The sequence below is a fragment of the Salmo salar genome, chromosome 13 (assembly GCF_965601325.2).
Source record: "Salmo salar chromosome 13, fSalSal1, whole genome shotgun sequence".
NCBI lineage: Eukaryota > Metazoa > Chordata > Actinopteri > Salmoniformes > Salmonidae > Salmo > Salmo salar.
In genome coordinates, this window is record NC_138303.1 from 28057542 (window position 1) to 28201720 (window position 144179).

A 144179-nucleotide genomic window follows, 5' to 3' on the forward strand; every position below is an offset into this window, starting at 1 on the left:
AACTCTGTGTTGTTGTTTTTTGTCGCACTGCTTTTCTTTATCTTGGCCAGGTCGCAGTTGTAAATGAGAACTTGTTCTCAACTGGCCTACCTGGTGAAATAAAGGTGAAATAAAGATTTAAAAATAAGCAATACAACACTTCTTCACAAATCTATCAGTTCACAGCCAGCCAGCTTGTGTGTTTGTGTGTATGTTACTGTTCAACCAAACAATATTTTTTGGTTTATCTTCAAGGAGACTGCGTTCCAGAGAGGTGGTCATTTGATTTCTCAAGCCTGATGACAAGCTCAATATTCTGTCCACGAACGCTTGGGATGCAGGGACAGAAACTAGATCAGTGCCACAGGGCACAGCTACATAAACAGCCATCCTTGCCTGCCAGTACTGGAGAGGTGACTCTCTAAACATACCCCCTTTACCTCTTCTAGGTATTTCCGCAGCTCACACGGGACACTTAATGCCCTGCCAGGTTGACCCTCTGGCTGGACAGTGACCTCAGACACAATCTTCGATGCAATGGAGCACTGTGGTCGAAGAACTGTGGTCAAGACGCTTGCTGGATTCATCATGTTGGCATCTTGCTGGGGTCCCGCTGCTCCACGGTTGTACTCTCTGATTTTATTAAGTACAAAAGACTCTGCTTCCTTTATACGTGGCTCTGCTGTGCAAAGTGCCAGAGACACACTTGGGTCCATCAGGAAAGCTGCTGCAGGGGTTGGATCAAAGTTTGCTGCCATCATGCACTCTCATAAAAAAAGGGTTCCAAAATGTCCCCATAGGAGAATCCTTTTTGGATCCAGGTAGAACCCTTCTGGTTCCGGGGAAAACCATTTTGGGTTCCATGTAGAACACTATGTAGAAAGGGTTCTAGATGGAACCCAAAAGGGTAATACCTGGAACCAAAATGGTTCTACCTGGAACCATAAAGGGTTCTTCAAAGGGTTATATTATGGGGATAGCCAAAGAACTCTTTTAGGTGCTAGGTAGCTCCTTTTTTCTAAGAGTATACATACAAAGAGCTCATGCAGTGACTTCAGGAGGACCTGTGCCAACTGTTTTGCAACAGTAGTTGACTGCAAGTGTGCTTCTAAGTTGAAAAGGCACGGCACCACATCAGACAGGGACTGGCTGTCAGTTTGAAGTTGGTCGGTGTGAATTGCGAATGGCTCAGCAACTTTACAAGCTGCTCTAGCTTGGGCCAGTCACTGGTCAGCAAGTTGGTCGGTGTGTATCGCGAACGGCTCAGTAACTTCACAAGCTGCTCTAGTTTGGCCCAGTTACGCTCTGTGCTCGCCCTGATTTATTTCCTGTTAGCTAGTGATAGCTAGTCATAGTGACACACAAGCTAGGCCTATTTGAAACATCGGCATCTACTGGTAGTACTTAACTGCCAGATTCAGAAGCTCGAAAACCCCATTAAAAAAAAAAGCTTGAAAAAGCTTGGAAATCCCATTTGAAGTTTACAAGAAAAAAATGAAAACTAAACATAATTTATGTTTTTTATTTTATATAGTTTCAGTATAGTTTTCATTTTTCAGATGTAAAAAAAACCCCAAACAATTTACTAAACAGTTTTTCCAATTTTTGTTTTTATTTTAGTTTCAGTGTTTGCTTAATATAATAACCTTGGTGCATACATATGAGAAGTAAGCATATGCGACCAGGTGTTGAATGCATGCACCCAGGAGACAGCGACTTACTGAATTTAGGGCCAGCTGCATCTTGACTAGGCCAGTTGAGAACAATTTCTCATTTACAACTGCGACCTGGCCAAGATAAAGCAAAGCAATGCGACAAAAACAACACAGAGTTACACATGGGATAAACAAACATACAGTCAATAACACAATAGAAAAGGTCTATGTACAGTGTGTGCAAATGTAGTAAGATTAGGGAGGTAAGGCAATAACTAGGCCATAGAGTTGAAATAATTACAATTTAGCATTAACACTGGAGTGATAGATGTGCAGATGATGATGTGCAAGTAGAGATACTGGGGTGCAAAAGAGCAAAAATAAAAAATAAATAACAATATGGGGATGAGGTAGTTGGGTGTGCTATTTACAGATGGGCTATGTACAGGTACAGTGATAGGTAAGAATGCTCTGACAACTGATGCTTAAAGTTAGAGAGGGAGATATAAGTCTCCACTTCAGTGATTTTTGCAATTCGTTCCAGTCATTGGCAGGAGAGAACTGGAAGGAAAGGCGGTCAAAGGAGGTGTTGGCTTTGGGGATGACCAGTGAAATATACCTGCTGGAGCGTGTGCTACGGGTGGGTGTTGCTATGGTGACCAGTGAGCTGAGATAATGCGGGGCTTTACCTAGCAAAGACTTATAGATGACCTGGAGCCAGTGGGTTTGGCGACGAATATGTAGCGAGGGTCAGCCAACGAGAGCATACAGGTTGCAGTGTTGGGTAGTGTATGGGGCTTTGGTGACAAAACGGATGGCACTGTGATAGACTACATCCAATTTGCTGAGTAGAGTGTTGGAGGCTGTTTTGTAAAAAAAATAAAATGTTACCTTTATTTAACTAGGCAAGTCAGTTAAGAACAATTTCTTATTTTCAATGACGGCCTAGGAACAGTGGGTTAACTGCCTTGTTCAGGGGTAGAACGACAGATTTTTTTTTACCTTGTTAGCTCGGGGATTCAACCTTGCAACCTTTCAGTTACTAGTCCAATGCTCCAACCACTTTGCTACCTGCCGCCCCTAAATTACATCACCAAAGTCAAGGATCAGTAGGATAGTCAGTTTTACGAGGGTATGTTTGGCAACATGAGTGAAGGAGGCTTTGTTGCAAAATAGGAAGCCGATTCTAGATGTAATTTTGGATTGGAGATGCTTAATGTGAGCCTGGAAGGAGAGTTTACAGTCTAACCAGACATCTAGGTATTTGTAATTGTCCACATATTCCAAGTCAGAACCGTCCAGAGTAGTGATGCTAGTCGGGTGGGCGGGTGCGGGCAGCGATCGGTTGAAAAGTATGCACTTAGTTTTACTAGCATTTAAAAGTAGTTGGAGACCACGGAAGGAGTGTTGTATGGCATTGAAGTGTGTTTGGAGGTTTGTTAACACAGTGTCCATAGAAGGGCCAGATGTATACAGAATAGTGTCGTCTGCGTAGAGGTGGATCAGAGATTTACCAACAGCAATCATTGATGTCGCTCTCTTGGTTGGCCAGTCCAAGCAGATGACTTAAATGTTCATGGTGGCAAAATAAATATGTACAAAAACCAAACTACAAAAAGGCATGCCCAACGAAAAAGGTTAACTAACACAAAGAAACAAATAAAGGCTGGCTGAGAGGCTTCTAGCATCCTCTTTCTCCCGGACTGCCAATCATCCTTATGGCCCACACCTGAGTAATTATTAATGCTTCCCGGCAGAGCACATCACTTAAACCAGTTGCTGCTGCCCCTAGGCATGAGGTGTGGAAGTGTAGTATGTTGTCCATCTATGTGCCTCATGCTAAACTTAGCTACCCCCCATATCATAACAATATCACACAGAGAGAAGGAGGAAATAACAATAATCTATAACAATTATCTCCCATTTAGGGCAATTACATTATGACATAGGTTAAAGGGGCAATCAGCAGTAGAAACAATAACAGTGTTCTCCCCGCCTCTACTTCAGTGAAATTCATATACAAAGCTCTGGATGGAAGGACTGACCATCCATTGTATCAAAATGATAGATTTAACCATGTTTTGAGGCTATATATGTTTGTTTACATTTACTTTGTTTACAGACATTGGAGTAAAACAAGCTTATATTTTGGATTCTGATGGGGTACGGCAGTTGAATTAGGCTCATGGGGCAATTATAAGCTACTGTGCAGTCTTCAAGAATCAATGGGTACATATAAAGAATAATTTATAAGTCCAAAAATGGATGTTGCAACTGCTGATAACCCCTTTAATAGGAATATGATCACAATTGTACTAATAACTTGACAAGATCGTATTGTGCAACATTGGAATAAAAAAATCTAATTATGAACCCTAGTGCATCTATCAAAGTCTGCAGAATTAGAGGTGAAAAGCTTATTCCACCATCCTTTTTAGGACAGAGGAAGAGGATGAGTAACTATTTTTCAAACAGATAATTGTATTTGTCAATTGTTCATCTACACAACTACTGCACAGAAAATAATTGAGGAGTGAAGTTATGAATTGCCCGACACCGTCTATACCCTGGAGTCGAAGGTCAACCAGAAAGAGGTGGTTGTCTGTACCACCTAGAGGAGCAGATTAGAGAGACAAGTAGTAAGGACCTCTGTGACCTATTATTGTCATAACTGGCATTTATGAACTATGTACTAAATTATGGAACTGTGTAGGCCTAGATAATAAAAAATATAAACACATTTTTGTATTAATCAAAATAAAGCTTTAAAATAAAGTTGTCCTCTATTTAACTAGGCAAGTCAGTTAAGAACAAATTCTTATTTACAATTTTTTATTTTTTTATTTATTTAACCTTTATTTAACCAGGTAGGCAAGTTGAGAACAAGTTCTCATTTACAACTGCGACCTGGCCAAGATAAAGCAAAGCAGTTCGACAACATACAACAACACAGAGTTACACATGGAGTAAAACAAACATACAGTCAATAATACAGTAGAAAAAAAAAGTCTATGTACAATGTGAGCAAATGAGGTGAGATAAGGGAGGTAAAGGCAAAAAAAGTCCATGGTGGCAAAGTAAATACAATATAGCAAGTAAAACACTGGAATGGTAGATTTGTAGTTTGAAGAAAGATCAAAGGCCTACACCTACTAAACCTTAACCCGGAAGACGCTGGGCCAGTTGTGCACTGCCATATGGGACTCCCAATCACGGGTGGTTGTGATACAGCCTGAAATCGAACCAGGGTCTGTAGTGACTAAGAATACGGGACCAAATACTAAACTTTTTAATACACTGATTTAAGTGTGTTCTTGACACAGTGTTTTTAAAACCAGTGCGCCTGGCACCTACGACCATACCCCGTAAAAAAGGCACTTGTGGTCACCATCTGACGAAAAATCCATCCACGGAGGCAAAAAAGACAATGTTGGAGTTTAATTAAATAAGAGAAACACTGCGAAATGTAGAGATGAAAATAAAGACAAGGGAGGGCCTGAAAAGTAATGTTTGGGAAAGATTTGGTGAAGTGCTAAAAGAGAATGATAGCAGTGTCAGCTATGTTCTGTGTGATGATTGTGAGGCGCTATACAAATTCTGTTTAGATGGGTTAAATGGAAACTGATATCTGGACACTGACTGTAGGTCTACACTAGACTTCCTGTAGTCCTGTAGTCCCTAGACTTCCTGGCGCTGACGGAAACATGGATTACCACAGATAACACTGCTATTCCTACTGCTCTCTCTTCGTCTGCCCACGTGTTCTCGCATACCCCTAGAGCATCGAGCCAGCGGGGTGGTGGCACTGGAATCCTCATCTCTCCCAAGTGGACATTCTCTCTTTCTCCCCTGACCCATCTGTCTATCTCCTCATTTGAATTCCATGCTGTCACAGTTACCAGCCCTTTCAAGCTTAACATCCTTATCATTTATCGCCCTCCAGGTTCCCTTGGAGAGTTCATCAATGAGCTTGACGCCTTGATAAGTTCCTTTCCTGAAGATGGCTCACCTCTCACAGTTCTGGGTGACTTTAACCTCCCCACGTCTACCTTTGACTCATTCCTCTCTGCCTCCTTCTTTCCACTCCTCTCCTCTTTTGACCTCACCCTCTCACCTTCCCCCCTACTCACAAGGCAGGCAATACGCTTGACCTCATCTTTACTAGATGCTGTTCTTCCACTAATCTCATTGCAACTCCCCTCCAAATCTCCGACCACTACCTTGTATCCTTTTCCCTCTTGCTCTCATCCAACACTTCTCACTCTGCCCCTACTCGGATGGTATTGCGCCGTCCCAACCTTCGCTCTCTCTCTCCCGCTACTCTCTCCTCTTCCATCCTATCATCTCTTCCCTCTGCTCAAACCTTCTCCAACCTATCTCCTGATTCTGCCTCCTCAACCCTCCTCTCCTCCCTTTCTGCATCCTTTGATTTTCTCTGTCCCCTATCCTCCAGGCCGGCTCGGTCCTCCCCTCCTGCTCCGTGGCTCGACGACTCACTACGAGCTCACAGAACAGGGCTCCGGGCAGCCGAGCGGAAATGGAGGAAAACTCGCCTCCCTGCGGACCTGGCATCCTTTCACTCCCTCCTCTCTACATTCTCCTCTTCTGTCTCTGCTGCTAAAGCCACTTTCTACCACTCTAAATTGCAAGCATCTGCCTCTAACCCTAGGAAGCTCTTTGCTACCTTCTCCTCCCTCCTGAATCCTCCTCCCCCTCCCCCCCCCCTCCTCCCTCTCTGCGGATGACTTCGTCAACCATTTTGAAAAGAAGGTTGACGATATCCGATCCTCGTTTGCTAAGTCAAACGACACCGCTGGTCCTGCTCACACTGCCCTACCCTGTGCTTTGACCTCTTTCTCCCCTCTCTCTCCAGATGAAATCTCGCGTCTTGTGACGGCCGGCCGCCCAACAACCTGCCCACTTGACCCTATCCCCTCCTCTCTTCTCCAGACCATTTCCGGAGACCTTCTCCCCTACCTCACCTCGCTCATCAACTCATCCTTGACCGCTGGCTACGTCCCTTCCGTCTTCAAGAGAGCGAGAGTTGCACCCCTTCTGAAAAAACCTACACTCGATCCCTCCGATGTCAACAACTACAGACCAGTATCCCTTCTTTCTTTTCTCTCCAAAACTCTTGAACGTGCCGTCCTTGGCCAGCTCTCCTGCTATCTCTCTCAGAATGACCTTCTTGATCCTAATCAGTCAGGTTTCAAGACTGGGCATTCAACTGAGACTGCTCTTCTCTGTGTCACGGAGGCTCTCCGCACTGCTAAAGCTAACTCTCTCTCCTCTGCTCTCATCCTTCTAGACCTATCTGCTGCCTTTGATACTGTGAACCATCAGATCCTCCTCTCCACCCTCTCCGAGTTGGGCATCTCCGGCGCGGCCCACGCTTGGATTGCGTCCTACCTGACAGGTCGCTCCTACCAGCTGGTGTGGCGAGAATCTGTCTCCGCACCATGCGCTCTCACCACTGGTGTCCCCCAGGGCTCTGTTCTAGGCCCTCTCCTATTCTCGCTATACACCAAGTCACTTGGCTCTGTCATATCCTCACATGGTCTCTCCTATCATTGCTATGCAGACGACACACAATTAATCTTCTCCTTTCCCCCTTCTGATAACCAGGCGGCGAATCGCATCTCTGCATGTCTGTCAGACATATCAGTGTGGATGACGGATCACCACCTCAAGCTGAACCTCGGCAAGACGGAGCTGCTCTTCCTCCCGGGGAAGGACTGCCCGTTCCATGATCTCGCCATCACGGTTGACAACTCCCTTGTGTCCTCCTCCCAGAGTGCTAAGAACCTTGGCGTGATCCTGGACAACACCCTGTCGTTCTCCACTAACATCAAGGCGGTGACCCGATCCTGTAGGTTCATGCTCTACAACATTCGCAGAGTACGACCCTGCCTCACACAGGAAGCGGCGCAGGTCCTAATCCAGGCACTTGTCATCTCCCGTCTGGATTACTGCAACTCGCTGTTGGCTGGGCTCCCTGCCAGTGCCATTAAACCCCTACAACTCATCCAGAACGCCGCAGCCCGTCTGGTGTTCAACCTTCCCAAGTTCTCTCACGTCACCCCGCTCCTCCGCTCTCTCCACTGGCTTCCAGTTGATGCTCTCATCCGCTACAAGACCATGGTGATTGCCTACGGAGCTGTGAAGGGAACGGCACCTCCATACCTTCAGGCTCTGATCAGGCCCTACACCCAAACCATGGCACTGCGTTCATCCACCTCTGGCCTGCTGGCCCCCCTACCTCTGAGGAAGCACAGTTCCCGCTCAGCCCAGTCAAAACTGTTCGCTGCTCTGGCACCCCAATGGTATAACAAGCTCCCTCACGACGCCAGGACAGCGGAGTCAATCACCACCTTCCGGAGACACCTGAAACCCCACCTCTTTAAGGAATACCTAGGATAGGATAAAGTAATCCTTCTAACCCCCCCCCCCCCCTTAAAAGATTTAGATGCACTATTGTAAAGTGGTTGTTCCACTGGATATCATAAGGTGAATGCACCAATTTGTAAGTCGCTCTGGATAAGAGCGTCTGCTAAATGACTTAAATGTAAATGTAAATGTCTACAACCTCTCACATAGCCGCAATATTAACTCCTGCAGAACTAAGCATTTCTTGCAGTACAATTATACACCAAATGTAGCTTAAATTTTGACCTGCGGACAGGAGTGGAGAATACGATTTCTTTCAGCAGCTTGATAGAATGCAAATGCTCAGTTAGATACTTTCTGTAGAGGTCCTATCTTTATCAGAATCATAAAAGCAGATAGTTGCCTATTTCAACCACATAAAATATGCATCCAAGCCAAACTGAAATCTTATCAGAAACATCTTCATGTTGGGTCGTTTTCACAGCTTTCTATTTCCTTACAACCAGTCAAACTGACATCATTTGGCCATTTTGTTTGTTATTGCATTTTTTCCTGATCCCTAGAACCCTTTGCTCCAGAAAGAAGCAGATGACAACTAGATTGAAGCATTAATTCTATCGATTTATGACATGATTCTGGTGAGCAAGAGTTTATTTAGTCTTAGACTAGGCAACATATAATGACAGAAGAGAAGCTGCATGTGTCTAATTATAGACACATTGACTAACAAATAGCCTACCAAAATATCGGAAATTATAAGGAGAAACATAACCCATCTAAATCAGGCAACAACAAAAAAATCTTACACCTATTCCAAAAAAATCGTTCTGCCATCTCTGACTATAGTCTACAGCACTATAGGCTATTAGCGGGTTAGGGTCGGGTGCGGGCCTCAGATTTTCACATATAGTCGGGAGATTGTCGATGGGTTATTAGCAATTGCTAACGTGTGCCGGTGAATAAACTGCTGACCCATGCAATGCAGGAACGAAAAACATTGCCTGCGGTGAAGATGTCTGTATGGGTCCACTAATACAGGACTAGTAAAGGCCCAGTGCACTAAATGAAATGAAATCAAATAAAATGTATTTATATAGCCATTCTTACATCAGCTGATATCGCAAAGTGCTGTACAGAAACCCAGCCTAAAACCCCAAACAGCAAGCAATGCAGGTGTAGAAGCACGGTGGCTAGGAAAAACTCCCTTGAAAGGCCAAAACCTAGGAAGAAACCCGGAGAGGAACCAGGCTATGAGGGGTGGCCAGTCCTCTTCTGGCTGTGCCGGGTGGAGATTATAATAGAACATGGCCAAGATGTTTAAATGTTCAAATGTTCATAAATGACCAGCATGGTCAAATAATAATAATCACAGTAGTTGTCGAGGGTGCAACAGGTCAGCACCTCAGGAGTAATGTCAGTTGGCTTTTCATAGCCGATCGTTGAGAGTATCTCTACCACTACTGCTGTCTCTAGAGAGTTGAAAACAGCAGGTCTGGGACATGTAGCACGTCCGGTGAACAGGTCAGGGTTCCATAGCCGCAGGCAGAACAGTTGAAACTGGAGCAGCAGCACGGCCAGGTGGACGGGGGACAGCAAGGAGTCATTATGCCAGGTAGTCCTGAGGTATGGTCCTAGGGCTCAGGTCCTCCGAGAGAGGGAAAGAAAGAAAGAGAGAAAGAGAGAATTAGAGAGAGCATACTTAAATTCACACAAGACACCGGATAAGACAGGAGAAATACTCCAGATATAACAGAATGACCCTAGTCCCCCGACACATAAACTACTGCAGCATAAATACTGGAGGCTGAGACAGGAGGGGTCAGGTGACACTGTGGCCCCATCCGGTGATACCCCCAGACAGGGCCAAACAGGCAGGATATAACCCCACCCACTTTGCCAAAGCACAGCCCCCACACCACTAGAGGGATATCTTCAACCACCAACTTACCATCCTGAGACAAGGCCGAGAATTGCCCACAAAGATCTCCGCCACGGCACAACCCAAGGGGGGGCGCCAACCCAGACAGGAAGACCACTACTTTTGTGAGTGAAAAAAAATTACTATATGTGTTTTTGTTTGATTGTTCACCAGCATTTGTAACTTGAGTATGATACGTATCTGTACAAAACAGCTAATCTGATAATACATGTGGAATATAAAATACTTGCTTGATATACTGTATGTTTTCCAGTTTCTTGAAATACACTGCCCAAAAAAATAAAGGGAATACTTAAACAACACAATGTAACTCCAAGTCAATCACACTTCTGTGAAATCAAACTGTCCACTTAGGAAGCAACACTGATTGACAATACATTTCACATGCTGTTGTGCAAATGGAATAGACAACAGGTGGAAATTATAGGCAATTAGCAAGACACCCCCAATAAAGGAGTGGTTCTGCAGGTGGGTACCACAGACCACTTCTCAGTTCCTATGCTTCCTGGCTGATGTTTTGGTCACTTTTGAATGCTGGCAGTGCTTTCACTCTAGTGGTAGCATGAGACAGAGTCTACAACCCACACAAGTGGCTCAGGTAGTGCAGCTCATCCAGGATGGCACATCAATGCGAGCTGTGGCAAGAAGGTTTGCTGTGTCTGTCAGCGTAGTGTCCAGAGCATGGAGGCGCTACCAGGAGACAGGCCAGTACATCAGGAGACGTGGAGGAGGCCGTAGGAGGGCAACAACACAGCAGCAGGGCCGCTACCTCCGCCTTTGTGGAAGGAGGAGCAGGAGAAGCACTGCCAGAGCCCTGCAAAATGACCTCCAGAAGGCCACAAATGTGCATGTGTCTGCTCAAACGGTCAGAAAGAGACTCCATGAGGGTGGTATGAGGGCCCGACGTCCACAGGTGGGGGTTGTGCTTACAGCCCAACACCGTGCAGGACGTTTGGCATTTCCCAGAGAACACCAAGATTGGCAAATTCGCCACTGGCGCCCTGTGCTCTTCACAGATGAAAACAGGTTCACACTGAGCACGTGACAGACGTGACAGAGTCTGAAGACGCCGTGGAGAACATTCTGCTGCCTGCAACATCCTCCAGCATGACCGGTTTGGCGGTGGGTCAGTCATGGTGTGGGGTGGCATTTCTTTGGGGGGCCGCACAGCCCTCCATGTGCTCGCTAGAGGTAGCCTGACTGCCATTAGGTACCGAGATGAGATCCTCAGACCCCTTGTGAGACCATATGCTGGTGCGGTTGGCCCTGGGTTCCTCCTAATGCAAGACAATGCTAGACCTCATGTGGCTTGAGTGTGTCAGCAGTTCCTGCAAGAGAAAGGCATTGATGCTATGGCCTGGCCCGCCCGTTCCCCAGACCTGAATCCAATTGAGCACATCTGGGACATCATGTCTCGCTCCATCCACCAACGCCACGTTGCACCACAGACTGTCCAGGAGTTGGCAGATGCTTTAGTCCAGGTCTGGGAGGAGATCCCTCAGGAGACCATCCGCCACCTCATCAGGAGCATGCCCAGGCATTGTAGGGAGGTCATACAGGCACGTGGAGGCCACACACACTACTGAGCCTCATTTTGACTTGTTTTAAGGACATTACAAAGTTGGCCAGCCTGTAGTGTGGTTTTCCACTTTAATTTTGAGTGTGACTCCAAATCCAGACCTCCATGGGTTGATAAATTGGATTTCCATTGATTATTTTTGTGTGATTTTGTTGTCAGCACATTCAACTATGTAAAGAAAAAAGTATTTAATAAGATTATTTCTTTCATTCAGATCTAGGATGTGTTTAAGTGTTCCCTTTATTTTTTTGTGCAGTGTACTTTGCAAATGAAATGTATTTCTAAACTGAAATGGTCTATTCATGCCTTTTACTTTTTAGTAGATGCTTTTATCCAGAGCAACTTACAGTAGTGAGTGCATAAATGTTCAAACAATTTCATACTGCTCCCCTGTGGGAATCGAACTCACAACCCTAGAGTTGCAAGAACTGCCTAGAGTTGCAAGAACTGAGCCACATCATCACATCACATACCACTTGATATTTCAATGTAGTCAATTACTGTATTGTGCATAGTTTTTCTTCGTGGTGATGGAAAGTCTACAGGTACAACCCTAACTGACAAGCCTTTAGGCTACAATACAGTAATGTATACTTACATTAAGTCGTTTGTAAGGATGGTAAATTAATACTGTACGAAAAGTGGTTGTTTTCCATGTTATTTGATTAAGAACAGTTTTTAGTTTGATGTGGATGTTTGTCTTTGCCCATAACTTTGCACCTTTTGATGTAAATGTTTCAGGACAGGGTTTTGTTCTTTCTGGATGTTATTCGAATGACAATCACAGAGAAAGTGACAGGACAACAACTCTTACAATTCCTATTGAATCCTGCAAGATATGGTTCTTAATTATACAAGTACCTTTTTTGCCAAAGCAGAGATGTGAATAATGTTTTTGCCTTCACTACAGATGTCTATATCAGTCCATTAATTAATAAAATTAGAATGTATTAATATATTTTTGAAATTCAGAATTTTCAGTGGGTGCTGCAGCACCCTCAGCACCCTTATTTCCTGTGGCTATGCGCACGTCTATAGAAAACAGACTGGGCTCTCCACTTTCCTCTAGCGTTATTTTAGCAAGTGGAAAAAACTCACTTCCGACACACGCAAAAACTCTTTACAGAAATGTTGTAGCAGCCTACAGTACATATAAACATTAGCGATCTGACATACTGTATCAGCAAAACAAACTCTAAATGCCTTTGAAGCCTTTGGTATTTTTTGTTGAGGCCTAAATGTATAAATACCTGTCACATAATCCATCGTGCTGTTGAAAGGAGGACCAAGGCGCAGCGGGAATATGGATGCTCATATTTTAATTTTAAAAAAAGGAGTAAAGCATCCACTGAAAACCAATACACAAAACAATGACCAGTACTCACGATATGACAGTGTAGCATGCTAAATAAAAAACTAAAAAAGCAGTGCTCACAACAATTCCCCACAAACACACAGACAAACACACCCAACTAATATAGGACTTCCAATCAAAGGCAACACCACACAGCTGCCTTCAATTGGAAGTCCACCCCAATTACCTCTATATAGAAACACCCAACCTAGACAGAACAAAGAAAACCCAACTTCTTCTGCCACGCCCTGACCAACACTTGTACACCTACTCCACCTGCTGGTCAGGACGTGACAATACCCCTGTGTATAAAGGTTGTGTAGTGTTATTTGGTATACTGTTTTGTAAGATATGTTTATATATTGTGTTATAGGGTATGCTGTAGGCTATCAGTCTGATCAACTGTAGCCTACTATGCGCCCTGTCCCATCTGGTCAAGGGAAAAGAAACGGTAAGGTAATGTCGTTTAAATAACTGGACCAAGGCGCAGCGTGTGTAGAGTTCCACATTTTATTGCTCGTGAAACTTTTAAAAAAACAACGACATAACGATCGTGCAAAACGTAGCGCACAAAGGCACTCACACAAAACAATATCCCACATCGCAGGTGGGAAAGGAACACACTAAGTATGATCCTCAATTAGAGGTAACGATTATCAGCTGCCTCTAATTGGGAACCATACACATACACCAACATAGAAATAAACTCACTAGAAATCCCCCTAGTCACGCCCTGACCTAAAACATCATAGAGAACCCCGAGGGCTCTCTATGGTCAGAGCGTGACATAGATAGCCTAAGCCAATTTATTTATGTTAAGAGAAAATGTGAATGATTACATTTTGTTTATATTCAAACTTCTGTTGACTAGGCTACCTATGCCTTTTTTAATCCAAAATTAACGACTGGAATTCATCAAATTAACAAATAGTGATGACATAGGTTGCTAGATTGTTCTAATGCACATGTAAGTTTTTTATTACAGATGTAGCATATATAGGTCACCATGATGCAAACTATCGCTAAGCAAACTCAGCCATGTTAGTTATATTGTCTAATAGGAGTTATCGCTGTGCCTGTGTAATGGCTGGAAGCAATAGGATAAAGTGGCTCTCACTATGCTCGCCCTGACCAAGTTAGCTTCCTGTGTAGCAGTTAATTTTTTTTGACTGCATTGGCAATTCCCAGGTGTAGCTACTAGCTAGGCTATACTGAAATTCCTTACAGTTTTGTTGTTTTCAGAAAAACAATCTCCTTGGGCAACATTAGAGTGGGATTAACTTGCCCGACGGCTCAGTTTACTTGCCCCAGTAAGGGCGACCCTTAAGGTCCTTGCTACAACTAGGTTCCGGAGTTTTACCTGGTTACCATCACCTCTGCTCAAACACGCTCAAACAAACAAGTCGGCATAACGCAACGTACGCAACACGTACGCAAAAACAAAATAAAATTCAAATGACTTTTGTCAAAATATAATAATCTTGAAATGAGTATGATAATCCAAAAAAAGACACTGCAAATGCCTAATTGTATGGCAAGTATATTTGTTTGTATGTTTCAATGCTTGACACATGTAATTAATGAAATACCTCCCAAATAAACATTTCTACTTTTACTGAGGATACACTCTAAAAATTAGGGGTGCAATAAGGGTTCTTCTAAGATCCTCAAAGTTCTTTGGAGAACCTTAGAGTTCTTGGCACCAAAAATTGCCGCCAAAAGGTTCTTCCAAGAACCCCATAGGAGGTGGGGTTCATCGAGGAACCTCTTTAGTTGGCGGGGGTTCTTGCAGGAACCTAACTGCCCAACTAAAACATTCGCATTTGAAAGGACAGTAGGTGCACTAACATAACTGAAAAATGTATAGATCTCCTTGAGTTAAGGTAAGGTTTGTCCCTTGTATGATCGAAATTGATATTGTTTGATGATAGCATCTATCTTTTTATATTTGTGCAAATCTTTCTAAAACAGAAAATTGACAATTTAATGCATAACAAATCAACAAAGAAGTGGGAATATGTAGGCTATATTGGGTGCAGATGACTGAACTACTCATTTTTGGGTCTGTGTCTGCAGGTATACAGAGGAGGAGGCATACAAAGGTATGTCAATTGGTATTGGTACGTTATGCAGATCACATATACCATCCTCCTCCCTTACCTCTTCAATGAATATCCCATAGGCCTTTACATTCTGGACAAGGTATGTGAATGGAAACCATTCTCAAAACAGTTTTTTATATTCACATTTACCACAAAAACCAAGGTATGATTACTGTTGTGTGCATGTTTTGTTAATCATCTGTATAATTACTATTTTTTGGATTCCCTACACCTCTGATGAATATAACAGGAAACCTGTTCGATCACCATGCACTGCAAAATCATTCTGTCTATGGATACGGAGAACAGCAACACATTAACATCAACAGGCCTGTCACGATCGTCAAAAGGAGTAGACCAAGGTGCAGCATGCGTAGGGTTCCACATGTTTTAATAAATGAAACTCACCAAAACAAATACAGACGCAACCGAAAAGTGAAGTAATGGTGTGCTCACAGGCACAACACAAAAACAAGATCCCACAACTCAAGGAGGGAAAAAGGGCTGCCTAAGTATGGTTCCCAATCAGAGACAACGATGGACAGCTGCCTCTGATTGGAAACCACACTCAGCCAAAACAAAGAAATAGAAAAACTATATTGCCCACCCCACATCACACCCTGACCTAACCAAACTAGAGGAAAATAAATGTCTCTAAGGTCAGGGCGTGACAAGGCCAGAGGATATACCCATTGGACTTGGGGCTCTGCTGGGAGTTGACATCATATTTCGATTTTTTTATTCTGCTTTGCCACTAAAATCATAATAAACACTGACAACTAAAATATTGTGTTATTGTTCTTATTGTTATGTGTATTATTAATAATAATAAAGGGGGAGGGGGGGTAGCTCAAAAATGAACCCCAAAAAGTTATTCATAGGGTTCTTCGAGGATCCATTAAAATTAGTTCTTTGAAGAACTTATAGGGGTTCCCCCACAGTTTCAATTTGATAAATTTGAGCTCCTGAGTGGCGCAGCGGTCTAAGGGGCAGCATTTTGGTGCAAAAGGCGTCACTACAGTCCCTGGTTCGAATCCAGGCTGTATCACATCCGGCCGTGATTGGGAGTTGGCCCGGGTAGGCCGTCATTGTAAATAAGAATTTGTTCTTAACTGACTTGCCTAGTAAATAAAGGTTAAAAAAAGGATACTCCAGTGACCTTTTCTTTTTAGAGTGTATATATCTTGTAAAATAACAATTTTAACATTTTATTATTTGACTGTAGAATAGGAATTGCATCATTCAAGTCACGAGTGTGTCCCGAAGTTAATGGATTTATTGCTCTCCTCGCCACTCTCTGGAAGTCACTCTCCCAGTTACGTTAGCAACACGTGACAACGGACCTCGGAGCGAGTTCGTAGCGTTAATTTAGAAACTCAGTGGTTGTTAGTGGCGAGGGGCTGGTTTGGGATTCACAGCTAATCTCGGATAGTCTCAAACAAGCTTTTGGGTGTCTGCATAACGCGTCCGCAAAAACTAAATACAATTCAAATTACTGTTGTTAAAATTAATATAATAATCTTGAAATTAATATAATATAATAATAAAAAAGTTGAGAAACTGTAAGCAAATATGATTAGAATGGCGATGGAACACGTAAAGAAGCATCCAGGGGTAAGTACTTATTTTTGTTCTATGGATTATTACCTCAAGTGGTTTAGTAGTCTATAATATTTCATGAAAGTTTCATAATTTCTGTTGTCGGTGTGTAATATGCTACCAGTTGTTGCTCAATGGAATCAAGAAATGATCAAAGTAAAACATACATTGTTTCCTATAGTCTGTGTCATCAGGGTAATTGAAATGAAACAAAAGTTCCAACCCTGAACAGGCTTCACGAATTAATTTTGACACATCATTTTTTTTTGGGGGGGGGGTTGAAATTGTGTTTTTGTCTTGTGTTGAAGTTGTTGGTGAATGGTTTGTTAAAAGAGGAGGGGCACAGAAAACAGAATATTCATCTTTCTGTTTAATGACAGTGTTTTTTTAAAAGATGATTGGCAATATGACCGAAGTAGTTAGAAAGCCATTACCATCTCATACATTAGCTCAGATGTCCTCAACAGCAGATAACCTGATGTAAATCCTTGACTTTCATCTAAATGGGAGCTACGAAACAAACTTGACAACCCCAGGGATGCCAGTTAGCCTAACAGCCCTGTGTAGTAGGATCAGCACTTGGACAGCTCCACAGCGTTCCCTACCAAGAGTCACGTCTGAGTAAACTACTTACTAACTCGGTCTGAATTTATTTGACTACATTCACATAGGCTTAGCTATACCAACTTTTTGAGAGAGCAACAGACGTGTTAATGGAATAGTACAACTAAGTGATCAAAGTTTGAAACTGGGCAAACTCACCTGATTCAACCTGGATGAGTTGAATCAGGGGAGTTTGTCCGGGGCTACAACAAAAACGTGTGCTGTTTTGAGTACTCCAGGACCGGAGTTGGGAAACACTGGTATATAGTATGAAAGAGGAAGTTCCACGAGGAGTCTCTCTGAAAAGTACACACACAGGCATGAACGTATTCATGCACGCACGCACGCACACACACACACACAACAGGATCATCATCTGTCATGTGATCTAAAGAATGACAGAGCAAGGTCTATAATGGATCCCTCCCTGTGTAATCAGCTTGATCACCTGGTCATTGGTTACTGGAATACTGTATTGACAAAGGTTATGTAGAAATGCTCAAATGTCTATGCCTCAGAGTGAATGCAATGGTCATGCTATCTCCCTCTTTCTTCTTACCCTCTCATAGCTCATCCCCCAGTTCTTCTTCATCTTGTTGGGAATGGGAGGAGCCTCCTTGTATTTGGTCCGTCTTGCAAAGGGGCCCCATGTCACGTAAGACTCTTTACCATTACCCTTATTGTCCATTTTATTTTTAAATTAATATTGTTTAATCAATTTCTTAATACTATCCAATTAAAACATATAGTAGTGGATGCCAATTCCCTTTAACATCATAAGGCACAAGAGGTAATCCCACCTCTTGTGCCATTCTGGGGCATCAATTCCCATACCACTACTAAAGGGCTATGCTGCTGCGAGTTTTTGGAAACTAGGCCTGGCCCATGAATAGTTGATCGCAGGCAGACTAACACAGTTCCCTCTGATCCCATTTGTGTTTGTCCTACTTCGGCCTGCTTTGACTGCTGTGTCACTATACAGCTGGAACAAGAAGAACAACCCTGAGCCCTGGAATCAGCTTGACCCTACCTACCAGTACAAGGTACAGTACTGCCAACACTGTCAGCAATAAACACACTTTAGCTCCACGAAGTGTATGGTTTACTGCATCGATTTTTGTTTGACAACAATGTAATAGTAATGTAGCCTATCAATAGTATCAGTTAAGTCAATCATATATTTTGTATCAATATAAGTAGCCAAGACCATTACATACATCCTGCCATATTGTCTTCTTTCCCAGTTTGTGGCCATCGATACTGACTACAAGAACCTGAAGAAGGAGGGACCTCAATTCTGAGTATCTTCCTTCCTCTCCTAACGGCACCAGGTCCAGCCCGAAGAACGTCACTGAAGAATTCAAATCTGAGAAGAATTTGTCTCTCAATGCCTCTATACAAATATTTGGAGATTGATCCATAATGTTGATGATGAAATCTATCAATTCGTCTCTTTGTTTTATCATAAAGACTTCATTGTTAGTTTGGCCGTCACTAAATCTAACAATGAATGTGTGCGTTATGATAACAGGCAAGAGTGTGCATAGATTTCTTCACAAAATGAAAGGAAAATTAAGCTACATTTCTGAATGGAAATGTTGTCCAAATAAAATGTCTCTAGATTTTAGAGAGTGAATTTCTAATCATGTGTACATTCATAATGGGAGATAAGCTGAAAACACAACTCCAGCTGAACATAGGCCATCAGTCAGTAACAGTGTCAGCTGCTTGTTTTGGGTATATGGCGTTTCTTTCTTGTTTTTTTCTTCTCACATACAACGGAGCACTGTACTGTACACATATCCAGCTGTGAGATTAGAGAGTGCAGTGCCTTTCATCTCCACAGCAACAGACACCGCTAGCCAAAAAACAGACACCCTTCATCACCTTGACATATGACAGCGTACAGAGCAACACGTACCCACTTGTACTGTTCCACACGCAGGCACTCTTTCCATCACCCTCACTCAGACCATCCAGAGGCATACATACAACGGGTTCATTTCCACAAATAAAACACTTTGATCTGTTTAACTGGAATGGATGGAAAACCACAAAATAGGCAGGCTGATGACCCTTGTAGCAAAGAACACAAGGGAACAAATTAGTTCCCATAGGACGGGTAAAAGCCACAAAACAGGGGGGGGGAAATGCACAAAGTAAACAAACACACACAACCAAACAGAGGAGAGTGCGTCAGAGTTGTCAGGTCGTGAGAAACTGGCGGAGAGATGGAGCTGAGTGCAGGAGGAGCAGATGTTTGTTTTTCTGTCAGCAGAGTTGAAAGTTTCTCTGACCTTTATGACAGCTGGACTGTGGCCTGTTACTGTGGAAGCACAATCCTCTGGCACAAACATAGAGAGAAGGGACACACACACACACACACACACACACACACACACACACACACACACACACACACACACACACACACACACACACACACACACACACACACACACACACACACACACTGTATGGATGTTCTGTATGTGCAGTTGTGCACCAAAACATGCAAACACAAACAGGAAAACACATTTATACATATCACATATGTCAAATGACCATCCAACACGAGTGACACATAACAGGCATGACTGGAAATTTGCAAACCCTTCCACTCAGGCTTATATTCTGCCCTGTGGGACATTTAACAGCACTGGGATAAAGCATTGCAGTAAGAAGTAATAGGGAGCTGAAAAGGCTCTATTTCCCTGATGAATAATGGAAGAATCTGGGAAAGTGAGAAAGAGATGGTATTGAAAAACAGACAAGAGAGACACATTTAGCCGTTCATTTTGTCATATTCTCACAACCACCAGAAGATTCCGCAAACAAAGTGGTTGACACGTTTAGGTTAACAAACTAATATTAACTTTGTGTTCATGTGTGTGGTGTTCTCTAACAGGGGCTCTAAGAGATCCTCTGTTTGCTCCAACACTAGCAACCCCTTGTCTGTTACTACAGTACTAGTCTACAGCGAGAGGAAACGCTCAAAGGAAATGCTGCTCTGTTGAGGAAATCTCAGAGGGCCCTCTCTCCCTCTCTTCTAAACAAGACATAGACACATGCTCATATTGCACAGAGAGAAATGTGAAGGAGAAAACATCTCTGTCAATTCTCTACACATCAGGTGAATAGGAGTATAACAACAATTGCACTATTTACAATGTAGTATCACAGTAACTTGATATGATTAAATATTGAGCAAAATTGGAATACAAAAATCTCCTTATGAACCATATAGCAGCTATCAATGTCTGGCAGAATTAGAACAAAGGTTCTTCTCCTGGAAAGACTAACAGATTAGATGATTGTACTTTTGTTCATCTACACAACTACTGCACTAACTACCTGGCTGAAGGATGGGTTCATAACCTGGGCCTAAAGCCCAGTCTCCCTGTGTCTCTCTCAGTGAAGCCAGGCATGGGGAACTGCCGTGTGCCGTGTGAACTCCTCCACCCTCTGGCACAGGTCAGTGATACGGGCCACTATCCCTGGATCCTGAAACAAGAAGGACTTAAAGTCCTGGAAGCTGCCTGTGGAGGATAGGGATATACCATGGTTAGCTTACAGAGTGGTCAAGTCTTTATACTATATATTACTGTCATTCTCTCTAAATGTTTTAATGGTCCTCCAAACAGTTTTGGTTTCACAAGTTCTTCCCTTTATCTCCCATTCTGGACTTGCTCTAAGCTGAACCCATACAAAGTGAACTGAAGTGTTATAGTTTGGTACAAGTTTGCAATGGGATAATAAGCTATGTCTGGCCAGTCCACATGGCCTGTGTCAGCTCTGTGCATGTATCCCTTCTTACTGGTCTTCTTCTTCACATCCTGGGCAATGTGGATCCCCTCGTCCATAAACTCCACCACCTTCTCAAAGTCCGATTCCTTGAACTGCCTTGATGTCAAGTCAGGAGCTCCTACAGATGTTGGATATTAATTTGATCACGAGAACTTTCCTGCAATGCAGGACATTTAAAACTTGTAGTATATTTGAGGCTTAAAAAGGCTTCTGAAGTTTGTCATTTCCACTTTGAAATTTCAGACTTGATTTCCCCTTACGAAATATTTACCAACCCCTAAAAAATATAACTTAATTATAATCCACATAAATCAAATCAAATCAAATTTATTTATATAGCCCTTCGTACATCAGCTGATATCTCAAAGTGCTGTACAGAAACCCAGCCTAAAACCCCAAACAGCAAGCAATGCATGTGAAAGAAGCACGGTGGCTAGGAAAAACTCCCTAGGAAAAACTCCCAAGAAAGGCCAAAAACCTAGGAAGAAACCTAGAGAGGAACCAGGCTATGAGGGGTGGCCAGTCCTCTTCTGGCTGTGCCGGGTGGATATTATAACAGAACATGGTCAAGATGTTAAAATGTTCATAAATGACCAGCATGGTCAAATAATAATAATCATAGTAGTTGTTGAGGGTGCAACAAGCACGTCCGGTGAACAGGTCAGGGTTCCATAGCCGCAGGCAGAACAGTTGAAACTGGAGCAGCAGCACGGCCAGGTGGACTGGGGACAGCAAGGAGTCATCATGCCAGGTAGTCCTGAGGCATGGTCCTAGGGCTCAGGTCCTCTGAGAGAAAGAAAGAAAGAGAGAAAGAAAGAAAGAGAGAATTAGAGAGAGCATATTTAAATTCACACAGGACACCGGATAAGACAAGAGAAATACTCCAGATGTAACAGACTGACCCTAGCCCCCCGACACATAAACTACTGCAGCATAAATACTGGAGGCTGAGACAGGAGGGATCAGGAGACACTGTGGCCCCATCCGATGAAACCCCCAGACAGGGCCAAACAGGCAGGATATAACCCCACCCACTTTGCCAAAGCACAGCCCCCACACCACTAGAGGGATGTCGCCAACCACCAACTTACCATCCTAAGACAAGGCCGAGTATAGCCCACAAAGATCTCCGCCACGGCACAACCCAAGGGGGGGGCGCCAACCCAGACAGGAAGACCACGTCAGTGACTCAGCCCACTCAAGTGACGCACCCCTCCCATGGACAGCATGGAAGAACACCAGTATGCCAGTGACTCAGCCCCTGTAATAGGGTTAGAGGCAGAGAATCCCAGTGGAGAGAGGGGAACCGGCAAGGCAGAGACAGCAAGGGCGGTTCGTTGCTCCAGCCTTTCCGTTCACCTTCACACTCCTGGGCCAGACTATACTTAATCATAGGACCTACTGAAGAGATAAGTCTTCAGTAAAGACTTAAAGGTTGAGACTGAGTCTGCGTCTCTCACATGGGTAGGCAGACCATTCCATAAAAATGGAGCTCTATAGGAGAAAGCCCTACCTCCAGCCTTTTGCTTAGAAATTCTAGGGACAATTAGGAGGCCTGCATCTTGTGACCGTAGCGTACGAGTAGGTATGTACGGCAGGACCAAATCGTAAAGATAGGTAGGAGCAAGCCCACATAAAAATGCACATTTCCTGTTGCTGCAGGATTATTTTCCTGCTGTAGAAAAATGACTCAAATTAAGATCCTACATCTGTACAGCAATCAATAAATTACATCTTGACAGAAAACAATTGAGGAGTGAGGTTATAAATTGTTTAGTCCCTTTAGTAAATGAACACAAAGACCAACCACCATTAAACTAACATGCCACAGTACAGTAAATTCTTGTAATGCCGTACCTAGCCTGAGTCCTCCTGAGGTGAGAGCACTCTTGTCATCTAGGCAGGTGTTCTTTTTGCCTGTTATGAACACAAGCTCCAGTACCCACTCCGCCCGGGCACCGTCCATACACTGGGGCCAAAGGTCAACGAAGTGGTTGTCCTTACACCCTGGAGGAGCAGATTAGAGAGCAAGCAATATGGACATCTTTGACCTATAATGATCAAAACAGACATTTATGAACTATGTTCTAAATAATGAAAATGTGTAGACTATATTTAATATTAATCAAAATGTTTTAAAAATAAATTGTCTTCTGGTTGGTGGATTAAAAACAGGAAATGCATCAAAGTTGAGTCAGTTTTGCATTGTTGTTTAGTCTATTTTTTTTCTTGGTAATTAATATAACCACATACCCCACGCCTACTCTTCCGTTTCATTCCATGCACTGCCAGAGAACTCTACATTCACCAGACCTCTCCACCTCTGTAAGTATGATTGAATATATCTTAAAATATATTTTTCTCCCAGTGATCTCATCATGTGTTTTTAACCATATTCTTCTGGACACAGTAATGCTATTCGATGTGATAACTTCAAGTGAAAGAATGTTTCTGTTAGTATGTTTTGGTATCTGATTGTAAGACATACATCTGGACTGTAGTTTAATACATTTAGTTTAGTTTATTTCTTAACATTTCTTAAAATGTCAAGAACATTTAAAAAAAATATATATGATTCAGTGAAATGTGTATGATGTTGCCCAATGTATTTGGCTTCTGTGAGAAAAAAACCCAGGTTTAGAGCAATATTGTGTATTACAGTGCTTATTATATGTTCAATAAGATATTATTTACACCACCATTTAGGTATTGAACAGCTAACTATAAAGACTGTTTTTTTTTTACTATTTGAATGTTTTTGATACCTCAGGGAGGGAAATGCAGCAATGGCCCTGAGAGCAGCAGGAAGTGTGTTTGGGGTTTTCCTGTTATCTGTGGCAGGTACAGATTTTTATCAATATTCGTTCTCTTTTCTCTAAAGTACTTCTCAAAAGTATCATTTGGGGTTTTCACTTTTGAGAAACATCTAAAATGTCATAAAAAATGATCAGGACAAGAAGTGTTTGAACGTTGTTCTGGTGTATATGGTACATTTTCATGCTCATTTTGATAGTTTTCCTGTGTTTGTTTCTCAGGAGTACTGGGAGAGAATGTCTGGGATGTGACTTTCACCAGGACAAGAATATGTGCGTTGAAGGGATTATCAGTTGATGTGTCCTGCACTTACAGATATCCCAGTGGGCATGATGTCATAGACACAGAATGGTATAAATGGTGGAACGTCAAAGTGGGGTATACTTATAACATCATGGAACAACCAGAGTATGCAGGTCGTGTTGAGTACCTTGGGAATAATCACAGTGACTGCACTCTGAGAATCACAGACCTGAGAGAGAATGACACAGCGGAGTATTGCTTCGGATTTAAAACCAACATACAAGGCTGGATATATCAGCAAGATTTATTCATTTCCGTGACAGACCTGAAGGTGACTACCTATGTGACAAAGGGATCATGGGTGATACTGAATTGCAGCACCACCTGTACTCTGAGTGACAACCCCAATCCTGACTACATCTGGTACAAAAATGGAAAGCCTCAACATGAATATATGTCACAAAATTACAGTACCTTGAGTTCTGATGTAGACAGCTACTCCTGTGCTGTAAAAGGTAACGAGAACCACCGCTCTCCTGCAGTGTGTGCAGTGGGTCAGAACTGTTGGAGAGTGATTTATGCCAAAAAGAGTATCTGTGCCTTGAAGGGGTCATCAGTGGACATATCCTGCACTTACACATATCCCCATGGTCATATACCCAGAGAGACATTCTGGTTTACTCAAGGAGAGTCTACAAAGGAGCCTAAAGATCTGAAGAAGGACCCAAACTATTTGGATCGTCTGGAGTACCATGGAAATGAGGACAGCGACTGCACCCTGAGAATCAAAGACCTTAAAGACAGTGACTCAGCTGAGTACAAATTCAGATTAGTAACTGCAGAAGGGAAATATGTCAGTTCACCCGGTGTATACCTGACTGTCACAGGTGTCCTGTTGGAGATGAACCCTATGTCTGTCTCTGAGGGGGAAAGGGCCAAACTTACATGTACAGCCAACTGTATTCTGGGTGACAACACAACCTTCATTTGGTATAAGAACAGACAGGCTATACCAAACAGCCACAACTACTCCAACAGCCTGCACCTGTACCCAGTCAGCAGTGATGATGCAGGCAGCTACTCCTGTGCTGTTAATGGTCATGAGGATCTCCACTCTCCTGAAGTGACTCTAACTGTCAGATACAAACCAAATAACATCTTAGTGTCAATCAGTCCTTCTGGTGAAATAGTGGAGGGCAGTTCAGTGATTCTGACCTGCCACAGTGATGCCAACCCACCAGTTCAGAAATACACCTGGTACATGAGGAACATTAACACATCAAAAGAATCCAGTCAGATCTATAGCATCACCAACATCAGATCTGAGGACAGTGGAGAATATTACTGTGAGGCACAGAATGAAATGGGAGCTAAGAACTCCACAGTTACATTGATCCTTGTATCAGGAAAACAAACATTTAGTATTAACATAGCTGTAGGAATCACAGTTGTTGCTCTGGTTCTCAATCTCCTATTGAGCTTTTTGTGGTTTAGAAAGAGGGCTTCCAACTCAACGGACACACGGGACACAGCAGAGGATGGACAGGGAGGCTCTAGTCACCTGTACGACACCATCTTGAGGACAGCCCCTACTGCAGCACAGAATGCGGACACAGATGAGCAGGACGTCAGGATCTATGCCAATGTCCACTTCTCTCACTCCAGAAACCATGAAGAAGGTCTTTACTCACCTGTCCAACTGCGTAACCCTGAGAAACAGGACAAAGTCCAGTATGCTGCATTGAAATTCAATCGCCTAGGTGTTGCCCCCCATCCTGCAGCACACGCAGCTGAAGATTCATCTGCAATCTATAGCACAGTCAACAAACCCAGAACCCGAACACAAGAAGGTACATTGTTATCCTCTTATCCAACGTTTCCCAGGCCCCCTACTGGGTCGTGGTAATCCTACTGAGCTGAATTTAAAAACATTGCCTTGTTTATTTGGAGGGTCACACAATATTTTGATGTAAAAAGTATAGATTAGAAAGAGCCTGCTGTGACAATACAGCAACTATTCTAATGTAGTGTAAGTGTAAGATGTGACTCATGGTAGTTTTGTATGGTGATATTGTTAAGCATTAAAAGCTTTTGAAAAATGCATCTCAGTGAGACTGTACACTGAGTGTACAAAACATTAGAAACATCTGCTCTTCAAATGACAGACTGACCAGGTGAATCCAGATGAAAGCTTTGATCTCTTATTGATGTCACCTGTGTAACGCTTCAATCAGTGTAGATGAAGGGGAGGAGAGGTTAAAGAGGGATTTTTAAGACTTAAGAAAATGTAGATATGGATTGTGAGTGTGTTCCATTCAGAGGGTGAATGTGCAAGACAAAAAAATCCAAGTTCCTTTTAACAGGTTATGGTAGTGGATGCCACGCGCACCGGTTTGACTGTGTCAAGAACTGCAACGCTGCTGTGTTTTTCACACTCAATAGTTTCCCGTGTGTCCACCACCCAATGCACACCCAGCCAACTTGACAAAACTGTGGGAAGCATTGGAGTCAACATGGGCCAGCATCCCTGTGGAACGCTTTCGACACCTTGTAAAGTCCATGCCCCAATGAATTGAGGCTGTTCTGAGGGCAAAAGGTAGAAGGATGCAACTCAATATTAGGAAGGTGTTCCTCATATTTTGTACACTCAGTGTATAATAAATATGTAACCTCAGAGCTTACGGGTTTGTGAGGGGTAGGGGTCTGACAAAATGTTTGAAGGGAAATAATGTTTTCTTATACTGTCTAAATTGTGCTTCTTAACTAAATGTAATAAAATAATCAAAAACGTGTGGTAGTATCCAGCAAACAGGGGACCAGGACAATTTCCTGATGCTGTGGACAACCTAGACAAAGTTTTGTTCACAGGGTATTAGAATTATTACACAAATTGAGAAGGGACAGCTGAAATGGGACTTGAACCAGCAACACTGCAGTTACAGGACAAGGGCACTTCCTGTGATATAAAGATCCAGATTGCTTGGCAGGTGCTGTAGTATGCTAACATACATGGAATCTCCATCACTGTTAGTACTACAGATAGTAGATGTATTAGTAGCTGTAGTAGCGATAGTATTAGTAGTGGAGATGTAACCTACAGTGGTAATAATACTGCTATCAATGAACACGGTTACACGCACACAATAATATGAGTGTTGTGGATAGTCAGATTAATATAATAGTTTGTTCAAAACGTTTACATGCTTTGCAAGAAGAACGATTTCCTTAACACTTCTGGGCCCTTTATAAAACACTAGCCTGGTCGTTTGTCAGTACCCCAGACAGTTTTTTAGGTCCATTGCTTGAGTATTTAGATGTAGGTAATACCCGCGCCTTCCCCATAGAAACCCCATGCAACGTTAAAGTCCATCATAAATACCTCCCAAACACACTGCTCTGGCCTCCCATGACCGCAATAGTCCTCGTAATGACTTTCTCTGTACAATTTTTCAGCTAACTTGTTTCATTAGGCACATTTTTACCAATGCATTTTGTTATTTTCATATTGAAATCCAGGAAGTAGAAGAATGTGCGTCGCGATTTGTGACTTCCGAGGCGGTCGTGATTAAAGGTTGTAAACAATATGTTTCTGTTTTCACTCCCTCTCAGTATTTGCTGCCCTCGTCAAAATTAAACGGAGTAAAGAATGTCAGATCAAGAGCAAAGAGGAAATTGGAGACCTGCCTTTTTTCAGAATGGGACTGTTGTGCCATATCGGTTTGAGCCGGAGTTTACTAAGGCTGAGTTGTTCCATTTGCGGGCTGACAGAGAGAAGAAAGCTAGAGAGAGACGAGAGCGACCAGATGTTGAGGAAACACAGGCTCTTCCCAGAACGCACTGTGACTGGTGGTGCAGTTGCAGGAGATTGCAATTTCTACCAACAGACAGTGAATGTCTCAGCTGTCGAGAATGGGACCAGCTTACTCCGATATGATGCAGCAGAAGATGGCGCGTATGTAACTAAACACTCCGATTTCTTGGCTGTCATCACATCCTGGTGTGTTGGAGACTTTCTTCAGCATCCCCAGGATCAACTGGAAACGATGTGCCACACCTGATGGTCCAAATGGGAAGCTCTTCTTCCTCTATGGTATAATGGCGATCGCAACAATTAGATGTGCATTCCACCACCTACTGTGCGGGTGGATAATAAGGATCCCGTTTGGGTAAAAATAAATAACATATCATACAAACTACCAAAAAGGAAATTAACTAAACATATTCAATCTGCTGTAAAAACCACATTCTAATCAGGTCTCAACACAGGCTCAGAAGGCTCCTGTGTGGGCGGAACATTTCCTAGCTACATTAGTCCTTATAGTGCTTCTGCCGTGAAGTCTTGGGAGCCCAAAACATTTCTCAGCTGCAGATATAATGATATCCAGCTTCTTGGACTTCTTAGACATTCGGAAAGTATTCAGACCCCTTGACTTGTTCCACAGTTACAGCCTTATTCTAAAATAGATCAAATTGTATTTTTTCCTCATCAATCTACACACATACCCCATAATGACGACGCAAAAACAGGTTTTTAGACATTTTTGCAAATGTATTAAATGTTTTTAACTGAAATATCACATTTACATAAGTATTCAGACCCTTTACTCAGTACTTTGTTGAAGAACCTTTGGCAGCGTTTACAGCGAGGGTGGGCAATTCCAGTCCTCGAGGGCCTGATTGGTGTCACAGTTTTGCCCCAGCCCCAGCTAACACACCTGACTCCAATAACCACCTAATCATGATCTTCAGTTTAGAACGCAATTTGATTAACCAGCTGTGTTTGCTAGGGATGGAGAAAAAGTGTGACACCAATCAGGCCCTCGAGGACTGGAGTTGCCCACCCCTGGTTTACAGCCTCGAGTCTTCTTGGGTATGACGCTACAAGCTTGGTAGACCTGTATTTGGGGAGTTTCTCCCATTCTTCTCTGCAGACCTTCTCAAGCTCTGTCAGGTTGGATGGGGAGCGTCACCGCACAGCTATTTTCAGGTCTCTCCATAGATGTTCGATCGGGTTCAAGTCCGGGCTTGTCCTAGAGAGATTTACACGGTTATCAAAACGTCACACCAGGGTAAGCCTACACAAAACACAGCCCGATTTTAAGTGCTTCTAAAATCACCTATGGGAAAAATGAATGATGGAAAAATGATTGGATCCATTTCACTGTTTGACCGCTAGGTTTTATGGGTATTATGACTCATACTGTGGTACTCTATAGCCTACCAACTGTATCTGAGTAGCCTGCCTACACCCCATAATGCAACTGGCTATTGTAGTCCCCTTTAAGTTTGTCTGACAATGATGACTTGCTGGCTAGGTAAACAGTGTCTAGAACGAGTGGATACGTGCCCTATTAATAGAATAGAATAGTAATGATTACATGACATGTTATCGATGGCGTTCCACAACATAACACTGACATCATTAGGGCTAGTTAAAGTTCATTGCAAAGTTAGGCTGAAACGTTTTGGCACCACCTCCTCGAAGTCTGGGTCTTTGTATATGATCTGTTTATCTTCCTGCCGCTTGACTGTCTGCTGGACCAGTTGGGTTCTAAAGTTGAATGTCTTCTGTTTCGACACTCTTCTCTACCCAGTCCTTGGCCTGTTTGGAATACTCCACATGGCTTCTTGGATCTCCTGAAAGATGTGTAACAGAATAACAAAACAAAACATTTCAATTAGTCCTAATTAATCTCTCCTTGCATCCTTGGAGGAGGCATGAGTGGAGGAACATTGAAAAGACTGTGAAAAGGATACAAAGATAAAAGATGTGAGAAATTGAACGACGATAAAATCCGAGACAGTATGGTTGATTGTCCTATTCTCATGTCTGTTCCACCACCCCTATCTTTCTTCCATTCCCTCCCAGGCAGGTACTGTAGAAACAGAAAGAGTGATTGGTGATGTTGGCTGGTATAAAAGGGTCAGTCATTACATGTCAATTCAGGGCAAGATCTGATATTCTTAATGTTTTAAATGTAAATAATGTAAAGGTTGGGCTAGTTTGTTGTCATTACAACTCATGCACCAGCTAGGGCCAGAGACATATATGTATATACATGGCTCTGGCTGGGGCTGTGTCCAACTTATGGACCTTAACTAGGGCAAGTCATTTGATGCAATCAATAGCACTATAAAAAAGTGTGATACCTAGTAGAAAATAATATACTATTTCTCATCAGTAACGTTATAATGAAAAACAGAATTGCAAAACAAGCAAAATAGTAGGACAGGATAACATAACCATTATAGTAGTAGCTAAGCTAAAAACACCACCAACTAGTTCCAGGAATGGCAACAAATAATATATTACTTTGTGGTGACTAGCAACAGGTGTTAGCAACTTAGCTAGCTAGCAACATACACTATATATACAAAAGTATGTGAACACCCCTTCAAATTAATGGATTCGGCTATTTCAGCCACACTCGTTGCTGACAGGTGTTTAAAATCAAGCAAACAGCCATGCAATCTCCATAGACAAACATTAGCAGTAGAATGGCCTTACCGAAGAGCTCAGTGACTTTCAAGGTGGCACAGTCATAGGATGCCACCTTTCCAACAAGCAAGAACTGCTCCGGTCAATTGTAAGTGCTGTTATTGTGAAGTGGAAACGTCTAGAAGCAACAACGGCTCAGCCGGGAAGTGGTAGGCCACACAAGCTCACGGGACCCCTGAGTGCGTTTAAAAATCATCTGGAAGCAACGTCAGCACTGTTCGTCCGTAGCTTTATGAAATGGGTTTCCATGTCCGAGCAGCTGCACACAAGCTTAAGATCACCATGCGCAATGCCATGCGTCAGCTGGAGTGGTGTAAAGCTCGCCGCCATTGGACTCTGGAGCAGTGGAAACGTGTTCTCTGGAGTGATGAATCACACTTCACCATCTGGAAGTCCGACGGACGAATCTGGGTTTGGCGAATGCCAGGAGAACGCTACCTGACCCATGCCTAGTGCCAACTGTAAAGTATGGTGGAGGAATAATGGCCTTGGGCTGTTTTTCATGGTTTGGGCTAGGCCCCTTAGCACCAGTGAAGGGAAATCTTAATGCTAAAGCATACAATGACATTCTAGACAATTCTGTGCTTCCAACTTTGTGGCAACAGTTTGGGGAAGGCCCTTTCCTGTTTCAGCATGACAATGCCCCCGTGCACAAAGCGAGGTCCATACAGAAATTGTTTGTTGAGATCAGTGTGGAAGAACTTGACTGGCCTGCACAGAGCACTGACCTTTGGGATGAATTGGAACACTGAGTGTGAGCCAGGCCTAATCGCCCAACATCAGTGCCCGACCTCACTAACGCTCTTGTGGCTGAATGGAAGCAAGTCCTCGCAGCAATGTTTCAACATCTAGTGGAAAGCCTTCCCAGAATAGCGAAGGCTGTTATAGCAGCAAAGGAAGGACCAACTCCGTATTAATGCCCATGATTTTGAAATGAGATGTTCTACAAGCAGGTGTACCCATTGTAGTCAGTGGCCATAAAGTGATCACTGGACACGGTCAACCGCAGCTGGTAAATTACTTCAGGCGTCGTATCGAAACCATAAGCAGGATGTCGGATAGCTTGCATTCATGAAAAGAGTTGAAATATGTAGTGTATTTGTATCTGACCCAAACATAATTGCACTTAATTTTGGCCAATGTCACTCAGCTACTCGACTATTAACGTTATTTGCCTTACTTTACTTCAGAGATTACTAACCGCAAGCCTTGCTAGCTACCATCTCTTTGTTTACTTCCTCTCGTTCTGATTTCCTTTCTTGAAGACCAATAGTATAAGACACTCCTTCGTCCCGCCTCCTGTAATTATCCACCTTAGAACCACAAAGAACAGTATCTACCAGGTTACAGACTTTATGGAATATCTTTGCGCTATCCCAAAGTATTTTATTTTTTATTTTTTAAACAACACATGTATTTGGCAATTCAATGCAGAGACACCAATCATTGTTTATGTAACAATAAATACACCGTTTTTAATGCATTTTAGGTAATTTCGGAAAGTCAGCATTTTGATATAAAAATACAGAAATCTAAATACTCAAAACAGTGGACCTAAACTGTCTGGGGTACTGACAAACAGCCAGGCAAGTGTTATAAAGGGCCTAGAAGTGTTTTGGGGTGAACTTCCCCTTTAAAAAGGTGAAGGTGCCCTCATTATACTAGTACTGCAAATCACAGAAAAAAAACCATGGCAGAATAACAGCATACTGAATAAGTCATTCCTACCTTTTATCGTTCATAAATCATCATGAGAACATCACTTCACCATCATCCCACACAGACCTGAAGGTGAAGCCTTCGTTCATTACATCTGTACTGTTTAATATGGATTTTTGTCCTCCGGATCACAGCAGGACATGCTGGAGTGGTGTTGTTGGACAAAAGCATGTTTTCTCTCAATTGTGCTGATGGTGCATTTGTCAGGTGGTCAAATATGATAATTGTATTTGGTTAAAAGCCTGTGGTGTTCCCCACTTGACTGGAAAATAGAATGAATGCCCTCTCTTTTATACGTTATATTTTTTTATTGTGTCATATCAAGTAGTTTAGTGAAACAAGTGTTTTGTTTTGATGCGCTGCATCATACTCCTCTGTTGATGTGATTATTGTTTTGTTTGCCTTTGGAACTGCACCATTGTCTATCTATGGGGTAAAAAAATGCACCCTGTCGTCCCCTTTGGAACTGGCTGAAAGCTTTGTACAGTAAAGGATCACTGGATGTTTATCATGCTGTATAACCATTTATTTTACTTGTGGTTCTACGGCTGCAAAGGTCATAATACTTCCTGTTAACAGCTAGTTAACCATCATCTTTGGTTCTGAGGTTGTTCATTGTGTGTTCTGAGAAGATATACATGTGATTGCACTTGTTCCTCTCCACCGTAGATCAGTCCTCTGGGATAATTATGAGGGCTTGTTAATGCATCGGATCATAATTTAGACACTTTATTGGGTTGGGTTCATCCAAGTCAGACTCAGTGTCTGCAAATGGCTGTAAATCCTATGCTGAGACAAATGTATGGCTGGCTGGGCCCTCCTGCCTTTGCCCTGTGTGGTGAGTGTATTTACAGATGGAGTTGACCTATGATGCTGCCAGCTTTACAATAACCTCAAAAGTTTACACAACTATTCAATCAATCATATCTCAGTTATTCTCCTCCTTCGACAGGTTCCAAACCTGCTGGGGCAGACGAGCACCGCTGTGTTTATCTCTATAACAAAAAAGCTGTGGAGTAATAGCACCTTGTGGCTTAATGGTGTACTGCACCTCTTTAATCTATATAGCACATAGAATAAAGAGGAACTTGAAAGTCTTACACAGAACATTGTCGCTGCATATACAGTATGTTTTTTGTGATATTTGACAGCAAATGACTGCTTGTGGCATCTAGATGGGTTTTTTTAACAACATATCCTTGAATGAATCTTGAACAAAGCTTGATTGCATTATAAAAACGCCACAAGTAAAACCACAAATGTATGTGATGAAGTATAAAAAGGACTAACACAATCAAACAGCCCAATGCCTTCAGACAGGTCTATTGTAGTAACCATTCAATAAGAGTGGTCCATTAGTCCATCATCATCTGTGCTGCTTTGAAATCCCAAAATGCACAGCACCATGGTATACAGCGCATTCGGAAAGTATTCAGACCCCTTGACTTTTTCCACCTTTTGTTATGTTACAGCCTTATTCTACATTTGATTAAATAAAACATTTTCCTCATCAATCTACACACAATACCCCATCATGACAAAGAGAAAAACGTTTTTTAGAAATGTTTGTTTATAAAACAAATACCTTATTTACATAAGTATTCAGACCTTTTGCTATGAGACCCGAAATTGAGCTCAGGTGCATCCTGTTTCCATTGATCATCCTTGAGACGTTTCTACAACTTGATTAGAGTCCACCTGTGGTAAATTCAATTGATTGGACATGATTTGGAAAGGCACACACCAATCTATATAAAGTCCCACAGTTGACAGTGCACGTCAGAGCAAAAACCATAGCCATGAGCTCAAAGGAATCGTCCGTAGAGCGCCAAGACAGGATTGTGTTGAGCTACAGATCTGGGAAAGGGTACCAACATTTGGATGAGAGAGTCAGAAGGAGAGGAGAGACTCAGAACAGGGGTTTACTATGCTGCTCAAGTAAGTGTAATATGGCCCTCTCCTTATCACCATATTGTTTAAATTAAAACTTGTACAAGTCACTGAGTATTTATACTGCTGGTATATAATATTATTGCCCTACCTTCGTCCCAACCTTAACCACTACATGACCAAAAGTATGTGGACACCTGCTAGTCGAACATCTCATTCCAAAATCATGGGCATTAATACGGAGTTTGTTCACCCTTTGCTGCTGTAACAGCCTCCACTCTTCTGGGAAGACTTTCCACTAGATGTTGGATTGCTGCAGGGACTTGCTTCCATTCCGCCACGAGCATTAGTGAGGTCGGGCACTGATGTTGGGCGATTAGACCTGGCTCGCAGTCGGCGTAATAATTCATCCCAAAAGTGTTCGATGGGGTTGAGGTCATGGCTCTGCAGGCCAGTCAAGTTCTTCCACACCGATCTCGACAAACCATTTCTGTATGGACCTCGCTTTGTGCACAGGGGCATTGTCATGCTGAAACAGGAAAGGGCCTTCCCCAAACTGTTGCCACAAAGTTGGAAGCACAGAATTGTCTTGAATGTCATTGTATGCTGTAGCGTTAAGATTTCCATTTACTGGAACAAAGGTGCCTAGCCCGAACCATGAAAAACAGCCCCAGACCATTATTCCTCCTCCACCATACTTTACGTTTGGCACTATGCATTCAGGCAGGTAGCGTTCTCCTGGCATTCGCCAAACCCAGATTTGTCCATCGGACTGCGAGATGGTGAAGCGTGATTCAGCACTCCAGAGAACGCGTTTCCACTGCCCCAAAGTCCAATGGCGGCAAGCTTTACACCACTCCAGCCGACACTTGGCATTGCGCATGGTGATCTTAGGCTAGTGTGCGCGGCTGCTCGGCCATAAAAATACATTTCATAAAACTCCTGACGAACAGTTCTTGTGCTGACGTTGTTTCCAGAGGCTGTTGGAATCTCTGTAGTGAGTGTTACAACTGAGGACAGCTGATTTTTACGCCCTAAGCGCTTCAGCAGTCCCGTTCCGTGTACTTTTTTGGCCTACGACTTCAAGGCTGACTGACTTGTTGTAAAGGTGGCATCCTATGTCAGTGCCACGTTGAAAGTCACTGAGCTCTTCAGTAAGGACATTCTACTGTCAATGTTTTTAATATGGAGATTGCATGGCTGTGTGCTTGATTTTATACACCTGTCAGCCACGGGTGTGGCTAAAATTGCCATATCCACTAATTTGAAGGGGTGTCCACATACTTCTGTATATAGTGCATTCGTAAAGTATTCAGACCCCTTGACTTTTTCCACATTTTGTCACGTTACAGCCTTATTTGAAAATGGATTAAATAGTTATTTTCCCATCATTAATCTACACACAATACCCCATAATTACAAAACAAAAATAGTTTTTTAGACATTTTTGCAAATTTATAAAAAATGTAATTTCACATTTACATAAGTTTTCAGACCCTTTACTCAGTACTTTGAAGCACCTTTGGCAGCGATTACAGCCTCGAGTCTTATTGGGTATGACGCTACAAGCTTGGCACACCTCTATTTGGGGAGTTTCTCCCATTCTTCTCTACAGATCCTCTCAAATTCTGACAGGTTGGATGGGGAGCGCTGCTGCACAGCTATTTTCAGGTCTCTCCATAGATGTTCGATCGGGTTCAAGTCCGAGCTCTGGCTGGGCCACTCAAGGACATTAAGACACTTGTCCCGAATCAACTTCTGCGTTGTCTTGGCTGTGTGCTTAGGGTCGCTGTCCTGTTGGAAGGGGAACCTTTGCCCCAGTCTGAGGTCCCGAGCGCTCTGGAGCAGGTTTTTGTCAAGGATCTCTTTGCTCCGTTCATTGTAGCTAGACCCTATGATGACCTGTAAGAGTCGCTGCCTGCCCTGATCCACCATTAGGCTCAGCTTGTTAATGTAGGACTGCAGCTCCTCAGCAGAGTCCATGTTCAGCTGTACCAGGTTCTTATGGAACTGCTCCAAGCAGCCGTCCTCCAACATCTCCTATTCACACGCACACGGCCACACACATACAACATACAATGATGGCATGTTAGAAATTACAGCACTTTTTGTACATAGTCCCCCCCATTTTAGGAGACCAAAAGTATTGGGACAAATTAACTTATGTATATGAAATTAGTCAAATGTTTTGTATTTGGTCCCATATTCCTAACATGCAAGCTTGTGACTACAAACTTGTTGGATGCATTTTCTGTTTGTTTTGGTTGTGTTTCAGATTATTTTGTGTGCAACAGAAATGAATGGTAAATAATGTAGTGTGTCATTTTGGAGTCACTTTAAATTTTTTATTTTATTTCACCTTTATTTAACCAGGTAGGCCAGTTGAGAACAAGTTCTCATTTACAACTGCGACCTGGCCAAGATAAAGCAAAGCAGTGCGACACAAACAACAACACAGAGTTACACATGGAATAAACAAACATTCAGTCAATAACACAATAGAAAAGTCTATATACAGTGTGTGGAAATGAGGTAAGATTAGGGAGGTAAGGCAATAAATAGGCCGTAGTGGTGAAGTAATTACAATTTAGCAATTAAACACTGGAGTGATACATGTGCAGAAGATGAATGTGCAAGTAGAGATACTGCGGTGCAAAGGAGCAAATTAAATAACAATATGTGGATGAGGTAGTTGGATGGGCTATTTACAGATGGGCTATTTACAGGTGCAATGATCTGTAAGCTGCTCTGACAGCTGATGCTTAAAGTTAGTGAGGGAGATATGAGTCTCCAGCTTCAGAGATTTTTTTTTTTTTTTTTTTTTTTAAATTGCAATTCGTTCCAGTCATTGGCAGCAGAGAACTGGAAGGAAAGGCGGCCAAAACGAGGAATTGGCTTTGGGGGTGACCATTGAAATATACCTGCTTGAGCGCATGCTATGGGTGGGTGCTGCTATGGTGACCAGTGAGCTGAGATAAGGTGGGGTTTTACATAATCTAAATAAAAATAGAATATGTTTCGAAACACTTCTACATTAATGTGGATGCTACCATGATTATGGATAGTCCTGAATGAATTGTGAATAATGATGAGTGATGACACTCCCAAGAAATGCTAACCTCTCATCATTACAATAACAGGGGAGGTTAGCGTCTCTGGGAGGTTATGATATTTGAGCATCTGTAACTTTGACATTATGAAGTTATTGATAAAAAAAAACAGGGCCTACGTTACTGATGAAAATAAAAACAGGCCCTAACTGATGTACAGAGCAGTCAGAAAGTATTCAGACCCCTTGACTTTTTCCAAATTTTGTTATGTTACAGCCTTATTCTAAAATGGAATAAATAGCCCCCCCCCCCCCCTTTTTTTTTCAATCTACACACAATACCCCTTAATGACAAAGCAAAACGTTTTTAGAAATATAGGCAAATTTATTTCCAAAGATAAATAAAACAGAAATATCACATTTACATAAGTATTCAGACCCTTTACTCAGTACTTTGTTGAAACACCTTTGGCAGCGATTACAGCCACGACGCTTGGTTGCTTTTCCTTCACTCTGCGGTCAAACTCATCCCAAACCATCTCAATTGGGTTGAAGTCGGGTGATTGTGGAGGCCAGGTCATCTGATGCATCACTCTCCTATGTCAAATAGCCCTTACAGAGCTTGGAGGTGTGTTGGGTCATTGTCCTGTTCAAAAACAAATGATAGTCCAACTAAGCGCAAACCAGATGGGATGGCGTATCGCTGCAGAATGCTGTGGTAGCCATGCTGGTTAAGTGTGCCTTGAATTCTAAGTAAATCACTGACAGTGTCACCAACAAAGCACCCCTACACCATCCCCCCTCCTCCTCAATGCTTCACAGTGGGAACCACACATGCGGAGATCATCCGTTCACCTACTTTGCGTCTCACAAAGACACAGTGGCTGGAACCAAAAATCTAATTTGGACTCATCAGACCAAAGGACAGATTTCAACTGGTCTAATGTCCATCGCATCTTTCTTGGCCCAAGCAAGTCTCTTTTTCTTATTGGTGTTCTTTAGTAGTGGTTTCTTCGCAGCAATTCGACCATGAAGGCCTGATTCACGCAGTCTCCTCTGAACAGTTGATGTTGATGTGTTTGTTATTTGAACTCTGTGAATGATTTATTTGGGCTGCAATTTCTGAGGCTGGTAACTGTAATAAACTTATCCTCTGCAGCAGAGGTAACTCTGGGTCTTCCTTTCCTGTGGCGGTCCTCATGGGAGCCAGTTTCATCATAGCGCTTGATGTTTCTTTTGACTACACTTGAAGAAACTTTCAAAAGTCTTGAAATTTGTCTTAAAGTAATGATGGACTGTTGTTTCTCTTTGCTTATTTGAGCTGTTCTTGACATAATATGGACTTGGTCTTTTACCAAATAGGGCTATCTTCTGTATACCTCGTCACAACACAACTGATCGGCTCAAACGTAATAAGAAGGAAAGAAATTCCACAAATTAACTTTTAAGAAGGCACACCTGTTAATTAAAATGCATTCCAGGTGACTACCTCATGAAGCTGGTTGAGAGAATGCCAAGAGTGTGCAAAGCTGTCATCAAAGCAAAGGGTGGCTACTTTGAAGAATCTCAAATATAAAATATATTTGTTTAACACTTTTTTGGTTAATACATGATTCCATATGTGTTAATTCATAGTTTTGATGTCTTCACTATTATTATACAATGTAGACAATAGTAAAAATAAAGACCCTTGAATGAGTAGGTGTGTCAACTTTTGACTGGTACTGTATGTAAATAAGTTAGTTTTTTATCTTCAATAAATTTGCTAAAATTTCAAAAAAACTGTTTTTGCTTTGTCACTATGAGGTATTGTTTTGTAGATTGATAAGGGAAAAAAATCTATCTACAAAACAATTTTTAAAGTCAAGGGGAATCTTTTCCGAATGCACTGTATAATGTCGGGTCGGGAAGATGAAATCTATTTTTTTTACACCTTTATTTAACCAGGTAGGCTAGTTGAGAACAAGTTCTCATTTGCAACTGCGACCTGGCCAAGATAAAGCAAAGCAGTTCGACACATACAACAACACTGTCACGTCCTGACCATAGTAAGAGGTTATTTTCTATGGTAGAGTAGGTCAGGGCGTGACAGGGGGTGTTGTGTTTTTCTATGTTTTCTATTTCTATGTTTAAGTTCTAGTTGTTCTATTTCTATGTTGTTTTTGGGGTTGATCTCCAATTGGAGGCAGCTGGTCCTCGTTGCCTCTAATTGGAGATCATATTTAAGTAGGGGTTTTTCTTCCTGGGTTTTGTGGGTGATAATATTTGTGAGTAATGTTTGTTTTCCTCTGCGTCAGTTTGTTGTTTAGTACATTTTGAAAAATAACTATTTTTCATAACTACAATTTTATCTTAGCTAGCTGAATTGTTTACCAGTTGCTAAGCAGTTGCTAGGGACTCTTTTGGAAGAAGCTAGCTAGCTAACGAAGAACAACAAAGAATATCTAGTTAACAGAAGAAAAGAAAGAGAAAATCAGGACAGAAGAAAAAGGATATCAAAGACACAAGAGACAATAATACAAGAAACAACACTTCTGTAGCTTGTCAACTATGTGTCTGTCTATCCCTGTTCTCTCCCCTCTGCACAGGCCATACAAACGCTTCACACCGCGTGGCCGCTGCCACTCTAACCTGGTGGTCCCAGCGCGCACGACCCACGTGGAGTTCCAGGTCTCCGGCAGCCTCTGGAACTGCCGGTCTGCGGCCAACAAGGCTGAGTTCATCTCAGCCTATGCTACCCTCCAGTCCCTAGACTTCCTGGCGCTGACGGAAACATGGATTACCACAGATAACACTGCTACTCCTACTGCTCTCTCCTCGTTTGCCCACGTGTTCTCGCATACCCCTAGAGCATCGAGCCAGCGGGGTGGTGGCACTGGAATCCTCATCTCTCCCAAGTGGACATTCTCTCTTTCTCCCCTGACCCATCTGTCTATCTCCTCATTTGAATTCCATGCTGTCACAGTTACCAGCCCTTTCAAGCTTAACATCCTTATCATTTATCGCCCTCCAGGTTCCCTTGGAGAGTTCATCAATGAGCTTGACGCCTTGATAAGTTCCTTTCCTGAGGATGGCTCACCTCTCACAGTTCTGGGTGACTTTAACCTCCCCACATCTACCTTTGACTCATTCCTCTCTGCCTCCTTCTTTCCACTCCTCTCCTCTTTTGACCTCACCCTCTCACCTTCCCCCCCCTACTCACAAGGCAGGCAATACGCTTGACCTCATCTTTACTAGATGCTGTTCTTCCACTAATCTCATTGCAACTCCCCTCCAAATCTCCGACCACTACCTTGTATCCTTTTCCCTCTCGCTCTCATCCAACACTTCTCACTCTGCCCCTACTCGGATGGTATTGCGCCGTCCCAACCTTCGCTCTCTCTCTCCCGCTACTCTCTCCTCTTCCATCCTATCATCTCTTCCCTCTGCTCAAACTTTCTCCAACCTATCTCCTGATTCTGCCTCCTCAACCCTCCTCTCCTCCCTTTCTGCATCCTTTTGATTTTCTCTGTCCCCTATCCTCCAGGCCGGCTCGGTCCTCCCCTCCTGCTCCGTGGCTCGACGACTCACTGCGAGCTCACAGAACAGGGCTCCGGGTAGCCGAGCGGAAATGGAGGAAATCTCGCCTCCCTGCGGACCTGGCATCCTTTCACTCCCTCCTCTCTACATTCTCCTCTTCTGTCTCTGCTGCTAAAGCCACTTTCTACCACTCTAAATTACAAGCATCTGCCTCTAACCCTAGGAAGCTCTTTGCTACCTTCTCCTCCCTCCTGAATCCTCCTCCCCCTCCCCCCCCCCCTCCCTCTCTGCGGATGACTTTGTCAACCATTTTGAAAAGAAGGTTGACGATATCCGATCCTCGTTTGCTAAGTCAAACGACACCGCTGGTCCTGCTCACACTGCCCTACCCTGTGCTTTGACCTCTTTCTCCCCTCTCTCTCCAGATGAAATCTCGCGTCTTGTGACTGCCGGCCGCCCAACAACCTGCCCACTTGACCCAATCCCCTCCTCTCTTCTCCAGACCATTTCCGGAGACCCTCCCCTCCTCACCTCGCTCATCAACTCATCCTTGACCGCTGGCTACGTCCCTTCCGTCTTCAAGAGAGCGAGAGTTGCACCCCTTCTGAAAAAACCTACACTCGATCCCTCCGATGTCAACAAATACAGACCAGTATCCCTTCTTTCTTTTCTCTCCAAAACTCTTGAACGTGCCGTCCTTGGCCAGCTCTCCTGCTATCTCTCTCAGAATGACCTTCTTGATCCTAATCAGTCAGGTTTCAAGACTGGGCATTCAACTGAGACTGCTCTTCTCTGTGTCACGGAGGCTCTCCGCACTGCTAAAGCTAACTCTCTCTCCTCTGCTCTCATCCTTCTAGACCTATCTGCTGCCTTTGATACTGTGAACCATCAGATCCTCCTCTCCACCCTCTCCGAGTTGGGCATCTCCGGCGCAGCCCACGCTTGGATTGCGTCCTACCTGACAGGTCGCTCCTACCAGGTGGCGTGGCGAGAATCTGTCTCCGCACCACGCGCTCTCACCACTGGTGTCCCCCAGGGCTCAGTTCTAGGCCCTCTCCTATTCTCGCTATACTTCAAGTCACTTGGCTCTGTCATATCCTCACATGGTCTCTCCTATCATTGCTATGCAGACGACACACAATTAATCTTCTCCTTTCCCCCTTCTGATAACCAGGCGGCGAATCGCATCTCTGCATGTCTGTCAGACATATCAGTGTGGATGACGGATCACCACCTCAAGCTGAACCTCGGCAAGATGGAGCTGCTCTTCCTCCCGGGGAAGGACTGCCCGTTCCATGATCTCGCCATCACGGTTGACAACTCCCTTGTGTCCTCCTCCCAGAGTGCTAAGAACCTTGGCGTGATCCTGGACAACACCCTGTCGTTCTCCACTAACATCAAGGCGGTGACCCGATCCTGTAGGTTCATGCTCTACAACATTCGCAGAGTACGACCCTGCCTCACACAGGAAGCGGCGCAGGTCCTAATCCAGGCACTTGTCATCTCCCGTCTGGATTACTGCAACTCGCTGTTGGCTGGGCTCCCTGCCTGTGCCATTAAACCCCTACAACTCATCCAGAACGCCGCAGCCCGTCTGGTGTTCAACCTTCCCAAGTTCTCTCACGTCACCCCGCTCCTCCGCTCTCTCCACTGGCTTCCAGTTGAAGCTCGCATCCGCTATAAGATCATGGTGCTTGCCTACGGAGCTGTGAGGGGAACGGCACCTCCATACCTTCAGGCTCTGATCAGGCCCTACACCCAAACAAGGGCACTGCGTTCATCCACCTCTGGCCTGCTGGCCCCCCTACCTCTGAGGAAGCACAGTTCCCGCTCAGCCCAGTCAAAACTGTTCGCTGCTCTGGCACCCCAATGGTGGAACAAGCTCCCTCACGACGCCAGGACAGCGGAGTCAATCACCACCTTCCGGAGACACCTGAAACCCCACCTCTTTAAGGAATACCTGGGATAGGTAGTAATCCTTCTAACCCCCCCCCCCCCCCCCCCACCAATTTGTAAGTCGCTCTGGATAAGAGCGTCTGCTAAATGACTTAAATGTAAATGTAATGTGATGTAAATTTCAGTAATTTGATGTATTGCATAGTTTCACGGATTAAATAAATATGTCGAACGAAACACACGCTGCACTTTGGTTTGCTCCTTTAAACAGCCGTGACAAACAGTTACACATGGAATAAACAAGCATACAGTCACTAATACAGTAGAAAAAGTCTATATACAGTATGTGCAAATGTGGTAGGATAAGGGAGGTAAGGCAATAAATAGGCCATGGTGGTGAAGTAATTACAATATAGCAATTAAACACTGGAATGGTAGATGTGCAGAAGATGAATGTGCAAGTAGAGATACTGGGGTGCAAAGGAGCAACATAAATAAATACAGTATGGGGATGAGGGAGTTGGATGGGCTATTTACAGATGGGCTATGTACAGGTATAGTGATCTGTGAGCTGCTCTGACAGCTGGTGCTTAGTGAGGGAGATATGAGTCTCCAGCTTCAGTGATTGTTTTTGCAGTTTGTTCCAGTCATTGGCAGCAGAGAACTGGAAGGAAAGGCGGCCAAAGTAGGAATTGGCTTTGGGGGTGACCAGTGAGATATACCTGCTAGAGTGCGTGCTACGGGTGGGTGGTGCTATGGTGACCAGTGAGCTGAGATAAGGCGGGGCTTTACCTAGCAGAGACTTGTAGATGACCTGGAGCCAGCGGGTTTGGCGACGAGTATGAAGCGAGAGTGTACAGGTCGCAGTGGTGGGTAGTATATGGGGCTTTGGTGACAAAACGGATGGCACTGTGATAGACTGCATCCAATTTGTTGAGTAGAGTGTTGGAGGCTATTTTGTAAATGACATCGCCGAAGTCGAGGATCGGTAGGATGGTCAGTTTTACTAGGGTATGTTTGGCAGCATGAGTGAAGGAAGCTTTGTTGCGAAATAGGAAGCCGATTCTAGATTTAATTTTGGATTGAAGATGCTTAATGTGAGTCTGGAATGAGAGTTTACATTCTAACCAGACACCTAGGTATTTGTAGTCGTCCACATATTCTAAGTCAGAACCGTCCAGAGTAATGATTCTGGACGGGCGGGAAGGTGCGGGCAGCGATCGGTTGAAGAGCATGCATTTAGTTTAACTTGCATTTAAGAGCAGTTGGAGGCCACGGAAGGAGAGTTGTATGGCATTGAAGCTCGTCTGGAGGTTAGTTAACACAGTGTTCAAAGAAGGGCCAGAGGTATACAGAATGATGTCGTCTGCGTAGAGGTAGATCAGGGAATCACCAGCAGCAAGAGCGACATCATTGATGTATACAGAGAAGAGAGTCGGCCCAAGAATTGAACCCTGTGGCGCACACACAGAGACTGCCAGAGGTCCGGACAACAGGATCTCCGATTTGACACACTGAACTCTATCAGAGAGGTAGTTGGTGAACCCTGCGAGGCAATCATTTGAGAAATCAAGGCTGTTGAGTCTGCCGATAAGAATGTGGTGATTGACAAAGTCGAAAGCCTTGGCCACGTCAACGAATACGGCTGCACAGTAATGTCTCTTATCGATGGCGGTTATGATATCGTTTAGGACCTTGAACGTGGCTAAGGTGCACCCATGACCAGCTCTGAAACCAGATTGCATAGCGGAGAAGGTACGGTGGGATTCGAAATGGTCGGTAATCTGTTTGTTAACTTGGCTGTCGAAGACCTTAGAAAGGCAGGGTAGGATAGATGTAGGTCTGTAGCAGTTTGGGTCTAGAGTGTCTCCCCCTTTGAAGAGGGGGATGACCGCGGCAGCTTTCCAATCTTTGGGAATCTCAGACGATACGAAAGAGAGGTTGAACAGGCTAGTAATAGGGGTTGCAACAATTTCAGGAGATAATTTTAGAAAGAGAGTCCAGATTGTCTAGCCCTGCTGATTTGTAGGGGTCCAGATTGTCTAGCCCGGCTGATTTGTAAGGGTCCAGATTTTGCAGCTCTTTCAGAACATCAGCCATCTGGATTTGGGTGAAAGAGAAATGGGGGAGGCTTGGGCGAGTTGCTGTGGGGGGTGGAGGGCTGTTGATCGGGGTAGCCAGGTGGAAAGCATGGCCAGCCGTAGAAAAATGCTTATTGAAATTCTCAATTATAGTGGATTTATCGGTGGTGACAGTGTTTCCTAGCCTCAGTGCAGTGGGCAGCTGGGAGGAGGTGCTCTTATTCTCCATGGACTTTACAGTGGCCCAGAACTTTTTTGAGTTTGTGCTGCAGGATGCAAATTTCTGCTTGAAAAGCTAGCCTTAGCTTGACTAACTGCCTGTGTATATTGGTTCCTAACTTCCTTGAAAAGTTGCATATCACGGGGCTATTCGATGCTAATGCAGTACGCCACAGGATGTTTTTGTGCTGGTCAAGGGCAGTCAGGTCTGGAGAGAACCAAGGGCTATATCTGTTCCTGGTTCTGAATTTTTTGAGTTAAAAGCGCATTCCAGACGATGTCTATTCCACAAGTTACCACCGGCTAAATATATGACGTTAAAATGCTTATTTACTCTGTTCCATCTGACTGCGCAATCAACTGTCTCATCAGCCCAGCCAATAGAACGAAAGACCAGCCGGCTTGGGTAGTAACCCTAGATATGTATTTATAGACTAATACAAATCAGTAACGGATTTAGGTATGGGCGACATGGGCAGCCGCCCGGGGCGGCACGGGGTGGTTGGCCCAGGGCGCCATACAAGCTAGAACCACCACATACACTTGAAACAAATAGCCAAACCTACAACTGCAGACAAAAATGCTTTCTGCTACTAAGATCAGTGAAATGTAGGCTAAACTGACAATGGAATTCTGAATTCTGGCTCCAAACACCGGCTTCTCGGGCATTATCACATTCATACAACGGGATACAAATATATTCAAATAATGATTGACATATTTTCATTAAAAACGTTATTTTTATTAATTTATTCATACTATTTCATCCTTCCACAATATATAGTCCGGGAAAAAAAATCTGGGTTTACTACCCAAGCCGGCTGGTCAGTCGTTCTATTGGTTCGGTTACCAAGGATGCGACCCAGTCGTTCAGTCTTTTTGTTCTGTATCTATGGACGCGACCCAGTCATTACTTCTAAATGTTCCATTGCCATACTGGCAACGTTCTTATTCCTTGCTTGCTAGCCAACTACTGCTAATTTACAGTCACGTCAAACAGTGCAGACAGAATAACAACAGGAGATGCATTTGTTTAAGCTGTTTCTAGTGACATTTATTTGGATACATCCATAACAATGAGCTAATGAGGCACGATTTCGCTAGCCAACAACACAGCTAACACAACGATTTCAAACTGAAGCTGGAAAGACTGCAAACTAGCTGCACTTCGTTTCACCTTTTTCCAATTGACATTTCTTTGTATATATCCATAAAAATGATGCCAGCCGATTCATGATTTCTAATGGTTGAGAAACGCTGCCTCTCTCTCTCTCGTCCTGACTCTTGACCATTACACGTTCATTACTATGGGACAGTTGGAGATCGAATTTGAAAATTAAAACAATGTTACAAATGTCGGAGACAGACGGGTTTATACAAATTTCTGTTGTTGAAAACTAAATGTTAGTCGAAAAGAAATATGAGATAATGTCTCGATTATTTTTCTAGTGGAGATCAAGTTTATAATTTCCCTACCTGGGTTAACGAGACTATGGATTGCGCAGTCAGATGGAACAGAATGAATAGTCATTTTAAAGTCAGATTTAGCCGATGGTAATTTGTGGAATAGACACCGGCTGAAATGCGCTTTTAACTAATCAGCATTCAGGTTTAGACCCACCCGTTGTATACTGTTCTGTACTCTACTGTTCTGTACTCTACTGTTCTGTACTCTACTGTTCTGTACTCTACTCTACTGAGCTCTATTGTGCTGTACTTTAATGTTCAAAATTGTGAAACAGACTGCTATTAGTTCAGATTTGGTCCGGTTCTGACCAACCAAATTTGGTTTTGTTTGGGGACAGAGCTCATTAAAATAGTCACTGTGTACAATAATACCCAAATATGCAAAAGAGGATATTGCATATTTATACCTTTGTGTATCTTTTCAGGATACATCACTATGAAGAGAATGACATTCATTTCCATATGCATTTCTGTGGAGTACAGATCAGGGACCCGTGATACCGCAATTCCATTACCAGGTGTAAGTCCACCTCACTTACTTTAGTTGAATAACCAACAGATATTTGTTCTAAGTCATTGTGTCATGCTATAGCTGACCCCCCCCCCCCCCCCCATTCTTTCTGCAGGAATTATTCAATCCTAATTTGGAGCAGATATGTAAGAGTTTTTGGAAAACGTGGACACATTAAAAAACGGAGGGAGATTTTAATGAAATTCTGTTAACAAACATTGCATCTGCATAGTTTTTCCAGTAAATGTGTTTTTGTAAAATGTTCAGTGTAAATTGTTAAACATAGTCCTTGGTTGTATGGTTTATTAAACTTTGAAATCAATGTTTTTTGTTTGGAGTACATTTTAAGTGAGAAATTGGACTCTGCGTAATTCTGAGACTGTGGAATTGCACAGCAGTTAAGGGTCATGGTTGACAAAGTGGTTAAAAGATAATGGTTCTTCCCTGCGGGGCCAATAGTTTATCCAGACGCTCTTGGTCCTGCTGCAGCATCTCTTCCCTGCGCCAGCCGTTTATCTCCTGCAGCCTGCGCAGTTGCTGGGCGCGTCTCTCCTGCATCTCCTCCACAATCACCGCGCCGCCCAGAACCATGGCAGAGAAGGGCAGCTGCATGCGTTGCACCTCCTGCTCTTAGAACTCTGCACTGCACCACTTCTCCAGCTCTGAGGTAGAGAGAGAGAGTCAGGCAATGATATATAAATATTATATATAAAGCAAAGCACCACATACTGTTTCATACAATCTCAATACATCTCTCTGGCCCCATGGCAGGCAGACCGTGGTGGTAGTCTGTAGCTGTGTTTGTGGAGCAGCTCTATGAGGCAGAGGGTGACGGCCGCCAGGTGACCAGTGTACTTCAGCTGGAAAAGACGCTGGAGGTAGGACACCACCTGGCTCCCACCCACGTTCACACGCATCCAGCCTGGGGAAACACCAGAGGACATGTTACATCTGGTGAGATAGCAGCGACATCTGTTTGTTCTTTTCCCAACTCCTCTAGCATGAAAACAAAATAGAGGATTTTGCAAAAGAATAGACAGATCTGGCTACCTGGTTGAGTATGAGTGGAGTCACCTAAAACCTCATGTTAGTGCGTACCTTCCATTGATAACAGGTAGTATGTGACCGCAGTGGTAGCTGGAGGACAGGACAATGCCCGTGTGTGTGTGGGGAGTTGCAGAGAGCAGTGTTGTAATATAAGCTGTACAGGCTATCCACCCCATAGGATACATGAGGGCAGTGTTGTAAAGTACTTAAGTAAAAATACTTGAACGTACTACTTAAGTAGTTTTTTGGGGTATCTGTACTTTAGTTTACTATTTATATTTTTGACAACTTACACTTTTTACTCCATACATTTTCATTGACACCCAAATGTACTCGCTACATTTTGAATGCTTAGCAGGACAGGAAAATTGTGTAATTCACACACTTATCAAGAGAACATCCCTGGTCATCCCTACTGCCTCTGATCTGGTGGACTCACTAAACAGAGAACATCCCTGGTCATCCCTACTGCCTCTGATCTGGTGGACTCACTAAACAGAGAACATCCCTGGTCATCCCTACTGCCTCTGATCTGGAGGACTCACTAAACAGAGAACATCCCTGGTCATCCCTATTGCCTCTGATCTGGTGGACTCACTAAACAGAGAACATCCCTGGTCATCCCTACTGCCTCTGATCTGGTGGACTCACTAAACAGAGAACATCCCTGGTCATCCCTACTGCCTCTGATCTGGTGGACTCACTAAACAGAGAACATCCCTACTGCCTCTGATCTGGTGGACTCACTCAACACATGCTTTGTTTGTAAATTATGTCTGAGAGCTAGAGCATGCCCCTGGCTATCCGTAAATAAAAAATAAAATGATGCTGTCTGGTTTGCTTTATAAGGCATTTGAAATGATTTATACTTTTACTTTTGATACTTAAGTATATTTGAGCAATTATATTTACTTCTGATACTTAAGTATATTTAAAAACAAGTACTTTTAGACTTTTACTGAAGTAGTATTTTACTGGGTGACTTTCATTTACTTGAGTCCCCCACCACTGCATTGGGGACTCTAGCACTCAAAGAGCAGCACTGACATCATCTGGCGACTGTGCAGCGGGTTGCAGGGCGCCTCTGTGAGAACTATCGGATGTTCAACACTGCCCTAAAACAGGGGGAGAGAAACCACATCAGATGTTTCTGAACGAGCAGCTATCTAGTTAGCTACCTTTGTACGCGTAAATTTAATTCAAGAGTGAGAGGGCACAACAGTCAACAGGACAGTCAACAAAGAAAATGTGGAACAACTTATACGCCGCACATGAGCGCCAACTCCCGAGGTGGCTGAATCGAACAGCAGCTCCTGTATCTCGAAGTTTACAACCACATTTCGGTCGAACCGGCTTTTCAGGAGCCATCGCAAGGGCTCGAGGTTGGAGATGCCATTACGGATTTGGGATTCACTGCGAGCTGTCCCTCTGATCCTCGCCGCCAATGATTTGAGCAGAAGCCGCGGAGCGCCTACTGTAGTTAGTCCCCTTTGCATGCTCAACGGCTATTTTCAAAGGAGGGCCGGTTATCTATTACCATTGGGACCGGTGTTGATTGTAAGCATTCGGCAGCAATTTAGACAATCATGTCGGGAGATGATTTGTAGTCTTGAAATTAAAATATTTTGCAAGTTGTGTCTGTTTTGGAAGTCATTTTGAAAGGGTGTTACTACAAAATACGGGCGACTCGAAGGCTTGTGTGAGCATCCAAAAGTTCCGGGATGCTCAGAATATATTACATCCTCTATTGTAGATCCCCTAACAACTATTGTTTTAGGACTATGTATTTATACATTCTGTAGTCTATTTACTGGCATCTGTCAGTGTCATTTACTACCATTTTTGTTTTTATATGGATGCATTGCTTTATCTACAATATTTTTTGTTTCCTCAATGAACATGTTAATGTGAGTACAGACTGGGTGTGATAACCTACTGTATGACCCAGAACCCGTTTACAGTTGGACTAATGCATTAAAGACCACATCCATGAATGAGTGTTTGCCAACAGAGGGGGCAATGAAAGCTGGTCTCATGCATTTGAGATGAATATGCATCAAACAAAGCATGAATTAATCTTTTGGGCATTCTGAATTAGGTCCAGCCAGAAATGATGAGCTACTCCTATCAATCTATTCTTATGGTTATATGATATCCTATCCCTATCAACCCTTATATCTGAAAAGGCCTCGATTTATTCTGGTCTGGCACTTACAGTATTACTGTCAATTGACTGGGCAAAGTGGAGCCTCAGCTGGTGATATATAGGGTGCCTTTGGCACTGACAATAGACACTCCACCACCAAACGGTCTGTCCCCTATCACTCATGTCACATGACATAGATTTTAAAACTTTCTGGGCGCCACGACCAAATTCACATAGAAATGTGAGTTATAGATCTGTCAGATTTGAAGCGGTAGATCTGTTCTATGTGTGGCAGTGGAGGCTGGTGGGATGAGCTATAGGAGGGTGGGCTCATTGTAATGGCTAGAGTGGAATAAATGGAACGGAGCCAAACATGGTTTCCATATGTTTGATACCATTCCATTTATTCCATTCTAGCTATTACAATGAGCCCATCCTCCTATAGCTCATCCCACCAGCCTCCTCTGACGTGCACTATATCTATGCTTCCTGTTCAGTTTTGTTTTTGTGTATTTTACTTTCGGTTTTGTACACCAACTTCAACCAGCTGAAAATACAATCTTTTTGGTTATTGAAAATATTCACCTATGCATTTTCTGTGCCACCATTGTTACAAAACCACAGAATTAAGCTCAAGGGTCTTACATATCAGATCATTCATGCATCATAAAATACTTTAATTTAGAGACAACAGGCATATGCCCTGTGTAATCAAACAAATGGTGGATGCATTCCATATTTATTTCAGTCCAGGGACTTGATTGGCGGGTTAGCACAGATTTGGGAGCAGGGAATGTTGTAGCTTGATGCTGTGTCATTGAATCAGAGGCACAGTTCACTGCTCAGGCACAAAGCTCTAGTCAGGGGACCTCCTCTAATGTTAATAAGCAGATCTAGGTCATCTCCCACATAGGCTCCCAGAAGGCAAGACGTGACATTGTACCTCTGTTCCTAACACTGGGAACCTTTGCTTGTTGTGCATGTCATACCGTGATGAGCCACAGAGAAACAATTAGGCTACAAGCGCTTTGGGACTGCCTTGATGTAGCTCCTCCATTTTGTAGAAGCAGGGTAGAGAGATCCTAATTAGCTTGTCATCAGCTGTCATATTCAAGTGTTCCTGCAAGACTCTTAAGACATTTATTGGGTTATTGTCATGTTACCACTCTGTTAATATTATCATTCTTATCATTTAGTTGTGGTAGTAGAATAGCAATGTTATGATTGTCAGTACCTAAGACTCATCTTTCCTGCTGCAGCTCTCTCTGTGCTGATCATGAGATTAAATGGTGAAATGTCAGTTTGAATCTTTGCATGCAGGACTGGTGAAATAAAAAGAGAAAACCTCCAACTATCTGTGACATAAATGAATGAAGGGAAGGGAACACCGTTTACATAATAGGCTGAGGTTTGCATTTAGATTCCTACTGCTGCCTCTGATATTTACATTTGAGTAATTTAGCAGATGCTCTTATCCAGAGCAACTAGGGTTAAGTGCCGTGCTCAAGGGCATATCGACAGATTTTTCACCTAGTTGGCTCGGGATTCAAACCAGCGACCTTTTAGTTACTGGCCCAAGGCTCTTAACCGCTAGACTGCCTGATACCAGAGCCACAGCAGCAAACCAAACGCCCTGCATCCCCTAAACACTACCCCGCCCCCTCACACACAGAGACTGTCACTACCACTCTCTTCAGTCTTAAGCCCTGTAAGCATAACAGATATTTTTGGGCCATAGAGTTATTAATGTGTTTGTGCACCTGTCACTTTGCATGAATCCCTGGGTGTGTAGTGTCTGTGTATGTGTAAGTTGTGTTCATGTTTCATAGGGGATCCAAGGAAAGATTTCAAAATGTGTGTGTTTATTTATCTATTCCTATGTAAATTGCATGTCCTTGTGGACCATTTAGTATAAGCAGCAGATTACATTTCTCTATTCTAAACCAAAATGCTCAGTTTTTGAAAAAAAATTCAGGATGCTATATTTTCTTAGATCCCTTCTCATTGTTAGGGCTCTAGATTGGCTTGAGTGGCTTCCCTTTTCATCCGGTGGGGCTTTCAGACAGACAACCTGTGTTCCTTTGAGTCTTGCCAACCAATTATTGTGGCCATGGCAACTATCTGAGACTATTGCCCCCAGTTGGTGCATGTTAGCAGGTTATAAGCCTTCAGTATCTCTCCCCCTTCAGACATCCCTCTTTCATCTTTGCTGAATAAATGTTTGTCTCTGTAACCCAAAGCTAAATTGGTCACCACAGCAAGCAATTTGATGCCATCTCAATAATAATATGTCTGAAAATCTATTTCTTATGAAGTTCCAAATGTGCAAATACAGATAGAGAACAACATATTTTTGTGTCCAGAAGATTAGTAAGTACATTTCACTGGAATTAAAAACCCTGTTTCATGATGAAGGTGCAGTGCTGTTCATTTTAATCCAGTTTGGGGGGGCATGGGTGTGTGTGTGTGTGTGTTTGTGTAAGATTTGCAGCCTATCCTCTGTCCAAGACCAGGGTTTTGTACATGAATGGGGGAGGGAGGTTTAGTCACTGAGATGCCCCAAGGACTCTCCCGGGAACATTCTTTCCTCACTGTCCTCACACACACAAGCATGCAAGCACACATACATACACACGCACACTGTGCATGCCTCAACACAAACGGCAGCTGGCAAAGCAGCCTAAGCCCAGCATGAAAATATAGGGACTTTCTGGGTTGATACAAAATGTTGAGTTCTCATCGTCTTTCACGTTTTTGTCTCATTTAGTCTTCGACCAATGCACAATTCTACATACATTATTCTGTAATGAATTTATCATCAGTCTGTCCACGTGCTATTCTCACTCTGTGAAAAGAGTAAACTGTATTTCTGCCTTTCCTTTAATGTTCATAATGTATTCCGACAAAAGGAAATATTAGAAATGCCTTGCCTACGCAGGCACCAAAACCTGATGACAGTAATACTGTAATGCGTCGTGACATGTCGGAACCGATTAGAAGAGAAGGATAAGGTGCCTCTTATCATCTGAGGGATTACAGTTGGAGGCATCAAATGTTACCGTGATTTTTTTCTTCTGCATTTTCGAACACATTCCTGCTCTTTAATGTCATATCGTAATACGGGAGTTCTAAAGCAGACGCACACGACACGGGCATGTGTTTAATGAGGACTAGAATGCCATGCCTTTTCAAGGACAACCAACATGAGATATTATACTATTTAGGCCTACATTTGGTTTCCATGCCAGATGTATAGTCGATCTAACCATGAGGAATTTGCTAATGCTGTGTAGATCTACATTGGAAATAGCTTGTCAACCAACAGGGGACATTTAAAAAAATGACTTGGCAGTTACAGAAGGTTATATAGCCAGTATGCGAAAATTCAAGTCGCTGTCCCAGGTTCTGCAATGCTGAAATTAGGAGAATTTTCTCATGAAGATTCATGCGGGTCGTGGTCTCTAATTTATCAGCTGAATTTAAAGTATCTGCTCCCATGAACAAAAATGTACTTAGGCTACAGAGATACGCTAATCAATTAAAATAATCGGAAAACAAATTAGATAAGAATATTTATTTTTTAAGATTGTTTTGATATATATTATACCAAATAAAAAAGAGTAAGTGCTGGCTATACTCAAAGGGCCATAAAACAAAACGTTGGCTCCAAATTCTTATAGCGAATAAACTAAAAAACAAACGGAAATAATCAAAATAATATGCTATTGATGTCACAGCTAGGTTCGAGCTACGATTTTCATCTTCAAATATGTAATATTTATTTATCCATTTTAGACCTCTATGTATTTTTGCATTAGGAATAAAAAGACAAAGACAAAAACATTGGTATAGGCCTATGAATGGTAGGCAGTCTAAATCACATTTTTCAACGAACATATGCGTCTGCAATTATAAACTACACCTTCATGAAACTGATAATACATCTGCCAGATCAACACGATCTGAATGTTTAGTGTCATCATATCATAACGAAAAATATTGGAACAAATGATCGATCAAAATTAAAAATAGAATTAGGTCTAATTCAATATGCAAAATGATCTTAATCGAATAAAGCACACATATTTTGTATAAATAAAGCGTAAGAGCTAGCATCCATGCCTCTGGTAACGAAATACTACACCCCTTTATCCCTCAAATCTCAAAGCAATTTGCTAAACGTAATAAATTGACAATTTTGTCCTTGGTCTTAGGCTACTGCAGAGAATTTGCGCCAGTGAGGGGGGTCATACTTATGTCGTAGGCTGCGTCTGTCTCGCTCTCACACACGCACACACACACCCGCTTCAGAACCATGAGAGGTTTTTGCCTGCTGAGCAAGTCATTGCATTGGCAGTATACGAGGACACGTGCCTAGTCCGACTGTGACACACAGATTCCATCGCTCGTGGGTTGCACTTGTCACAGCTGCGCCACAGTTGACTGCAACATCCGAACCAGAACGGACAACTTAATGGAGAGGTCACAAACAGGGACATTCGATCACATTCAGCAGTTTAGAAGAACCAACTTGAGGAAGAATTGTTTTGCATAATTTCTTCTGAAGCCAAGAAAGTGTCAGGAGGGGTTTGAGAGTGACATGGATAATCAAGACCAACAGACGGGATTTTAAGGAGAGCCTATGTGGATGTAACGGTTGGACAGCCGTTAAGAGAAACGTCAAAACGTATTGGCAACAGGCATGGTTATCTTTCTCTCACAGCAGCAGCAGCAACAGCCAAAATAACTAATAACCATATTTGATCCAATTGATATCTGAAGATTCACATTTATTTCACAACAATGGCTCACTTAATTCGACACAAGATCGGCAACAAGCTGACCAATGCGGCCAACACAGTGTCCAATAAGTCTCAGGCCAAGGTAAGCGGAGTGTTTGCCAGGCTGGGCTTCCAGGCCGCTACGGATGAAGAGGGTCTGGGGTTCGTGGACTGCGATGACTTGGATTTTGACTACAGGCAGGGGATGCAGATGGACATCATGCAGGGTGACGAAGAAGGGGGAGATATGGACGGAGGAGACGAGCTGATGGTGGGGGACAGCCACTACCAGAGAGACGGAACCGGTCCACCATCCTCTTCCTCCCTCAAGAACACTGGGGCGTGTAACGAGTTGGCATTAGAGGACAAACCCAAAATTACCACTTGGGATGCGGGGTGGAACGTCACCAATGCCATTCAGGTAGAAATAATTTAAAGAAACACACAAACATATTGGCACTATGTCAATGTAAGCCTATTGTCAAGATAGACTTGCAATATACGCCCATTCAGGGACACCGATTTGCATTCTACAAAAATACTGAAACAGACCTTAAAATGACTTTAGCAATGTTTTCATTGACATGTAAAAATAGACTTTGAATAGGCATATTGTATGGTTTCATATTTCACAATCCTTAATTTAGAACAAGTGTGTCTTAAATATTTTATTTAAAAAAAAAAAAAATGCATATCGGTGCCTTTATTTAATCAGAAGAGAATGTCAATTTAATTTTAAGCATGTGTATAATAATAATTTGAGATTTTAGAGGAAAATAGGGATTTATGCAAGATAGCCTATTTCTTATCAGCAAAAAACAGACCCCCGTTGCCTCCGTCTGGAATGAATCACGGCTGAAATGGTTTGGATTAGCCTCGGGGACCATTAGGCCTACATCGTTATTCTTGATAACATTTCACAGTGGTCCTTTGTAGTTGGTAGAGCAGGGAGCTTGTAACCCAGGGTAGTATGTTCGATTCCCGGGACCACCCATACATAAAATGTATGCATGAATGTCTGTAAATCGATTTGGATATCAGCGTCTGCTAAATGGTATATGTTATTTTTACAGTGGATTATACAAAATAAATCCAGTATTGATGAGGAAATATTTTAGAAATATTAGATTCTGTGCCTGGACGCTAGTCACCTGACAGAAAAACAGAGGCCTGCCTAGGCTTTTTTTTTCTCTCAACTCCAGTCGTTAAATGTGGGGTTTCACACATGTATGATTAGGAAAATGTGAATGTCGTTTGCTATTATTATGCAACTTTAAATAGGATACATTTATTGCATGTGTGGTGTGGGGAGGCATGCCACTTCGATAAGCCCATTTCCATTACGACTCAACTGTGCTTGTGTATCCACAGGGGATGTTCGTCCTTGGGTTACCATACGCCATTCTTCACGGAGGATACCTCGGACTCTTTCTTATCATATTTGCCGCCGTTGTATGTTGTTACACCGGAAAGATTCTTATTGCGTGTCTGTATGAAGAGAATGAGGATGGAATTCTGGTGCGCGTGAGGGACTCCTACGTGGACATCGCCAACGCGTGCTGCCAGCCACGGTTCCCGTCTCTGGGCGGACATATAGTTAACGTTGCTCAGATCATTGAGTTGGTCATGACCTGTATCCTGTACGTGGTGGTCAGCGGCAACCTGATGGTCAACAGCTTCCCCAATCTGCCGGTCTCGCAGAAGGCTTGGTCTGTAGTTGCCACGGCTGCCCTCCTGCCTTGCGCGTTCCTCAAGAGCCTCAAGGCGGTGTCCAAGTTCAGCTTGCTCTGCACCATCGCGCACTTTGTCATCAACATCCTGGTGATAGCCTACTGCCTCTCCAGAGCCCGCGACTGGGCCTGGGACAAAGTCAAGTTTTATATCGATGTCAAGAAGTTCCCCATCTCCATTGGCATCATCGTCTTCAGCTACACGTCCCAGATCTTCCTGCCATCGCTGGAGGGGAACATGCAGAGGCCAAAGGAGTTCCACTGCATGATGGACTGGACCCACATCGGTGCCTGCGTTCTGAAGGGCCTGTTCGCTCTGGTGGCCTACTTGACTTGGGCAGATGCCACCAAAGAGGTTATCACGGACAACCTGCCGTCCACCATCAGAGCGGTGGTCAACCTGTTCCTGGTGGCCAAGGCTTTGCTTTCGTATCCGCTGCCGTTCTTCGCTGCTGTAGAGGTCCTGGAGAAGTCTTTTTTCCAGGATGGAGGGCGCGCTATTTTCCCTGACTGTTACGGGCCGGGAGGACGGATTAAATCCTGGGGACTGGGCCTCCGGTGCCTCCTGGTGGTGTTCACGTTGATCATGGCCATCTTTGTCCCGCACTTCGCACTCCTCATGGGCTTAACCGGGAGTCTTACCGGCGCCGGGTTGTGCTTCCTTCTCCCGGCTCTCTTTCATCTAAAACTGATGTGGAGGAAACTCTTATGGCACCACGTGTTCTTCGACGTCGCCATATTCGTTATAGGAGGCATATGCAGCATTTCTGGGTTTATTCACTCAGTAGAGGGGCTCATTGAGGCATTCAAATATGGAGTCGAGGAATAAGAATGTATACATTCTACCTCTGTAGCCCATAGGTCATAATCTCATCGATCATTGGCGCTGAATGACAGACTGATTGACAGAGCAAAAGGGAGACTGTGTAACTGTGTACTTTGTTTTTTGCCTTCGTGATAATGTGCAATAATAGACTTTACAATCATAGTGTACAGTATTTAGTAATGAAATGTTATGTTAATTAGGAAGTGGGCAATGCAGTGTCCTTTGAAATGGATCATCTCTGAAGCGTTGAATATGATGCATGGTCTGATCAGGCAAAGTCAGGCATGTGAAAATGAGCTGTGTATAAGGCCTAACTTAGTGTGTGGATGTCTTGATATCTGCATTGATAATTGGTTTCCTTATGAAGATTTTTTTTTAAATACGTAAGTGAGTGTTTTATTATCGAGCTGCTATAGAATTAGATCTCATGCAGGTTCTGTCGACATACCAGAGAAAACATGCTCCGGGCACCCACGTTGGATGGTGCTATAGGGTAAACATACACACATATATATATATATATATATATATATAGTGGTTTAATCAAAACATTTCGATTCGTTTTCAATCGTACTCCTTGTCGACACATTTGGTTTTTGGTGTTTCAAGTGTCATTATGGATGAAGTGAATTATTGCAGTGCAAGCAAGTGGCTCCTATGTGTTTATATGAAACCATCTGTCTTCTGTATAGTCTCTCTACCTGTTGAACGTATTAATTGTGCTTTCATGGAATTAATCATGACGTGTAAGAAACGAGTATGTGTTGAATTAATAGATAAAAAATCGAATATTTTATGCATTATGTTCATATCATTGTCCAAGGATTAAATGTCTATCTGGAATTTGTGAACGCTCATGTATGTGCGAAAAAAATAATCTATGGGTGAATAAAATGTAGGTTTTTATGGATGAATATATAGTCAGTGGTTGTTTGGGGGTCTTTCAGTAAAATGGAAGCAGAAATCTGGATGAGGAAAGCGGATGTGGTGTGCAGTATTATGCAAATGATCATAGATTTACTCACCTCACATGCACATGCGAATTATCTGCCTATAAATTTAGACTCCACATACATTCTAATTCCCAATTAACTTAATAATTATATAGCCAGCCCAAGAGACATGAGCACTGTCAAAATAAAGGTACAAATAATATATACATATATACAGTACCAGTCAAAGGTTTGGACACGCATACTCATTCCAGGGTTTTTCGTTATTTTACTAATTCCTACGTTGTAGAATAATAGTGAATACATCTAAACAATGAAATAACACATATGGAATCATGTAGTAACCAAAAATGTGTTAAACAAAATATATTTTATATATATTTGAGATTCTTGAAAGTAGCCACCCTTTGCCTTGATAACAGCTTTGCACACTCTTGGCATTCTCTCAACCAGCTTCATGAAGTAGTCACCTGGAATGCATTTCAATTAACAGGTGTGCCTTGTTAAAAGTTCATTTGTGGAATTTCTTTCCTTCTTAATGTGTTTGAGCCAATCAGTTGTATTGTGACAAGATAGGGGTGGTATACAGAAGACAGCCCTATTTTGTAAAAGACTAAGTTCATATTATGTCAAGAACAGCTCAAATAAGCAAAGAGAAATGACAGTCCATCATTACTTGAAGACATGAAGGTCAGTCAATCCGAAAAATATCAAGACCTTTGAAAGTTTCTTCAAGTGGGGCGGTGCACAATTGGCCCAACGTCGTCCAGCTTAGGGCGGTGCACAATTTGCGCAACGTCGTCCGGGTTAGGGTTTGGCCGGGGTAGGCCGTCATAATAAATAAGAATTTGTTCTTAACTGGCTTGCCTAGTTAAATTAAAAAATATATATATAAAAGTGCAGTTGAAAAAACTGCCTCTCATGAGAACTGCCACAGGAAAGGGAGACCCAGAGTACGATTGCTGCAGAGGATAAGTTCATTAGAATTAACTGCACCTCAGAATGCAGCCCAAATAAATGCTTCACAGAGTTCAAGTAACAGACACATCTCAACATCAACTGTTCAGAGGAGATTGCGTGAATCAGGCCTTCATGGTCAAATTGCTGCAAAGAAACCACTACTAAAGGACACCAATAAGAAGAAGAGACTTGTTTGGGTCAAGAAACAAGAGCAATGGACATTAGACTGGTGGAAATGTATGATGTGGCAGGGTTTGCAAACTATTACAGACTTCAAAGGGAAAAACTGCCAAGAGCTGCCCAGTGCCACAAGCCTGCCAGACAAGCTAAATTACTTCTATGTTTGCTTCGACGCAAGTAACACTGAAACATGCATGAGAGCATCAGCTGTTCCGGAAGACTGTGTGATCACGGTTTTCGCAGCCGATATGAGTAAGACCTTTAAACAGGTCAACATTCATAAGGCCGCAGGACCAGACAGATTACCAGGACATGTACTCCGAACATGTGCTGACCAAATGGCAAGTGTCTTCACTGACATTTTCAACCTCTCCCTGTCTGAGTCTGTAATACCAACATGTTTCAAGCACACCACCATAGTCCCTGTGCCCAAGAACCCTAAGGTAACCTGCCTAACTGACTACCGACCCGTAGCACTCACGTATGTAGCCATGAAGTGCTTTGAAAAGGCTGGTCTTGGCTCACATCAACACCATTATCCCAGAAACCCTAGACCCACTCCAATTTGCGTACCGCCCCAACAGATTCACACATGATGCAATCTCTATTGCACTCCACACTGCCCTTTCACACCTGGACAAAAGGAACACCTATGTGAGAATGCTATTCATTGACTACAGCTCAGCGTTCAACACCATAGTGCCCTCAAAGCTGGGACTGAACACCTCCCTCTGCAACTGGATCCTGGACTTCCTGACGGGCCGCACACAGGTGGTAAGGGTAGGTAACAACACAACCGCTACGCTGATCCTCATCACGGGGACCCCTCAGGGGTGCATACTCAGTCCACCTCTTGTACTCCCACTTCACTCATGACTGCACAGCCAGGCACGACTCCAACACCATCATTAAGTTTGCCGATGACACAACAGTAGTAGGCCTGATCACTGACAACGCTGAGACAGCCTATACCTGATACCTGACCGTGTTGTGCAAGGACAACAACCTCTCCCTCAATGTGATCAAGACAAAGGAGATGATTGTGGACAACAGGAAAAGGAAGACCGAGCATGCCCCCATTCTCTTCGACGGGGCTGTAGTGGAGCAGGTTGAGAGCTTCAAGTTCCTTGCCTTCCACATCACCAACAAACTAACATGGTCTAAGCACACCAAGACAGTCGTGAAGAGGGCATGACAAAACATATTCCCCCTCAGGAGACAGAAAAGATTTCTCATGGGTCCTCAGATCCCCAAAAGGTTCTACAGCTGCACCATCGAAAGCATACTGACGGGTTGCATCACTGCCTGGTATGGCAACTGCTCGGCCTCCGACCGCAAGGCACTACAGAGGGTAGTGTGTACTGCCCAGTACATCACTGGGGCCAAGCTTCCTGCCATCCAGGACCTCTATACCAGGCAGTGTCAGAGGAAGGTCCTACAAATTGTCAAAGACTCCAACAACCCTAGTCATAGACTGTTCTCTCTGCTACCACACAGCAAGCGGTATCGGAGCACCAAGTCTAGGTTCAAGAGGCTTCTTAACAGGTTCTACCCCCAAGCCATAAGACTCCTAAATGTCTAATCATATGGCTACCCAGACTATTTGCATTGCCCTGTATATAGCCTCTCTATTGGTATTTTACTGCTGCTCTTTAATTATTTGTTGCTTTTGTTCTTATATTTTTTAGGTATTTTTCTTAACTGCATTGCTGGTTAAGGGCTTGTAAGTAAGCATTTCACTGTAAGGTTGTATACCTGTTGTATTCGGCGCATGTTACAAATAACATTTGATTTGATTTGTAAGGGCTATTTGACCAAGGAGAGGGACGGAGTGCTGCATCAGATGACCTGACCTCCACAATCACCTGACCTCAACCCGAATGAGATGGTTTGGGATGAGTTGGACCGCAGAGTGAAGGAAAAGCAGCCAACAAGTGCTCAGTATATGTGGGAACTTCTGCAAGTCTGTTGGAAAAGCATTCTTCATGAAGCTGGTTGAGAGAATGCCAAGTGTGTGCAAAGCTGTCATCAAGGCAAAGGATGGCTACTTTCAAGAAATATATTTTTATTTGTTTAACACTTGTTTGGTTACTACATGATTCCATGTGTTATTTCATAGTTTTGATGTCTTCACTGCTATTCTACAATGTAGAAAATAGTAAAAATTGAGAAATATCCTGGAATGAGTAGGTGTGCCCAAACTTTTGACTGGTACTGTGTGTGTGTGTGTGTGTGTATATATATATATGTATGTATGTATGTATGTATGTGTGTGTGTGTGTGTGTGTGTGTGTGTGTGTGTGTGTATATATGTATATATATACACACACACACACACACACACACACACACACACACACACACACACACACACACACACACACACACACACAGTACCATATATGTATATGCATGGAGGCGCTTTCACTCTAGTGGTAGCATGAGACGGAGTCTACAACCCACACAAGTGGCTCAGGCAGTTTAGCTCATCCAGGATTGCACATCAATGCGAGTTGTGGCAAGAAGGTTTGCTGTGTCTGTCAGCGTAGTGTCCAGAGCATGGAGGCGCTACCAGGAGACAGGCCAGTACATCAGAAGACGTGGAGGAGGCCGTAGGAGGGCAACAACCCAGCAGCAGGACCGCTACCTCCGCCTTTGTGGAAGGAGGAGCAGGAGGAGCACTGCCAGAGCCCTGCAAAATGACCTCCAGCAGGCCACAAATGTGCATGTGTCTGCTCAAACGGTCAGAAAGAGACTCCATGAGGGTGGTATGAGGGCCCGACATCCACAGGTGGGGGTTGTGCTTAAAGCCCAACACCGTGCAGGACGTTTGGCATTTGCCAGAGAACACCAAGATTGGCAAATTCGCCCCTGGCGCCCTGTGCTCTTCACAGATGAAAGCAGGTTCACACTGAGCACGTGACAGACGTGACAGAGTCTGGAGACGCCGTGGAGAACGTTCTGCTGCCTGCAACATCCTCCAGCATGACCGGTTTGGCGGTGGGTCAGTCATGGTGTGGGGTGGCATTTCTTTGGGGGGCCGCACAGCCCTCCATGTGCTCGCCAGAGGTAGCCTGACTGCCATTAGGTACCGAGATGAGATCTTCAGACCCCTTGTGAGACCATATGCTGGTGTGGTTGGCCCTGGGTTCCTCCTAATGCAAGACAATGATAGACCTCATGTGGCTGGAGTGTGTCAGCAGTTCCTGCAAGAGGAAGGCATTGATGCTATGGACTGGCCCGCCCGTTCCCCAGACCTGAATCCAATTGAGCACATCTGGGACATCATGTCTCGCTCCATCCACCAACGCCACGTTGCACCACAGACTGTCCAGGAGTTGGCAGATGCTTTAGTCCAGGTCTGGGAGGAGATCCCTCAGGAGACCATCCGCCACCTCATCAGGAGCATGCCCAGGCGTTGTAGGGAGGTCATACAGGCACGTGGAGGCCACACACACTACTGAGCCTCATTTTGACTTGTTTTAAGGACATTACATCAAAGTTGGATCAGCCTGTAGGGTGGTTTTTCACTTTAATTTTGAGTGTGACTCCAAATCCAGACCTCCATGGGTTGATAAATTGTATTTCCATTGATTATTTTTGTGTGATTTTGTTGTCAGCACATTCAACTATGTAAAGAAAAAAGTATTTAATAAGATTATTTCATTCATTCAGATCTAGGATGTGTTATTTTAGTGTTCCCTTTATTTTTTTGTGCAGTGTATATAAAGTGTACAAAACATTAGGAACACCTTCCTACTATTGCGTTGCACCCCCTTATGCCCTCAGAACAGCCTCAATTCGTTGGGAATGGACTCTACAAGGCGTGGAAATCGTTCCACAGGGATGCTATCCCATGTTGACTCCAATGCTTCCCACAGTTGTGACAAGTTGGCTGGATGTCCTTTGGGTGGTGGACCATTCTTGATACACACGGAAACTGTTGAGCATGAAAAACCCAGCAGCATTGCAGTTTTTGACATACTCACAACTGTGTGCCATACCCCAGGCGCACCTACTACCATATCCCATTCAAACGCACTTAAATCTTTTGTCTTGCCCATTCACCCTCTGCATGGCACACATACACAATCCATGTCTCAATTGTCTCAAGGCTTAATCCTCCCCTTCATCTACACTGATTGAAGTGGATTTAGCAGCTGACATCAATAAGGGATCATATCTTTCACCTGGATTCACCTAGTCAGTCTATGTTATGGAAAGAGCAGGTGTTCCTAATATTTTGTACACTCAGTGTATATAACTATACAAACATATCACAACACAAACATAATGAATATTCTTTTAAATATGCCATAGCATTACTCTGCACCACCTCTTGCAGTTCCTGATTTCCAAGTTATAGTAAATAACAATTCTTCTCAGAATGAGGATGTTCTGATATGGATCCCACATGTTGCTTGTTAAAGTGGACTTCTGATGCTCCCATAAGGGGCCAGCAGTGGATACCCAAGGAGTCATCCCAAGGAGTCATCAGCATACATAAAAAAAACTATAAAACAACATTTAGTTTATAAAGACATCACTCATATTTCATGTCTTGTTGGTTGGGAGCTGGTCCATGGGCCTCTTGACCGAGTGTTGGTTAAAGCCAACTGGACATCAGGGACTGTTGTAAAAAAATAAAAATAATAATATGTTTTATTCTTTGTAAGCCTAATAAATGTCACAATTTAGACACTGGGTTGACGTACTATTATTCTGTTCAGTTGTTATTTGGATAAATATCTGCTACTGTATCTAGACTGGAGTGTGCTAGCTTACACCAAGATGGAGGAAGACAATGAGTAAAGAGGGAGGACTTATTTTCTGGTACATTTATTTGCTATGAGCCTTATTCTGATTCTACTAAGCACTGCTATTAAAACGTGGAGATTATAAAGCAGACCAAAAGAAAAGTTTAATAAAAGTCATCAGACATTGAGAGTATGGTTCCTGTTTTTCACACTACTTAGCAACAGTATATCTCAGCACCACTCACCAAGACAGGGGATAGGTGTTCAGCAGTTTCACTTTACAATGAAACAGGAAGCTAATAGACTATATATAAATATCACATGACTTAAGCACAGTCCCAAATCAGACATACAGCCATCTATCTACACTCGAGCTAGCAATCAACCTAGGTAAAATTCTTCATTTTATTGTACATGCATCAATCTATAGTCTCTGTATGTATGTATATCTTATGCAAATCATGTTAACAAAATTATCTTTATTTGCTGATTTGCTGGATATAGTTGAAAAAAAAGTTGTTTATGGTATTTTATGAAAGCAGTACTATTTCAGAGGAACAATAGTGTATATCTCTCCATATAGGGTGTTAAGCATGTTATCACTCCTAATACTGCTGCTGAATCTTACCAATCATGCTTTTGGACAAAATCCTGCAATAAAGGCCATATTGACAAATAAAGGACTTCAATATGGTAAGAAAATGCTATTTCCTCAATTGTCTTGAGTTAAAATACCAAACCAGAGAAATTGCATTTCAACAGCTACTTTATTCATGTGTCCTCCAGGGTCACACATTGGGGCTGATTGGATGCAGGAGAAGATAGGGAGTGTGATCATACCAGATGTCAGAGGTGGGGTTGACATTGGTATAGGAACGGTGCACTACGTCCTTGACAGGTACATGTTGTGGCTTTTATTTATGAAATTAAAGTAAACCATTACTGTTTATAATCTCAGAATAATGTTTAACTTAATCATCATTAGTCAAAGAACCTGCTACAGACATTTTGTGCTTTGTCCTTTGGTGGCAAAGTACCAAGAATGAGTTTGGGTCTAATATTTTAACATAGTCTCCGAAGATGTTCTATCATTTAAAACAGTGCTATTGACACAATGTGCACAACATTGACTGTCTCCATCATCCTTCTCTCTAGAATCTCAGTGTCTGGGTGTGATGTTCCAGAGCCTTCAGTGGAGTTCTTTGAGGGTGTGGGACTCAAGGCTGTGATCAGTGGCCTCAGCATTTCAATGAGTGGAAATTGGCACACAACTTTTGGCATCATGTGAGTGACAGCGATCAGTTTCTGTTGTCTGATTGGTGCCTGTTTTTCTATTTTTCCATCTTTGAATCTTTCCATGCTATTGGATTATGAGGGTCAGGTACATTATTGATGTCTGTCTCCTGAAAAGGGAGAATCTTTGTTAAATGTACTGCTAACACAACTACTGGTGACACAACTGCTGATGACAGTATAAGAGGAACTGATACCCTGATACACTAAATCTGTACAGAGAGCAAACATATTATATCTGGGACCAGTCAGATAAGAATGAGTACAGTAGTTCTCTCAACGGCTCTTCCTGTTTTCACATCAGAAGCTTTGAGCTTTGAAGCCTGTACCTTTTGTAATGACTTCAAAACGAATCAAATTTCTAATAACATGATCTCTTGTTCCACTCTCTGTGTGTTTGCAGAACCGATGGTGGCTCATTTGACCTGGCAGTGTTCAATGTGGACGTGACCTCTGTGGTGCAGATAGGGAGTGATCTGAGTGGACACATTTCTATCTCCAGTGAAAACTGTGATGCCAGGGTCGGCGAGGCATCAATCAATTTCCATGGAGGAGCCAGGTATGTTTCAAAATGTATTTAGAGAGAGGGAGAGAGAGAAAGAGATTTATAATCATCATTATAATTTGGTAACCATTTTGTTAACAGTTTGATCTTCCAGCCATTTGTGAGCCTTTTCCACAATCGCATTAAAGCTATAATTGAGGAAAGAGTGAGTAAATTGATTCACTCATGATTTGTATTCCTTATACCAGTAAATGTTCAAATGATGTGGAGGGTTTTTTCAACTGACTGCATGACCATATAATGTATATCACTGCACCCAGATCTGCCCAGTGGTTGAAGAGCGTGTTACAGATTTGGAGCGACATCTATCAGAAATGCAAGGTATTGCAGTAGGGAGGACAAAGAAAGAAAATAGGCTTCACAAATATTCTTTCTACCAGTATTGTGGTGCTCATGGTGTTGTTTTTTTCACTACAGTGTCCTTCAAGGTCAATTCTGCTCTAGTTTTGGATGTCCCCCTCACCAACTCACCTCTCGTTGATTCTATTAGCCTTGGTCTGGATTTGAAGGTAGCTTTACCTGATGTGAATGGATACAACATAACCCAATATAATTGTGTTACATGAAGAAGATAGGGTGGGGACTGGGGGTATCATACTTTGCATCAGTAACAAATGGTGTCTTTTTTAAACTCAGGATCCTTGCTCAGATTTACTGATTTATGTGTTCCAGGGTGAGTTCTACAGTGTTCAGAGTCACACAGATCCTCCTTTTAAGGCCGAGCCTTTTAATCTGCCAGAGGACAAAGGCCACATGCTCTCCCTGGGCCTGTCTGAATTCACTGTCAACTCTGCCTCCTACGCTTACTTCTCCGCTGGACTCCTGCAGGCCCAAATAAACGACAGCATGGTGTGTGTGTGTGTGTGTGTGTGTGTGTGTGTGTGTGTGTGTTGTGTGTGTTTTTGGTTTTACTATCCTTGTGGGGACCAGAAGTCCTTACAAGGATAGTAAAACAAGGAAAATTGCTATTTTAGGTTTAGAAGTTAGGTTTAGGGTTAGGTTTAGAATTATGGTAAAGGTTAGGGTTAGGGTTAGGTTAAGGGTTAGGGGTGAGGGAAAATATGATATTTAATGGGAATCAATTGTTTGGTCCCCACAAGGATAGTAAAATAAACGTGTTTCTGTTTCTGTGTGTGTGTGTGTGTGTGTGTGTGTGTGTGTGTGTGTGTGTGTGTGTGTGTGTGTGTGTGTGTGTGTGTGTGTGTGTGTGTGTGTGCGTGCAAATGTTCATGCCTGTCTGTCTGTCTGTCTGTCTGTCTGTCTGTCTGTCTGTCTGTCTGTCTGTCTGTCAACTACAGTCATTTCGCTCCTTTTAATCTAAGTATGCAAACTGTTGAGAAACCTTCGTATTTAACCCTTCCCCTTACTTCCTCTATTTATCTCAGATCCCCAAGACCTCTCCTTTCCGTCTCAACACAACCTCCTTCGGGCCTCTCATCCCTCAGGTAACACCCAGAAAATTCTTGGCCGTAGCCAAAGTTAAAATGCACTCAGTGGCCAGTTAATTAGCTACACCAATTTAATACCGGGTCGGACCCACCTTTGCCTCCAGAACAGCCTGAATTCTTGTCGGAAACATTCCACAGGGATGTTGGTCCATGCTGACGCGATGTCATCACGCAGTTGCTGCAGAGTGGACAGCGATACATTCATACTGCAAACAGCCCATTCCATCTCATCCCAAAGATGCTCTATTGGGTTTGGCCAGCAACAATTTTCAGATACACAGTGGCGTTCAATCGTTGCTCAGTTGGTATCAATGGACCTAACGTGTGCCAGGAAAACATTCCCCACACCAGTAATGACCGTCACCAGCCTGTACCGTTGACACCAGGCAGGATGTATCAATGGACTAATGCTACTTATGCCAAATCCTGACTCTGCTATCAGCATGACGCAATAGGAACCGGGATTTGTCAGATCAGGCAATGTTTTTCCACTTCTCAGTTGTCCAGTGTTGGTGATCGGGTGCCCACTGGAGCCGCTTCTGCTTGTTTTTAACTGATAGGAGTGGAACCCTGTGAGGTCGTCTGATTCAATAGCCCATCCGCGACAAAGATCGACGGACTGTGCGTTCCGAGATGCCGTTCTGCACACCACTGTTGTACTACGCCGTTATATGTCTGTTTGTGTACCGCCTGTTAGCTTGCACGATTCTTGCCATTCTCCTTCGACCTCTCTTATCAATGAGCTGTTTTCACCCACAGGACTGCTGCTGACTGGATGTTTTTTGTTTGTCGCACCATTCTCTGTAAACCCTTGACACTGTCGTGCATGAAAAAAGCCCAGGAGAGCAGCCGTTTCTGAAATACTGGATCCAACGTGCCTGGCACCCACGATCATAGCACACTCAAAGTCGCTTAGGTCACTTGTTTTGCTCATTCTAACATTCAATCGAACAGTAACTGAATGCCTCAATGCCTGTCTGCCTGCTTTATATAGCAAGCCAAGGCCACGTGAATCACTGTCTGTAGGAGCGATCCATTTTCTTGAACGGGGTGGTGTACTTAATAAACTGTCAATGAGTGTGTATGGACAGTGTAGTTTTGCCCTTGAACAAAATCTTTCTAAATGCACTAATTAATTCCCCCCAGCTTCCCAAGCTCTTCCCCAACATGCTGATGGAACTGCAGGTGTATGCCAGGGACGCTCCAATGTTTTCCTTCCAGGCTGATAAGGTGACACTGGAATTTCCAGGTGCTGTTAAGGCCTTTGCCATCCAGCCAAATGCTTCACGGACTCCACTGTTCAAGCTCAATGTTGTGAGTTAGCTTTTTTGGTTCAGGGTTCATGTAAATCCTTTTCAGTTATTATGTACTTTCAGAATGCATTCTGTGCAGGGTTAATTCCAATCAATTCTTCTTCTCTTCCAGGACTCCATTTTTAGTGGGATGATACGCATTTCAGAAGAGAAAGTCAAAGGCATGATGGAACTAAGCAAGTAAGATGAGTTTCAGTTCCACTTGAATTAAATAAATACATTTGATTTGTAAATTAATTGAGTAATACAACTCTCTATTTGCTAGTTTTACCCTGACACTTGCATCAAGTGAAGTGGGAACATTCCAGGTAGGATGCAAAGACACTGCATTACCTTTACAATGATATGGTGCACTGCTTAACCTCAGAACGCTGTGGGACGGTTTCTCCATTAGGCATGCTTGTTAGTCCAGGACTAAGCTTAATCTGTATCTGGGAAACCGGCCCTGTATGGATAAATAAAGAGCTACCAAATGTTGACAACGATCACTATTTTCCAGACTGCAGCCCTGGAAAACTTTATGAAGCTGGGGATGAAGATTTCAGTGTTAGCTAAACTGAACGGTAAGTTCTGAAATGTACGCGGGAAAAAGAGCATACAATACTAGAGTAGTACTACAGTAGGCCTATTCATGTGCATATTGACCATATACACATTGTCAAACCACACTTCATCATGGTATTACCTTTTAGCATACAAAACCATTGTGTGTAAGCCTAATGACTGGACTGCTGAAATAGTTACCCTAAACTACTGGTGTTTGTTTGTTGCAGCCAAACTGAAGGAGGGCATTGTTTTACCCACCATGCACCACATCCATCTGGTTAACCCTGTGCTGAAGATCCAGCAGGTCTGATACCATGGATTATTTTATTGTGTTACTTTTAATCATTTTTTAGAAACTTTTTAAAATTTTCTTAACTCTTATTTTTCTTAAGACCGCATTGTTGGCCTGTAAATAAGCATTTTACAGTAAGGTCTACACCTGTTGTATTCGGCGCATGTAACAAATAAACTTTGATTGGATTTGATCTATTAGTGTATCTTTTAAACCAGCCTCAATTAGTGTAGGTTGGGAAATCTGTAAATGTGTTTAATTTGCCAGTTATGGCTACATTATTTTGAGTATGTGAGTGTGTCAAATCAAATCAAATGTTATGTCACATGCGCCGAATACAAATGGTGTAGACTTTACTGTGAAATGCTTGCTTACGAGCCCTTCCCAATGATGCAGAGTTTAAAAATAAAATAGTAGCACAAGAGGAATGAAATAAAAAAAAGAGAGTACCAGATCAATGCGTAGAGGTGCGAGGTGTTCGAGGTAGATATGTACCTGAAAGCAGTGTAAAGTGACTAGTTATCAGGATAGATAATACTAAAAGTAAAATAAAGGACAGAGTAGCAGCAGGAAATGATGAGTGTAAAAGTGTGTGTTTATGTCTGTGCGTGTATGTGTAATATGTATGTGTGTGTGTGTGTGTGTGTGTGTGTGTGGGGGGGGGGGGGGGGGGGGGTTGTGTAGGAGTGTCAATGTGTGAGTGAGTGAGTGAGTGAGTGAGTGAGTGAGTGAGTGAGTGTACAGTATGGTGTGTATATATAGTCTAGTGAGTGTGCATAGGGTCAGTGCAGATAGGGTCAGTGCAGATAGGGTCAGTGTAGATAGTTTGGGTATCATTAATTAACTATTTAACAGTGTGTATGTGTATCTTTACTTTCACCAAAGTAGATCTGGCAGATATGCCAGAACTAGGGACGGCAGGTAGCCTAGTGGTTAGAGCATTGGACTAGTAACCGAAAGGTTGCAAGATTGAATCCCCGAGGTGAAAATCTGTTGTTCTGTCCCTGAACAAGGCAGTTAACCCACTGTTCCTAGGCCATCAATGAAAATAAGAATTTGTTCTTAACTGACTTCCGAGTTAAATAAAGGTATAAAAAATACAGTATCTTGGGTTCATTCAGATGTTTTTTTCTCCCACAGGGATTTGTGTCCATTGCATCAGACCTTGATGTTAAATCTGGCGAGAGAGAGAGCATTTCTGAAGGGATTTACCCTTACCGACTCTAGGTGGTGCCTGCTAATATCATTCATTATTATCCCAGAAAAGAAATGATGCATTACTAATTTTTTAATATAGAACTGCAAGTAGCTACACAGTAACATTTTTGCACCTAAAACATCAGACGATTCTTATAGATTTTAAAACCTATTATTCAACAGACAATTTTCAGCTTTGCCTAGTTTTCAGCTAATCAATTATCACAAGTATTACATGAAACCTACTGCTTCTACTGAAATTACATTTGAGCATTGCCCCATTTTGGCAATGGATAATCACTGATTAAAGAGAGGAACAAGACAACTTGTACTGTAACGCTGCTAAAAACAACTGATTGCTGCTCACAATAAACCTGATTGCAACTCTGGACAATAAAGCTGTGTGATGCAATACAATGAAACACCACATTAATACACTGATAAATGATTGTTTTACTAAAAGTGTATTTCTGTTTTCTTGAAGTGTTCGCTATGCAAGGTTTAACAAGGCTACAGTAAACATGTAGTGCTTAATTTGAGCCGGGAACAGGATCCGTCACCTCTCAGATTTGACTTATTACGTTCAGGTGTGGTGTCGAAAAGCTCCCCCCTGCCAGAATCCCCCCCCCTTCACGTGAACGCCCACGCACTCAATTCTTCATTGCTGTGACTTGCTAGTTGAGATTTCAGATCACGTTAGGCTCCATTTCATTTTATTTTTGATGTCATTTTGATCGCGGGGGAGGCACCAGCAATGTCTGCAGTTTTCGGTTTGGCTATTTGTTTCAAGTGTATTAGTCTATAAATAAATCTCTTTGCCAAAATGTGTCATCTCTCCCATGTCTTATTCTACTACTAGTTGTTCTGAAATGTTTATTGCTTGCCTACATTTTACTCCCTCCTCTATGTTTAATATAACACACATACATTAATTATTAATTTCGGTTGCCTATTCTGACCTATTTACCCTGATCCAGTACCTCTTGCGGCATGTTTTATTCATTGTTTCATTGTTCACACTGTAAACATTCTAATAAAAGCGATGAGCGTTAAGTCAAGTTGCTTCCTCGTTATTTCTCCCGCCCCCAGAAAGACCATTACGTTAATGCGCGGTGATCCTTCTGTGCAGTCATCGAGTTTGATGACATGTTGATTACAAAAATCCAGAGAAAACTGGTGAATCGAACCCAGAATGAGACAGAACTGTCAGAGGAAAGGAGTGAGGGGCAAACTGTTCCTGATGGCGATGCCTTAGCTAGAAGCGCTGTCAATCCCGCCAGTTCAGCATCACCACCCACACCTCCACTAGCGAGTCAGACTCAGCAGGAGAGGGAGGGGGAGGGGGGGAGCAGATGCAATTTGCAGTTCAAGAACAAGAAAACGTTTAACCCCTGGCTTGTCATGAAGAATTCAAAGCTGGGCTGTACAACATGCAAAAAGATAGGGAGCTTGGGTCTTGAAACGACTGGAGGGATTAAACTATCTAGCAAAAGTGTGACTGGAATGTACAGTATCATCCTCTGCTTTGACATATAAAAAAAATAGCCCTCATAAAAAACGGTTTTGAACATGCCGAACCAAGCCGCATTTGGTTCGGGCATGTTCAAAATCAACTGTTATTGTCCAATTATCCTGAACATAACCCTGTCCCAGTGTCCACTGTTGACGTTCACTGACTACACTCAACACTAAGGTTGGGTAAACCGCAAACTGTAGTAATGGTTAAGCCATTTGTTCAATTCTTCCAAACGTATTCACACTTCTGAACATCGAAAACACAGTGGTGGTACACTTGTTACTTGGGTGCTGCTTTGTAATAATAAATGCAGTAACAAATTAAAGTACTTAAAGGGGTAATCAGCAGCTGCTACAAACATTTTTTGAGGGTGATGGGAAAAAAAGTTTGTTTAGAATAATGCTGCTTTCTAATTACCTGTTTTGGTTGGGTTCATGGAGTGACATATTGACTACACAAGAGTCAACCACACTATCACTGATAAGCAATTTGGCAGTACGCCCAGAACATTGCTCTGGGATCTAGGAGTATCTCCGTTTCAAGGTAAGAAGCCTGGCGTAAATTCAGTCAGTCTCATGCAGGAACAAACCATGCTTATAAGACTTGTTTGTGTAGCAGTACAAAGGGAATGCCCCTTTTCATAGTTTCATCAGGCGTGTATTGAGTTTGTGAACCTCTGGCCATAATAATAAAGATTTCTTCCTTTACTTTAAATTTCAGTCCTTAGTGGTGAATTTCCCCAACAGTACTTATAAATTAATGATGTACCCATTTATTGTTAAAGGATATAACTCATGACCTTAGTTCAACTGTCATACCACATCATAACCAAAAATAAAAAGTGCAATTATTTGTCAACAAAATAAATGTAAACAAACACTACATAGCTTCAAAACTATAATTTTGATATCATGGATGGTCAGTCCTTGCATCCATAGCTTTGTCTATGAATTTCAGTGGTTATCTCTCCAGCACCATCCTTTAGCTTTTTACTGAAACAGGGGTGGGGAGGTCATTTTGTTATTGTTTCTACTGCTGATTGCTGCTTTAAAATTTAAGTTTGCATTCTTGAATATGTAGCACAGTAACTTTACATCACAAATAAAACAGACCCACAAACAAGCATAAAAATATATTCTTTTATCTTCTCAGTAAGTGAACAGTTCCATGAAAATGACTGATAGCCTTTTTAAGGTTGGTAAGTACATGGCTTGCATAGGCAACATAGAATGATGTTAAATGGAATTGTCAAGTGCCAGAGTAAACCTGTTAGACAGCCGACCATAGAATAACAATAGAAAAAAGACAGGAGAATAAATAGAAACTTGATGACCTATAGGCACGGTGTGATTGAAAACAGACTACAAATCCCATGAGCCTCAAACGCAACTTGGCTCCACCCTGTTCAATGTCATCAGCTTCACTCTGTGTATCCAACAGCATGTACCCTGCTTGTAAAGACAGTCTGCTGAGGGAATCGTGCGTTCTTGTGACAGAAGATGAGTGGACCAATACAGGAGGTGGCTATGCTGGCAGATACGGTGGGTCTCCCCTTTCAGCGGAAATGTCTGAGGTCCATTGAGATGGCGGATGATCATTTCTCTGTGACTGCTGCTGCTGCCATGGGGATGCGGATTGTGGCCTGTGCAGTCGCTGCCAGCTCCTCGATCTCTGTGTTTAACCGCCTGATGACCCACTCCATCGCCTCTCGTCCCTGGACACAACAAATCACACAGGGGAAAGTTAGGGGCCGAACATTTCCACTCATAAATATTTAATCCAGGCTGCATGTGTGAAGGATAGAGGTCGTACTTTGCCTGCATTTGCTGAGATGGTTTTGGCCATGAGCCCCTCCAGGTAACTGCTCAGACTAATTCCTTTCACAGAGATCAGTGCCTCTTGTGTCAGTATGGTCCTAAACATAAGTATAAACAGAAAAACAAATAGTTTAGCTGTGAAACGCAAACCTATTTATCAATTTTCCTGTATATAAACTCAAACCATCAACAAATCACATACTTTTCTGGATCCTGCGGATGCGGCCTGTATGTTAACTTCTCATCCACAGATACTATGTTAGTACATGAAATCTGAAAGCAGAGGAAAGTGCATCAACGTTAGCCAACAAGGCTAAAAGGTGGAGTTATCTATAGTATTCACAAATGCACATCCGACAATAGAGGTGAACTCACATTTGTAGATTGTAGCTCAAAGGTCTTTTCCTTGGGGTCTACCACCGAATGTTCCTGGATGTATGTGTTTGTTCGTGTTATACCAATGAGCTGTGAGAAAAGACAATGACATCTTCACTGTCAGTGAAATATGTTTGACATTACTAACAAAATAATACATCCTCAGATCTGTTGAATGCACTTATCAGGAGAATCGTATTAGTGGCAACATTGGAGACAGGCATCCACTGTGCTGAGGACTTACGGTCTTGGCCAAGGAGGGCAGTCCCCACTCTGTGCTGAGCAGTCTGTCGCTGCATAGCCGACCCTGTGTGTCCACGTGCCTGTTCAACACGTCCACCCCTACCACGCCAGGGTTCATGGGGTTGGGGTACTTCTGCATTGCTGCATTGGTTACTGTCTCCCACGGGTGGCTTTGGGGGGACAACACAGGAAATCAATATTACTGTAATAATACAGTATCATAATGTGTGCATACCATAATGTTACCATGTGTGCATGTGGACCTCCTGGTGTGCCCCCACATGAATACATTTCAAAACCTGTCCTGACATTATTGTACTGTGTTATGTCGATTGCGTTAAGAAATATTCATTATGGGTTCAGTAAGACAAGTACAGGTACTTGGTTTGACCTTGACAATGTTTATTTTTTACAATCCCTATTCATGACGTGAGGTAAACAGAGGTATTTCCTCACTCAATTAATTCCCCAAAGAGTATTAAGCCCTGAATATATAGTGACATAACAACCATGATTCCACCATTGACAGAGCCTCCGGTATAGCTAGTTGGAATAGAAATACCTTTATTCCAGTCTCAGAGAGTGCATGCCTAGTGGTGCGGCACAGGACATCACCAAAAAGAGCATTGAGCTAAAATTCGATTAATAGATGAATTCACATGACCTTAAACAAGTAACAGTTAGCTGAAGCAAAGTACCGGAATCCCGTGACATTCTGCTGTAAACTTCGGGCTAACGGATAACGTTAGCTACTTGTAATGTAGCTAACTAATGTAATGTCAAAGATATGGCAGTGTGGCTGGCTAGCTTGCAGTCACTTACTGTACTGTCTTTGTTGTATAGTTATATATGTATGTATATATGTATAGTCATTATTTTTCCTAGTTTAACAGTTAGTAATGGTAAAATGGAAGTTTGATGTGTTCGCTAGCCAAATATTTGGCTAAAGTCAGCTGTTTGTTACCTAAAACCCATCGTCTTGTACCAGAAGCTAGTTGACTAAAGTCAAAGAGCTAACGCGCGCTAACTGGCTGGTTGCTAACCCAGCTACAAACTTCAATAAGCTAGCTGATATCAATTAAACACTTTTTAGACCATTGTGAACATTTATAAATTACTCACTTGAATATGTGTTCTGAGGTCCAGATCTTCATGTTTTAGACCGTTCAGTCAGTACTTGGACGCCGGTGACTTATGACAGCGTGACAGCAGCTACAAAGGAAAGATATTGCCAAATTGCCCAACAAGTGGTGCTCCCTCTGGTGGCGACCAGAAGTATGTCATCCGACTAGTGATGGGTCGATCGCGAACGAGTCGACTCTAAGAGCCGGCTCTTGTAGGTGAACGTTGGGAGACGGCTCGCATATCAGAAGAGCCGAATCTATTTATAAAAATATATAAACATTAAGATATTAATAATCAAAAGATTTAAATGTATAGAATTAGCTAATTCAAAGAACGAAAAAAGAAATAAAATAATATGGGTCTAAATGCTCAAGCGCACACATTCGTTCTGACTGTCTGCTCAGACTAACAGCCTCACCTGTTGTTCCTGTAAATCAGACACGCAGTGTCAACCAATGAACCAAAGATGAGTGAGGGAGGGCCGAGCCAACTCACTCACAGTCACACACTTAGCAGCCGAGGAGAGAGGAAGGACAGCTGTGAAAACAACAGCTGGAAAATGAGTCGGAAGCACAGTAGCATTTGGATGCATTTTAATAATATAGACAATGTTAGAGCACAGTGTAGAATTTGCCAAAACAAAATCTCATATAAAGCCGGTTTTACGCACAACCTACACCGGCATATGCGAACTGTGCACCCAACTGTGAAGCTAGCTGTAGCGGAGCTTTGAGAAAGTAGCAGGCCTGCTAGTTATAGTGGTGGAGCCAGCGTATCAACTCAGTCAAGTAGGCCTACTCCGCGACCCACAGCAACGCAGTCTTCTATGGACCAGTTTATGCCAAAGTCTGTCTGTAGCAAAACAAGGCCAAATTGATATTGCAATGGCTAAAATAATTACCACCGATTTCCAGCCATTTTCGATCGTGGAGGACAGAGATTTTAGAAATTATAGCAATAGTCTAAATCCAATGTACACAATTCCAAGCAGGAAAACCCTTTCAAAATCACTTATTCCACAGCTGTACGAGAGCACACAGGCTTCAGTGCGGAAAGAGTCCAAAAAGCTACTGCAGTTTGCCTTACCACTGACTGCTGGACGTCAAGGGTAACCACTTCTTACATGTCGGTTACATGTCACTTCATTGAAGATTTGTCGATGTCTAGCTGTCTTCTGGACTGCTTTGAGGTCAGCGACAGTCACACCTCAGAGAACTTGGCAGAGGAACTGTTGAGAGTGGCCAGAGAATGGGAAGTAGATGGAAAAGTGGTCTGTTGTGTTACCGACAATGCAACTAACATAACCATTTTTAAATGGACCCATCATCCATGTCTTGCCCACACAATCAACCTGATTGTAAGAGATGCTCTGAAGGTGATGAAACCCACTGTGGACAAAGTGAAAGCAGCTGTGGAATACTTCCACAGGAGCACAGTAAGTGCTGGAAAACTAAAGTCTACACAACGCCAGATGGGGATGCCTGAGCTGAAGCCTAAACAAGACTGCACTACAAGGTGGAATTCAACATTTTATATGTTGAAGCGGTTTCTTGAGTCAAAGGATGCCATCATCTCTACCCTGGCCATTGTCACTGCACCTGTTTATGCTCTGACCCAAGAGGAATGGGAGGTGGTGGAGGAGGTGTGCAGAGTCCTGGAACCCTTTGAGCAGGTCACTGTGGTACAGTAAGCAGTTATTACTACATCATTATTTAATCCAGTATTATATATGTATATGAGCAGTAGATGAGAATGTAAGATCAGTAGACAAAACATGAACCTGAACTAATAAGTTACTGTTCTCTCTTTTCAGCTATGTGACAGCCTCAAAAATGATACTCCTGTGTAAGGGTCTGCAGCGAATCACAGCCAGCTGCCAGAGAGACGCAAATGGAACCACAGGACATGTGACAGAGTTGGACACCCTATGTTCATCAATGGACAGAAAGTTCCACAGAATGGAATATAATCACGTGCTATCAGAAACCACTGCACTTGACCCCATGTTTAAGAAGTTACCCTTCAAAGAATAACCTCAGCAGCAGGGAGGGACAGCCCCAGCAGTCAGCTGGCTCAGACACCAGGGCAACAGGAAGAAGAGGGATCAGATGGAGCAAAAGCACCAGCAGTAGTGCCACAAACGTCTGCTGTTTGGATGCTGTTTGACAAGAGAGCAACTGGGGATGCAGCACGAAGGAATCCCTCAGCAGATGCCATAATGGAGGTCCGATCCTATTTAGAGGAGCCCCTGCAAACATCTGCAGATCCTCTGAGCTGGTGGAAGAACAAGGCCTCTGTTTACCCACGGCTTACTAAAGTCATGACAGGGAGACTCTGCATAGTGGCCATATCCGTTCCCTCTGAAAGGGTCTTCTTGAAAACGGGACAAATAATTACTGAGAGAAGAAACCGCATCAGCCCCTCGAAAGTGAGGCAGCTTGCATTTCTGAATGCAAATCTGAATGCAAAATATGGTCAGCATTGCTGTGTGCTGCTGGTTATAACATGGCAATAAAGAAGAGAGAGAAAAGAGGGACCAGTTTAATGTTTTAAGTGGGATGCTGCAGTTTTGCACATTGTTATTTATTTTTCTTTGATATGGTGCAATATTCTATTATTATGTTGTTCAGATTCTATTCGTTTTGAATGGTTAGATTTATATGCACTTTGTTTATATACATTAAAAAGTTATACTATATAGCATTCTTTTTCATAACAAACCAATACATTTTTAAATACATTGTGGTTAAGGTAGAGTATGATTTAATGTAATCATTTAATTATAATTATTTTAACACCAATCATAGTCAAACTATCGCAAACTGTTTGACTTGAAAAAATACAAAACATATTTTTTTTAAAGAGCCGTTTGGGAGTCGAACGAGCCGGCTCACTGAAAAGAGCCGGAATGCCCATCACTACGTCCGACCCTCCCTGGTCCTTCAGAGTGAAAAATTACCTAATAACATCCATTGAAATGTCTGGAATATTCCTGACGCGTATTTCAGAGGAGAGAGTGCACCTTATTTCGAACAAAGCCAAATGTGGCATAAATAAGAACTCAAATACCCTTAGCAACATAACGTAAAAAACGTTACTTATCAGATTTCACATGCTGTCGATCACAAAGCGCAGACTAAAAGTCCCGCCCCAGGAAGCGTGTCAACCCTAGCGACGTCATTCTCGCCTCTTCCGCTCTGTTATTATACACATATCCGAGTTGTCCTTGAGCGGAACATCACTGGCAAAATGGTTGCATACTGGAGACAAGCGGGCCTTAGGTAAATTTATTCAATATTGAACAACGTCACATTTTGACTGTATTCCGATTGTAAGGTCATGCACTTAAACGATGTAGCTACTAAGTTGCATATTTGCTTGAGAGCTCTGGTGTGATTGATATCCGGCTAGCGGCTAGTTAGACGAAATTATAAACGTTCAACGAACTTGACAAGTTAGCTAATATAGCGTGTTTCCCGTGAGTTATAATCAAATTGCTCATATAATTGGTGTGACTAACTGTGATATCACTCTCTCATACGTATCGCCGTTATTTTTAGGTCCAAAATTCATAGAAATTTGTATAATCGAAATGCTATCCTCAGTCTGTTTAATGCAGAGCTGGCAACTCAGGTGTTGGCCGTGACACGCATCTTGAACGCTCATGGCGCACGGCTCATGTCTAACGCATTGAAAAGTACTGCAGTTATATTTCTAATTAGCCATTGTATAGTCAGTGCGTTAACTTTTCAACTGCTCCAAATCGTGTTGAAGTCGGAGCATCTGCGATTGCAATTTAACATCATAAGCGGAACGTCTATCATTGTCCTGGCTTGCCTCAACACTGTGAACCGCTCCACATTGAAGCATATGATTGGTCTAGTTACGTAAGGGATCAAGGGGATTGGATGCATTTTTTAAAAAGAAACACCCCTCAGGATTAGAGTGGCGCAGAATGGAGAGCCAGAACGTTATCCGCTGTTAATAAACTGTAAAAAGAGCCGCATGGTAGCGCTGTTTTATGTACAATGTGGTGAGCAAAATGAGGTTGCTCTTACTCCCGTCCCTATTGCAGAATGCAGCCTTTGACAGCTTGTTCTAAAGTCGATTTAATCCATACTAGCATTAGTTCCCTTGTTTGGTGATTGAAATTTAGGCTGTGACAACGAAAAGGCAGCAGAGACCTGCAGTATGTAAGCAGGGAAGTTTGGTAGGGTGACCTGATTTGTAACTATGAAAAAAAAAAAAAATACTGTCAAACAGATTGTGAACCCAGAATTGTACGTTAGGATTCTAGAGGGGGAACAATACGTCGACAAATTTGGTTAGGGTGTAGGGGCTAATTGATGTCATCTTGACTTCAGGAGATTTTATCTATTTACTTTGTCTGAGTGGAACAATTCTCATTCTTAACAAGGGGCTAAAATAGAGTAATTACTGATTTGTCTGCAAGATCACTACTGTTATTCCCCACCCTTATTTTATTTGGCTTCTTCAATTTTTTCAGTGTTTGAAAACTGATATGCCTACTTGGCTTTGAAAATGAATTGAGGCTATATATTTTTGCAGCCATTCATGGACAGTTTTGAATCAGTTATATAAATAAGCATGGGATATTAAATGCTCCAAGAATCAAATATAATCTGACATTGTAGTATTTTGTACATGCTAGGCAGTGATGGTAGGGGGACTCACAACTTGTAAACACATCCAATGTAGAGTAAGATAATGGCAAGGATCTTCCACTAGTAGGCATAAACTACCTGAATGTTGATATTCATTAGATTTTCTTAAAGGTTGGGTGATTTTGAGAAATTAATTGTTATAGCAAGAACATTTTCAAACACCCAGTGCTTGGGAAACCGATCAGGGGTGGCCAACCTTCCTGGAGAGCAAGAAGGATTTTCTTTCAGTCCTATTTGAAAGATACAACATGTTTGTCCTTACCTTGAAAGGAGTCTCTTGACAAGGAGACTGCAATCTATGATTTGGTTACCCACTGTCATCAACCATGAATATTTCCTGTGCAGAGCCTTGGTGTAGTGGTAACACTCCCCGGGCACTTGTCATATACAACTTTCCACCTGAGAACAGTAATCAATCCCTGCTTCCAACCTTCCCACTGTTTCTCCCATTTCCCTATCACATTTCATTACTGTCTGAATAAAGTGTCAAACCAGCTAAGAACTTTAATTTCATCCCCTCCAAAAATCTGTTACAAAGTTGTAGAATTGAGTGTTAATTTAATGTCCAAACCATCCAGAATACACCTGACCAGTTTTTTTTCTTCTATTTTGTTTCTTTCTGTGTCCACTGCAGCTACATTCGCTTCTCTGCGATTTGTGCGAGTGCAGTGCGAGCGGCACTGAAACCACAGTTCAAAGTCGAGGCAATGAAAGTTGCAGAATCCAGCGTCAAAGTCTACGTCCCAAAGGCTATAGCATGTGAGTATTGAAAGGACAAATCACTACAATATTTTTTTATAATAATTGTATCCATCTACCACCTCCTAACCATCACACAATATTGCATCATGTACTCTTGCTGCTTGGGCTATCACACCTGATTTATATTGGTTCTATTTACTGCAGCTGCCAAGTAAGCATGTCAAGTATTTGCCTACTAAATCAGTCTGATGTATTAGGCAAGTCAACTATTTGTCATTATCATAGATGTAGAACACTGCAGATTATCAACAGACAGTAATCACCATAAATTATATATGGTTTTATTGTCTACGGGCATTACTCTTTTCATAATCTGTAGTTCTCAAGCAACTAGAACAAGTAGCTAGATAACATCAATAGTTCAACGTTTCTAAGATCAGTCTAACTTGACATGTTTTCCTCTCTTTATGTTGCAGGATCTGAATACATGTGGTGGATGTTCTTCGGGGCCAAGAGGATTTTTCAAAGTCCCGGCCAACATGTCTGTCTTTGTGAATGGATGAAAATGCAAGGGTTAAATCTAGATTTGTGGATAGACGGGGGACTTAACAGAATGGAAATGTTGTTTTTCCTTTAATTTGTAATTAAGAAAATGAATTAAAACTCCTATCTAAAAGTTGTCTGCTGGATTACTTAAGTTTGCATCCATGACTCTTGTTTGCCCCTGTTTTGTAAAGGCATACAGTGGCTTGCGAAAGTATTCGCCCTTTGCATTTTTCCTATTTTGTTGCCTTACAACCTGCAATTCAAATATATATTTTTTGGGGGGGTTTGTATCATTTGATTTACAGAACATGCCTACCACAAGATGCAAAATATTTTGTGAAACAAACAAAGACAAAAAACAGAACTTGAGCATGCATAACTATTCACCCCCCCAAAGTCAATACTTTGTAGAGCCACCTTTTGCAGCAATTATAGCTACAAGTCTCTTGGTATGTCTCTATAAACTTGGCACATCTAGCCACTGGGATTTTTGCCCATTCTTCAAGGCAAAACTGCTCCAGCTTCAAGTTGGATGGGTTCTGCTGGTATACAGCAATCTTTAAATCATACCACAAATCCTCAATTGGATTAAGGTCTGGGCTTTGACTAGGCCATTCCAAGACATTTTAAATGTTTCCCATTAAACCACTCAAGTGTTGCTTTAGCAGTATGCTTAGGGTCATTGTCCTGCTGGAAGGTGAACCTCCGTCTCGGTCTTAAATCTCTAGCAGACTGAAACAGGTTTCCCTCAAGAATTTCCCTGTATTTAGCGGCATCCATCATTCATTCAATTCTGACCAGGTTCCCAGTCCCTGCCTATGGAAAAACATCCCCACAGCATAATGCTGCCACCACCATGGTGATGGAGGTGTTGGGTTTGTGCCAGATAGTGTTTTCCTTGATGGCCAAAAGGCTACATTTTTGTTTCATCTGACCAGGGTACCTTCATATGTTTGGAGAGTCTCACACAAGCCTTTTGACAAACACCAAACATGTTTCCTTTTTTTTTTTCTTTTTTTAACCAATGGCTTTTTTCTGGCCACTCTTCTGTAAAGCTCTTTGGAGTGTAAGGCTTGAAGTGGTCATATGGACAGATACTCCAATCTCCGCTGTGGAGCTTTGCAGCTCCTTCAGGGTTATCTTTGGTCTCTTTGTTGCCTCTGATTAATGCCCTCCTTGCCTGGTCTGTGAGTTTTAGTTCACCTTCCCTCTTGGCAGATTTGTTGTGGTGCCATATTCTTTCAATTTTTTAATAATTGATTTAATGGTGCTCCATGGGATGTTCAAAGTTTTTGATTTTTTTTTTTATAACCCAACCCTGATCTGTACTTCTCCAACTTTGCCCCTGACCTGTTTGGAGAGCTCCTTGGTCTTCATGGTGCCACTTGCTTAATGGCGTTGCAGACTCTGGGGCCTTTCAGAACAGGTGTGTGTACATATACTGAGATCATTTGACAGATCATGTGACACTTAGATTGCACACAGGTGGACTTTATTTAGCTAATTATGTGACTTCTGAAGGGAATTGGTTGCATCAAATCTTATTTAGGGGCTTCATAGCAAAGGGGGTGAATACATATGCACTCACCACTTCTATTTTAATTTTTAATTTATTTTTTTAAACAAGTTCTTTTTTTCACTTCACCAATTTGGACTATTTTGTGTATGTCCATTACATTAAATCCAAATAAAAATAAATTACAGTTTGTAATGTAATAAAATAGGAAAAACGCCAAGTAGGATGAATACTTTTGCAAAGCACTGTACTTTACCTGGCAACATGGACTGTGAGTGGATCTTCATAAATTAACACTTCAGGAGTCTTATGTAAAAGTAGGATATAATCTCTGAATTGTATTTTATTCATTTAATTAAATGCTGTACATAGACGTGCAGTGTGAAATGAGAGTGAATACTTCTAGATGAGCTTTTCAGTGCAATGAAACGGGGTCGTGTTCAGTGGGATGTGTAAAGTTGCAGAATGTTGAGATCAATACATTCTGTAGAGCAGACGTGCATCTGTAAGCTCGATACAAGCCATTTGTATCTAAAACTGCATAATGTTGCATCTCAACTTCAATTAAATAGTTTCACACTTGGAGCACATTTCTATGATTATGGCCTACGGTCTTCCTTTGTAAAAATTTGAATCATTTAAAAGTAGTCAGTGATTCAAAATGCATGCATTGTACAGTAGGAACACAAACAAACAAATCGTCCTTTTCGTAACTAAAATGTCATTGTGCTCTCTAGTCTCTCTTCTCTCTGGTCATCTTGATCATGGTCTCCGGTGAGCGATACAGGAAAATGAGCTTCTCAAAAAGTGTTTCCTCCAGCTCCATCTCACCAGTCTCTCGCACAACAAAGATGTCCGTGCAGAGCTTCAACACCCGATCCACACACGGCAGCTCCTCAAACATGATGGAGCGGGATATCCCGTTGAAGAATTCCCTGACAAACTTTCCAACGACCAGCACCACAGACATGTACAGGCCCACGATTCTACCGTAGCAAGGTGGAATGGCACAGGAGGTGGTATCAGGTTGCAGGTCGAGGTCAGACAAGCAACATAAGCATATGGGATTTCATGGAAAAGAGGACAAAGAGTTTATTTAGCAGTGAGAACAAGTCAAAGCGTCAATCACCAGTAGAAACAATAACAAATCAATCGCCCTGCCCCGGGTTTGGTAAAAAGCTGAGTGATGGGGCTGGAGAAATGTAACCACTGAAATTCATAGACAAAGCTATGGACGCAAGGACTGATCATCTACGATATCAAAATTATAGTTCTAACCATGCTTTGAGGCTATATAGTGTTTGTTTACATTTTGTTTAGTAAAACAAGCTTATATTTTGGGTTCTGATGGGGAACGACAGTTGAACTAAGCTCATAAGGCATTTCTAAGTTATATTCTTCAAGAGTCAATGGGTACATACAGTATTAATTTATAAGTCCAAAACTGGCTGTATCAACTGCTGATTGTCACTTTGAAGGGATAGTTCTCTTAAAATGTAAATAGCTCCTGGGGAAGCATTGAGTGTTTTTCTTTACCTACCCCTGTCCTGCTAGAGCACCCAGGCTGGAGGGGCTGACTTTGTCGTTAAACACTACTATCTCAATGCTGTGACAGCTGCTCTGGACGTGCCCTTGTCCAGGAGTGCATTCCTCCACCATCCACCACTGACCCCCCTCTGCACTTCCACTGTCTTCTGCCCGCTGTAGTTTGATGGACAGGGGCCGGTAGAAGGCCAACATCTGCAGGTCCTCAGGCCTATCTGAGTGTTCTGGGGTGTTGGAGATGGGACAGGGAAGATTTGAATAAATGAGAAGCAGAGACCATGACCTTCAGTTGACTGGTTAAGATCCATGGTTATTCATGCATCTGCATTTGTTAAATGTATTCTCTGACCAGTATGATGGTTGGATAGAGGGTTACTTACCTACTTCCAGACGGGTGGCCATCTTGGACTCCAGTCCTCCGGGACCTCTGATGAACTTGGGTAGGAGAGACTCAATGACCCTAGCAGAGAGAATGAATGACAGCATAACATTCTATTACATTCTATTACCATTGTGATCATATATTTTGTATGTGGAGTTCTTTTGAATGTAATAGGTTCCTCTACAACTAGCTTTCAGAGTGTAGGTTATTTTATTGACAGTTATGTCATGTTGACTGTGGCTGTAAATTCTAGTAACAGTTGATGATGTAGTGAGAGTGCTGTGATGATGAGACTCACACAGAGTCACTGCGTGTCCCTTTGAGCATCTGAACTATCTGGTCCCTCAAGGCCCTGTCCTCATACTTGACAGTGTGTTCCCCCACAGTCTCCACATTCATCGACAGAGATGCATTTCTGGGGAGGAGGGGCACACGTACACACACATACACAGAGTGAAATCACTACTCCTATCACTAACTGGTTAAGTTGTTCATTATGGATGTATCATATGGCATATGTTCATAGCACAAACCATACAATCTTAGCTTTGACACAAGGTTGAAAAGTCAAACCTCAAGCCTTAACGGCGTTATATACCCCTTTCACATGTCTCCAACCTAGAGCCCTATCCAACCCTGCTACATTGTACCTGAGTAGTACCCATCGCAGGGTGATGTAGATGTGGGTGGAGTTGCTGAGTTCATGGATCATAGCATCACGGCTGGCAGGGCTGATGCTCCACAGTAGACTGGCATCACTCTTGATCTTTGCAATGACAATGTCCTCGGCCATGTAGTTCACAAGGAACTGCATGGCTGACTGAGAGAGTTAGAAAGAGGAGTATGTCAGAGGTCCTTAGGGTCAATTCCACAGTCCCTCAAACTTGCAACTTGTTGTAACAAGATCCTCTTACCGGGTGAGTGGCATAGAGGTTGGTGAGCCGGTTGAGGCCTGCCTCTGAGTATGGCATCAGGTTCTGCTCCTGGGCACTCATTGTGAACAGTGGCTGTATAAAACGTACACAGAAAACATCAGAAACAGTCTCACAGAAGGAGAACATTTGACCAAAATAGAAAGATTGCGAGTTTCTGGGGTCATCTATACCTCATATCCTGCTATGCTGAGCTGAATGGAGACATCTAGAGGCTGATTGGTCACCCCAGCCACTGACTTGACCAATGACATGAAGAGGAGGGGGAACCAAATTACGCTGATGAGGAAGAATATGATGAAGCCGCCCATTCCATACTTCACCACCATTTTCTTCTTCTGCCCTGGGGTGTGTGGGTATTTCTGTACAAATTAAAGAGACATATGATTCATAGTTCAACACAATTTCGGTCAGTTCAAGTTGTAATTATTAGCCCACAATTGTTCTTGATACAATAATTCTTAGTCTAGTGTTCATAGATATATATAAAATATACATGAAGACAGATAAAACCCCTTTAATTCTACAGTGATTCACCATCAACTATCAGTCAGATCTACTCTCTATGGAGGTGAGTTTGAGACTGACAACTACTACCAGCCTATTGGCAGTTCGGCATCTCAGTTACCTTCTCCGACTCCCTCCAGCACTTGAGTATGAAAATGTTGGCATAAATGTCCTCGACACAGATCCAGCTGCCCAGGCTGAGGGTGGTGTCGGTCCAGACCCAGTCCATCACGGCACGCAGCTCTATAAGGAACGGAACCAGGCGGAACCTGAGGAGGATACAGGGACAACCCATAGAGATAGTTAGAGGACACAACCTTGTATATGTCCCATTATGGCGTCTATGAGAGCATGGCAGCGCCATTGAGGCCATCTTCGTTTTAAAGTAGTCCATTTTATTATTCACAACTATGAGTTGGAAAACAAACTGAAAGGTTGTATACTGCCACCTAGAGGTATAAAGCCAAGGTTGGTGATTTTCTGCCACCTGCAATTATGGAATGTTTTCTCACAAGTATAATTAATTGGCTGATCCCTCCTGATGACCTGGATTTTTTATTAGGAGCCCATTAGCCTACGCCAATGGTGACAGCTAGTCTTATAGGGGTCCGACACGTAACAAAAAAGAAAGAGACAAAAGACTTTACAATTTACATACAGTTGAAGTCGGAAGTTTACATACACTTAGGTTGGAGTAATTAAAACTCGTTTTTCAACCACTCCACAAATTTCTTGTTAACAAACTATAGTTTTGGCAAGTCGGTTAGGACGTCTACTTTGTGCATGACACAAGCAATTTTTCCAACAATTGTTTACAGACAGATTATTTCACTTATAATTCACTGTATCACAATTCCAGTGGGTCAGAAGTTTACATACACTAAGTTGACTGTGACTTTAAACAGCTTGGAAAATTACCCAAAATTATGTCATGGCTTTAGAAGCTTCTGATAGGCTAATTAACATCATTTTTTATTTTTTTATTTTTTATTTCACCTTTATTTAACCAGGTAGGCCAGTTGAGAACAAGTTCTCATTTACAACTGCGACCTGGCCAAGATAAAGCAAAGCAGTGCGACACAAACAACAACGCAGAGTTACACATGGAATAAACAAACATACAGTCAATAACACAATAGAAAAAAAAGTCTATATACAGTGTGTGCAAATGGCGTGAGGAGGTAAGGCAATAAATAGGCCATAGTAGTGAAGTAATTGCAATTTAGCAAATTAACACTGGAGTGATAGATGTGCAGATGATGATGTGCAAGCAGAAATACTGGTGTGCAAAAGAGTAAAAAAAACAATATGGGGATGAGGTAGGTAGATTGGATGGGCTATTTACAGATGGGCTATGTACAGCTGCAGTGATCGGTTAGCTTCTGAGATAGCTGATGTTTGAAGTTAGTGAGGGAGATATAAGTCTCCAACTTCAGCGATTTTTGCAATTTGTTCCAGTTATTGGCAGCAGAGAACTGTAAGGAAAGGCGGCCAAATTAGGTGTTGGCTTTTGGGATGACCAGTGAGATATATCTGCTGGAGCGCGTGCTACGGGTGGGTGTTCTTATCGTGACTAGTGAGCTGAGATAAGGCAGAGCTTTACCAAGCAAAGACTTATAGATGACCTGGAGCCAGTGGGTCTGGTGACGAGAGCATACAGGTCGCAGTGGTGGGTGGTATATGGAGCTTTGGTGACAAAACGGATGGCATTTGAGTCAATTGGAGGTGTACCTGTGGATGTATTTCAAGGCCTACCTTCAAACTCAGTGCCTCTTTGCTTGACATCATGGGGAAATCAAAAGAAATCAGCCAAGACCTCAGAAAAAAAACTGTAGACCTCCACAAGTCTGGTTCATCCTTGGGAGCAATTTCCAAATGCCGGAAGGTACCACGTTCATCTGTACTAACAATAGTACCCAAGTATAAACACCATGGGACCATGCAGCCATCATACCGCTCAGGAAGGAGACGCATTCTGTCTCCTAGAGATGAATGTACTTTGGTGCGAAAAGTGCAAATCAATCCCAGCACATCAGCAAAGGAACTTGTGAAGATGCTGGAGGAAACAGGTACAAAAGTATCTATATCTACGGTAAAACAAGTCCTATATTGACATAACCTGAAAGGCCGCTCAGCAAGGAAGAAGCCACTGCTCCAAAACCGCCATAAAAAAGCCCGACTACGGTTTGCAACTGCATATGGGGACAAAGATCGTACTTTTTGGAGAAATGTCCTCTGGTCTGATGAAACAAAACTAGAACTGTTTGGCCATAATGACCATCGTTATGTTTGGAGGAAAAGGGGGAGGCTTGCAAGCCGAAGAACACCATCCCAACCATGAAGCACGGGGGTGCCGGCATTGTGTTGTGGGGGTGCTTTGCTACAGGAGGGACTGGTGCACTTCACAAAATAGATGACATCATGAGGAAGGGAAATTATGTGGATATATTGAAGCAACATCTCAAGACATCAGTCAGGAAGTTACAGTTTGGTCACAAATGGGTCTTCCAAATGGACATTGACCCTACTTGTGGCAAAATGGCTTAAGGACAACAAAGTCAAGGTATTGGAAAGCCCTGACCTCAATCCAATAGAAAATGTATGGGCAGAACTGAAAAAGCTTGTGCGAGCAAGGAGGCCCGCAAACCTGACTCAGTTACACCAGCTCTGTCAGGAGGAATGGACCAAAATTCACCCAACTTATTGTGGGAAGCTTGTGGAAGGCTACCCGAAACGTATGACCCAAGTTAAACAATTTTAAGGCAATGCTACCAAATACTAATTGAGTGTATGTAAACTTCTGACCCACAGGGAATGTGATGAAAGAAATAAAAGCTGAAATAAATCATTCTCTATACTATTATTCTGACATTTCACATTCTTAAAATAAAGTGGTGATCCTAACTGACCTAAGACAGGGAGTTTTTACTCGGATTAAATGTCAGGAATTGTGAAAAACTGAGTTGAAATGTATTTGGCTAAGGTGTATGTAGACTTCCGATTTCAACTGTACATTTAAAAACATGAACATGTAGTGTGTGTGTATGTGTGTGTGTAGGGTGTGTGTGTGTGTGTGTGTGTGTGTGTGTGTGTGTGTGTGTGTGTGTGTGTGTGTGTGTGTGTGTGTGTGTGTGTGTGTGTGTGTGTGTGTGTGTGTGTGTGTGTGTGTGTGGGTGTGTGTGTGTGTGCGATCATGATGTGATCCTTGACTACTTCAGTTGACTACTTCAAAATAGTGGAAGTCCTTAATGGCGATGCCCATGTTAAAACTGGGCCCTAGAGTCCTCACTATCTCTGTGGGACAACTCTGGTATTATGGGATGTTCTGGCCTTTGTTAATCTATCATAGAGCATTGACTGTACCCTTGAAAGAGGAATAGGTTGAGGTAGTTATAGTTCTTGGTCAGGAAGTTTCCCAGCACACGATTTGGGTAGCCACACTTGATCTGGTAGGCTGAGAGGCCAAAGTAGATGCACTTCACAAAGTACCACAACTGTGCCACCTGGTTCATGTTGAACCTCCTAGAACACAAGAGAATGACCATGAAAAAGGTCAATAAGCAGCTCCTTTTTTCATGGTTACACATTTATTCACACTGTAATTAAACTGTAAATTAATGAACATTAACTCTGACCTCTCAGTCACCCCAGGGAGTATGAAAAACATCCAGAAGTGGATACCAAACACCAGCACCACTTGGAAGACACATTTTCCCACGAGGGTTTTGCGGAGATAGAGAGCGCGGTCCACTATCATGGTCCCAAACTGGATAAGCAGCATGACCAGGAAGGCCGATGGGACCTGGTCCTCCCCAATAGCATCTGTGATGTCAGCAGCAGCACTGTGTTTCTGTTCCGACACAAAAAGAAAACAGTGGAAGAAATCCACTTGAAACAAGTAGGCCAAATAGCTTTCCAAATTCAATTGTGACTCAAGACAGGTATTCTCTTTTTTCTCTTTTCTCACCCCAAAAGCCCAGTATCCAAATATGATGACAACGAAGTTGACCACGTCAATCAGAAACATGAGAGCGTAGACGTCACACACTGGGCTGTACTCTGGGTGAATGATGTCATAGAAGAACTGCCTGATAGGTAGGTATATGTGCAGGGCACTGCGAAGACAAAAGAGGACCATGGCTGAAAATGTCCATTCATTTTTAAACCAGTACATAAAGATGCATTCATGTCCCGTCAAAAGATCTGCCTCCAGGATTTGTTTGTAAACTGCCAGTTGTCACCGGGGATATGGAATGAAAGTAACAGAATACACCTACAATGAATATCCGTAAATATAGAGTGCTAAATGCTCACACTTCTATGATAGCAGCTTTAGCCTCTAGCATCCTTTCTCTGATCAGCTTCTTGATCCTTTCCTTCCTGGTCAGGGGAACTTTATTGTGGTGCCTCTTCTTCAAGTGGCGCTTTTTGAGCTGCATATCATCTGCAAGAATATCCCATTTACATCAAGATACATTAGTATATTCAGGTTGGGTAACATTTCCCATCTGTTCAGGCAACACCCCATTTCAACTATAATACACTCTCAAACAAACTGAATAGTTCAGCACTGTTTAGGCTACTGAATGTATGTACCGTTTGTCTCAGTGGAGTTGGCTTTTCCCCGTCTGCAAAACAAGGATGCAGTTGAGGCCTGTAGAGGAAGGAAGGGCAGTCTTAGTTTTGTCTGATCCCCTGCTTTGTCTCCTCCACTCATCTTCTTCTTCTCAGTCTTCTTCTTTAACTTCTTGAAGAAGTCCGGCATCTCAACCTCTTTGTTATCCCAAAGACCGTGACACTACGGAGAGAAGAAGAAGTTTAGCAAAATTGTGCTTTATTATCTTTTATGTGATGTAACACAAAAACCAGCATTCCCGTCAGTACCTTTAGAATGGAGCGATGGAAGAACAGAGCCAGGAGTTGTATCAAGTCAAAGAGAACGTAGCCATCTTTCTTCTCCACCCCAATGATGTTGGGTAGAGCAAAGGGCCGGTCCGCATTGATGCCTCGGTAGGCCGAGGTGGTCCAGGGGAAAAAGCCAAACTGGAAAAAATACTTGACCACCACAATCAGCTGGAAGAGATAGGAATCATCAATCACCCATACATAAAATGTATGCACGCATGACTGTAAGTCACTTTGGATAAATGCGTCTGCTAAATGGGATATATTATTATATCATTATATATAGATATACACACTACATTACCAAAAGTATGTGGACACCTGCTCGTTCAACATCTCATTCCTAAAGCATGGACATTAATATGGAGTTGATCACCCTTTGCTACTATAACAGCCTCCAGTCTTCTGGGAAGGCTTTCCACTGGATGTTGGAACATTTCTGCGGGGACTTTCAATTCAGCTACAAGAGCATTAGTGAGGTCGGGCACTGATGTTGGGCGATTAGGCTTGGCTCGCAGTCGGTGTTCCAATTCATCCCAAAATTGTTCGATGGGGTTGAGGTCAAGGCTCTGTGCAGGCCAGTCAAGTTTTTCCACACCGATCTCGACAAACCATTTCTGTATGAACCACACTTTCTGGACAGGGGCATTGTCATGCTGAAACAGGAAATGGCCTTCCCTAAACTGTTCCCACAAAGTTGGAAGCACAGAATCGTAGAATGTCATTGTATGTTGTAGTGTTATGATTTCCCTTCACTGGAACAAAGGGGCCTAAACCGAACCATGTAAAACAGCCCCAGACCATTATTCCTCCTCCACCAAACTTTACAGTTGGCACAATGCATTCGGGCAGGTAGTGTTCTCCTGGCAGCCGCCAAACCCAGATTCGTCTGTCAGACTGCCAGATGGGGAAGCTTGATTCATCCCTCCAGAGAACGCGTTTCCGCTCCTCTAGAGTCCAGTGGCGGCAAGCTTTACACCACTCCAGCCGACGCTTGGCATTGCGCATGGTGATCTTAGGCTTGTCTGTGGCTGCTCGGCCATGGAAACCCATTTGATGAAGCTCTCGACGAACAGTTCAAGTGCAGATGTTGCTTCCAGAGGCAGTTTGGAACTTGGTAGTGAGTGTTGCAACCGAGGACAGACGATTTTTACACACAATGCGCTTCAGCACTCGGCAGTCCCATTCTGTGAGCTTGTGTGGCCTACTACTTCGCAGCTTTTTGACTAACTGACTTGTTGGAAAGGGACATCCTCTGACGGTGCCACCTTGAAAGTCACTGGGTTCTTCAGTAAGGCCAATGTTTGTCTATAGATATTGCATGTCTGTGTCCTTGATTTTATACACCTGTCAGCAATGGTATGGCTGAAATAGCCAAATCCACTCATTTGAAGAGGTGTTCACATACCTTTGTATTTATAGTGTATATTATATATAATTAACCATCAATCTAAATAATCATCCAGCCAACCAATCAATCAACATATCACTCCGTTGGGGGTGCCTGCTGTGCGTACCTCTGTGTAGATGATGGCAGCCATCCAGAAGCGCTTGGTTGGGCGTGGCACAGACAGCATGGCCCAGAGGAAGATAAGGATGGGCAGGATCAGACTGAGCAGTGAAGCCGACACCATGTGGTTCAGGATGATCACAAAGTAGCACAGCATCTCTGACTTAGACACCATGGTGTTGTACAGGGCAAACACCAGTCTCAGGTGTCTCGGGAGAGACTGGAAGAACTGATCAGACTCTTCAATTTCCTCGTTACCAAACATGCTGCAATAGAGGAGAATCACAGTACGTGAGAATTTTTTTTTTTTTTTGTGATACTCAACTTTACTCTAAGGTACTGTGATACAACTGAATGGGTACACTTGACTATACCACGATTGTAACAAGAAAAACCAAGTCCCAATCTCCCATGACTGACTTGTTGAGCAGTAGCTCGCTGGCCGTGAGGTTCCTGGTCTCACTAAGAGGCCTGGAGGAGTCTGGGAAATCTTCGCTATTCTCATCACACTCCAGATAGTCCAGGGAGATGGATCCTGAAAGCATCACAGCTTTTTCCCTCTCCTCTTCTTCCTCCCTCCATTCCTCCTTCTCCATTCTATACTCCTCCTCCACTTTATATTTCCCCTCCTCTTCTTCATATGCATCCTCTCCTTCTTTACTGTCCTCCTTATTGGGAACAGTATCATCATGGCTGATGAAAAATGTAATTCAGAAAGAAAGATGGATATAAGATGGAGTCAAACAAACTATGAGTTCATAGAGTGGTATAGAGAGTTAGTAGATATGAAACCAAATATACAGTAAGTCAAATAAAATAAGAGTTTATTTGTTGAGGAGGAGCTGGCAAAACGGCCACCTTCTCTATTGGTGCCATCTTGAATAATGGTGTACGGTATAAAGAGCAGAGGAAACCATAAGTGCATACGTGTCACCATTACCTTAGTGGAGGGTCTTCAGTGTCAAATGAGTCAAGGTCCAGGTTGGTAGTTTTCAGTAGTTTCCGTCTGAGTTGGTCAGCAGCGGCCTGGAGTATAGGAGGGTCATCCAGCTCATCCAGAGTGGGCTGACGAGACCCCAGCAGGGTCTCATCCGTCATGCAGCTAAGACATGATGACAGGGAAACATGTTGACCATCCTGGTCCTATGAAGCCATTCATAAAGCCTCCAAAAAGAGGTTATAATGCAGAATAGCATAATAGTAGAAATAATCAATAATACACTTAAAACTGATCGGTTCTGTATAATACATGCAGCCTGCTAATGGAATAGGTAACGAATTTCATGAATTAACGAATCAAGACTCTATAGGTGTTACATCAATGCTGACCTGGACAAGCTGCTACCCCAGGATATTTTGGAGTGGGTGTGTTTCAGCTTGGAGTAACCTCGCGCTGATGACGGTACAGGTGGAGGGGAGGAGACAGGGGGAACTATGTCTTCCGGGTCTTCCAGGGAGGACAGGGTGTTCTGTCTGGACATCCAGTTCTTATAGAATCGCTTCACGCTCTCCTGTGACACCTCTTTCCCCTGTAAAAGGAACATTTTATTTTTGTCAACACTGCAGGGAGGACATAACTTAAAACAGAGTTTTACAAGTCAAATGACGTATCCCTTGTGGATGAATGTTACTTCACCTTCTTCTGTTGCTGGCCTAGAAGAGCCCTTTCAAAACGTAGCACTTTGGAGATGTCCAGGCCATCTTTGCAGAAGGAGTTCAGGCCCTCAGTGAGGTCATCCAGAAGGGACAGGATAAACACCCATAAAAACTTGAGCGAGTCGATAATCCTCTGAAATATATTTTCTGTGAGAAGACAGAAACATTGTATCAGGTTAGTGGCAGTTCACAGACTTCTAGAGTTATTCTACTGTATATTCATGAAGGGTCTGTTGAGGTGGAATGTTGACCTTTCTCCTCCGCTTCATTTTCCTCTTCCAACTCATCCTCACTGGACTCGACCCTCTCAATGCCTTGGATCAGACAATTAAAATCATGATGACACAAAATAACATTTTAGTTATTCTGTCTCTATGACAAAATTATGCAAACTGTCCCATACATACCAGACCCTCTTACCTTGCTGTCTCTGCAGCTGTCTCTTTGCCCTCCTCTTCTCCTCTTTTTTCATCTTCGACTCTTCTTTTTTGTGCAGATTTAGGGCTGCTTTGGAGCTTGTGACCCATGCCTCATAGGCTAACTGTGGAGAAAGGAGGCACATTCAACAACGTACCCTACGACTATTTTACAACTCTTTGTAGTTTGTCTTCTATGTCCCTCACCTGAAAAGCAGATTTCTTCTTTGTTAGTGTCTCTTCCTCTTTCTTTTCCTGGACTTCCTCCTCTTCCTCTTCACTGTCACTCTCAAATAGATGGTAGCCACAGTTGTTCTCAACTGGAGGAAAGACAGAAGTGTAAAACAACAAAGACATGAACTCCTGCTCATTCTACTTTATACTATTGCAGTATGTGAACTGTTTTGATCACTTAAAATTACTTGAATTTGAATTTAAAAAATGACAATTCATAATGAGATTAAATGAAAATGATTGAACCATTTCCCCCTATTGAAGTTCTGTTTGTAACTGAACAAATCTGAATCTTATTACTTAGGTTTATGGAACACTTACCACCAGGCCGTGAGACCCATGGTTTCCACCATTTCTCCTGATCATTCTCTGCCTTCTCAGTTTCACCTGGAAAATATATTCACCCATTCATCCCATCCCTCCATCGTAAATGTATCCTTTCATTCAGTGAGAATGAGAAGAATGAGTTGAGTCTCCCCCCACCTTAGAATGTAAAGCGATTTGAGCAGTTTTAATAGTCTAGTGCTATTGAATCTAATATTAAAGCTGGAGGTAAACATTGCCCCTAACCACAGAGCTAGGATCAAACTATCTTACCTCCCAATTCTAGTAGGGGTAAATACAAATATCAGAGTATACGTTTAAGAACGGACCCTTCGTCAGTGGTTATGGACAACTTCTACTAGCTCCATGACGCTCACCCTTTGGCACTATATCAGTAGGGGGCGCTGCTACGTCTCCTTGGCCAGGTTTACTCTTCTGTTTGGATTTGATCTTCTCCATCCTAGAGAAAGGGTTCAGCACAGTGAATTAAAACAATGCAACAATAGCAAACCACTTTGACTGAACACTAGATGAGAACAAACAAACTGCTGTGGCATAAGTCTTACTGCTTCTTCAGCGTCTCCACAGACTTCTTCTCCATCTCCAGTCTTGCAGCAACCAGTTTCTTCACTTTGGCTTCAAAGAGCTCAGCACCCCTTGAAATATGAAAGAAAAACAACCTATGTGGTCATACATTCAGCTGGTTTCATTCAATAGATGAATAAACCGTCATCTCAAAACTTTACTGGTAAGGAAGTGGTCAGGTCAGTAACTAGATAACTCTAACCTGGAGGCCAGGATCTTGGAGGCCTTGAGGTCAGACACCACATACAGGAAGTAGTAGCTGAGGAAAACCCTCCTCTGAGCCAGGAGCACGGTGAAGCAGATCGCATCCCACACGATACCCGCCTCCCCCTCCGGCAGCTCACACTCATCATCAGGAGCAGCTGGGAACACACACACATATACACATATGTAAGCACACACGCAGGTGTGCACGTAGCTAAACACACACAGACACAGATAGAACAGGCTACATAAATGCACAACAACACACACACAGTGTGTTAATGTGATTATCAGTCACACTTACGGAGATCATAGCCTTTGATTGTACAGACCATGCTGAAGGCCTGAATGAGCCAGCAACCATTCTTCAACAGGCTGTCCAGATAAGCACATGAGCCAAGCTGTGGACACACACATACAGCAAGACAGATAGCTCAGAGGAGACATAAGACGGGACATGAGACAGTGATAGTCAGTAAGTGAAGCTGTTACATTAGCATCAAAGAATGAAGACTAGATTAGTGCAGTAACACAGAACAGGCTGTTAGCATTGATGAGTGATTAAAACCGACTGTGTTATTAGCATAATACAATGTGGTACACATAGTATATGAATGAAAAATCCCTTTCAGCAACGAGGATAGGCTAGGTTTGAGGATAGGCTAGCTGAGACAGTGAGTGATTATCGAGCTAACATACAGATAACAGGTTCTTCATGCCGATAACGAAACAGGTGTATCCGATGAGCCAGTCCCAGAGCCTGAGGATGTATCGTACAGGCTGCATGAGCAGGCTGCCCCCGAACAGCATGAAGTAGAAGCAGGCTAGCAGGTAGCCCAGGCAGAAGATGTTAATGCGGGTGGTGCCTGTGATGAAGATGAGGCACAGCACCAGCCAGAAGAAGTAGCTGAACACAAACACCTTGACCATGTCCAGGTAGGACCTGAGGGAAGGAGAGACACATCCATATTACCAATTGAGTAGGTGCAGGAATTTTTCTATACCATGTGACCAGACTGGAAAAAACTCTGGGCCCTAGTTGTAGGCTGTAAGTTGTTTCATGAAAACTATAAAAGAGTTGTCTAAAGCACTTACAGGTCTGCGACCACACTAGCTTAGAGAGTCCTCTGACCTGCAGTGGAGGAAGTTGTTGACAGGGATGTACTGGTTGAAGGAGCGTGGGTCCAAGCTGCGGCTGATCTCCACGTTCTCCCCCCCCATAAGGCGCACCGCGGCACGGTTCTCCTCCTCAAACACCTTCCACTGCAGCGAGGAGCATAGGAGCAGGAGGTGGTCGTCTGGACACACAGAAAAACAAAATGGCTGCCTTGATCACTTACACTACAATACCAGAAGTATGTGGAAAACCTGCTCGTCAAACATCTCATTCCAAAATCATGTGCAATAATATGGAGTTGGTCCCTCCTTTGCTGCTATAACAGCCTCCACTCTTCTGGGAAGGCTTTCCACTAGATGGTGGAACATTGCTACGAGGACTTGCTTCCATTCAGCCACGAGCATTAATGAGGTCGGGCACTGATGTTGGGCGATTAGGCCTGGCCAGTTCCAATTCATCCCAAAGGTGTTCGATGGGGTTGAGGTCAGGGTTCTGTGCAGGCCAGTCAAGTTCCTCCACACCAATCTTGACAAACCATTTCTGTATGGACCTCACTTTGTGCATTGTCATGCTGAAACAGGAAAAGGTCTTCCCCAAACTATAGCCACAAAGTTGGAAGCACTCTTGTATGCTCTAGCGTTAAGAATTCCCTTCACTGGATCTAAGGGGCCTAGCCCGAACTATGAAAAACAGCTGCAGACCATTATTCCTCCTCCACCAAACTTTGGGGCAGGTAGCGTTTTCCTGGCATCCGCCAAACCCAGATTCGTCAATCAGACTGCCAGATGGTGAAGCGTGCGGTGAACTTTGCACCACTCCAGCTGACAATTGGCATTGCTCATGGTGATCTTAGGCTTGTCTGCGGCTGCTCGGCCATGGAAACCCCTTTCATGAATCTCCCGATGAACAGTTATTGTGCTGACGTTGCTTTCAGAGGCAGATTGGAACTCAGTAGTGAGTGTTGCAACTGAGGACAGACAATCTTTTGATGCACTATGCACTCGGCGGTCCCGTTCTGTGGTCTTGTTGCTCTTAGACATTTCCACTTCACAATAACAGCACTTACAGTTGACCGGGGCAGAAATTTTACGAACTGACTTGTTGAAAAGTGGCATCCTATGACGGTGCCAAGTTAAAAGTCACAGAGCTCTTCAATAAGGTCATTCTACTGCCAATGTTTGTCTGTGGAGATTGCATGGCTGTCAGCAACGGGTCTGGCTGAAATAGCCGAATCCACTAATATATATAGTGTATGTAGGAGATACAAATTGATGTTGTATGAAGGGATTTACATTACACACTATATACAGGGCATTCGGAAAGTATTCAGACCACTTGACTTTTTTTTTGTTACGTTACAGCCTTATTCTAAAATTTACTAAATTGTTTTTTTTTTCTCACCACATGTTTTTTTTCTCACACACAATACCCCAAAATGACAAAGCAAAAACAGGTTTGTAGAATTTTTAGCAAATTCATAAAAACGAAAAACTATACTATTACATTTACATAAGTATTCAGACCCTTTACTCAGTACTTTGTTGAATCACATTTTTTGCAGCGATTACAGCCGTGAGTCTTCTTGAGTATGATGCTACAAGATTGGCACACCTGTTATTGGGGAGTTTCTCCCATTCTTCTCTGCAGATCCTCTCAAGTTCTGTCGGGTTGGATGGGGAGCGTTGCTGCACAGCTATTTTCAGGTCTCTCAGGTCTCTCGGGTAAGTCTGGTTCAAGTCCGGGCTCTGGCTGGGCCACTCAAGGACATTCAGAGACTTGTCCCGAAGCCACTCCTGCATTGTTTTGGCAGTGTGCTTAGGGTTGTTGTCCTATTGGAAGGTGAACCTTCGCCCCAGTCTGAGGTCCTGAGTGCTCTGGAGCAGGTTTTCATCAAGTATCTCTATGTACTTTGCTCCGTTCATCTTTCCCTTGATCCTGACTAGTCTCCCAGTCCCTGATGCTGAACAACATCCCCACAGCATGATGCCGCCACCATCATTTATTTAACCTTTATTTAAGTCCATTAAGAACAGTTAAGACGCTTGGCATTCAGGCCAAAGAGTTCAATCTTGGTTTCATCAGACCAGAGAATCTTGTTTCTCATGGTCTGAGAGTCCTTTAGGTGCCTTTTGGCAAACTCCAAGATGGCTGTCATGTGCCTTTTACTGAGGAGTGGCTTCCGTCTGGCCACCCTACCATAAAGGCCTGATTGGTGAAGTGGTACAGAGATGGTTGTCTTTCTGGAAGGTTCTCCCATCTCCATCAGGATCTTGGTCCTTGACCAAGGCCCTTCTCCCCCAATTGCTCAGTTTGGCCGGACGGCCAGCTCTAGGAAGAGTCTTGGTGGTTTCAATCTTCTTTCATTTAAGAATGATGGAGGCCACTGTGTTTTTGGGGACCTTCAATGCTGCAGACATTATTTGGTACCCTTCCCCAGATCTGTGCCTCGACACAATCCTGTCTTGGAGCTCTACGGACAATTCCTTCCACCTCATGGCTTGGTTTTTTCTCTGACATGCACTGTCAACTGTGGGACCTTATATAGACAGGTGTGTGCCTTTCCAAATCATGTCCAATCAATTGAATTTACCACACGTGGACTCCAATCAAGTTGTAGAAACATCTCAAGGATGATCAGTGGTAACAGGATGCACCTGAGCTCAATTTAGAGTCTCATAGCAAGGGTCTGAATACTTATGTAATAAGGTATTTTTATTTTTTATTTGTAATACATTTGCTGAAATAAAAATACATTGTTTTCGCTTTGTTATTATGGGGTATGGTGTGTAGATTGATCAGGACTTTTGAAAAATTTAATCCATTTTAAAATGAGGCTGTAAAGTAACAAAGTGTGGAAAAAGGGAAGGGGACAGAATACTTTCCAAATGCACTGTATAGTAGTCAATGGCCTGAATCCTTGAGATATGCATTCATACTTTCATGTAAATCAAGAAAGAATGTCAATAGGAGATTTCCCCCAAATTACTGAAATTGGAAATGGCTGGGATGAAGACAGAGAGACTCACAGAAAATGAAGTAAGGGGCAGGACGCATGGCGAAGTCAGGCAGATAAAGCCACTTGATGAGGTTAGAGGTCAGGGCCTGACTTGAGGTCCTCCATGGATAATCTGACACATAGAGGAGAAAATTAAGAAAGCAGTGATAGAAACTATTTACTATTCTATCACAGGGTAACTACACATGTTTTTAATGGCAGTAACTCCAGAATGAGGCCTATGTAATATGCAATCGTGTGACTCAAATCCTAATCACACATCAATTATTGTGTAGTTACTACTGTAGTACATTGTAATCTCCAGATATCTCTCCTTACCGACACAGAGAGCGGGAGGGATGCCGATACAGAGCAGGTACTGCAGCACCATGAGTCCTGCAGTGAAGCAGCAGTACTTAGGCCACACCTCCCCTATGGCCTTCCTGCGTCGTCGTGACAGAACAGCCATCAGAGCACAGGAGTGCAGCAGCGCGTAGAAATCCATCCGTTGGCCAATCACATTCACCGCCACCACAAAGCACACCTGAGGGACAGGAAGACCATCTCAAAGAGCTATGCAACCACTGTGACATGATGATCCTTCAAAATGAAAACATATAGATTAACAGCACAAAATCTCAAATAGAAGCTACAGTAAAAGAGCTATATTGGTTGTAGCTACTGTACCTCCAGGCCAAACTTGTAGAAGAAGTAGTTGATGAAGTACTTGATGCAGGGCAGGATGCCTTGGTCCAGGTGCTGGCGTGTGATGCCTTGGAAGATGATGCTGAAGGTGGGGACCTTGAGGTCATTGTGGAGGCGATAGTAGAGCTGGTGTCTATGGACCGTCACCTCAAACACCAGCAGCCCCAGCACCATCAGGTGGTTCTGACAAGAAAAAAAACACAACCAAAGAACACTCAGACGATAGAACCACAGATTAATGAAGCTACCACACTAATAATAGGATATTCATTTCTATGTACCATACTTACCATTATGTATTAATCTGTTATTAAAATGCATACATCTCAATATCTCTCTTTCAATGGTTTTCATGGCCATACAGTGCATGGCATGACTGACAAATGACATTATTACAATATTACTAAATAACCACAGACACTGAGCAAAAAGCTTGTCTTACCCTGAGACAGGGCAGGATCCTGTCTTCACACTTGCGCAGCTCTCCACACCATATGGCTGGGTCAACAGGCTTCACATAAAGTACAGACCTCCTCAGCAGCTCTGCCATGTTCCCCTCCAGCTCCAGCCCTGTCCCATTAACTGACACCAGGCTCTGCACAAACAGAGATGCATACTACTGTAAATGTAGATAGTCACACACACACACATGCACGCAAACATGACATAATTCCCTTGGGAGCCAACCATTGCCAAGTAGATATTGATGCTACAGAATAATTCATTTTCAGTATTTGGTCAGTGTTTTGCATTCTAGCGGTAAGTAAACTCACAGTGGTACAGTTGGAGGAGTACTCCAGAGGTTTGATGACCTTGAGCTGGTACAGCATCTTACACACCACCATGACACAGGCCCAGACTGAGGACACACTGGAGGCGATGGGGCGGACCCGGGGGAAGGGCAGGGCAAAGGCCCACAGTACCAGAAACAAGAAGTTCATCAGAGACACCTTGGGCAAAGGAACGCAAAGCATGAAAGCACATGTTTAGTGCAGACCCCCTACACAGCGTTTGTGGTGAAATCAGTGCAGTGAAATGCAGTAGATGCACCATAAAATGTACTCTAAATGGGGTAAAGGTACAATGACAACATGGAGTTTCAGGGTCACATAAAGACCTCTGACCTCTTGCAGGGACACCCAGATGATGCCGGTAGAGACGATCTTGAGGCTGTGGAGCTCTAGCAGCCTCCAACTTATCTCTTGAGCCCTCTGGAAGACAGCCAGAGCCTGGAGCAGCAGCAGGCCGGCCCGGTCCACCAACAACCCCCACTGTGTCAGACGCTCCTCTGGGGCGCCGACCGGACACAACAAGGACACCAGACTCAGGGTCAGATAAAAGATGTGATATTTCGCAGACTGTTTCGTTTATGTGGCATATTTGTTTGTATTGTCTATGTGCTGTTAAAATTAGCTTACTTTTGGTACAGTAAATTAGAATCTGAATCTCAGTGGCACACACCTGTTCCCTCCCGCTCCTCCTCAGATTTCTTCTCTGATGAGGCAGACAGTCCGTCACTGTCCAACGTGTGCTGACTCCCCACACGTCCTGACTCCCCACTCATCTGCTTACTCTGCTCCTTCGCCATCCTAGCAGGGAGACGATAGGCAAGTCATATAATAAGTAATACACCATATACAGTACATACTGTATAATAATGATACAATACATGTAAAGGAAGGAAATGTATGGAAAAATGTACCGTTTCTGTAACTTTTCAATGTTTTCTTTAATTCTGAGGAAAGATACAAATCAGTTAAACACTATACTTAGAATGCAAACATTCTTTTAAATTATCTGAAAAATATTACATTACCATTTTTAAGAATTCGTAATGGACTGATGGAATGAAATGATATCACCCAAATATATTTTTGACCAATAAAATGGGGTTGCCTTCTCTGTATATTACTGCAACGCATTATCAAAGCATGAGCTTGACTCCTTTTATACTTTAAGTTTGCCTGACTAAGGGTGTTTAAGATTTCTGAAACACTAGGCAAACCCCGGTGTGTGAAGCATGCCATTCACGGAGACAGAAATGCAGCTCTTACATGTCAGCTATCACATTGACTGATTTTCTCAGCTCTTCCTCTCTGGATGAAGAAAGATGGACAGAATAGATGAGACACAACATAGAGATGAGTGAAGAATGACAGCATGTTTTTCCCAAAGAATTAAACATAATTGGAGCAATCAGATCATTACATTAATTTACTCCGTTTTCAATTTTTAGATTATACTGATACATTGTACATCTTTTTTTAAATTAAAGGCTCAGTGCAGTCAAAACATTATTAAATATATTTCCACAATATGAGGTTGGAATAATAGCATGAAATTGTGAAAATTATGATAATGCCCATTTAGTGTAAGAGCTGTTTGAGAAGACCACCTGAAATTTCAACCTGTTTTGGTGGGAAGACATCACTAGATGGTAAATTAGTAAATAGACCAATAAGAAAGAGAGTTCCAAACCTCTCTGCCAATAACAGCTTGTTTTCTGTTTTCACCTCCCCACTCAGACCACTCCCAGACAGTCCTAGCAAAATTATTGTTTGAGAAATTGTTCTTTGCTAAGAAGCTTTTTTTGTTTCTTGTTGACCATTTTCATTGGAAAAAAGGTACTTAATTGTTACACAAAAATTATTTGACATTGAGATGAAAACAGCTGCATTGGACCTTTAAGAAAATGCCTCTAAAAATACCAGTTGACATGAAAATGACATGAAAGGACCACTTTGATGGACTAGTAACAGTTCCCTCCTCCCTGATATAAAGCACATTATAACCTGGGTGGTTCGAGCCCTGAATGCTGATTGGCTGAATGCCATGGTATATCAGACCGTATACGTTGTATGACAAAACATTTATTTTTACTCTTCTAATTATGTTGGTAACCAGTTTATAATAGCAATAAGGCACCTCCGGGGTTTGTGGTATATGGCAAATATACCACAGCTAAGGGCTGTATCCAGGCACTCCACATTGCATTGTGCGTAAGAACAGCCCTTAGCCGTGTTATATTGACCATATACCACAACCCACGGGTCTTATTGTTTAAGTATCCCAGGGGTTGTGATCAGGTTAGCTGTCCCACCTGGTTTGTCCCTGGCGGACAGGTATGTTGTCCAGGTTGGTGAGCTCCAGGAACTCCTGGTTGAAATAGTGCAGCTGCAGGATGCAGGCCAATAGGAAGGCTGCAGGGAGGAGGATCCGAGCAAACAGCTCCACAGTGTTGTACTGCTCCAACCCCAGATCACGCAGACTAGAGGACAGAGGACAGGGACAGCACTGAGCATATAACATCTACCAGTGGTGCTAACGGTGCTAATGGAATGACATCAAACACATGGGAACCATGTGTTTGATGTATTTTATACCATTCCACTGATTCCGCTCCAGCCGTTACCAAGAGCTCGTGCTCCCCAATTAAGGTGCCAGCAACCTCCTGGGATGTCTACAGTATGTTATTAGTCATGGATCGTCAGGGAGACTTTCAGACACAGAATACAAGATATGAGGAATTTCTGGCCAATGAATCAATTAACACTGTAGCACTTTAAAGTCTTGGGGTGACTACAACAATATGGAGGCATAAGAAGCACTGTGAATGTATAGGGTTGGCCACAGTGCCACCATACACACTCACCCTTCCTCAGACATGCCCATGATCTGTCTGAACAGGCCAGACACTGTCTTAAACTGGTACATGTAGATGGCTATCAGGACGACCATGGAGTAGCCCACCACCACCGCCCAGAAGTACTTTAGCACTCGCCTCCATACGTCATAACGGATCTGAGGAACGGTAACATCAATACCATGATAATCAAGGTCAAATCACTCTACAAATACTAATCACAGGGAGCAATGTTAACAGTAAAATATGTTATTTTAGAAAGATCATTCAAGCGCTCTGATTTCCCTCAATTACTACCCACATTTCATGACAACAGGCGTCCACAAAACAAGTTGCCTTTTCAAACCCATTTATCATCTCAGTCTTCGAGAGAAACAGTCTTTTCACACCACTTCGATACAGCTACACTCTTAGAATAAAAGGTTATTTGCAGGGGGATAGGGTTCTACCAAGAACTGTTTTGATCTGAAGAACCCTTTTTAGAAGACAGTAAACCTTTAATAGGCTGACCACACCGGGAGCATCGCGTGCGCAGGCGTTGCAAAATAAATTTTGAAATCTACGTTATTCAATTATTGCGCCCAGACTGCTCGCGCGAGTCAACGAGCATCTGCTTTGCCAAGGGCTAAAATAGAAGTCACGTGCCATCTCCTCATTGGTTATACCCACGTGGGTGATTGAAAGACAACTTTGTTGCCGGTCGTCGTGGTAGTACTATGAAAGTTTAGATGCCAATCACCATATAAGTTCAAAGATGAAAAAGCCTGGAAGGAGGAGAGATGACTAGAAACGATTCGGTTGACCGTTTTATGTGTGGATTAATTGTCGGAGTAGAGGACCTTGTGCATTTCAGGTAAAATAACAACTCAATGTTTATATCCTAGGACAAATTAGCTAGCAACAGCAAGCTAGCTAAGTAGGACAAATTAGCTAGCTAGCTAAATTGCCATACATGTTAAATGCTTTTCGATCTGTCCCCAAATTAATGTAATTGGTTCAGAGTTTGTTTTGATATTTTAACCTGCGTGTCGTGATCGTGTTTGGTGTGGGGGGACAAAATAAATGTATGCACGATGGCGCACGCGCTCAGACGGTTTGGGTTCCATGTTACACGGAGCTGAATGCAGGTTGCAGGTAAGGATCCAACCCTTTTTTTCAATTTTCGCCTAAAATGACATACACAAATCTAACTGCCTGTAGCTCAGGACCTGATGCAAGGATATACCATTTTAAAGGAAACACTTTGAAGTTTGTGGAAATGTGAAATTAATGTAGGAGAATATAACACACTAGATCTGGTAAAAGATAATACAAAGAAAAAAACATGAGGTTTATTTCTGTACCATCATCTTTGAAATGCAAAAGAAAGGCCATAATGTATTCCAGCCCAGGCACAATTTAAATTTTGGCCACTAGATGGCAGCAGTGTATGTGCAAAGGTTTACACTGATCCAATGAACCATTGCATATCTGTTCAAAATGTTGTATCAAGACTGCCCAAATGTGCCTAATTGGTTTATTAATACATTTTCAAGTTCATAATTGTGCACTCTCCTCAAACAATAGCATGGTATTCTTTCACTGTAATAGCTACTGTAAATTGGACAGCGCGGTTAGATTAATAAGAAATTAAGCTTTCTGCCCATATCAGATGTCTATGTCCTGGGAAAATGTTTTGTTACTTACAACCCCATGTTGACATGCTAATCACATTAGCCCCCGTAGAAGTTAACAATTCCTAACTCTGGATTCCAATAGGAATTACACATCACTTTGCAAGCTAGCATAATGTGACTTGCAGGCCTGATATGGCAACATCACTATGTTAGGGTATTATTAGCCCCTCAAATAAAGGCCTTATGATATATGTAATGTATTATCATAAATAATGCAATTGTAAAGGTTAATAAGGCTGTTGGAACCGCTCATAGGAAGAACCCTCCAAAGATAAAAGGGTTCTCGGTAGAACCCTTCACAGACAGTTCTAGGAAGAACCTTTCGATGATAACCGATTTATAATGGGTTCTAGGCAGAACCCTTCATTGAGGGTTCTAGGTAGAACCATATACAGGGGGTTCTTTGAAGAACCCTACATAGAGGGTTCTAGATAGAACCCTCTGCAAAGGGTTCTACACAGCATTAAAAAAGGTTCCCCTACGGGGACAAACCGAAGAACCCCTTATGGTTCTACTTAGCCCATTTTTTTCTAAGAGTGTACGACCGGAAGTTACTTTTTTATCAGGCTAGGAAAACTTACGCAGTAGGTTGGGAGAATTAACTTAGCAGGTTAGGAGAATTAGGTTAGGCTAGGAAAAGGATTAGGGTTAGCGAAAATGCTCTCCTAACCTGCTATGAAAATCACTCCCAGTTGTAGCTGTATCAAAGTGGTGTGAAAAGAATGTGTCCCCTGTCTTCATATGTTAATTACGCATTCACAATTTAATTATATAATAATAACTAAATTATTAAATGTAATGCAGCAATATACGCAATATATATTTCCCCTCAGTCAGACTGTATGTGAAACATCGATGCTGCTGGCAATGATAAACAAAAGGGTCATCTTGGCTTCCTTACAGTATGTGTGGTGTGAGGTAGTAGTTAAGCCATTAAGCTTCTGTAAGTGCTCAGAGCTAAAAGGTCAGCAGAAATACAAGATGGGGAGGGAAACCAGGAAAACAGCAGCATAAATGTTTTGTGTCTGTGTTTACGAAGTAGGATCAATATTCATAACCGGATCTGTATTGATGAGAGTCTCGAGCTGTCGTTGAAGTATTGGACGCAAAGGGCAGTAAATGTGTCATAATGTTTTGTTGACCCTCTTCGCTTCTTAAGTGCCGTAAACAGCTAATGATGACTATTAGTTAGTTAGTTAATTACCATATCAGTAGCGTCACTAGGGTGTGAGACAATCATACTGTGTAAGGGTGAGTGGGGTCAGTGATAAGGTTCCGTATTTACAGAGCCAGGGTCTGAAATTAACTTTTTGGTCAACTAGATTATATGGCTCTTAAATCAAACAATTTCCCAGCCGTTTTCCTTTTCATTTGACACAATCTTTCACTCAGTTTGTTAATTCCCTTCTCTTTTTAATAACATTGTATATAGAATCTTATATAATATAAACTTTATTTATATAGCACAATCCATATGGTATTTCCTATGTAGTATACACAACAACATTGGTTTAACATTATCTAGAAGTAAGTATGAGGCCCACCTGATAGAGGACGACACAGAAGAGGAACAGCACGATGTAGAGGATCTTGTAGACCATCACCTTCCCGGAGAAGCTGACCACAAAGAACATGGAGCAGCAGAACAGGATCCAGTACTTCACCAGGGTTCCCTTGACCGCTGAACCCAGCATCTCCATTATGAGGGAGGTGTCACCTTCATCCGCTAAGGGAGAGGAGGAACACAACATAGAACTGGTTCAAAGGGTCAAACACAATGTAGACCTGGTTCAAAGGGTCAAACACCTCTGTGGGTTAGAGCACTGTTAAGTGAAGAATGTTACAGACACCTGGGTACAATATCATTTTCATTTCTAATGCATGTGTTACTGTATTAGAGAATGTGACTTTATCAGTTTGAATCCATAAAGTATGCATAAAAGGAGAAGAGTCCAGACGTGGTAGCACTTTGACTTCATCCAGAGACTCTTCTGACTCCTTCAGATCCTGCTCTTCCTGTTTCTCCTTCAGTTGTTGACGGAACAGAAGCAAGAAGCTAAAGGCGTAGAACACCTTGGCTCCCAGGTGGATGCAGGGTGCTGGGTAAGTGGCCATGTCAAAGTCTACCAGCACGGCGTGGGCTAGGTCAGGGTAAAGCTCGTCCCGCCGCAGCCTCAGACTGCTCAGGAAGGCAAGCAGTAGCAGCACGGTGCCGTACACTGCCAGGAAGGGAGCACTCATCATGGCATAGCGCCGACGGTCACGCATTATCCAGATCAGACAGGACCACACCAGCAGGGCAAACGTCAGCCAGCTGTTATAGGTGATGCTCCACACCTGAGGGGTTGAAGGAACACAGCAGACAGGGATACCTAGTCAGTTATCCAACAGAATGAATCAGAGAGGTGAGGGGGCTGCCTTAATCGACACCCACATCTTCAACGCCCGGGGAACAGTGGGTTAACCGCCTTGCTCAGGGGCAAAACGACAGATTTTTACCTTGTCAGCTCGAGGATTCCATCCAGCAACCTTTCGGTTACTGGCCCAATGCTCTAACCACTTGGCTACCTGCCGCTGACACTATACACATCTTAAATACACTCTTAGAAAAATGGGTTCCAAAAGGGTTCTTCAGCTGTCCCCACAGGAGAACCCTTTTGGGTGCCATGTAGAACCCTTTGAGGAATGGGTTCTATATGGAACCCGAAACAATTCTACCTGGAACCAAAAAGGGTTCTTCAAAGGGTTTTGCTATGGGGGCATCTGAAGAACCCTTTTAGGCAGCACTTTTTTTCCTAGTATAGTTATATAACCATGTTTATGTTACAGAGATGTGAAGGTAATTCATCTCTATTCAGTTTGACTTTTAAAGGAATTGTTTTCAGAAAGTGAATTGTTCAGTGACTAAAGTGGTTTACCATCATGATGATGAGTGCGCTGACGTAGCTGTGCTTCATGATGAACAAGCCGAACACAACCAGTCCACTGGGGCCAGGAGAGGTGGGAACAGTCTCTGTATCACTCATCGACACCTCACTCCTCTCCTTCTCTTCCTCACTCATCTCTTTCAACTCCTCTGACTCTGAGAGAGGAGAAACAGCTGGAGGAAGGAGTTTAGAAGAGTTTCTATTCCATATAATTGCCATATTTTAAAACTGTGCCGTGTCAGTTTCTACACTAGTGAGGGATATTTATTCACTATCAGTTTACTACCATTTATTCATGACTGGGTAAGATCAAAATATTCAGGTGGATATAAATAATACGGTAACACTTTATTTGGATAGTCCATCTGTAGATTCTCTACAGTAACATTTCAACTATTTACTAATCCTAACCCTAGCTCTAACCCTAACCTTAACCTTTAATCTAACCCTAAACTTAACCCTTACCCTAAAACTAGCCCTAACCTTAACCCGTACCCTTATTCTTAACCTAACCGTAACCCTAACCATAACATTAGCAAGCAGTTGCTTGTCAACAGATAGTTATGCATCTACATATGAGCATTCCGGACTATCCAAATAAAATGTGACCAATAATACTTCCCATACGTCATCTACCTTGTGAGGGTGCCAAGTCTATTCCTTCATATTGTGGTGGAGCGTAGCAGTTTGTATATCCTGCCGCTGGCCCTCCCATCAGTGACCCCATCTCCTGTTCTCTCAGATCATGCCATGATCTGCTCATCAGTAAAACCATTGGCTGCAGAGGAAAAACTGTTTACTATGAATTTTGTCTTTGAAGAAAAGTGATGCACATCAAATTTACAGTGTCTAACCAGACATTTAAAGTCTCTTTAAAGTAGTTATAACAACAACACTTTGGGGCACATTGGGAGAGCAGAATATAGTTCATGTACCTCCTCATCTGGCATGTACGCTTCATCATCCGTACTGGTCAGTAGCTGTGATAGACAAAGAAAGACAACTGTTCAAGAAATCTGTAGAAAATCATGTTGGTAACACTTCAAGAGGCTAGATTTGGAAATGTAGAAGGTTTTAACACCTCCAGTCTGTCTCCTGAGATGAATAAGATCTTGGAGAAGCTGGGGGGATCCTCAAGGGCTTCTACTGGACTCTCAGACTTCTCCAGAGTATCCTGGCAGAAATACACAGACAGCACCATGAAATGGCTGACACACAATGAACACCTCCAATAAAGCATAAGCCAGCAGCTTCAACCCCATTTTTCTTTCATCAACAAGTCATTGGCTGCATATGAAATGGCACCCTATTCACTATATAGAGCCCTAGTCATATAGTTGTGCACTATATAGGGAATAGGGTGCCATTTCGGACGCAATCAATAACTTAGGCCTCTTAGTTGCATTGGCGCCTTAGTCTTAGTTAAAGTACCTCCTCTTCCTCGGTGATGTTGACCCACTTGTGCAGCAGAGCCACCAGTGTGTAATAAAGGAGCAGCAGTACCATGGGGTTGGTGAAGACAGGCCAGCTGATGTCTGGCTGTAGACCCAGACTGTATGGCTCAGTCTCATTGGTTTGGATGATCGCTGTTATACCAAACAGCCTGAACAAAATCAGAGAGAGATACACCAGATCGGTTAACAAACAATATTCACAGTGGATAGATGGCATGTATCAGTTTATGAAATTTAACAGGGATTTGTGTATGTCTGTGTCCAGTGTAGTAGAGTGTGTAATTATTTTCTATTTCGACAATATGAATAAATACAATAGGTTTTTCAGTGGCTGGGTTTCAGCCAGCAAACCAATATGGTAAAAAGGACTGTGTGTATCTGTACAGTCAGTGTCCAACCAGTATCCTGTGATGCTACATCCTGGTCCCATGGCCCTACCTGGCGTAGATGTCCTGTGGGGGTATGATCTGTTGGGCCAGGGGGAGCTGGTACAGGTAGAGGCTCAACAGGTGACCGGCGCTGAATATAGCCATCATCACACAGAGGGTACCGAAGAGCAGCAAGCTGAAGGAGTGGAGAAAAACCCACCACCACACCAGGCCCAGGAACGTCCCGAAATACACCACTGAGGTCAGGGAGGGCAGAGCAATGCCTGGTACATGGGGATAAGCACCAGTCAAGGGGAGAAAGGAGAAGATTATAGTATTGTGGTGGAGCAGATAGTAAATGAGTTGTCTTAATTTGGCTGGGCTACACAGCGGAGAAGGCTGAGCCAATGCAAGACTTTGAGTTTGGCTCGCAAGAATAGTACATAAGAGTCCAAAGTGACTTCTTTGAATGCAATGAATTAGATTACAATCCACAGCAAGGAAAGGAAATCCTTTTGAGATGTACCTGCCAGCCCTAGTAGTATGGTGACAACTACTTTCCCTGCTGTGTTCATGATGGTGGACAGCAAGAGGCGCAGTCCAAGGGAAAATGCAATGAACTTCTGGACAAACTGAGGAAGGGCTGCGGGCACCGCTATGCTTTCATCTGAGCTGTCATAAGACGAGCCGTCTGTGACTTCACTGCCAACCTCAGACTCTGAGTCGGACATCTCCACATCCTGCTTGTCAAAAGAGCACTAGTTTGACAGACATAACACCATTTTACTTTGTAACAGATTTAATCTAAAGGAGTTCCATGTTCAAACCACTAGAGAAGAAGTGCTGAAATACTGCATGACAAAGTGATGCGCCTCACCTTCAATTTCTTTACAACATATTGGCATGTATGATCTACATTTCTAACGCTCTCATTTAAAACAATAATGGTTAAACTTCTGAGTACTGTGAATTGAACAAAAGAGGCAGATGAAATTGGCCATGTGCATACCTCAGGGTCAGAGGGTGCGATACAGTTCTGTTTAAGTTGGGGCTTGGGGCGCAGCAGCTTCCTGACCAGGCGCAGTATGAAGAGGCCTGACAGGAATAGCCCCAGATCAGGGGCTAAGAGACGCACAATGTTCCCTGCATCCACCAAACTGAACCTAGGGACACAACACACATCAAGTGATTAACAACACCCACATTAGAAATAACACCAGTTAGTTTTTAAAAAGTAAAGAAAATGTTGCCCTACCGTACAATGCCCAGATGGTAGAGAATATTCTCCCAATATTCGTTCTCTGTTGAACAACAGATAGAAATCAAGTCTCGTCTTATCAGCAAAATTCCAAAGCAACATCCACCCTCATAAATGTTTTCTTGAATGAGTAAGTTCATTATGCTCTCTGTGCATTAAAAGGCTAAAACAAACATCTGTCTCTCTTTTGGTTGCTGTCCAGCAGCATCTCTGAGTATTTGTTGTTAGTAGCTCAGTGAGCTGATAGAGGCTGGTGTTATCTTACCATACTGAGGCACGTAGGCAAAAGTGATCTGCATGAAACACTGGAGAGCCAGAAACGTCACGCTGGTAGAACAGATGAGCAGCAGGAACGTCCCTGTTTTTCCTTCAGAAATAGAAGACCAGAGACACAGATTACTGGGGGGAGAATAGAATAGAATGGAAACTTTACTTTCAATTTTTGTGACAAATAATGTCTTTCTTCCTATTCCCTACCCCTCCAAGACACATACAAGGTATTCAGATCAGCCAGTCGGTATTCTGTTATCATCCGTAGGGGGGTCACTGGGACAGCAGGTGGTTAGAGCGTTGGACTAATAATCAAAAGGTTGCGAGATTGAATCCCCGAGCTGACAAGGTAAAAATCTGTCATTCTGCCCCTGAACGAGGCAGTTAAACCCACTGTTCCTAGGCCAACATTGAAAATAAGAATTTATTCTTAACTGACTTGCCCGGTTACATTTTTTATTTTTTTTAATTACAAAATTAAACTGCATGTAATTAGGTTGTTACTTTAAATAGCCTTTTTTTACTCCATTTTCCCCCATCTTAATGCCTGAGGATAGTGGTAGAGTCTACTGTGGGAATGCAGATACTATCGGTCTCTGTACTTACAGATACATAGTGAGCTGTGCTTACTAAACGAGGATGGTCACATTCTGCCTTCCCATAGGATGCCTAACAGCACTATTTAAACCACGGAGTCATTCTGTGTCTTAAGAGCAGTTTCTGTGATTGATAGTTTAATAAAGTAGGCTTCATGGATCTGGATTCCCCTGAACAGCAGAACAAATTCAATCAAAAAAAGATAACAGTTGTACTTAACAAAGACATTTGGTTTCAGTTTAATTGTGTGTGTACATCGAATAGATACCGTATCTATGAAGACAAAGATTTATAATGTTCTTTGAAATTTGTATGTCTTTTTATATTAAGGGGGTGTTCTTGAAATGTTAAAATATTCAACTCCAACAAAAGCCAACAATTACCTTTGTAGGCAATAACTGAACAGAACAGAGCAGTAAGACATCAGTGGCATATTAACAGAGGCTGACCCCTATAATTAAGAGAGCAGAGTGAAAACGAGGCCTGGTGGAATGGTGCAGCATTAGCTGAGCCAGCAAATGGGCTTCCGATGCCCGGGTTTTTACTAAAAGCTTTGTTTCATTTCTGCTCTACTAAGTGAAGGCCGGTCAATTCTGCTTCAGTATGATGTGTTTAATCTCTGCACCCCACCCCTGACCACTCAACCCAGGGGTGGTGTCATATTAGCGAGACAAAGATTGAAAAATGATCAACAAAGCTTTTAAAGAGAAAAAGGCTAACAGTCCAGCAAGCCACCATCTCGCAAACGCTGACACCACAACATTTCATTCCACTACAGTATGTAATTACTAGGTTATACATAATAGATCAGGCCATACTGGCTACATCCATTTACAAAGTACATGGCCAATCTTTTAATTCATCAACTTTATTGATAAACATACAATAGAATGCACACACATGTTTGTTTGTTGGTCAATATGAGTTGAGGAATCACACAAACTTGCACACACAACATACACACACACACACACACACACACACACACACACACACACACACACACTGCAACACTCTTAGAAAAAAAGGTTCCAAAAGGGTTCTTTGTGGAGGGATAGGGTTCTACTTAGAACTGTTTTTATCTGAAGAACCCTTTTTGGAAGACAAGGGTTCTTTCTAAGGCAAAGGGTCCTACCTAGAACCTTTAACATCCTATGATGATTTGAAAGGGATGAAGGGTTCTTTGGAAGGCAAGAAGGGTTCTGCATGGAGCCATATTTCCCAGCATGCTCTATTGTGGGTTATTTTCAGAATTGTTTGTTTTAATATCTGTGTTTTGCATTGGTTGATACATTTTATGCTACACAAAGATAAATAAGCTTTTTTTTAAACTAATCCAATCTGTTAGTAATTATTACACACAACTTATTATGCCCGTTACTGGGAATGTAGTTCCAGTTTAGATGATTGAGGTAGTCTCAATATTCAATCCCCCCTACCCTGGCAGTCATTCTGAATGCAGGTTGCAGGTGATAAAAAAAATCCACTTGTTGAATATCCTAACTCTGGCAAGATTCCAGTAGGAATTACACATCTATTTGCAAACCAGCATAATGTGACTTCCAAGCCTGACGTGTTAGGGTATAAGCAGGCCTTCAAATAAAGGCATTTTGATATATGTAATTATTGTTATAAAGAATTTTATTTTAAAGGCTAATGAAGCTGGTGCAACCATTCATAGACGGTTCTAGGAAGAACCCTCCAAAGATAAAAGGGTTATCGGGTAGAACCCTTCATAGATGGTTCTAGTAAGAATCTTTAGATTATAAAATGGTTCTTGGTAGAACCTTTCATAGAGGGTTCCAGGCAGAACCTTATACAGGGGGTTCTATGAAGAAACCTACATAGAGGGTTCTAGGTAGGAACCTTTGCAAAGGGTTCTACCTGGCACCAAAAAGGGTTCCCCAATGTGGACAAACCGAAGAACCCTATATGAGTGAAATTTAACACTATTCTGGAAATAATAGACATGCAGCACAATAAACATGAACATTAAAATGATTTGTCTCCCAAAGGCCACATTGATCAAACATGGTGTTTATTAGCAAACATTAAAACGTATAGAGGACCCTGTAGCATAAATAAAATACAGTGTAACTTGGAATAAATGTGCCTTATTGTTTATAGTCTAGAACTTGAGGTTCCATTTCAGACCCAGTGGTGTTCATCTGAGGTCTTACCTTGCATGGAGGTGAGAGAGGGGTTTGGCAGCAGGGGAAGGGTGAGCAGGAAAAGGAAATACACCACAGACAGACCATTGTACCGGAAGGATGACGCTATGGAGAGATAACAAAGATTTTACATGGATGTTTATTTGTATGTATAATATAATATCTAGGTATATACTGTAATTTTTGTATTGGGTGCTATATTTTATGTGATTGTTCATTATGTTGAGTCCATCTTACGGAAAATTCAAATAAGCACAGTTGAAACAGAAACCAATAATTAATCAACAACTGCTAGAAACAAATAGCCTACTGTTTTATCCATCAAAGAGAAAAGGCATTGGTAATAGAATTCTCTTATGCATTGCACCTACTAGTACAAAATACATACGTGTTGGACTGAACAAAGCCCCATCACACAGTAAACAAGTAGCTAGCTAAAAAACAATGCTGCTTACTGGTCACACACTGACAACAAAATCATGGATCCTAGTTATAACTTAAAACTTTTAATAATACAGAACACTCAAATGAAGGAAAGTATAATTTAATAAGTATTATATTTATTTCTTATTGAAATTACTTGGAATCTTGATTTGCTTTACTTGATGGTGAGGTAGAAAATACACTTAAAAAAATACTATTAATTAACGTGGAAAATGTGTCTTAAAAGTGACAGGCAAAAGTTTCCCTATTTGTTTATTTTTCCTTTCTTATACAAAAGCTAAATACATCATAAAATGATCTGCAATAATATTTTGGTCAGAGCTGATTTTGTCTATTTGATATAACATTAAGAGAGGCATGGCCAGTTGTCAACATGCTCCTTTGGAATACTCGGAAATTATGTCATTTGAGGGCAAAGTGAAAATTCCACAATCTGAAAAGTTCAAAGTTATCTGATTTTAGTGCACAATTACACACAACTCTGAACTCATATGCTCAATATTGTACTGTTGAGAACAGAACAATACAATAAACACACTATTCAACAACTAAAACATTTTATTTCCCATTACAGTTTTACGGCACAATTTACTCAATGACTACACGATTACATTATTACAATGTTTCTGTGTCCACTCAAAGCATTACCATCAGGGGAATCAAGAATTAATTGATTAATCTGCACATTCCCCCAGACAACATGTCTCACATACATTATTTGTGCTTTCTGTAAAGCATCCAAAATTCTGTTTCTAACAATATTCTTTAAGCACGTTATAAAAGCAAAATCTCTCAATAGAACTGGAAAAACCACTGCTATGACCTCAATAACTAACAAGTCCACCATCCTGCTGTATTATTACCTGACACTTGAATTGTTACCTTACATTCTTCCAAACCCAACTTACCTGCAAGCAGAAGAAGAGGTAGTACTAGATTATAGAGTATCCCCACCACAATATCCCCCGCCATGTCTCCTTAACGTGTGAGAGACACCCAGCTCTCTGATCAGACTACTCCCTGGGCTGCCTGTGGCTACAGGTAACTCCCATCCTCTGACACATTTCCCTACTGCAGACACACTGGCTTGAACAGTAGAATCCCAGACCTGAGCACACAGACAGACAGGACTGGAAAGACCAGGCACAGTGATACACTGGAAGAATGATCCCACTCAGCGGTCCTGAATTAGAGGAGCTTCAGTCAAAATGATAGGAAGTTCCAAGACAAGAGGAGCAAGAACTAAATGGTGTTTTGTTGGTTTTAGATGCAGATGTGTGACTCCTTTCCTCTGTCTCATTTTGAACCCCTCTTTTTCCATCTCTCTCTCTCTCTCTGAGTATTCATTAGGCAGAGCAAAATCATACACTTAGTCATAGATGTGGCTAGACTACTTCACTTTGTGGCCATTTGTTGGTATTGTCAAGCTATACAATACAAATAAAATACGGGACATTGATGTGTTTTTCACACATTGTCTTTTAAGCTCTTGACTGGCCCATGTATTTTATTGCTTCTCATCATAATTTTTTGCTGGCGAGTGGAAGTGTATCTAAAATTCATGGACGTAAGGCCATTAAGAGCCAGTGACTGCAGCAGCAGCGCATGGTGAACACAACAAATTGTCTTTCAGTGGAGAAACTAGGCTACACATCCTGTGTTTTTATTTTTTTACTAGGGACATTTATTAATCAGGTCATCCAATTCAATTAACGTGCACCTTCAAATATTGGAGTTCTAAACTAATCCAATCTGAGATCAACACTGAGATCATGGAATTTCATGAATATGAAGAGAACTCACTGAAGGGGCAGACTGCCAATTCTGGCAAATGCCAGATGGACGGGTCCATCTTTAGCCCAGTGGGCCTGCCCGGGCCGATTTCTGGTCCTAGTCTGTCCCTGACTCAATAATAGAGCAGGTCTAGAGTCCCTTCAAAGTAAATCAAGCATGGTGTTGATACTGTAAGCACATGTGAAGCTCTGAGGGGAAACATTTCACCGTTAGTCAATGATCGGAGCAATAAGGAAGAATTGCAGTTATCGCAGGGATATTTATCAAGCTATAGCAGGGTGTATACAGCTGTAGGAATTTAATATGAGCCAGTTTGCTACAGCAGGAAAATAATCCTGAAGCAACAGGAGATGTGAATTATTATGTGGATTATAATTAACAAACATTTTTGTAGAGGTTGATACATTTTTCATTAGGGCAAAAGAAGTCTGAATTTTCAAAGTAGAAATTACAAACTTTAGAAGCCTTTTTAAAACTCAAATACACTACAAGTTTGCATTTGCTGCTGTGCAGTGCAGCAAAAATGATCAGCAACAAAAGAGTGATCAGATTAAGATCCTACATCTTGTAGCAGGGTGCGTAATTGGCGGCAGAGAAGTCATGCGCAGGAGAGCAGAACTGGGTATTAACCGGAGATTTATTAAGCAAAAACCAACAGCATCCAGAACAACAAGATAAATTGGCACAAAGATAACCCATCGTGGGCTCACGGGAAACGTGCACAAGCACTACAATAAACAATCCCACACAAAGACATGGGGGTAACAGAGGGTTAAATACACAACAAGTAAATGAGGGAATTGAAACCAGGTGTGGGGGAAAACAAGACAAAACACATGGAAAATTAAAAGTGGGTCAACGATGGCAAGAAGACCGGCGACGCCGAGCGCCGCCCGAACAAGGAGAGGACCCGACTTCAGCGGAAGTCATGACAGTACCCCCCCTTGACGCGCGGCTCTAGCAGCGTGCTGACACCGGGCTCGGGGACGACCCGGAGGGCGAGGCGCAGGGCGATCCGGATGGAGACGGTGGAAGTCCCGCAGCATTGAAGGGTCCAACACGTCCTCCACCGGAACCCAGCACCTCTCCTTCCGGACCGTACCCCTCCCACTCCACGAGGTACTGAAGGCCCCTCGCCCGACGCCTCGAATCCAGTATAGATCGAACGGCGTACACCGGGGCCCCCTCGATGTCCAGAGGGGGCAGAGGAACCTCCTGCACCTCAGACTCCTGGAGCAGGCTAACCACCACCGGCCTGAGGAGAGACACATGGAACGAGGGGTTAATACGGTAATGGGGGAGAAGCTGTAACCTATAACAAACCTCGTTCACTCTACTCAGGACTTTAAATGGCCCCACAAACCGCGGGCCCAGCAGGGCAGGCGGAGGGGCAGGTTTCGGGTCGAGAGCCAGACCTGGTCCCCCGGTGCGAACACCGGGGCCTCACTGCGGTGACGGTCTGCGCTGGCTTTCTGGCGCAGCACGGCCCGCTGGAGGTGACCATGGGCAGCGTCCCATGTCTCCTCAGCGTGCCTGAACCAGTCGTCCACCGCAGGAGCCTCGGTCTGACTCTGATGCCAAGGCGCCAGAACCAGCTGGTACCCCAGTATACACTGGAAGGGGGAGAGGTTAGTGGAGGAGTGGCAGAGCGAGTTCTGAGCCATCTCGGCCCAGGGCACAAACGCTGCCCACACCCCCGACCGCAGAAACCTGCCCACATCCTGGTTCACTCTCTCCACTGCCCATTACTCTCCGGATGAAACCCCGAGGTAAGGCTGATCGAGACCCCCAGATGTTCCATGAACGCCTTCCAGACCCTCGAAGTAAACTGGGGACCTCGATCAGACACTATATCTCAGGCACCCCGTTGTGCCGGAAGACGTGCGTAAACAAGGCCTCCGCAGTCTGTAGGGCCGTAGGGAGACCGGGCAGAGGGAGGAGACTGGGCAGAGGGAGGAGACAGCAGGACTTCGAGAACCGATCCACAACGACCAGGATCGTGGTGTTTCCCTGTGAGGGGGAGATCGGTAAGAAAATCCACCGACAGGTGCGACCAAGGCCACTGTGGAACGGGTAAGGGGTGTAGCTTCCCTCTGGGCAGGTGCCTAGGAGCCTTACACTGAGCGCACACCGAGCAGGAGGAAACATAAACCCTCACGTCCTTGGCCAAGGTAGGCCACCAGTACTTCCCAACCAAACAGCACACCGTCCGACCGATCCCAGGATGACCAGAGGAAGGTGACGTGTGGGCCCAATAGATCAACCGTTCACGGACAGCAGACGGCACGTACAGACGCCCAGCAGGAACACTGGAGGGGAGCGGGCTCTGCACGTAACGCCTGCTCAATGTCCGCGTCCAGCTCCCACACTACCAGCGCCACCAAGCAGGAGGCCGGGAGTATGGGAGTGGGATCCATGGGCCGCTCGTCTGTGTCATACAGTTGGGACACTGCGTCTGCCTTCACGTTCTGGGAACATGGTCTGTAGGAAAAGGAAAAAACTAAACGGGTGAAAAACATGGCCCACCTTGCCTGGCGAGGGATCAGTCTCCTCGCTGCCCGGATGTACTCCAGATTGCGGTGGTCAGTCCAGATGAGAAAGGGTGTTTAGCCCCCTCAAGCCAATGTCTCCATGCCTTCAGAGCATTGACGACAGCCAACAGCTCCCGGTCCCCCACGTCATAGTTTCGCTCCACCGGGCTGAGCTTCTTCGAGAAGAAGGCACAGGGAGTGGAGCTTCGGTGGCGTACCCGAGCGCTGAGAGAGCACGGCTCCTATCCCAGCCTCGGATGCGTCCACCTCCACTATGAATGCCAAAGTGGGATCCGGATGGGCCAGTGGAGGAGCCGAAGTAAACAGAGCCCTCAGGTGACCAAAAGCCCTGTCCGCCTCAGCCGACCACTGAAAACAACCGGCCCCCCTTTAGCAGTGAGGTAATGGGAGCCGCTACCTGACCAAAACCCCGCATAAACCTCCGGTAGTAATTGACAAACCCTAGGAACCGCTGCACTTCCTTTACCGTGGTGGGAATCAGCCAATTACGCACAGCTGAAATGCGGTCACTCTCTATCTCCACCCCGAGGTGGAAATGCGGTACCCTAGGAAGGAGACGGACTGCTGGAAGAATAGGCATTTCTCAGCCTTGACGTACAGGTCATGCTCCAATAGTCGACCAAGCACCCTGCGCACCAGGGACACATGTTCGGCGAGTGTAGTGGGAGTATATCAGAATGTCATCTATATACACCACTACACCCTGCCCGTGCAGGTCCCTGAAAATCTCGTCTACAAAGGATTGGAAGACTGATGGAGCATTCATCAACCCGTACGGCATGACGAGGTAATCATAATGCCCTGAGGTCGTACTGAATGCCGTCTTCCACTCGTCTCCCTCCCGGATACGCACCAGGTTGTAAGCGCTCCTGAGATCTAGTTTGGTGAAGAAGCGCGCCTCGTGCATTGACTCAATCGCTGTGGCGATAAGCGGTAGCGGGTAACTGTACCTCACCGTGATCTGGTTTAGACCTCGATAGTCACAAAAAAGAAACTCGCGGAGGCGGGTGAATGGAGGACCGAATGTACCCCTGATGCAGGGATTCGGAGACATATGTTTCCATAGCCACCGTCTCCGCCTGTGACAGGGATACACGTGACTCCTGGGAGGTGCAGCGTCTACCAGGAGATTTATCGCACAATCGCCCCGTCGATGGCGTGGTAATTGAGTCGCCTTCTTTTTGGAGAAGGCGAGAGCCAAATCGGCATATTCAGGGGGAATGCGCACGGTGGAGACCTGGTCTGGACTTTCCACTGTAGTAGCACCCACGGAAACCCCAAAACACCTCCCCGAGCACTCTCGCGACCACCCTGTGAGAGCCCTCCATTGCCAAGAAACAATGGGGTCATGACAAGCTAACCAGGGTAGGCCTAGCACCACAGGAAATGCTGGAGAGTCAATGAGGAAGAGACTGATTCTCTCCTTGGGACCCCGCTGCGTCACCATACCCAGAGGAGCGGTGGCCTCCCTAATCAACCCTGACCCTAATGGTCGACTGTCTAAGGCGTGAACGGGGAAGGACACACTCACGAGAACAATGGGGATCCTTAAACTAAGGGCGAACGATCTGTCTATAAAATTCCCAGCCGCGCCTAAATCGACGAGCGCCTTATGCTGAGAATGCGGGGAAAAATCAGGAAAAGTAAGATACAAAAACATGTGGACAACAGAGGGCTCTGGGTGAGAATGGTGCCGGCTCACCTGGCATGGCGCCAGAGTGCCCTGCCTGCTGCCTCGATCCCCAGAAGAACCAACCCGGCACCGCCCGGCAGTGTGACCTCTGCGGCCACAGATGGTGCACGAGACGGAACCTCCTCCATTCTCCCTATGCACCTCCCAGCTCCATGGGTACCAGAGCGTCGGTGCTGGGGGATGGAACCGATAGAACCCGATCTGGACATCCGCGGGTAGCCAGCAGATTATCCAGCCGAATGGACAGGTCCACCAGCTGGTCGAAAGTGAGGGTGGTGTCCCTGCAGGCCAACTCCCAACGGACGTCCTCGCGCAAACTGCAGCGATAGTGGTCGATCAGGGCCCTATCGTTCCATCCCGTGCCGGCGGCCAGGGTCCGAAAATCCATGGCGAACTCCTGGTTGCTCCTCGTCCCTTGCCTCAGATGGAAGAGACGTTCACCCGCCGCTCTACCCTCGGGTGGGTGGTCGAAGACTGCCCGGAAGAGGCGGGTGAAATCCTCGAAATGGTCCAGCGCCGCATCTCCTTCTCCCCACTCCAAGGCTTTCCCAGAGAGGCACGAGACGAGGGCGGACACCTTCTCACAGCCTGAAGGAGCCGGGTGGACGGTTGCCAGGTAGAGGTCGAGCTGCAACAGGAAACCCTGGCAGCGTGCAGCCGTCCAGTCGTACTCCCGGGGAAGGGCGAGACGAATCCCACTGGGACCGGGTGAAGGGGGGGGCGAGTAGTGGAGACCCTGGTTGTGCTGGTGGAGGCGCTGGAGGAACTCCCCGTCTCTCCCACCGGTCCATAGTTTGGACAACGCGGTCCATGGCAGTGCCGAGATGGTGGAGCATCGCCGCGTGCTCCCGGATGCACTCCTCCACCCCTATTCCAGGGGCACCTGCTACTGCTGACTCCATATGTTTGGTGTGGGATTCTGTAGCTGTGTGCGTAATTGGAGGCAGAGAAGTCAGGCGCAGGAGAGCATAACTGGGTATTAACCGGAGATTTATTAAGCAAAAACCAACGGCATCCAGAACAACAAGATAAATGGGCACGAAGATAACCTGTCGCGCGCTCACGGGGAACGTGCACAAGCACTACAATAAACAATCCCACACAAAGACATGGGGGGAACAGAGGGTTAAATACACAACAAGTAAATGAGGGAATTGAAACCAGGTGTGGGGGAAAACAAGACAAAACACATGGAAAATGAAAAGTGGATCGACGATGGCTAGAAGACCGGTGACGCCGACCGCCGAGCGCCGCCCGAACAAGGAGAGGACCCGACTTCGGCGGAAGTCGTGACACATGTATACTGTAGGTGTTCCTTTTGTCCAGGTGGGAAAGGGCAGTGTGGAATGCAATAAGTGCATCGACGACGTCATCCCCACAATGACCGTACATACATAACCAAACCAGATGCCATGGATTACAGGCAACGTCTTCATCGAGCTTAAAGCTAGAGCTGCCGCTTTCAATGAGCGGGATACTAATCCGGACGCTTATAAGAAATCCTGCCACGTCCTCAGACGAACCATCAAACAGGCAAAGCGCCAATAAAGGATTAAGATTGAATCCTACTACACTAGCTCTGACACTTGTCGGATGTGGCAGGGCTTGAACTATTACGGACTACAAAGGAAAACTCAGCCGCGAGCTGCCAGTGACGCGAGCCTACCAGACAAGCTAAATGCCTTTTATGCTCGCTTCGAGGCAAGCAACACTGAAGCATGCATGAGAGCACAAGCTGATCCGGATGGCTGTGTGATCACGCTCTCCATAGCCGATGTGAGCAAGACCTTTAAACAGGTCAACATTCACAAAGCTGTGGGGCCAAACGGATTACCAGGACTTGTACTCAAAGCATGCGCTGACCAACTTGCAAGTGTCTTCATTAACATTTTCAACCTCTTCCTAACTGAGTCTGTAATAACTACATGTTTCAAGCAGACCACCATAGTCCCTGTGCCCAAGGAAGCGAAGGTAACCTGCCTAAATGATTACCGCCCCGTAGCACTCACGTCGGTAGCCATGCAGTTCTTTGAAAGGCTGGTCCTGACTCACATCAACAGCATCATCCCAGATAACCTAGACCCACTCCAATTTCCATACCGCACCAACAGATCCACAGATGACGCAATCTTAATCGGACTCCACACTGCTGTTTCCCACCTGGACAAAAGAAGCACCTATGTGAGAATGCTGTTTATTGACTACAGCTCAGTGTTCAACACCATAATGCCCACAAAGCTCATCACTAAGCTAAGGACCCTGGGACTAAACACCTCCCTCTGCAGCTGGATCCTGGACTTCCTGACGAGCCACCCCCAGGTGGCAAGGGTAGGCAACAACACGTCTGCCACTCTGATTCTCAACACGTGCTTAGTCCCCTCCTGTACTCCCTGTTCACCCACGACTGCGTGGCCAAACATGACTCCAACACCATCATTACGTTTTCTGACAACACAACAGTGGTAGGCCTGATTACTGACAATGAAGAGACAGCCTATAGGGAGGAGGTCAGAGACCTGCAGTGTGGTGCCAGGACAACAACCTCTCCCTCAATGTGAGCAAGACAAAGGAGCTGATCGTGGACTACAGGAAAAGGCGGGCCGAACAGGCCCCCATTAACATCGACAGGGCTGTAGTGGAGCGGGTCGAGAGTTTCAAGTTCCTTGGTGTCCACATCACCAACGAACTATCATGGTCCAAACACACCAAGACAGTCGTGAAGAGCGCACAACAACACCTTTTCCCCCTCAGGAGACTGAAAATATTTGGCATGGGTCCCCAGATCCTGAAAAAGTTCAACAGCTGCAACATCGAGAGCATCCTGACCGGTTGCATCACCACCTGGTATGGCAACTGCTCGGCATCTGACCGTAAGGCGCTACAGAATGTAGTGCACACGGCCCATTACATCCTGGGGCCAAGCTTCCTGCCATCCAGGACCTATATGCTAGGCGGTGTCAGAGGAAAGCCCAAAAAATTGTCAAAGACTTCAGTCACACAAGTTCTCTCTGCTACCGCATGGCAAGCGGTACCGGAGCGCCAAGTCTAGGACCAAAAGGCTCCTTAAAAACCTTCTACACCGAAGCCATAAGACTGCTGAACAATTAATCAAATGGCCACCCGGACAATATACATTGACCCCCCCCCCATTTGTTTTTTACATTGTTGCTATTCGCTGTTTATTATCTATGCATAGTCACTTTACCCCTACCTACATGTACAAATTACCTCAACTAACCTGCACCCCCGCACATTGACTCGGCCGTACGCCCTGTATTTAGCCTCGTTATTGTTATTTTATTGTGTTACTTATATAATTTTTTACTTTTGTTTATTTGGTAAATATTTTCTTAACACATTCTTGAAGTGCATTGTTGGTTAAGGGCTTGTATGTAAGCATTTCACAGTAAGGTCTACACATGTTTTATTCGGCGCATGTGACAAATAAAGTTTGATTTGATTTCCAGATTTCCAGATTTCTTTGAAATATGACCTATAATTAGTTACAATATGAGTGAAATAGTTTTGTTTCCGAACATAAAAAAATAAAACAGCTCTTCTGTGTTGGAATGGTGTGGGCTTATATCGGTAATAAAAAATATTCAGGCGAGTATACCGCTGATTGGCCAGCTCATCCTCCTGAGGCGGATGACATCATCCTCTATAAGGACATAGCAAGCATTTTTGAAATGGTCTGTTTGAGATACAAGTTTGAGGTCAGGTTTTTGAAGTGTTTTTTCTTTAATTTATGCTTTGGCCACCAATAGGAATATAGGATGAGTCAACAATATTATTTGGGTATGAGTTAACAGCATATCCATTTTCACTGGATAGTTACTTTAAAACAGCAAAATGTTATCTCGGCCTCATGGCAAAATGTGTAGAGTAGCAGGAAATTAGCATTAAAACTGCAAAATGTTCTCTCATTCTCATGGCAAACTGTGAAGAATAGCATGAGATCTATAAAACAGCACATTTTTCTCTCTGCCCCATGGCAAAATGGGGGTGGGAGGCCTTCCACTTATCCTTCCAATTATTGTTTTTTCATAATACCCCTTCAAATATCCCTAAAAATACCTCTCAAAAGAAGCATAATACGCAATGTTGAACTGTGAATTGAAGGAAATGTGTTTTAAAATGTTCATCCCCCCCAATATCTACACCGAAATGTCGTTCTTGTTTCATAGCTTGCTTTCATCTCCCATAGAATCCTACTATTTTAGGTAGTTTCCCATTTAAAGTAAGGTTTTTATTTATCACTTACATGCATTTTGCTATATAGTAAGCAAACTGTAGCGTCTTTATCAATTATTCAGTCTAGAGATATTGTACCTTATCAAGATTTAGAGTTATTCACTTACCGTGAACTTAACTACATGCTGAAATAGTAATCATGTTATAAACCAAACTACGGGGTAACATAATCAACTGTGTTTGAGTGGCCGCTCCGGATCAGAACAAGGCCCGGAGGTAAAGTCTTTAACCAAGGAGAAATCCACTCAATTACTCTCCGAGGAAGATTTAAATTGATTACGCCAATGAGTGCTGAGCATGCAACTAATATTTAATTGACAGTGCAGTTAAAAGTGCTGTGAGTAGACTGAGAGAACTATTAGTATATGTGGAAGGAAACAGGAGGCCAACGGGCCAAGCAGATGCCTGGGTTACTATAGGACTGTTGGGAACTGTCTCTGGGACACAATAGTCACTCTTAGGCATAAGTAAAAAGTAAGAGTAAGTAGTCTTGTCCAAGTAAGAGTAAGTAGCCTTGCCTCTTAGACAGAATCGTATCATTAAACAATTATTTAAATGGAAAGGGAAATGAACAAGGTATTATGTACACATTATTTACAGTGCCTCTTCCAATGTATTATACACAGTGCATTCGGAAAGTATTCAGACCCCTTCACTTTTTGCATATTTTGTTACGTTTCAGCCTTATTCTAAAATGTATTAAATATTTTTTTCCCCTCATCAATCTACACACAATACCCCATAACGACAAAGCAAAAAAAAGGTTTTTAGAAATTTTTGCTAATTTATTACAAATAAAAAACTGAAATATTACATTTATATAAGTATTCAGATCCTTTGCTCAGTACTTTGTTTGTAGCACCTTTGGCAGTGATTACAGCCTTGAGTCTTCTTCGGTATGAAGCTACAAGCTTGGCATAGCTGTATTTGGGGAGTTTCTCCTATTATTCTCTGCAGATCCTCTCAAGTTCTGTCAGGTTGGATGGGGAGTGTCGCTGCACAGCTATTTTCAGGTCTCTCCAGAGATGTGGCTCTGGCTGGGCCACTCAGTCTGAGGTCCTGAGCACTCTGGAGCAGGTTTTCATCAAGGATCTCTCTGTACTTTGCACCGTTCATCTTTCCCTTGATCCTGACTAGTCTCCCAGTTCCACACAGTATGGTGCTGCCACCACCATGCTTCACCATAGGGATGGTATTGGCCAGGTGATGAGCGGTGCCTGGTTTCCTCCAGACATGACTCTTAGCATTCAAGCCAAAGTGGTAAATCTTGGTTTCATCAGACCAGAGAATCTTGTTTCTCATGGTCTGAGAGTCCTTTAGGGGTACCTTTTGGCAAACTCCAAGCGGGCTGTCATGAAGTGCTATAATGGAGGAATACTTTGACTTTCAACTACAACCCTGGAGAAAGTGATATTACACTTTTACCTTTGTTAATGGCTTGGTCGCCATTTGATATCTCCATTGGCTACCCATTGCAAATTTTCTCAGGTGAAGACATGAAGGGGTTTCTATGTCTGAGGGGAAAATAGTAGTAGTAAGTAAAACTTCAAAGTTAGTTCACAGGACACAGTGTGATTTAGGTTGGCACTAATCCCACTGGGCAAAAACTGGTTCAACCAACGTTGTTTCCACACCATTTCAACCCAAACATTCAAGGTGATGAAATTGAATCAATGTGGAAAACTGATTGGATTTGCAAAAATTAATCAATGTGAAGGAATTTCTTATTTTTTTCACCCAAGTTTTAACTTAAATCCAATCGCATGGTGACATTTTTGGTTGAGTTCACATTGAATTTATGTTAGTTGACAACTAAACCAAATGTCCATCAAAACTAGGCGTTGAACTGACGTCTGTGCCAGTGGTATCATTCGTTGAATGTATCATGACATGAACTGGATCATTTCACTTACACCACTACTTACATAGAGTACTTATGCCTGTTCATAAATCCAATGTCATCCATAAAGACCATAAAACAGCAATATGAACGCTTTCGGTAAAGTGTTACGGAAAGGGACTCCCATCTGTTCTGCTGATGGTCCACAGTTCCTAGGAGAGTTTCTCTAATTGACCCCAACGCCCCAAAGTCGAACAGATCAGCAGCATCAGCATGCCCCAGAGCCTACCTTAACGCCCAAAGGATTACCATATCTTACTGGGCTTTTAGGGACTTTCAGTAAGTATAGGTCCACTCAGGAGCTTATCATGCACTCACCACCAGAGAAGTCCATCCACACTTGCTCATGTTTGTAGGGTTACTTAGGCATGTAGTGGCTATCAATAGGGAGCCAATGGAGGTATCACAAGAGGACTAATTCTACACTTTGGCACAGGTGGGGTTGCAGATGTTCATAAATGCTTGCAAAAGAAACCACTTTCCAAACATGGATCTTTGGTTGGGTTTTTACCTATTTATTAGCAGCAAAATGCATTAATAATTCCATACTGGCAGATGTAGTTACCGTAAGCGCATAGCATTCCAAAAGTGTTACTGGTGAACATGGTAACGACTGTGTAGCGCTACTTCCTGATCACCTGTGTGCCTATACATATGACCAGTGACCTATGACCCAAAAGTGTGTCCTCTAGTCAGTGGTGGAACAAGTACCCAATTGTCATACTTGAGTAAAAGTAAAGATACCTAAATAGAAAATGACTCATGTAAAAGTCACCCAGTAAAATACTTGAGTAAAAGTCTAAAAGTATTTGATTTGAAATATACTTAAGTATCAAAATGAAATGTAATTGCTAAAATATACTTATGTCTCAAAAGTATAAATTATTTCTAATTCCTTAAATTAGCACCTTGTTTTTATTTACAGATAGCCAAGGGCACACTACACTCAGACATAATTTACAAATGAAGCATTTGTGTTTAGTGAGTCCACCAGGTCAGAGGCAGTAGGGATGATCTCTTGATAAGTGTGTGAATTGGACCATTTTCCTGTCTTGCTAAGCATTCAAAATGTAACGAGTACTTTTGTGTCAGGGAAAATATATGGAGTAAAAAGTACGTTACTTTCATTAATAATGTAGTGAAGTAAAAGTTGGCAAAAATATAAATAGTAAAGTAAAGGTACCCCTGTAACGAGTGCGCTGGGAGTCGGGAAGCAAGTTCAGGGAGTGAATCATTTAATAAATGAAAACATAATACAAAACAAGAACCACGAACAAAGCACAGACATGAAACTGAAACAGAAACAATGACGCCTGGGGAAGGAACCAAAGGGAGTGACATATAGGGCAGGTAATCAAGGAGGTGATGGAGTCCAGGTGAGTGTCATTATGTGCTGACGCGCGTAACGATGGTGACAGATGTGCGCCATAACGAGCCTGGTGACCTAGAGGCCGGAGAGAGCGCACACGTGACAACCCCAAAAAACGACTTAAGTTGTACTTTAAAGTATTTTTGCAGACAAACTGTTGACAACACAACACAATAACCACATACGTAGGTCAAAATCTCTCCTACAAGTCATACGCTTTTGAGGGATAAAATTCCTTTACAAATACAGGTAAATGTGGTGAATTTACAATTTGAAGTCTACAATGTTCAGACATAAATTGAGTGTTTCTCAATCATATTTAAGATAGAATAGTCAAATCTTCCATAAACTCTCTGACAAATGAATTTGTACATTATATCATGAATTACTCTAAGGATAGAATAAGGTGTTTTACCATATGCTGAAACTGTATTTGTACAATAAAGCGTGAAATCTAGTAGTGTATGGTATTATACCTTGTTAATAGCCAAGTTATTACTGCCCTCTAGTGCCCAGAAGATGTGACAGCAACAGAGGCTAAAACCATCACAGATCTCTAGGCTACACATTATCACAATGTGTGGTGACAATGGCATGGAAGTCATGAGATGTTGATAAATGTGAACACCAATACATCTCTAGAGCATAGAACATACTAGATGATCTCATTTAAATACCTTTCAAACCACTGGGGATGATGAAAAACTATATACTGAGATTTTGAGTCAAAACTGAGAATATGGACAGGGAAATATTTGATGACATTCTATATACAGAGAACTGTCCAAATGGAATTCCAGGAAGATATTAAATAAAACAATCCAAACAATGACAGTGACACACACAAGAGTCCCATTGGATATCCAAATACAAATTTCAGAATAGAAATCATGATTCACATTCAGATTTGGAGATCTGACATGATAAAGTCTTACATTGTGGCAGAGGGTGTCAGTGAAAGACTTTGTCGTGTGGGTAAGAATGTCACCCAAATTGGACAAATGTTCTTTCCCAAATGTAGCCTACGCTGTATTCCATCAAAGCATACAGTTGGGATTAGAATAAAATTGGGATTATAATTCAGAATTATAATTCTATAGTTCCATTCTGAAGTGGCAGAACTCAGCCTATGTAATCCCTGGATATACAGATGTAGACTGTACGAGATTGATCAGTGCTCAGAGCATTCTATTTCTTTTCCAGTCCAGTAATAAAGAATAAATTATTATTCACAATTGAAAAAACACCAGTACCAAAAATTACTACCAAACTCAACTAGGCTAGGCTAAAGTCCTATGTCTCTGGAGCATAAACGAACCTGTTTGCCGATGATTCTTTTTTTATATATATAATAATAACAAACACTGGGATCATATATTCTAAAATCAATTGGGTAATATAGTGCCACTGCGCGTCAAAACATCGGGAAATGGAAAGGCCCCAGTTATTCGAGTGGCCGGTGCTGAGGGTCCCAATCTATCCTTTCATTGAAGAGGGCGCCGTTTTCTCCGCAGAATTTCACCATGCTGACGTTCTGTACAATCATGTGATGAAGCTCTGGTCCTTCCCAGAGTTCAATGTGCGCTGTTTGCCCCACCCCATCTATTCTGCTCTGTCTATCTCAATGTGCTATTCCCGGAGAAAAAGGGGAAAATAATACCTTCAATAATTGGTTATTCCCGTGTTTAATCTCCCACCACCAGCCCAGGAGGGGACTGCCGTCATAGTGGAATGTGTTATTACAATCCGCGTTATATTTATGAATGTATATGCACATGTAAGCTCTACCTACCATTCGAATTCAAAAGAAATATGCAAGAAACTGGAAACATTCGAAGGATTTTTGTATTTTCTTCATGTTTAGAAGAATCAGAACCCATTTAAGAATGTGTTGGGGACTATCAAAGCGCTATTAGGAACCTTGCTGATGTGAGTAGGGGTACACATTTCAGCAACAAAAGAAAAGACAGAGAAGGCCCTTTGGATTGAGAAAAAACAGCAAAGAACAGCCATCACAGAAACGGGGAAAAATCAATTATTTCGGGGATCTAAACTGAAAATCGGACTCACAGTTTAGATCGAGGATCATTTTATGGATATAAAAGAAGTTGAATGAAGACGGAAGCAATGGAAATATTACACATGTAGTTCGTTAAGTGTAGCCTTAATATAGTTTTATTTCTCTAGTTTATCTATAGGCTATGCGTAGAGAAATGCCGTTTTAAGGAAATAAACAGAAAATAGGCCTTTTCCCCAAAATATGTTTATTATAACTTTTGCCAAAAAGATCCATGTCATTGTACAGCCGAGTTTCTGTGTCATGCCGAGTTTGGGTCCCTGTCACAGGCAACAGTGAGACGTGAGACCCGGGCTGTTCGTGAGATGAAAATAGGCTATTTATCCCCTCCTCAATTGAATGTGAAAGTGGTAAAAGCCTCAATCAACCTTAACATCTGTGGATGGTCATCAATATCGGTATATAAAAACTATATGTGAAGAAGGAAAACCCTAACAGAATTGACCAAGTGAGAGGGCGGCCTGGGTGTCGTCATCAACAGTCTCCTACCCTCTGACAGCAAGATCTACTGAAAATACGCATTATGTACACATAATTACAAGCGCGGTAGGTCAACGTTTTAAAACTCATTAGTTCGACGTAACACTAAACAACAAGACTGTATATATGTCGTTAATATTATTCTCAATTCCGTGGGTCAACCGAGGGATCTAGAATAGTTTGTTTATTTATTTTTTCACATTCCCCCTCCCCTGGACCCTATTTCTTGCGGGAAGATGGGTTGTTTGGGCAACAGCAAGACTGAAGATCAGCGAAATGAGGAGAAGTCACAAAGAGAAGCAAACAAAAAGATAGAGAAACAACTTCAGAAGGACAAACAGATATATAGAGCAACTCACAGGCTACTACTTTTGGGTAAGTTTGTTGAAGGAAATCTGATGTTGTAGGCAAGGCCTCATTGGCAACATTGTTTCTATTCCTATATGGCATACTATTTGATGTTGTGATATAGGATATTGTTGTCTCTAGGCCTTCCTCTTACACTCTAGTCTCATTTAACTTTTTCATATGTAATATGGTTGCTAGTATGATGTTTAAGTTGGGTATCAGTTAGACTTGATTCTCTAATAACATAATTGAAGTCTACATATCGCTACATTGTTATTGTTTCTTCACATTTGCTACATTTAGTCTCGAGCCTGTGTGATTGTAACAGCTCGTGCCTAATCTATATCAAACATGGGTGTTGAGGCTCTGCATGTGTGTTGTGGGTTTGTTTTCAGAACTACTAGCTGCTTGACAACTTTCAAATTCATAGGCCTGTGTATTTCTAAGGTGGGCCTATGTGTGAATTAATGAATGGTGAACATTTCTACCACTGACACTTCTGTGCTCATGGTACTGTTATCATGTAAAAGCAGTCAAAATGTCCTCTCTTAATTATAATATCTCATTAGAATTTGCCTGATGCCTAGTGTATTGAATGACAGCGGTATTTCTGTTGGAGAGGAAGTTGTGGTAACTAAAGAAAGCGGAACAGAACTCACATTTAACCATAACAAAAGCTTTACTACAAAGCTGCTTTAGATATAGCACTGTGCTCTTTGCACTTTTATATGATATGACAAGTTTTGTTGTGTGTGCCATTGGCAAGTTATCAGATGTTGGCCTATTTGTGAGTAAGAATTTTGTTGGACAGTGTTTATGGAGAAACATCAGACCATGAACCAACCATGATAAGCTCGTAACATTTGAGATCACTGCTATGGGAAAGAAGATTTTCACTTTCATCATTAGTCATCTATTTGATTTGACAAATGAGATGTGTGTATTGTTGACACCTTTATGCTTGATTTACACTATAGGTTCAAACCAAGCTGTACTGAGCTAGCCTAGTTATGCATCCACCACGAGAACCGTGCTGGAAAGAACGGTGTGAAAAGACAATATCAGAGCCAACACAGTCCAGTTTGGGTTGTCCCTATAGTGTGAATCAGGCATTCGAGTGGATCTGTGATGAAGAACTTCCTTAGTTATTCTCACATGGGGATGTCCACAGCACTAAACTAGCCAATCGAAAAGAAATCAGACTCGACAGGTTTTACATGTTACTTTGTGTTACCATTACATCCCTGGTTATAAGTGAAGCTGGTAATACTATTGCATTAGTAGATTAACAGGTTGATATTGCACCTATTGCACCTATTTATTTCCATCTTACTGTATGTGTGGATTCACCAAACCTCCCACTATTGTAAGTTGTTTGACTCAGACCCAGGTGGTCTTAAGCTCAAGGTAGAAGTTGCCCCTTACCACATCAGTTTATCAAACCTAAATCCTGACCTTAACCAACTGGAAGATAAAACTATATCTGACCCATAGAGAGAGAGGCCTCATCGTTGTATCCGTGCCATTATGGCGTCGTTGACGGCATGGGCAGTGCCATTGAAGCTATATCCATTTAGAAGTAGTCAATTTCTTCTTCACTATTAACTCATGCCTCTTGATGACCTGGTTGCACATAACAGGGGCACCAGGAGGAATCAGCCAATGAAATTGGAAGTCCCACCCAGCTGACCATATTAAAATGGTGGAAGACCTCAATGGCGCTGCCCATGCTAAAACGGCCTTTTGGCCACTAGAGGCCTCTTATCATTCTCTATGATCTGACCCTAGATCAGAGGTTAAGGGCAACTTCCTCCAAATCCTGGCCTCTACTGGTGCTGAGTCAGACCTTGGTCAAGTGGCATAATAACCCATTTCAATTAGAATATTTCCTAATGTTTATTTCACAGGTTTGAAGTTCTGAACTATCACTTTGAACGTGTCTCTCTTTACAATTAGTTTTTTTGAAGATGACTTCTGAGCATCACATTCCAAATGGCCGTCTCTGTTGGCTGTCAGGGTAGGGCATTTCTCTGTACTCTATGAAATATTTCTAACCATCTCCCCCCACCCCGCCCACCCACAGGGGCTGGTGAGTCAGGGAAGAGCACCATAGTGAAACAGATGCGGATCCTCCATGTGAATGGCTTCAATGCAGAGTAAGTATGGTTTCCTTCTCCAGACTATGCTCTACAACTGTGAACATAGATCAGGGTTTGAGACTACAAGCAGAGTGATGGGGGATAATCCCAAAGGAACCAAAAAGTATTGGCCTTGCAATACCTGAACTGTAGAAAACACACATTAGATTCACCTGTACAAAGCACATGATGAGGCTAGTAACAGTTGATGGTATTCCTCAGTTCAATAGCCACTATAATGTACTGTTTAAGTGTCTCACCTAGTTTTTACTGTGAAGTCTTAGATTTCGATTTAAAAATTATCATTCTGATTGCATGGATAGATGTAAAGACGAGGACTTAAACTTCCTTCGGAAACAAATGCTGAAGGGGTTCAAACCCCGTTCCATTGGTTGGTGACGGGTGCTTCAAGGCCCTGGTGTGTTGTTTGGTGACGGGTGCTTCAAGGCCCTGGTGCGTTGTTTGGTGACGGGTGCTTCAAGGCCCTGGTGCGATGTTTGGTGACGGGTGCTTCAAGGCCCTGGTGCGTTGTTTGGTGACGGGTGCTTCAAGGCCCTGGTGCGTTGTTTGGTGACGGGTGCTTCAAGGCCCTGGTGCGATGTTTGGTGACGGGTGCTTCAAGGCCCTGGTGCGATGTTTGGTGACGGGTGCTTCAAGGCCCTGGTGCGATGTTTGGTGACGGGTGCTTCAAGGCCCTGGTGCGTTGTTTGGTGACGGGTGCTTCAAGGCCCTGGTGCGTTGTTTGGTGACGGGTGCTTCAAGGCCCTGGTGCGTTGGTTGTTGGAGGTTTAGGCTCAGGTGAGAAGGTTGGTTGGAGGTTTAGGCTCTAATCAGGTGTTGGTCCAGCAATCTGTGCTCAGTTCATCACTTGGTCACATCCTAGACTTTTCAGGCATTCATTGATTAGTTGGTTGTGTCTGTGTGATAACTTAGCTGTACTGTGTATCACTTAAACTTAAGGATTGCATTTGCAAATGGATACAGTGCAGGGCAGTGTGTCTGTGACTTCTCAGCAATGTTTTGTAGTCAGTACTGGAGGAACATATACTGTACAAGGAAAAGGAATATAAGGAATTGCTGGAGGTTTTTGGTAGATTCCCTAAATCCTGAAGTATGTTGTTTTTTCATTCAGTAACTTCCATTGATAAGGTTCCAGGCCTTTGTGAAACACTGGACCAAGTATATTTTATCTTCTTAGATAAAGATAGGAAAGGATGTATATAATCACACATGCTTTCTCCGTATATATAATTATTGCGTATTCTCTCTCCACACACATCATATATACACACACACACAGTCACATACAAGTGCGCACACACACTACTTTGTAAGAACCATGTGATTTAAAAAAAAAGTGACTATCATGTTGAAAATGTAAACAGGGCCTTCTCAATCTACCTCAAGCCAATAAACTAGACGTCGTGTCTGTGTGGGATACAAGCCCTCCTGCTGGCTGTTTCCTATTCTGTCTTTCTTTTTCTTTCCATTTCTTTCTCTTTTCTATTGATGTACCTCATTCTCTGACACACATTCTCTCTCTTACTCTACTTAAATGCAGTTTGTGTTCTTGGGATAAACTAAACATCAGTGGCAGTGTTTAACTTAGTGAAATGTTTCCCGCTACAAAATACATCTCTCTTTGCATCATCTGAATCAGAAAAAAGATTTGGAGACAGTTGGAGGACCCTCACTGTTGCTTCCCATAGCCTACAGTTTGGCGCACTCCACCTTTGCTTGTTAAACTCATTGCTTTTGACTTGATAGCTGATACTGTAGTCTACTGATGGGTTGTTGCAGCTCAGTTACCACTCTATAAAGGTGGGGTGATGTTTGATGTCTGATCATTTGTAGTTATCATGGCAGGGAGAGCATTTTCATTAGTCCAATGTAGGCACTGGGAGACTGGGACCTGTTAAAGATATGAGTTTCACATAGTTGAAGATGTACGTGTCACAGTCATAAACATTGTCAGGTTCAGAAGGAATGATATTGGGAAATTGTGCTGTATGCCAGCTGTTGGACTATTATCTAGATACATATTTGTTTTTTGTTTGCTGTATTATCAGCATGTCTGTTGTGTATGACAATGATATTTCTATTTTTTTACAACATGGATGATTGAGTTTTGAGGTTTTTGTTTTTTTGCAGAGAGAAGAAGCAGAAAATTCATGATATCAAGAATAATATTAAAGAAGCTATTGAGGTGAGTTTTCAGGTTTGAATCTTTGTAGTTCATGTCTCTGTAGGTAGGTACTATGTAGAATAAAAAATTCTAAACAGCTAAGCATGAATCATGAATATTTTATCATTGTATATAAGATACCCCAAGACAATCCTGTGTTGTCACTTGATTTGTATTGAATGTGTGTGTTTGTGTCGCTCTTTAGACCATAGTAGCAGCTATGAGTACACTGACGCCTCCCGTTCAGCTCGCCAGTCAACACAACCAATACCGAATCCAATACGTCCTCAACCTAGTCAATCAGAAGGACTTTGAATTCACATCTGTGAGTATGACAATGTTTCTACCACACACACAAATCATTATAGATAGACATTGTCTTTGCATTAACGTATGTTAGAGCCCGATCAATATGATTTGAGGGGACAAAACTTACCGATAACTAGATATCTGCCAATATACTGTTTTACGCCGGGGAAATTAAAAAGTAAAAGTTTTACACACGGAATTCTCAGAAATTGCCATCTAAAACAGCAATTGGTCAAGAAAATATGCCTCAAATGTTCATTTCTTATATTGTAAAATGAATGATACATACTGAGAATGGCCGCAAGTGCTCAGGTAAGCATGCGATTCCCTTTTTTCATCATATTTATTTAATATCGGTTGAATTATCGGCCGATACTGATATGGCGTTAAAAGGCCAATATAGGCCGATAATATCAGTGAACCAATATATCAGTTGGGCTCTAATGTATGTACACACCTGTGTGAGTGAGCATTTGTACAGTACCGGTAAAAAGTTTGGACACACCTACTCATTCAAGAGTTTTTCTTTATTTTAACTATTTTCTACATTGTAGAATAATATTGAAGACATCAAAACATATGGAATCATGTAGTAACCAAAAAATTGTTAAAGAAATGAAAATAGATTTTAGATTCTTCAAAGTAGCCACCGTTTGCCTTGATGACAGCTTTGCAACTCTTGGCATTCTCTCAACCAGCTTCATGAGGAATGCATTTCCAACAGTCTTGAAGGAGTTCCCACATATGCTGAGCACTTGTTGGCTGCATTTCCTTCACTCTGCGGTCTGACTCATCCCAAACCATCTCAATTTGGTTGAGGTCGGGTGATTGTGGAGGCCAGGTCATCTGATTGTAACGTGGATGCTGGGAGTCAAGAAGCAGGTGAAGGTGGTAAATTTAATTTAACAAGAAACATGGAATGATACAACGTAGGAGTAACGTCTAGACATGAACAACAGAAAACAATACTGCCTGGGGAAAAAACCTAAGGGAGTGCCAGATAAAGGGGAGGTAATGAGTGAGGTAATGGAGTCCAGGCGTGCCTAATGATGAATGACAGGTGCGCGTGATGATGGTTTCCAGCACTGGTGGTTAGTAAACCAGCGACGTCGAACGGAGGAGGGGAGGAGCAGGAATAGACGTGACACTGATACAGCACTCCATCACTCTCCTTGGTCAAATAGCCCTTACACAGCCTGGAGGTGTGTTTTTGGTCATTGTCCTGTTGAAAAACAAATGATAGTCCCACTAAGCGCAAACCAGATGGGAATGGTGTATTGATGCAGAATGCTGTGGTAGCCATGCTGGTTAAGTGTGCCTTGAATTCTAAATAAATCACTGACAGTGTCACCAGCAAAGCACCATCACACCTCCTCCTCCATGCTTCACGGTGGGAACCACACATGCGGAGATCATCCGTTCAACTACTCTGCATCTCACAAAGACACAGCGGTTGGAACCAAAAATCTCAAATTTGGACTCATCAGACCAAAGGACAGATTTCCACAGGTCTAATGGTCCATTTCTCGTGTTTCTTGTCCCAAGCAAGTCTCTTCTTCTTATTGGTGTCCTTTTAGTAGTGGTTTCTTTACAGCAATTTGACCATGAAGGCCTGATTCACGCAGTCTCCTCTGAACAGTTGATGTTGAGATTGGTCTGTTACTTGAACTCAATGACGCATTTATTTGAGCTACAATCTGAGGTGCAGTTAACTCTAATGAACTTATCCTCTGCAGCAGAGGTAACTCTGGATCTTCCTTTCCTGTAGCAGTCCTCATGAGAGCCAGTTTCATCAAAGCGCTTGATTGTTTTTGCGACTGCACTTGAAGAAACTTTCAAAGCTCTTTAAATTTTCCAGATTGACTGACTACATGTCTTTAAGTAATGATGGACTGTTGTTTCTCTGCTTATTTGAGCTGTTCTTGCCATAATTTGGACTTGTTTTTTTTCCAAATAGGGCTTCTTCTGTATACTACCCACCCCTACTCTGTTATAACACAACTGATTGGCTCAAACGCATTAAGAAGGAAAGAAATTCCACAAATTGACTTTTAATAAGGCACACCTGTTAACTGAAATGTATTCCAGGTGACTACCTCATGAAGCTGGTTGAGAGAATGCCAAGAGTGTGCAAAGCTGTCATCATGGCGAAGGGTGGCTACGTTGAAGAATCTCAAATATAAAATATATTTTGATTTGTTTTGCACTTTTTTGGTGCCACACATGATTCCATGTGTGTTATTTCATGTCTTCACTATTACTACAATGTAGAAAATAGTAAAAATAAAGGAAAACCCTGGAATGAATAGGTGTGTCCAAACTTTTGACTGGTACTGTATATGTTCCCTTTGGCATGCCCATTCAGTAGTCCCTGTTGCAGGTGCAAGCCTCATGGTACTGGTATCTCTGTGGGTTGTGGTATAGTAATTGATGGGGTGGCAGGTAGCCTAGTGGTTAGAGCGTTGGACTAGTAACCAAAAGGTTGCAGATCGAATCCCCGAGCTGACAAGGTAAAAATCTGTTGTTCTGCCCCTGAATAAGGCAGGTAACCCACTGTTCCTAGGCCGTCATTGAAAATTGTTCTTAACTGACTTGCCTAGTTAAATAAAGGTAAAATAAAATACAAAATTAGCGGGTAGCGCCTCGATGCGATGCCTGTTAGCTAATTGACTGCCCTGAGGGAAGGCCTGGAGGTCTCTGAGTACCACTGGTTTACACTGATTGTGCCTGTAACACCCCTAAATACCTCTCTCTGGTACCCACATGTTTCTGTGTCACACTGGGATGCCCATCTAAACAACAGGGTGCTTGCTGGTAGTTGTCAGGCTGTTAGGACTTGGCTGGAAGGGACATAGGACTCTATTCAAGCTAAGCAGGTACCAGGTTTCTGGATAAACATAATCCATTGAATTTATAATGGATTTATAAGTGCATCCAATAACTTTGTTTTATATTGATCACAGAAACCTTGTTAACGTTTTTTTTATTGAATAGGGCCCATAGTGTCCTAGAGATAGTTTTACTTATCTCTAGGACAGACGGCATGTTGCCACTCAACAAAATGAAAACATCTATTTAGCTGTTATTATGCTTTAATTTAGATCCCCTTATGAGTCTTTGGCTGAAAGAAAATGAACTATTACAGTTGAATAGTTTCTTCTCTACCATTGCGCAATAGTCTGTCATTGAAGATTGCTTTGTCCTTCTTCTGGGCCTAGTACACCTGCCATAACATCTCTCTCTCTCTGAGTTTGGGTGTGTAGGCCTACGTGTGAAAGGGATGTGATTGACTGCTGTCTTGCTCTGTGGTGTTTGAATGTCTGCGATTTCGTTCCTGATGGAGGAGAGTTGAATGACTCAAAGGTCAGACAGTGTAATACTGTTGGCAAAGCCTCCCTCCCTCCCTCCTTCCTCTCTGGCACCCCCCAGGGCTGAGGGGGAACCGGTTCTACTGGTCACCTAATCTCAGAGTACAGATAGAAAAAAAAAACAGAGGGTGGCTAGAGGTGGGGGACGTTCGTATGGATATCTACTGTCTGGGCTGTTCACGTCCAGTTCATTTCATGTTTAAATGCGTTGTTGTGTTATGGGACTTGTTTTCAGACTGCTGATTAATCGACTGATTAGAATGGTTTCGGCCCGTTGCCGACCTCTGCTTTATAGGTTGTTTTTCTTAACGCCACTAAAATGTAAATTTTCTCAAATTCAAAGCTACCAGGCTCCTCACTTCCTTATCCTGTCTCTGGCTACATGACGCTTTTGTAGTGGAGTTGACCATAGAGTTAGAATGCCAGAGGGGACATTCCCATTCAGATGCATTTTACATAGCACATGATCATGTGCAGAACGTAATAGATGGTTGTTTATTAACCAGGAAAAGGCAACCAGTTGCTTTAAAAAAAATAATAATACTTAAAGCAAGATCAAACTCCCTGTGATATGCTTAGCAAAACAACACAAGCCTTTGTGTATTTGAAAAAAGGCCATACCAAAGGATGAAATGGAAATGATTATGGAAAAAAACTAAGAAAAGACAAGCCAGTGAGCAGAGAGAAACAATATAGCATTGAGTTGTAGCCCCAAAGGATTCTGGGTCGGCTGCTGTAATGCAATGAGCAGTTCCTAGAGAGGAGTTTTAATTTTTTCTCTTAAGCGCATGACTGATGATAAAGGAGGACTCTGTTACTAAGACACATAATGAGTGCTCTTTTATGGAGTGGATGCAGGGATTCTTATAACTTTTCAAGTAACCCAAGCCAGCAGAACGGTGGGACAAATATATCGGACAGCAAACCTAAACATTATGCAAGTGTGTGCAGACGCATTGTTCCACAAAGGTCCAGTTGTCCAGAAGATGTTGTTTTATACATGACAGGGTTTCTTGTTCCATGGTCCAAATGGAAGGCGATGGAGGGAGATGAGTATATCTGCCTTTCTATGTGCTTTTTAGCCCTTTGAATGTTGTCCATGGGGTCGTCATTCTGGTCCTTAATAAGCTATGTGGACATTCCCACTTTATGCAACAGATATCAAACAAGGAAGTAACAGATTGGCCTTTAGATATGCTAGTTGACTGGAATCATTACACCCGCATAGCTTTTGTTTGCTAAATCAATGTAATGAAATATGATTCATTCAATGTTATGAGATTTTGACGTGATTATGAGTCAACTGACCCTCCCTAGCCTGTCGACCATATGTAATCTTTATTTCTCCTCATTTAAAGGAAATGTTGAAAAAGGTTATAAAAACATGCCTTTTTTTATTTTTAAAGGCACATACTTTAATTTCAACAGCCTGACCTGCCACTTTGTTTTTCCTATATTGAAACTCCCCTTGGCAGTTACCCTCACTGGCCACAGAACCTGTTGTCCTGTCAATAAATGCTAGATCTCTAATAGGTGTGCTGCCCCGTTGAAATGTAAAAAAAGATGTGGTACATCACAGTGCCCTCAAGCATGACATGGATGATGGACAGTGTCCTCCTTTTCTACTTGCTTTAATTTAGTCGATGTATTGTTATTGTACCATGTGAATTAATCGCTTCATCTTTCTCTCTTCCACTGCCCCTCTTCTTTCGTTCACTCTCTCTTTCTCTCTCTCTCTCTCCTTATATTGATCTCTCTCGCAGGAGTTTTATGAAAATGCAAAGACTCTCTGGCAGGATGAGGGCGTGAGGGCGTGTTTTGAGAGATCCAATGAGTACCAGCTGATCGACTGTGCGCAGTAGTAAGTATGCACTGCACTGCACCGCCGAGATGGGACCAACTGTCTTGAATAGCTACAGTGCCCTTGTACAGGCCTGTGTTGTTGAAAACAAACACTCTAAGCCAACGATTAGGGGCACACATGGGACTGTAGTTCAAGGCTGGCATGCTCAGGTTTAGCAGGCTGATAAAATACCAGTTAAAGTTTATAAACCCCAAATCTAAAATGTATTTAATTTCATCCAAACTTTATTGTAAAAAGCAATTTCCTAGAGAGACCCGTTCTGATTTTCAATGACAACATGGCAAGATAACAGGCAAGTATTCTGCCTGAAAATGATGTGTGGTAGTGGAGCTCTGTGTCATGGAAGTCATACTCTTCCTCCACAGCTCCTCATCGTGTCTGTGCACACACCACAGTATGACATCACCAGAGCTTTCTGCATCAACACTGCCACCTCTGGCTATGTGTCTCTCTCTGCCTCTCTCTTTCACGCGCTCACTCTCTCTCTCCTCACTTTCTTTCTCTTGCTCTCTTTCTATCTCTCTGGCACGCTCTCCCTCGTACTCTCTCTCACACACGTTCTCTTCCTCTGCTTAGTTTTCCAACTGTCGTGTGGCTCCGCATCTGTGATGTAGGATATTTGCAGCAACAGGGACCAAAAATGGCAGGTCCTGAGTCATAAAAGGGAGAGACAGAGATTTCACCAGCGGTTGGATGGGTGGAGGGGAACAGGGGAGGAGGGGGGAAGTAAAACACAGTGACTGGAGCCTCAGAGTTAAATCTGTTATAGTGGTGTTTGATTTGAGGGATTGTATAAAAAAATGCATATTGAGCTAATGTTTGAAGAGTGCTGTTTATTTGATTTGTGTTACTTAACAGTCTAGGACAACCCCTTCAGGTGGTTCAGATGGTCCAGTCCAGTCTTTTGTTCCCTCCCTCTCTCTCACTCTTTCCCACTCCCTTTCTCCTGCTCTCTCCCTCCCACTTCCTCTCTCCCAGTCCATCTTTCTCAATCTCTTGCTCCCTCTCATTTTTTCTCTGGTTCTCTCCCTCTTTTTCTTTCTCCCCCTCTCAGGCCCTACTCCAGTCACACAAGATTTTGAGCTGATAGTCTATTTATAGAGCCTGTGGTTCTGTCTCCATGGCAACCATGCTGGAGGCCAGGGCACTAGGGAGCTATTTTTGAATCTGCTCTGTAATGTCAGACTACTCTTTCTCTCTCCCCCTCTCTCTCTCTCACACACATATGCACACACTTTCTGTCTTTCTCACCCTTTCCTTCCTACCTATCCCCCTCCCTCTCCCATCTCTCTCTACGCCTTTCCTACCTCAATCTCCATCGCCCTCCCACTCTCTCTCTATCCTTCCCACTCACTCTAATACACTCGTTCAATCTCCCTGTGCCAGAGACTAATTTAGAGATGTGTATATGTCTGTTTTGGTTCAGGCTGATGGGCTAGGTCAGGTTTGTGAGTGTGAACCCTTGTGGAAGGAAAGCTTACTGTTAGAACTTTTACAACATTCTTCAGTAACGTGTAGGAAAGAGTAAGAGTTAATAACAAAGAATGGTAAAT

At 43.0% G+C, this 144179-nt stretch overlaps 8 protein-coding genes and 1 long non-coding RNA gene across 10 annotated transcripts in view; 5 read left to right on the forward strand and 4 right to left on the reverse strand.

Annotated features, from left to right (window-relative positions):
* Positions 1-16312: 16312 nt before the first annotated feature.
* On the forward strand, positions 16313-18840 carry LOC106566700 (cytochrome c oxidase hypoxia associated subunit FA4L2). The gene is made up of 4 exons (XM_014134995.3): positions 16313-16609; positions 17767-17852; positions 18180-18240; positions 18442-18840. Exons 1-4 carry the CDS (start codon positions 16568-16570, stop codon positions 18496-18498), a joined length of 246 nt encoding a protein of 81 aa, XP_013990470.1. The 5' UTR covers positions 16313-16567; the 3' UTR covers positions 18499-18840.
* A 957-nt stretch (positions 18841-19797) lies between these two features.
* LOC145860027 (uncharacterized) lies at positions 19798-25920 on the reverse strand. Of its 2 annotated transcripts, XR_014380008.1 has the most exons (4): positions 25753-25872; positions 23258-25653; positions 22862-23011; positions 19808-21790 (listed from the first exon to the last, which is right to left on the reverse strand). It is a non-coding gene; the product is annotated as an uncharacterized LOC145860027 (long non-coding RNA). The 2 variants fall into 2 exon arrangements; XR_014380007.1 differs by having other exon boundaries at positions 19798-21790; positions 23258-25920.
* Positions 23781-25967, forward strand: LOC106566698 (sialic acid-binding Ig-like lectin 12). Its single transcript, XM_014134993.3, has 2 exons — positions 23781-23845; positions 24040-25967. The coding sequence occupies exons 1-2, from the start codon at positions 23791-23793 to the stop codon at positions 25965-25967; spliced, it is 1983 nt and encodes a 660-aa protein (XP_013990468.3). The 5' UTR covers positions 23781-23790.
* A 21114-nt stretch (positions 25968-47081) lies between these two features.
* LOC106566696 (actin-related protein 5) lies at positions 47082-48016 on the reverse strand. The gene is given in 4 exon segments (XM_082959695.1): positions 47082-47573; positions 47689-47702; positions 47704-47833; positions 48010-48016. Coding segments are annotated over 4 exon segments (390 nt in total). The 3' UTR covers positions 47082-47334.
* A 6613-nt stretch (positions 48017-54629) lies between these two features.
* Positions 54630-58355, forward strand: viaat (Vesicular inhibitory amino acid transporter). Its single transcript, NM_001165390.1, is given in 2 exon segments — positions 54630-55306; positions 56257-58355. Coding segments are annotated over 2 exon segments (1587 nt in total). The 5' UTR covers positions 54630-54907; the 3' UTR covers positions 57445-58355.
* Positions 58356-64643: 6288 nt separating this feature from the next.
* Positions 64644-71771, forward strand: bpifcl (BPI fold containing family C, like). The gene is made up of 16 exons (NM_001141727.1): positions 64644-64681; positions 64875-64984; positions 65078-65189; positions 65447-65575; positions 65988-66143; positions 66231-66294; positions 66410-66470; positions 66567-66658; positions 66822-66998; positions 67535-67594; positions 68744-68911; positions 69023-69090; positions 69176-69218; positions 69410-69473; positions 69684-69760; positions 70889-71771. The coding sequence occupies exons 2-16, from the start codon at positions 64885-64887 to the stop codon at positions 70973-70975; spliced, it is 1458 nt and encodes a 485-aa protein (NP_001135199.1). The 5' UTR covers positions 64644-64681; positions 64875-64884; the 3' UTR covers positions 70976-71771.
* Positions 71772-73586: 1815 nt separating this feature from the next.
* LOC106566695 (PRELI domain containing protein 3B) lies at positions 73587-76266 on the reverse strand. Its single transcript, XM_014134983.3, has 6 exons — positions 76019-76266; positions 74898-75066; positions 74654-74743; positions 74481-74551; positions 74274-74376; positions 73587-74175 (listed from the first exon to the last, which is right to left on the reverse strand). Exons 1-6 carry the CDS (start codon positions 76048-76050, stop codon positions 74056-74058), a joined length of 585 nt encoding a protein of 194 aa, XP_013990458.1. The 5' UTR covers positions 76051-76266; the 3' UTR covers positions 73587-74055.
* Positions 76267-83788: 7522 nt separating this feature from the next.
* LOC106566694 (piezo-type mechanosensitive ion channel component 2) lies at positions 83789-117267 on the reverse strand. The gene is made up of 53 exons (XM_082959696.1): positions 117204-117267; positions 115861-115956; positions 113079-113180; positions 112811-112856; positions 112565-112718; positions 112082-112313; positions 111626-111839; positions 111165-111336; positions 110815-110907; positions 110704-110713; positions 109725-109888; positions 108765-109143; positions 108351-108532; positions 105140-105288; positions 104607-104755; positions 103542-103596; positions 103190-103222; positions 102949-103076; positions 102612-102775; positions 102261-102437; positions 101930-102082; positions 101470-101670; positions 101122-101326; positions 100814-100915; positions 97803-97968; positions 97370-97613; positions 96975-97071; positions 96669-96828; positions 96448-96537; positions 96241-96341; positions 95879-95926; positions 95531-95643; positions 95328-95448; positions 95159-95221; positions 94888-95054; positions 94581-94780; positions 94192-94353; positions 93672-93944; positions 93259-93517; positions 91721-91909; positions 91433-91634; positions 91151-91280; positions 90804-90951; positions 90472-90686; positions 90200-90358; positions 86958-87105; positions 86503-86691; positions 86312-86404; positions 86048-86217; positions 85696-85812; positions 85396-85475; positions 85011-85239; positions 83789-84456 (listed from the first exon to the last, which is right to left on the reverse strand). Exons 1-53 carry the CDS (start codon positions 117265-117267, stop codon positions 84204-84206), a joined length of 8010 nt encoding a protein of 2669 aa, XP_082815822.1. The 3' UTR covers positions 83789-84203.
* Positions 117268-131441: 14174 nt separating this feature from the next.
* The window catches only part of LOC106566693 (guanine nucleotide-binding protein G(s) subunit alpha), a 17803-nt gene continuing 5065 nt past the window's right edge, over positions 131442-144179 (forward strand). Inside the window, exons 1-6 of the mRNA XM_014134981.3 lie at positions 131442-132480; positions 132651-132789; positions 134846-134918; positions 137052-137106; positions 137291-137410; positions 142526-142623. Of these exons, the coding sequence (XP_013990456.1) occupies positions 132651-132789; positions 134846-134918; positions 137052-137106; positions 137291-137410; positions 142526-142623 (485 nt within the window). The 5' untranslated portion in view covers positions 131442-132480. The remainder of the gene's footprint in view (positions 132481-132650; positions 132790-134845; positions 134919-137051; positions 137107-137290; positions 137411-142525; positions 142624-144179) is intronic.

Coding starts and splice junctions, on each gene's coding strand:
- LOC106566695 (XM_014134983.3), bottom strand. CDS start 76,050: ATGAAGATCTGGACCTCAGAACACATATTCAA. Junction 74,552..74,653: donor TTGAGCTACAATCTACAAAT/GTGAGTTCACCT, acceptor CTCTGCTTTCAG/ATTTCATGTACTAACATAGT. Junction 74,377..74,480: donor CATCCGCAGGATCCAGAAAA/GTATGTGATTTG, acceptor ACTTATGTTTAG/GACCATACTGACACAAGAGG.
- LOC106566694 (XM_082959696.1), bottom strand. CDS start 117,267: ATGGCGGGGGATATTGTGGTGGGGATACTCTATAATCTAGTACTACCT. Junction 111,840..112,081: donor CATACTACTAGGGCTGGCAG/GTACATCTCAAA, acceptor CCCATGTACCAG/GCATTGCTCTGCCCTCCCTG. Junction 91,910..93,258: donor CTGCCATCATCTACACAGAG/GTACGCACAGCA, acceptor TATCTCTTCCAG/CTGATTGTGGTGGTCAAGTA.
- LOC106566700 (XM_014134995.3), top strand. CDS start 16,568: ATGATTAGAATGGCGATGGAACACGTAAAGAAGCATCCAGGG. Junction 16,610..17,766: donor ACGTAAAGAAGCATCCAGGG/GTAAGTACTTAT, acceptor ACCCTCTCATAG/CTCATCCCCCAGTTCTTCTT. Junction 17,853..18,179: donor GCAAAGGGGCCCCATGTCAC/GTAAGACTCTTT, acceptor GTCACTATACAG/CTGGAACAAGAAGAACAACC.
- LOC106566698 (XM_014134993.3), top strand. CDS start 23,791: ATGGCCCTGAGAGCAGCAGGAAGTGTGTTTGGGGTTTTCCTGTTATCT. Junction 23,846..24,039: donor TTTCCTGTTATCTGTGGCAG/GTACAGATTTTT, acceptor TTTGTTTCTCAG/GAGTACTGGGAGAGAATGTC.
- bpifcl (NM_001141727.1), top strand. CDS start 64,885: ATGTTATCACTCCTAATACTGCTGCTGAATCTTACCAATCATGCTTTT. Junction 66,144..66,230: donor AATTTCCATGGAGGAGCCAG/GTATGTTTCAAA, acceptor TTTTGTTAACAG/TTTGATCTTCCAGCCATTTG. Junction 68,912..69,022: donor CACTGTTCAAGCTCAATGTT/GTGAGTTAGCTT, acceptor CTTCTCTTCCAG/GACTCCATTTTTAGTGGGAT.